Source organism: Ischnura elegans, chromosome 7, assembly GCF_921293095.1.
Source record: "Ischnura elegans chromosome 7, ioIscEleg1.1, whole genome shotgun sequence".
NCBI classification, from domain to species: Eukaryota; Metazoa; Arthropoda; class Insecta; order Odonata; family Coenagrionidae; genus Ischnura; species Ischnura elegans.
This window is the reverse complement of record NC_060252.1, coordinates 111,033,327-111,177,505: the sequence shown is the minus strand read 5'-3', so window position 1 is coordinate 111,177,505 and position 144,179 is coordinate 111,033,327. Positions and strand designations below refer to the sequence as shown.

At 38.8% G+C, this 144,179-nt stretch overlaps 3 protein-coding genes across 3 annotated transcripts; 1 reads left to right on the top strand and 2 right to left on the bottom strand.

Annotated features, from left to right (window-relative positions):
* Positions 1-47,405: 47,405 nt before the first annotated feature.
* LOC124162754 (protein krueppel-like) lies at positions 47,406-56,439 on the bottom strand. Its single transcript, XM_046539391.1, has 2 exons — positions 56,294-56,439; positions 47,406-48,218 (listed from the first exon to the last, which is right to left on the bottom strand). The coding sequence occupies exons 1-2, from the start codon at positions 56,333-56,335 to the stop codon at positions 47,895-47,897; spliced, it is 366 nt and encodes a 121-aa protein (XP_046395347.1). The 5' UTR covers positions 56,336-56,439; the 3' UTR covers positions 47,406-47,894.
* A 42,735-nt stretch (positions 56,440-99,174) lies between these two features.
* On the bottom strand, positions 99,175-143,453 carry LOC124162324. The gene is made up of 2 exons (XM_046538829.1): positions 142,956-143,453; positions 99,175-105,066 (listed from the first exon to the last, which is right to left on the bottom strand). Coding segments are annotated over exons 1-2 (5,607 nt in total). The 5' UTR covers positions 142,957-143,453; the 3' UTR covers positions 99,175-99,460.
* Positions 123,678-131,804, top strand: LOC124162325. Its single transcript, XM_046538830.1, has 5 exons — positions 123,678-123,716; positions 124,716-124,772; positions 124,855-125,058; positions 125,155-125,365; positions 125,453-131,804. Exons 3-5 carry the CDS (start codon positions 124,857-124,859, stop codon positions 130,284-130,286), a joined length of 5,247 nt encoding a protein of 1,748 aa, XP_046394786.1. The 5' UTR covers positions 123,678-123,716; positions 124,716-124,772; positions 124,855-124,856; the 3' UTR covers positions 130,287-131,804.
* Positions 143,454-144,179: the final 726 nt, after the last annotated feature.

The window sequence follows — 144,179 nt, the reverse complement described above, 5'->3', positions numbered from 1 at the left end:
CTCTAAAAGAAACGACGAAAATTGAGGAAATGGTTAGGTCTCCGAATAAAAATCCCTTACTGCCTGCAGCACTTTAAGTCTCGTTCCAAAGGCAGCAGATCAATTGCAATATACCACAACGAACAAGTGTAGCAAAAATAATATTACAGCATTTAATGAGAAGTCAAGTATCTTGTTTCACTTTCTTTAAAGCTGTTCACATAGCACACTTTTGAAATAATTAACGGACACGCAGAAAAAGGCGTATTAGAACGATTTCCTTACCTTTTGGTGTGATGTCAGTACAGTATTTCATTCCGGATTAGCGCCATTTTCCCACCAGCTTACTCCATGATCATCAGCGATGACTTGTAGTTGAGGAGAGAGAGAGAGAAAAGGGAATTGAATTAATCTCGGTGTAAAATTGAAAAGGTGTGTGATAAAGTGATTTAAAGTCATTCCCAATGAATAGTTATTTTGAGTAGCCAACAGGATAAGTGTAATCTACGCATACAAAGGTATTCAAATATATATATAAAAATAAAAAAAGTTATATTCAGAAAAATGAAAACTTTTGGAATTTTTTAGGAAAGAGTTGATTTCTTAAATAAGGAATGTAAATAAATCAAGTATATGGATAAATGATAGCACAGATTAATGCAGAGGTTGAGCATTCAAAAAAGGCTCCAAAAAGATTAAAAAAAAACTGATCATGACGTATACGTGTGACCCGAGGAAAAAAGATCTTTGAGCAAAAGGAATTCATTTAAATGCATTATTAATCTCAGAAAATATAAGATGTCACATATCATAGACGCAGAAATAGCTAGGGATGATTAGGATATTCAAAATGGTGTAATATGCATTAAAATTAAAAAATATATAACTCAATTGGATACATTAAAATAAATTGAAATAGTAATAGCTTGTCAATAACTCATGTTGATTAGACCTGCATACCATTTTGTAATGTAATCATCGATTTTTGGGGCAATCAATTTTATATGGCACTCAACTGAGAAAATAGAGATAATTTGCATGTGAATTGCTTAACAAATTGAGGATCTTAATAGTTAGTGGGAGAAATTATAAATACTACTCGTCCACAAAACATTATACCATAAATCTGACGATGTGATAAAATATAAAAACCAAAACAACATCAAACAGAGAAATAGAGAAACACATTTAAAATTTTATTCTCACCGATTTCCATGAGAAGAAATTACTGGTTGATTTATCTTCAGATAATTTTTTCAGTTAACTGAAGGTCTCAATCTTCAGAAGTCTTCATATATTCGGCCAAGGGAATATCTTCAGCCTATGAAGAGAGCGGGTTAGTATATACAAGGATAATAAAAAAACTTCCCCCGAGGAATCACATACGCCCCATTACAATGCACGGGGAGTCACCGTGACACAAGGAGGAAATCACTTTCGAATCAAATGACAAAGTTTCATCCCCGTACACTGCAATGGTTTACAGTGCATGCAAAACCTTGGTTCGACACAAAAAACTAGAATTAACGCAACCTAAAAATCCTAGCCTTACTCGACGCAATGATTCATAGCCATAATGGCCCAAAAGCTAACCTAGTTTTGAAGCTGGGGTCCTCTTCACGTGAAGTTCTGATGACCTAGACCCTGGGGACAGAGGGAGAGAATACATACAAGGAAAATAAATGACCCTCCCCCAAGGAATCGCATACGCCCCACCGCAATGCACGGGAAGTCACCGTGACACAAGGAGGAAATTACCACTTTCCAATCAAATGACACAGATTCATCCCCGTACACTGCAATGGTTTACAGCGCATGTAACACCTTGGTTCGACACAAAAAAAAACTAAAATTAACGCAAGCTAAAAATCCTAGCCTTACTCGACGCAATGATTCATAGCCATAATGGCCCAAAAGCTAACCTAGTTTTGAAGCTGGGGTCCTCTTCACGTGAAGTTCTGATGACCTAGACCCTGGGGACAGAGGGAGAGAATACATACAAGGAAAATAAATGACCCTCCCCCAAGGAATCGCATACGCCCCACCGCAATGCACGGGAAGTCACCGTGACACAAGGAGGAAATTACCACTTTCCAATCAAATGACACAGATTCATCCCCGTACACTGCAATGGTTTACAGCGCATGTAACACCTTGGTTCGACACAAAAAAAAACTAGAATTAACGCAAGCTAAAAATCCTAGCCTTACTCGACGCAATGATTCATAGCCATAATGGCCCAAAAGCTAACCTAGTTTTGAAGCTGGGGTCCTCTTCACGTGAAGTTCTGATGACCTAGACCCTGGGGACAGAGGGAGAGAATACATACAAGGAAAATAAATGACCCTCCCCCAAGGAATCGCATACGCCCCACCGCAATGCACGGGAAGTCACCGTGACACAAGGAGGAAATTACCACTTTCCAATCAAATGACACAGATTCATCCCCGTACACTGCAATGGTTTACAGCGCATGTAACACCTTGGTTCGACACAAAAAAAAACTAAAATTAACGCAAGCTAAAAATCCTAGCCTTACTCGACGCAATGATTCATAGCCATAATGGCCCAAAAGCTAACCTAGTTTTGAAGCTGGGGTCCTCTTCACGTGAAGTTCTGATGACCTAGACCCTGGGGAGAGAGGGAGAGAATACATACAAGGAAAATAAATGACCCTTCCCCCAAGGAATCGCATACGCCCCACCGCAATGCACGGGAAGTCACCGTGACACAAGGAGGAAATTACCACTTTCCAATCAAATGACACAGTTTCATCCCCGTACACTGCAATGGTTTACAGCGGATGTAACACCTTGGTTCGACACAAAAAAAACTAAAATTAACGCAAGCTAAAAATCCTAGCCTTACTCGACGCAATGATTCATAGCCATAATGGCCCAAAAGCTAACCTAGTTTTGAAGCTGGGGTCCTCTTCACGTGAAGTTCTGATGACCTAGACCCTGGGGAGAGAGGGAGAGAATACATACAAGGAAAATAAATGACCCTTCCCCCAAGGAATCGCATACGCCCCACTGCAATGCACGGGAAGTCACCGTGACACAAGGAGGAAATTACCACTTTCCAATCAAATGACACAGTTTCATCCCCGTACACTGCAATGGTTTACAGCGCATGTAAAACCTTGGTTCGACACAAAAAAACTAAAATTAACGCAAGCTAAAAATCCTAGCCTTACTCGACGCTATCATTCATAGCCATAATGGCCCAAAAGCTAACCTAGTTTTGAAGCTGGGGTCCTCTTCACGTGAAGTTCTGATGACCTAGACCCTGGGGAGAGAGGGAGAGAATACATACAAGGAAAATAAATGACCCTTCCCCCAAGGAATCGCATACGCCCCACCGCAATGCACGGGAAGTCACCGTGACACAAGGAGGAAATTACCACTTTCCAATCAAATGACACAGTTTCATCCCCGTACACTGCAATGGTTTACAGCGTATGTAAAACCTCGGTTCGACACAAAAAACTAAAATAACGCATGTTAATAACCCTAGCCTTACTCGACGCAATGATCACGGCCCTAAAGGCCCAAAATCCACTCTAATTCCTTCGTTTCATTCTTCGCGATGTCCTCTTCTTTTGTTTTCTTCTTTCTTCTCCTCCTAAAAGTGGAGGACACACGAATCACTCCAATCTTTTCGCCGTTCGTACGATCAAAATGCAATTTTCGCTCAAATACGCAACGCATCGGATAAAAAGCCATGTACGCACGCATGTCGTATCGCTTTTTTTCTTCGAGATCTCATCGTTGTGTTCTCTCTTCCATCCTGTAACAGAGCTGATTAGTGCCCATGAACATGAGATACAAGTATACATGTAACCCAAAAATGCATCGCAAAACAAAGCAAAACCTATTCACACATTAAAAATTACTCAACATGGTACCTTTATCCGTCCCAACTTAAGTTTTGTATTTTAGGCCTGTTTTATTTGCAACTTTTCATACCTTTTGTATTTATGGCGCCTTTTTAAGATTTCACTCTTTTCAAGTTGCTGTTTTGTGAACTTTCCGTTCACGAGAATTCTCATAAGAATACCCATTTACTATATGGGTCTATAACCATATAATAACCTCATCGGATCCGATTTTAACCAAGAGCTGAATTCAACTCATACCTCATAATACCAAGTCGTCCCTCTTGAACTACAATCATCAAAGGGAGAGACTTGATTTTACCATCATACCGCGGTACATATAACATTGCTAATTAGCTTATCTTCCGATGAATTCTGTAGGGAAAGACACAGTATATTAACAGCACGAATCAGAATAACTAAATTATAATAGAATATAACCTCAGCAATTAGCAGCCTTCTGCTCATCACTGAAAACCATCTACTTCATAGGAGATCCATCAGCTGCAAACACGCCTTCCGTTGTCATAGAAACATCTTGTATCATCTCGATTGTTGCAGCTTTATTATTGCTTAAGATAACCGCACGATCTTTTTACTCCTGGAAAACGGCTGTCTTTGTTCACCCTGAAATAGAAAAATGATGTTGTCATTTTAATTAAGTTTTTTTTTACCTATTGGTGAATATCAATATTAATCAATACATTAGGTTATATGCCAAATGTTTTTTGCCATTTCATGCTAGTAATTCACAAATCAATTTGTTTTCAATATTTTTTATGTGTTCTCGTAATTTTAATCAGGTAACAAAATAGATTGCTGTAATCCATCAAACGATGGAAAATTTCAGGACAATGAAGGATGTTTTCAACGCCCCCATGAATAAATATTTTATCTGTTTCTGATTGAAATTAAATTTTGTACAAAACTTCTGATCAAATGCGGTAATAAAAGATGAATAGCACAAATTTTTACAATTGTCGTGAAAGGTTTCTTAGGATAAAATAAAGGTTTAATCTAAGATTTGTAAAAAAAGATACTACAATAAGTATTTAAAGAAAGACACACGTGTTTATGTCGCGTGATGTAACGGTAAATGTCCCAGACGCACAGTGGGCTAGAATCGTTTAAAAAGCTGGCCAAAACCTCAAAATCGATTGTTTTGAAGTGAGTGTAAATTGAGTGTAAAAATAGCTAAATTCATCCTCCTGCAGTGTTTTCGTTAACAGTGTTATTGAAAAAAGATGTTATACCATCTTAATTAACACTCCTTCGCCTCCCATTTGAAGGTTTTTTTTTAAAGATTTTTTTTCATCATTCATAATTTAAATTAATTAATTTACTTAACATCTGGGTAACACTGTCTGTACGCCCGCAGCAGTTTTTTTGACTAACCGCGCAGCCTTCCTTTTTATTTTATTCAGTTCGCGGACTAAGTCTTTCTGTACAGGATCCCATGTGACATATTCGCTGCATATTCAAGTGCGGTCGGACGAGTGGCGAAATAGCACCTTTCTTTTACTTTCTCATCCGAAAATCTTCCCACAATACGCTTGACGAATCCTAATTTCTTCAGGGCTATGCCGCAGGTATTCCTTATATGTGCTCCCCACGAGAGGTTCCAGGTTATCTGAACTCCCAGGTACTTCATTTCGTCTGTCGCCTTCATGTTAATGCCATCCACTGCATAAACATGGTTATCGTCGGACGAATTTCGCAAGAAATGTACCGTCATGCATTTGCTCCGATTAAGTTCGAGTTCCCACTCTTGGCTCCACAAATAAACGATGTTCTGAAAAATCTTCTACAGCAAATCTTCTAGAATTTAATAAATTAATCACAGTAAAGTTTTTGTTTTAAAGACCATATAAATAGCCTTGATTTTCCCTGAGAAATCTTCCTCAACCACAGTGAAAAAAATTGTATTCCTTATTAGTACATAGCATACAAGACAGTATATACTATTTCTGTTTCAATTATTACGTGCCGTCAAAGCTTTGAAAATGGAATGATGGGTAATAAGGATTCATAATTTTGTCCAATGGAAAGATGAATTACTAGTCGACTATTATAATTTGCTTTCGGTAATTTCTTGATCAAAGCTTTATTAGCTCACGGTGATTACGGTACGGGTACATAGTTGGGGTGTATGCCGCGTGATGTAAATGGTAAATGGCCCCAAGACGCACAGTGGGCTAGAATCGTTTAAAAAGCTGGCCAAAACCTCAAAATCGACGAAAAACCTTATTATGCAATCGCTGGGCACTAATACGGAGAATGGACTTCGTGGAATCGTGTGCTTAAAGTAGGGAAACGGACTCTTTTTTTTTTAAACTCCATTTCTAGGCAAGGGCCCTCGATGATCAATGGCCTCCACTTCCTAACCTCTTATACATATTGAAAGGCCAGTTGACAACGGTGGTTTTTATAGTAATGTACCAAATACCAATTCAGGAGTAAAGGCATTCGAAATATTGTGCAGCTAAAGAATGATGACGGCACAACATGTTGACCTAGTAAGTAACGAGGAGGTGTAAAGAAAAGTTGGAGAAAATAGAAATCTTCTAAAAAAAACCTCAGCCACATCAATAGGTGTGATGTCCTAAAGAAGACAACTGTGGATTGATAATTTGAAGGGATCAAAGGCAAAGGATGGCCCCTAATGAATTACAAAAGACAAGTAAGACTAATACGACACCCGAACACGCTCACCAAATACCAATTTGTAAACAGGTACAAACAACAAATCATGCTGAATCAACAACAAGGTTACAAAAGAGGATATTACGCAGGGGGTAAAGAAATGTTGGGTCATTCATGGCTGCCTCCTTTGAGGAAGGTTGAACACATTGCAACGGTGAGAGGGAGGGCAAGTATGTAACTCTGTTTTCTCCGAAAATGGGAGAGAGGAGATTCGTGAATCGCCTGCGCGAGAGTTTTCGCCCGCCCCAAGTCCCTAGCGCGTCCCGCCGGAGAAAGCAGACAATTAGTCAACTGGGAGACTACTATACCATTTTTCCGAGCTGACGGCGGCTGGGTGGAAAATAGAAATTAGCCAATGAGAAGCGCTGCCCCTTCCACCTCTCCGTTCCCCTCCATCCCCTTCCCTTTTCCCCTCAGCTCCCCTCCATATGGCCGATCGGCGTTGCCAGCCTTGGGAATAACGGTACTTTCGGGGGCGGCAGAACGACCACTGTGTGATCTCCAAAGATTCGGCTTGGCAACACTGCTAGCTGGAGAGCGATGTGCACTGCACGGAGTTCGGAGAGAGACTGCGGGCTCTTCCACACTTTCTCCTGTCGCTCTTCTGTGATTGGTTAGAAGAGTGGGTGGGTTTCGAGCACGCTCAAGGTCAGCCGCCGTCAGTTCAGAAAAATGGTATAGTCTCCCGACCCAAGTCTGTAAGCCCCCTCAAGCGCCTTCCGGCGCCCCAGACGGAAGGCAAGGTCCTCGCCAAAGTTAAAGGATTTAAACAGAGACTCGTCCGGGAAGCTATTGAAATATCCAAGGAAGAGAAGAACAATTTCAAGGGACAAGCTATTCAAGGGACCCGCCGCGAACTGGACCACGTCGGCAAGGAGCCTTTCTTTTTGTGGATTTGTGTTGATTACATGCTGAGGAATTGGTGAAATCTTGTAGTCTACCAAAAAAGGTTGACTCTCTCTGTTGATTTATTTTTATCAAATTCCGAGAAATGGGTGAATTCTATGAGTCTACCGAATATGTTGACCCTGTCGATTATCTTCATTGCATTAAAGAGGAGTTACCTATTTGTTTATAGCTGAGCGAATCTAATAATTTAACTCTTTCACTCACATTGTTATAGAAATGTACTTCATGTCCCTACATACAATGCCTTCATTAACATGCTTCATTCAATGAAATGGTTTCTTAATCCTCTTTAACCATTCTTCCATTCCACGCCATTGCTTTATTATTGTTTGGTTGGTGTCCCTGCGCATTTGCACGTAGTTCTTAGTTATCCATTTTGGTACTGCTGTCGGGTATACCGGGCGGTTGACTCTTTCTCCATTCGGAACGACTCATCGTCAACCTCTCAAAACACCCCCTGGACCCGGCCGCCCAGTCGATCCTTCAAAAAGAATTCAATTACGCGCTGACGCCAAAGAAAATTCCAGTGGAAGATGTCATTAGCGGAGTAGAGAGCGCGATTGGTCACCTACCACCCAGCGAGGCTGATATGGTTCGACAAGACGCCTGCCGAATCCTCAGAATGAATAAGAAAAACTTCTAAAATTCAACTGAGAGAGGAGTTCAGGGCAGTCAAAAGTCGAGTTCAAGATGTTGTGTACAAAGTTGAAGTCCGTTTTATGTCTGAGATTTTGCAGATTAGACAAGGAAAGAGAAGACAATACAGCATCAGAGGACAGAATAAGATAAGACTTCCTCCATGCACAAGGTATCCGATGAGACAATGTATGAGTAATGGGCATGAGGATGAAATACTGCATCCGGAAAAATATACTGCCTGGGTGAGCGAGATAAAATGATAGATTTTTCAAGGCATTTAATTTAATAGCACTGAGAAAAGTTCGTGTTCGTGAGAAAAGAGTGGCATTTCGTTAGTTGAAAATTCAACATTAATTTGTTCCGTATAAATAATGATATAATATATGATCCAAGCATCATGATTATAATCATTCAAATATTAAGCATAATATGACAAGAATTGCCTCCATGCACAAGGTATCCGATGAGACAATGTAAGACTAATGGGCATGAGGATGAAATACTGCATCCGGAAAAATATACTGCCCGAGTGAACGAGATAAAATGAGGTTAACAGAAATTTAAGATTTGCAATCAAGGGGCCACTCTGTAACCACTTCCGGAATCAATTTGTTCCACAGCGTAACTTTAACAAACAATATAAGTGAGCAACTCCATGCCTAACTATTTTGGCAAAGAAGCGGGGGGATGCAATCGCCCATGCGCCATGGCGGAGAGAGAAGCCCTTCGAAAATTGAAAGAAAATGACAACATCGTGATTTTACCAGCAGACAAAGGCAAGGCGACTGTCGTCCTAGAGAAAGAAGAATATGATAAGAAGATGGAAGAACTACTTGCGGAAGGACCTTATCAAAAGATCGACAGAGACCCAACCTCCCGATACAAAAGGATAGTGACACAAATAACAAAGACTTGTTTACCGGATCCCGCCGAAAGAAGAAGAATCAACCCACAGGATCCGAAAACTTGTATCTACGGCCTGCCAAAAATTCATAAGGAAGGAGTGCCCCTCAGGCCCATCGTCAGTGCCATTGACTCACCAACATATAAATTAGCGAAATACCTGGCGCCGATTTTACAGCCCGCAGTAGAAGAGGCGAAATCATACGTGAAAAATTCTCAACGCTTTCTTCGGATTATTAGTGGCATCCAGGTCAAAAAAAAAAGACATCCTAGTCAGCTTTGACGTGACATCGCTCTTCACAAATATATTACTTGTGACGAGGCAGTAAATGTCATCAAAGACAGATTCGGAGAAATCATCGCCAAGCCGGCAGAGATTTACCTTAAGAGCACTTTTTGGAGGAATAATTTTTATCAACAGACGTCTGGAGTAGCGATGGGTTCCCCTCTTTCCCCAGCAATTGCAAACATATTTATGGAACGCGTAGAAGAAACAGCAATTCAGACCGCCGCCCACGAGCCTTAAGATTTGGGTAAGAAATATCGACGACATTTTTATAATTTGGACACACGACAAGGAAAAGCTTCAAGAATTCTATACCTATTTGAACGGGATCAACGACAACATAAAGTTTACAGTGGAGGTGGAGGAAGACGGAAAACTTCCATTCTTGGACGTTCTCGTGGAAAAGAAGACGGATGGAACACTTGGGCATACATTGTATCGAAAACCAACAGCAATAAATCGGTACCTGCACGCTTTATCTCACCATCACCCAGCCCAAATAAATGGAGTGGTCAACACTTTGATTCACCGCTCCTACACGATAAGTGACCAGAAAAAACTTTTCCGAAGAGAGACGGAAGCTAGAGGCCATTGTACGGGGAAATGGATTCGACGACAGAGGTATCTCTCGCACTCTTAATAAAGTCATCAAAAAGAAAATGAAATAAAAAAAACACCGCAGAAGCCACGAACTCATCCACAAACGACCTCAGCGACCAGAAGAAAGCCTTCCTGCCATGCATTAAGGGGACGACTGACGTAATAGGAAATATCCTACGAAAATTCCAGATAAGGACTATCTTCTCGCCTCACACACAGATAAAGCATCTCCTAAACACCGTCAAGGATAGAACTCCACTACAAGTGGAAGGGGTCTACCTAATTCCTTGCCAGACGTACGGGAAGAACTACTTCGGCGAAACAGGCAGGTCGGTCAAAAAACGCCTAGAGGAGCACGAGAGAGCGATTCGAATGGGACAGTCAACAAAGTCCGCGGTAGCCGAACACGCAGCGCTTGGGCACACAATAGACCTCGAGGAAGCTAAAATCCTCGTCAAAGTAAAAAGATTTTAAACAGAGACTCGCCCGAGAAGCTATTGAAATATCCAAAGAAGATAAGAATAATTTTAACAGGGATACCGGCATTAAAATAAGCCGTACTTGGCAACCCTTAGTGAGAAAAAAACAAGAAGCAACCCACTCCCCCAACCTCCCGCTCCCCTCCCCCCACCAACTGACACAGATGCCTATATAAAATATTCATTCTCATAAAAATTCTCATCTCTACACAATCCCTTGAAAAAGCGACAAGCCTCTGTCGGGAAACGCTGGGGCCACCCAAAGAATTGACGCGGCGACATAGCCCAAAAAGTTTTTAATCATAATGATGAGCACCCGCGAAAGTTTTGACGAAGAAGCAATATATAGTTAATGAAACACAAGACATGCCCTTGTTGTTAAAAGAAACTTATTCCATGACAATGTGACAGAGTATCGCCATTTCATTGCTTTCACGAATACGACCGCTCAGCAAAACCGTCTGCACACAACATGCGAGATCGCGAATCGGTTCCCCTGCCAACTAAATACACAAGCTATAATAAGTACTTCAATAATAAATGAATATCCACAAACTAAATACTAGCACACACCGTAAATATAAAGTGAGACATGGGCAAATAAAATAATAAAAAAACTGGAAATCACTTCTTGACAGCTTGAAAAATCGAGGAAGGACACTTGAAATGCGTGGAAAAGAGTACATGATGCAAGAACCGAACTATAATTTCGGATCGGTCAGAAACGAGACAATTCGAGAGATAATTCGCCCAAGAGATACGTATAGCAATTTGATTTCCTGCGCACAATTAATTAGTTGTTAGATAAACTAGACAAGCGTCAAAACTCCCACAATACACACTTAAATCTCTCCTCTAGGTTAATGTCTATTAAAAGCCTTGTCATCCCCTGCCATAAGCCTATTGATGCATCTTGCGGAGTAAAATATATACGAAGACTATCAAACAAACTTTTAAATTAGACTTAGAGAATGCTCTAACTGCCATCTTCGTCGAAATCGTCTACATCTACGTTCTATCGCGAAATCCTCATAAAAGGTGCGTGGCATGGGATGTTACGACAACAGCCGTTTACGTATAAAAAGCAAATCCTCAAACAACATTACGAATACAATTTTTTTAAACTTTTATGGTTCGGGAAGACATCCTGGTGTACTAATTGTTTGAAATTAATGGTATCATTATGAAAATATCAGAAAATGTTAGATTGCTTAAATTCCTAGAATGAATGTATTCAAAGTTAGAACAATGGAAGGAAAAAAACATGCAATGATACGACCAAGCGAGTGACGCGATTTGTTTCATTAATCGAGACACCGTTGCTACCCTCAATAGCACGAGGAAAGAATGACATTTAAAAATCTCTCTCTTTTCCATTATATTTATTTATTTCTTTATTTCCTTTATTGTCGTCTAATGATCACGTATACCTTAGTAAAGGCCGGGACACAATGAACGCTAACGTGAGACGCGAGCCATTATCGGGAATCGGTACAAATATGGCGGAAGGGAAAGCTTATGGAAGGGACACAACCACCGTTTACGGAGAGTACGTAAACGCGAGAGATGGGCAACTTTCATCTCTTCCCGTGTCCCATATACGGAAAGCCAATCAGAAGAGCCCGAAAATGGGAGCCATCTGTTTACAGCGATACAGCATTGTTGGCGCCCATTGCTGAATATAGCAGTTGTTGTTGTGCAACGTGAGCTGAAGAGAAGTCAGTTAAGGTAAGCCATTACTTAATTTAATTTACGTGCATACTATCCTCGTCGATTTCGAACATTCTTCAAACTCTTCCTACACACAAACGAGAAGACTGAAGACCACAAACAAAACCACTGCGCGGGCGTTAGTCAATTTTCTTTCCGGCCACGGGAACGTCAATGGTGACCGCACGGTGGCGTTCCCCGTCTCACGTTCTCCCGGATCCCGTATACCGTTTCACTTTAGCGTTGATTGTGTCCCAGCCTTAAGACAGCAAACAAAGGATGTGTTTCTCGTCCACTAGCATAAGAAAAGAAAACTTCTCCGCATTTACTTATTGGTGGTACAGATTCCCATGGTAACTCGCCAAACATATTGAAAACGCTTCAATTTGTAACGAAATAATTTTAACACGAATATGGCGGCTCTATGCCTTACTATAATGCGGAAAAATTGACTTTCCTTCTCAAGGTTGTCTTTCTCAGGAACGAGGCGGTAGAAATTCAATTGAGGTCTTATTATAGCAACCAAGGTTCTGACGGAATATACACTGCCCATCCGCTGCAAGCTTAATTCGTGCTGGTCTCTATTCAATCAGCAAAAAACGTCATCGTCAGAAGAATGGGGAATTCCACTGAAATTACAGTGAAAGCAGTTCTTCCCTAACCTGCTTGTTATTCGTAAAATTCCAATTTGAAAATTGAATATTAATCTTGCGCTCAAAACGACCCATCGCCATATATGGCTGAGCGTGACGTCAGAGTCCAGTTAACAATAGGTATACGTGGTGCCAATAGACTGTTTGCCCCAGTTTTAGAAAAACCTATGTATCTCTCTATAAAATTAATTTTTTTATATGTTAATTCCATCATCAATCATGTGAAATACTTATCCTGAATAATTGACAGGTATAAAGAATGTATGCATGCTGGAAGATGCAGCACAATCTTGACAAATAGCGCTTATTACGTTTTCATCCTCCTCATCCACGGCGATTTCCACAGTGTGAGATTATTGTTCTCACTTAATGTTCTGGTGTTATTTTAGCCCCAACAGTGCAAACGATCAAATTTATTAACACTTGAACCTAACAAACTGCTCAAACACCATAGGTATTACTCTTCCTGGTCCATTGTTGTCAAGGTATGCATGAAAGGGCGCTGAAGGCAAGGCAATGGGAAACTTCAGCTGTCGCCGATCATTTTATGTCGGGGCCAGGACACAAGATCCTCCTGGATGAGGCCAAAGCCATTGCAAGAAAATCTGCATATTATCCACGGCTTATTAGAGAGGCGATAGAAATTTCTAAACGACCTATGAATTTTAACAGGGATGATGGACATAATTTAAGCCATGTGTGGAAGAGATACATTTCGAAAATTTAATTACAATATTCCACTTTTCATCTTCCTTTTTATAGTAGATGTTTTAAAGAAGTTGGCTTTTATTTTATTTTTATTTACTTTTTTAAATACCTTGACAACAATGGACCAGTTTTTCCAACGGTATGATAGGTGTTTATATTTTCATTCTCCTGACGACGTTCCCAGTAAGTGGAATGAAACGTTGAGTTAAATATTAAGCACGCAGACGTATTCCCGAAAATGAATTGTAATAGTGCATCTAATCGCTGCGAAAACCTTAAAACTAAAATATTGGCTTATATTGACCGACTTATAAAAACAGGGGGCCCGGACCGAGGACCTTGCCCCGGTAAATTCTATAAGTAGTGAATTTTAAGTTTTTTAAGCTTTTTAGAACAGTCATATGATCAACATAAGAACCCTGATAACTCGAATCTCGTAATCTGGACACTACGGGGAAAATTGACCGGCCTGACACATTTTTTCCTCACATCTGTAACGAATTTTTGGGGGGGCTAGGGCCCCCTGAGGCCCCTTGCAGTTGGCGCCGCTGGGACTAGCAGATTCAATAGGTTACGAATGTGTAAATGGATATGTCAGAAGCTATCGACGGTTATCTAATTGATTTATCGGTGATTATTAACGCTTTGAGTTCCGGCTGCTAATTTTAAAGCCCTACTGAAAAATCCAGCCATTTTTACTAAATTCGTACATTTTTTTAAAATTTAGCATCAAAAATATATTTATATCGATGTGCATTTCAGTAAAAATGGACTTTTCTCTTCTTTATGAATGAGTTGAACAACATTTATTGCTAATTTTTAAATATATAAAGTAACAATGAAAACCTACTGTTTTTGAAAAATAAAGAAAGTTGCAACATATGATGTACCGCCATAACATGCATAATAAGTTTTTTATTACGCTCAATTTCAACTATTTAAAGCAAGGAAATCATAAAAAAAGCATTGTTCCAAGCAAAGCATTATAAATCCTGGATGACAAAAAGGGTCACTGCACCCTCAATGAACGGTTCTATCCTCCAAAGAATTTTCACACAAAGTAGGCTGAGATAAGGGTGCCGATAGCTACAGAGGACTTTTCGTCCTCAAGGCATTGAAAGAAGTCTTTTTCCATCGAGCAGTTGATTTTTGAAAAGACAGAACCACTAAGCAGTAAACTGGAAAAGTACCATGGGCGAAATATCACAGCTTCACGCAAACAGAGACAATAAAATAGATGGACGTAATATTACGTTCACAGGCAATCCTCAGAAGGATTAGCAGGACGTAATATATTATGGCGTAATATACCAGTGTATGCAAGATGGTGCTGTAAATTTGAGGACACTCTTCAACTGGTTCAACTAAATAGCAGTGAAATAAACTGAAAGATTTTTGGGATGAGAAAATAAAAGAAAGGTGCTATTTCGCACTTGCCCGACCGCACCTAGAATATGCAGCGATATCACATGGGATACGGTGTAGAAATAATTAATCCGCGAACTGAATACAATACAAAGGAAGGCTGCGCAGTTCATCAAAAAACTGTACGGGCGTACAGACAGCGTTATTCAGATGTCAAGCTAATTGGGCTGGGAGCCGCTGGAGACTCGGAGGCTGGGCGCTAGGCTTAGATTGCTTGAACAATTGAGAATGGATGTCTTTAGAAGCGACACAGAGAACATAGCATTAGAGCCACACAATATTCCGGGTCCGATTTTTGGGTGAGCTCTCCTTTGAGAAAGCTACCAGCATCTGTCCGGAAACGTTGCTTTCACCCAAAAATAGACGCGACGCAAAAGTTAAAACGAAGAAATATCCTATTGATTCGGCTTGCGGGGTATTATGTACAGTCGAATAGAAAAATATCGCAACGAATTTGAGCGGCTGCACTTTCACAGCAGTACGGAAATGGAATTCTATTATTTTCTGTGGAATCTTTAGGTGGGAAATTTGAATAACATTCACATCTCCCGTAATATTTTTATCGCTACAGCATTCCAGGAGAATTACCACGAGGTTTGTAGACGAGAAGAAGTCAAGACTAACACTAAAATAGGGAAGCAAAAACTGATAGAGGAGGTGGACGAATTCGGTTATTTGGGAAGCAAGATAACTAGTGACGGGAGAAGTAAGAAAGGAATTATCAGCAGAATAGCCCAGGCGAAGAGAGCATTCCACCAAAAGAGAGACCTGCTTACAGCGGGAAACTTAAATATGGAAGTAAAGAAACAATTTATGAGTACATACACTTGCAGTATGCTCCGATACGGAAGTGAGGCATGGACAATGACAGCAGTGGAGAAAGCAATGATAGCGGCCTTTGAAATGTGGTGCTACAGAAGAATGATGAAAATCAAATGGATCGACAGAGTTAGTAACGAGGAAGTCCTAAGAAGAGTAGGAGAGAAGATAAGTCTCATGAAAACCTTAACAAGAAGACGGAACACCCTTGTAGAATAAATCTTGAGACATGATGGCCTGATGAAGACAATGGCAGTGGCGCCGACTCCATGGGGCCTATAGGGGGCCCGAGCCCCCTCAGAAATTCGTTATGGGTGTGAGGAAAAAAGTGTCAGGCTTGTCGATTTTCCCCGGAGTGTCCAGATATCGAGATTAGAGTTATCAGGGTTTCCAATGCTGATCATATAACTCTTCTTAAACGCTTAAAAACTTAAAAATGACTATTCATAAAATTTCCGGGGCAAGATACCCGGTTTGGGCCCCCCCAAATTTTTTTGTAAGTCGGCATCCCTGAACAATTGCCATGGGAAAAGTAGATGGCAAGAAGGAAAAAGGTTAGAAGGATGTGAAAGAGAAGGAATACGTATGTAGGTATGAAAAGATTAGCTGATAAAACAATTGAGTGTATAGCTGCGTCAAAACAATCCTAGGATTGTTGACCGGTGATGATGATGTCAAATGTTTAATACTACATGAATAAATGTGCAGCTCATGGTATATTAAAAAATCCACCGCCAGAACTTTTAATTTCTCTCGTAAATAGGCCGATACGCACTGCGAATGCGTATTTTCTGACTCAGGGTGAGGCACGCGCTCTTCAGTATATTTTGTAATCACGAATGCTCACTGCGAACCACCCGAATTCATAGTAAATACAATAAGTCTTTGACGTTTAGAAACGTGTAACTAGCTGCCGCCACAAGTCTTCTCTCTTGTTTTTTATCATAATATTCAGGGTGTTTCGAGTCCCAAATTTAACGTTTAGTTTCATTACACTTCACTAATAGGGTGGTTCCGTATTATTTTTTATTGCCCAAATCGAAAGATTGTTACTCCTGATGTACGTATTTCACGCTTTTAGATTTTTAAATGACAATATCTATTTTTCGCGATTTAATGAAAAGTGAAAATATTCAGGTGCATGAAAACACGACGGCTAATTATGAATGCTGGGAAAATCCGGCGTGTGAGGTGACCTTGGGGCGAGGCTTTGAGCGCTGATACGACGCAGGCTGCTAGCAGAGTACCCGGTTAGCAGTTAGCGCTCGGCTTAAATAAGGATTATTATTACCCATTAAACGAAGGAAACTTTCCGATCTTAGCCAGTTTTAATGGGTATTTATTAAGAGATGTTTCCCTGAGCTCTGTGCCTCATACATGCATTGGTAATCTCAGACAATGTATAACTAACTCCTATCTACTCGTATAGAAACTAGGTCCCTGTGACGTCTCGTGGAGTGGCATCGCATGGGCGCCAATCTGGCCTTTTTCAAATGAGGTTAAAATTGACCATTAACATTCGTCTAATGTGGGATTTGTAAAACCAAATAATTGGTACCTATATTATGACTGCACTACTGGTGGGTAAGGAGTCGCAATCAATGACTTTATTTCGCTTCCTTTTGATGAAGGAAACTATCCTATTGTCTGATCAAGACATCATTATCCATGGTGACAGTTTCGTTGTGGAGGTTCGTTGGTTTGCAGTGCAGAATTGTGTGCTGTCATGGTACGAGGCAGACGTCACAGGTATCCACAGTGGCGGATCGTGAGTCAAATGCAGGGAGGGGCATACTCCACCATTAACATTTTTGAATATTTTGTGTATTTTAATGAGTTTTTCAATCAATCTAGAGTCTACTAGTACACAAAACAATCACTAACACAAAAACACTAACAATCACTAACTCGATTGACTCAACTACAACTAGGCCTATTAACATTAAAACAATTTACAAATAATAAGTCAAGTGGTCACCAAAACAAGGTATTCTGCAACACACCAAGATTATACGGCCACCGGGCGTCGCGGCGGTGTCAACTCACTAGATACGTCGCTCCGCGCATGCTCGGACGGCGTCCAAAGACTCCCACAAGGCACAAGCTTAGACGCGTCATAGCAAGAGCAGCCCCCACCACTACCACCATATCATGTAACTGTACGTTAATATGGATTTGGACGTTCTGGCCAGCGCCCCACGGCTACCAATTAAAACTTCTCGCGCTATTTTTGCATGTTTATCCTACTTTTTCGATGCATGCGATTGAAAAAAACACCTTGATTATTTAGATGTATGATTATAATTTAAAGGGTATTTAATTTTTTTCCTTTTTCAAATCTTTGGGAGGGGCGGCGTCCGAGAGTTCTTATATGGGCAAGCCGCCACTGGGTATCCGTCCACTTTACGCACAGCACGGGGCGAGGAACCTTTGAGCACTGCTATTATACCGACAAGCGCACGGCCACGGCTCGCGTCGAATTGTGCGACGCGAACGCCTCGTAGCGAGCGACCCCGGTACCCACAGTCCAAGGAAACAAAAGACGAGCGTTCGCAGCGAGACTGTGGAAAAGCGGCCTAACGGCGAAGGACTATCATCACATCACAGCGGCGAGAAAGGAATTCGCGGCTGTGTATAAGAAGTGGAATTGATAGCAAACAAGAAATTGTCATCACATTTAGGTGCGATTCGTGGGACAATTCATCACGTTACCTTAGGGATAACAGCGTAATCTTCCCTCAGAGTTCATATTTACGGGAAGGGTTGCGACCTCGATGTAGGATTAAGATAATAATTAGGTGCAGAAGCTTAATTAATAGGTCTGTTCGAGCTTTAAATCCTTACATGATCTGAGTTCAGACCGGTTTAAGCCAGGTCGATTTCTATCCCCAATTTAATATTAGTTATTAGTACGAAAGGACCATAATTGAAAAATATTTTTTGTTTTCAATTTTATTACTATTTTGGCAGAAAAGTGCTATGGATTTAGAATTCATCAATGTAGGTTGATTTCCTTCTTATAGTACTTGTATTTAAATGATATTGTTTTAAGATTTTTAGGAGGAAGGGTAATTCCTATAGATATAGGGTGTTTCATTAATATGAAAATAGTTCTATTTGATATACCTAAAAATAAAAATATTAATTGTCTGATGTCAGAGGTTAGTTTTAATTGAAAATATTAGTTTTGGAGACTAATGATGAATATAATTATCTACATTTCTTTTATTAAAGCTTATTTTTATGAGGAAAAAGATATTTGTATGTATGGTAACTCTAAAAAATTGAATTACCCCTATTTTTTTAAGGTTTTCATGCACTTTTCGTGATGGGGAGGGAGATTTCGAAAATGCTAACTTTTATTTTCGTTAAGTAATTTTTCATCCTATTTTTATTAATATTTAATTTATTTCTTTTTATTAAAGATTATTTTTCTGAGAAAAAAGATATTTGTGTTGCATTAGCATGACACGATGAATAGCTTACTTAACTTACAGCCTTTAAAATAAGCCTATCCAACTTGTAACCTCCCACTGCGACCTAGGTGTGATCTTTGATGACAAATTAAAATTTCAGGGTCATATTTCGATGATCGTGAAAAGAGCAATGGCCATTGTTATGGTATGCTATATCGACTAACAGACCTTCACGACCCTACCGCTTTAAGAACAGTTTCTTTCGGATGTATTCTCCCCATACTATAATACTGCTCACCAGTCTGGTCTACCGCCTGCCCCACTACTCTAAACTTGCTCAATCGTCCTGTAAACTTCTTTCTTGCTGTTGCCCGCCATCGAATCCCCGCACTCAGATATTTCGCCCGTGACGCTATCCTTTCCTCCCTCAGGATATCTAGCATAAAAAGCCGCCGTGTCTTATCTGACCTCATGTTTCTGCGTAGAATCTTCAGCGGTTCTCTGCGGACAAACGAAATTCTCCCTCTTTTCCGTTTTCATGTTCCTCCTCGCCCCTTACGAAATAACTCTCTGCTTCACATTCCGCGATTCCGTCTTTCCATCTCTCAACGCTCTCTCTTCTACCAAATCCCCTCCTTGTTTTAACTCCATAGCTTCAAAAATCCCTTCCCTGGACCTCTTTTCCTCTGCCACTAGTTACAAAGCCACCTCAAAATGCCATCTGAATAATTCACCATTGTCTAATTGCCCCTTGTTATGTTTAAAAATTTTGTTTTCTGTTAGTTTTTATTTTTTTGGTGCTATTGTTTAATATCTTTGAGGTATTATTTATTTAAAGAACAGCCAATGTAGAGGCCTTTGTGCCGTTTTTGGTGATGAAATAAATAAATAAACAAATGAATGCTTCCCAGAAACACATCTCGTAGTTTCCGTTTGACGCAGATTCTCGGAATGAAGAATAACAGTTTAGATATGGTCCTTACTCAGTGGCTCGACTATGCGTAAGATTATGGCCAAAAAACATTAAAAAACGGAATGATAACAGCCTTCCCACAAAAAGTGTGACAATATAGTGGTAAGCCACAATTAATTCCTGTTCTCTCTCCATTGCAGTGGTTCTCCTTCACTAAACTATAGAAAATGAGAGACATGCACAATAGGGCGGATCGCAAAAATCGATTTTTTTCAAATCCATCTGGCCCAATGAAAAAAAGTTGTGGGACCGATCAAAAATAAGGCCTGAAAAATTTGAGACCTGTACGTGAACCCCTGACCCTCGCTCAAATGCAATTTAGGGGGGGAAGGTCAAAATTCGAAAAATATAATACTTTATGGTCATTCCCTATAGATTTTGCCGAGTTACTGCCCTTTAAGGGCGAAAATTTCGTGCATTTTGACGTATCTGCCACCGTTTAGCCACAAAATGCCTAATTTGAGTCCGCGTCCGCGAAGAAAATATTCCAACGCCCACGCAGCGTCGCGGATACCAGAGCCGCAGGCCGATCCCTTCCCCTCCACGCTCGCTTCTCCCCCTCCCACGCCTCTAATACAGCAAAATTCATTCCGCGCATGCTGCTAGGAGGTCGTTTTTCTTTCATAATATAAATCAGAAGATGGTAGAAGGTAAAAAACGATGCGTAGTGAGACGACTTGTCCCTTATTTGGCGCCTCGTCGGCGTTAAACAAATCGATGTTACCAACTTTTAGAGAAGTGATGATATATTTTTAGATCTGCGCACGCAGGAAAGGAGACTACGATCTATGAAGACGCCTCTCGTGTGGCTATGAAAGTTTGGGAACTTAGGCTATGCACTTCTATTCCGGTATTGCCCGACAGCTATGTCTAAACGGATGAATAAGGGTGAAGGCCGCCGGCGTAACCTCCCCGCTCCCCTCTCGAACGCCCCAGATGCACCAAAATTCACACCAAGTGCGTCTTTCTTCGTTAGTCTTACTAATATTTGATGTATCAGCATCGTCCAGTGAGGAACAATCATGAAGGAATTACTCAATTACCTGCTTTCCAGTCTGTATTTCTTATGTTGGTGTCATTCCTCGTCTTTTGCTGCCTTCAACAAAGTTTTGGTAAATTCTTTCGCGAATCTCTCGTCCGTATGTATAATAAAAGGAATATTGAAATTCAAATTTGAACTTTCATCAATAGATTTTTAAATTCCACAGCTCTAAGCTCAGATATATCCGAAGAAACCGGAGTCTCTCTCCAATATATCATCAGCGGGTAGTCCTTTACGTCGATATTAAAATCCAGCAATTAAAAAAATCTCGGATTGGTCGCCAAACGCATCCTTGCAGAAACGCAAATTGGGTCCCTAGATTACCCTCCCAACGTTTATGTCGCAAATCCAAGTCAACTTAGTGCAATTAGTAAATAGACCACTGTAAGGGATGAAATACGATTTGATGCTTTCCCGGCGAATGACGTGTGTAAACTCTTTTCGGGGTTCAACAAAATTTATCCCTTAGGATGAGCCCCCAGTCGGAGCTTGAAATGTTGGCCATTATGGAAAAATTAACCCGGTGGGAATCCCGAGAAGAGTCTACCCACACTGCAAGGGATGTTGTAATTATGCTTATACTTAGCAAAGGGATGATGCCTCCTTTTTGGGCGGTATTCGCTTAGTACCATCATAATCAAATCCTTTTTAATTCTGTGTATCTAATTTTCACTCGGAAAGGAATCGATAATCGCAGATTTTATAACTTTTGCTAATCCTCCGACGGGGGAGGCAAACCTCCAAAAGAGGAACCCTGTTTCTTCAACTAACACCACACATTCCCCTCTAAACTTGTATTGATAAGTCCTCTTCCCTTTTTTCATCAGACAAGAGTATAGTCTTTCATTCCAATAAAATAAGGCCCTTTGATGACCCTTCTCTTTTCTTATTCACAGTAATTAGCATCTTTTTCTGTCTACGTAAGTAATTCTGGTACACTAGCTTTGATGTATCTTACGAAGTTATGACTTTTGCGTCAGCTAAATTTACGGGAACGATAATTGCTGTTGCTTGGTTCTTGCATATACCTCTTTCACAGTTGGCAGACGCATTTTCCGCGAAGAAGTTCCAATTTGAGGTTATAGTCCTTAATGTTTATTTCATGAGGAAAGTAGAGATACAAATCGGCTAATTTCTCGCCAGTTTAATTTTCTTCGGATGAATAGATGAAGAAAATTGTTGATACTATTTTCCCGTACAAGAATTGACGATGATGACTCAACGCTCTCCTACGATTCCCTTTTTTCCTCAGTTGTCGAGTTTCTTTAGGGTTCAATCCAGCAGCCATCATTTATCTTTTCGTCAGATTGTCTCTCAAAATACTTCTTCATTGGGGGAACCTTACGCTCCTCAATGCACTTACACGCAAAAATATCGCACAATTTAAAATGTTCCTTTAAAATTGTTTGAGTCTTTACTTCAATAAAACCCTACTTTTGGCAAATGACGATTTTCGTAAGTTTTAGTACTTCCTGTGGTACCGCTAAATCCATTTAGTCACATTCATAATGGAAGAGAAGCGCGTCACCATAGTTCGCACGCCTTCATAGCCACTCGAGAGGCGTCTTCATAGATCGTAGTCTCCTTTCCTGCGTGCGCAGATCTAAAAATATATCATCACTTCTCTAAAAGTTGGTAACATCGATTTGTTTAACGCCGACGAGGCGCCAAATAAGGGACAAGTCGTCTCACTACGCATCGTTTTTTACCTTCTACCATCTTCTGATTTATATTATGAAAGAAAAACGACCTCCTAGCAGCATGCGCGGAATGAATTTTGCTGTATTAGAGGCGTGGGAGGGGGAGAAGCGAGCGAAAATTTTCGCCCTTAAAGGGCAGTAACTCGGCAAAATCTATAGGGAATGACCATAAAGTATTATATTTTTCGAATTTTGACCTTCCCCCCCTAAATTGCATTTGAGCGAGGGTCAGGGGTTCACGTACAGGTCTCAAATTTTTCAGGCCTTATTTTTGATCGGTCCCACAACTTTTTTTCATTGGGCCAGATGGATTTGAAAAAAATCGATTTTTGCGATCCGCCCTAATGCACAAGCATACCACAATGAATTCCATGTCGCCCAACAACTCCTGTTATACCATTTCTTTGTAATTGACCAATGATTCTCATCAGTGGACTGTAGGGGGGAAGCAGGGGATGCAATACCCCCCCAAACCCTCTGAGAAATAAAAAAATTATATGACAATCATATCTGGATTTGATACATAATAACTGTATCTGCTAAAAGTTAAATTTTAAGTGCCACAATGATGTAAAATGCATTTTCAGGCTGTTAATTTTCAAAACTTTTCCTGAAATACCCGTTTCCTGGGGGGGTGTATCCCCCAATAACCCCCCTCATGTCCCCCCAAAGCTCCCTCATCCCCCCCAAAGCTAATTCCCATAGTTACGCCACTGATTCTCACGATTGTGCCATGGCAACCAACAAGGTAACAACCGGTAGCCCAGCAAGGTCAACTTGGGTTCATAGCACGCAGGTAACGAATCTATTAAATGGTGGAATGAAATAGGAAGACGTTCTGCCACTCTGTTATTACACTGGAGAATAATAACTTACGTCCCTCTGATATCTAATAAAGCATAGCGTAAAACATTAAAAACTCTTTCCATTTTAAGAGAAATCTCCCAGTGAAAATCAGCGTTGGTGTTCAGATAAAAGGTCTGTTCAAACGATACATTAACACGTACGACTTCCTTAATGTCTGTTTGCGTGAATGACTTTCGTGGACCGGAACGGAACATAAATACTAATGCATGAACCAATTTAGAACAGGTTCTATTGTCAGTACATGCGTTCGCACAAGTTAAACGGTGCATTTTCGTGTTAATTCACGAGTACATGCATTCAGACCTTAACTCGAACATGTAAAGTATTGTGTGAACAGGCCTTCAGAAGAAATTCCCTGAACCTTTTTTAATTTTTCATAACTACGCAACAACAATGAAACTGTGACATGGATTAAACTAAAACTGCAACAGCTGACTAGTCAAGAACGATGCTTACAGGGGAAAAAATAATTTCTGATATTAGGAGTGCCATCTCTCGGAAATTCTAAGGAATAAGGAACGACCCTCGCATTTGTAATCCATAACTCATTTTTTAGTTGCAAGATTTCGGTTCGTAACTAAGTCATTTACCTTTAAATGAGAAAAATCATATATATCATATATATAATATACAGTAAAACCTCTATGTAGTGAACCTTTTTACATTGAATTTGAATTAAAAGAGATTACATCGTTTTCTCCCGAATCATGGTAAAAATCACGTGATAGCGCTCGCTTTCTCTAATTATTAGATGATAATTATATGTTCACTAATACATGCATGTTTGTTTAAACACATACATATAATTGTTAAGAAGACGTAGTGCCTTTCTTTACCGAAAGATATGAAAAAAATGGTGCCTATCACAGAAACCTCTCTATAGGGAACCTCCAAACATCAAATTGCACAAATTTTGGTCCCCTCCATTACGATGTAAAGAGGTTTTACTGTATGCAGATGTGATAAATTGGTAAACAAACCAACATCATAATTTTATATCCATATTATTGACACGCTTTACCCGTTCAGTTGAACAATACATTTCAATCTGTAAAATCTGGTTTAGATACACAACAGAAAACGCCTTAGGGTTAAATACTTCTCAGACTTCGAAATTACGATACTACCTTCGTGTTGATACAATATTTAAAAATTAATTAAAGTACAATGCACATTTTTTTCAGATTTCATTTCTTTTCGACCAATAATTCGCTCAATTTTTCGGATGAAATACAAATATTGTACGGACGCCCGAAGTTTCAAAATCGAAAACTGAGGGTTTACGAGGCTCTATATTTTAATTTTCGCCTAAATTCGAGGAATTAGTCCTTGAAATGGATGAGGAGGATTAAACCGTGATGCATCGCACGTGAAACTAATAACAATTATAGTGGGGCCGAAATAAGGGAAAGGAAAATGTGAATGGTGAGTTGAAGTGCTCCAAAAAGCCATAGCGAATTCTTCTTGTCCATTTAACACCATTCGTCCTTGAACCACACCACCTTGACCCACTACCTGTTTCTTTAACGATCGCTCATAATTTCCCTCTTGATTTTAAAGAATTAGCCGAGTTTTCATCTCGGGAAGTGACCGTATCATAGCAACTCATTCGAAAAGTATCATTTCTTCAGCTCAACGGAATAATAGGGTAGTTTCCTTCATCAAAGAAAACGAAATGAATTGATTGCGATTCCGTACCAACCATTAGTGTATTCATAATATACAAATTATTTGGTTTTACAAATCCCAGTTCAGACGGTCAATTTAATGTTCAATTTTAACTGCATTTGAAAAAGGCCAGATTGGCGCCCATGTGATGCCACTCCACGTGACGTCACAGGGACCTAGTTTCTACACGAGAGGATAGGAGTTTTATATCGTCTGAAATTACCAATGCATGCATGAGGCACAGAGCTCAGGGAAACATCTCTTAATAATCACCTATTAAAACTGCCTATGGTCGGAAAATTTCCTTCGTTTGATAGGGAATAAATAATCCTTATTTAAGCCAAGTGCTACCTGCTAGCAGCCTGCATCGTAGCGGCGCGCATAGCCTCGCACTAAAGTGGCCTCACACAGCGGCAGCCGGAACCAGAATGACGTCACACGAGCTAATGCCAGCATTCATATTTAGCCGTAACGTTTTCGTGCGCTTGACAATTTTTCTCAATCATTTAATCGCGAAATATAGACAGATCATTTAAAAATCTAAAAGCGTGAAATACGTACTCCAGTCCTCCAGAACTCTTGCATGAATCTCTCACGGCGCTAATTCCTATTACCAACTAGTAGGTTTATTTGCATAGTCGTGACTTGAACCCTTTAACCTTTCTTTCCTAGCATGTTACTTAACCCAATCCACAAACTGTACATGGAATCATTACTTTAATAACTTTCGTCGTTTAAATACACTCGCAATTTACGTCCTCCATGAGCAATGTGCATATACAATATGTTCATTTTTAAAAATGCCTCTTTTAAAAATTGAAAAAAGTGTAATTACTTCGGACTCCATGTCTCACAGAGCTCTACCAAATCTACTACTCATAGCATAGACCCAATCGGCTACTGAACTGAGTATTAGGTAGACATAAAAAGCAAGACGTAATGTGAATCTAAGGATAGGAAAAAAACCTCGCCACGGAAAAAAACCTCCACCTACCTATATTATGAATGCACTAATGTTGGGTAACGTATCGCAATCAATGCCTTTCGTTTTCTTTCATGAAGGAATGAAAGGAAACTTCCCTATTCTCAAATCATCGGGCATGATCATTGGTTTACGTCTTCTGGGTCAGAAAGTGTGTCCTGCTGATTGATATCATGTCCAAGGATACAAAAGTCAACCACGCGAGGCACTATGCGACTCTAAGCAAAGTTCTAAGGGTAATACAGAAGGAATTACGCGGCATTTTGACAAAAGGCGTTCGATTGCGCCAATTCACAAGGTGTGATGTCCACAAGGGACAAGGATGTGGTCGTGGTAAATTTCAAGGTACTTTAAGTGGGCCTCCAAAAGGCCCTAAGTACACGAGACTCAAGCCAGGTGACCAAATTAGTATATGGGCATTTCCATGAAAATGTAAACTTTTTCTCACAAATTAAAATTTAGGCTGGAAATATTTTATCTTCATAAATCAACAGCTAATCGATTGAATTTAAAGAAATCAATGTTTGAAATATTATTCACAGCCTTGCTAAAAGTGTTCAAACTATACTTCGTTTAACAGACCTTTGAAGATGTTTAAAATCATTGCACTTTGGAGGTTGAACTCGCAGTAATTCCGTCATATGTTAATTATGGGCTTGTTTAGAAGGTATTTCGATAATTAATTTTGTTTATGTACATGAAAATCACCTTCATAAATGTTTCTTGATCATGCACAATTTTCTCTAAAGGTAATTCCGTCACAAATGGAATTGCCCATAGAGTATTAGCGGCATGTGCAATAGAATGCAATAGCAATACTTTGGAAGGGATAATATGACAAGTATTCTCTTAAATATGACGACCTTTTTTAGTTGTGTATATATTCGGCGGCTTGCTGGATAGATTTTCTTTTGCCAAGGCATAGGAAAGACTCCATAAAACACTATTCACGGGATAATTAGGAAATTAAAACAAACATCTTCATTGGATTGGAATCACTAAGAACTCAATCTAAAAATAGACAAATACCCGCAATGGAAGATCATTCATCGGATCAAAACAATGTAACAAATTCTATTCTCCGATAGATATGCTATGTAATCAGTCACTCATTTTTTATTCGCAAGGTGTTGATTCGTAACTAAGTCTTTTGAGCTTAAAAGAACAAAAAATACACACATAAAAAGGCACAAAATATAGATATATGTAAAGCCTTACTCATTTTTATTTCGCAAAATATTGGTTCGTAACTAAGTCTATCGAACTTAAAAAGACACAAAATGTGCATCATAAAGGTGGATGTAATAAATTTACGCGCAACTTAGCACCATTATTTTATGACCGCATTATTGATACAAAATTCCCGCGCATGAAATAAGTCGAGAATAAAACATCATTTCAACCTAAAAGTTGGGATTATAATCTATGCACGTATAATTCTTATCTCCTCGCAAATAAAACAATTCACTATGATTAGTCCTGTTTCTATGAAGAAATTCCTGAATAGTGTTGTGTGTTGTGTGCTGATGCATGGATATGATTGCGGACACTATGAACGATATGGTTAACGTAAGTAACCAAATATAAACTTGCAGGAATTTAATTTTTGATGCTACGTACAAGAACAAGGTGGACCTAAAGAAAAATAATTTAGCAAATACCAAATAACGTCCAATTTGTGAAAGAATCAATGATAAAATATGAAAAGTGAGAATGTATTTGATTTTACGCAATCACCGACTATAAAAGTGAACGAAGAAAAAATTGCCAGAACCGTTTTTATTATGATAGTAACCAAAACAAAGGTATCCATGGGCCACAAAACAAAAAACAAACATCTAAACAAATTAATAAAGAGCATTGATGAGTACGATAAATACGGGAGTACCTATATATGCATATTCCAACTGAAATCACAATTCATCTGTCACTCACACAGGCAATATATCACGACAAAGAATATTATAGAAGAAATTGACTATTAAAAAAAAATGACGATTGTGAACTTCATACGTAAAGGTTTTTGTGGTATACTTATATGCACTTCGAACTATAGAAAGAAAAATGAAGACATGTTTGAAAATGAAGTTATGTTTGTAGTCATGGCATCTACACCAAAACAACCTTCAAAAGTTCAACACACAAAGACCTAAACTCACCAGTCTTTGGAACCAGCAAAGATTCCCGAAGACTTAAATCTAGTCGATTAACTGTGAAGGTCAGCGTTTCTCTATCACAGAGGTGTAAGCAACCAAGTTAGAATAATTTGATCGTATTTTCAACCATATTTTGCAGAACATTGTGTTTTATTTTCTTATTACGCAGGCGATAAAAAAGGGGGCAAGTCGTGTGGAATTTATGTAAGGAATATTTGAGGCAGAGCCCTGAAGAAATTAGGATTCGTCAACCGTATTGTGGGAATATTTTCGGATGAGAAAGTAAAAGAAAGGTGCTATTTCGCACTCTTCCGACCGCACCTTGAATATGCAGCGATATCAAATGGGATCGGTTGCAGAAAGACTTAATCCGCGAACTGAATAAAATATAAAGGATATCAACGCATTTCGTCAAAAACTGCTACGGGCGTACAGACAGCGTTATTCAGATGTTAAGCGAATTAGGCTGGGAACCGCTGGAGACTCGGAGGCTGCGCGATAGGCTTAGATTGCTTGAACAATTGAGAATGGATATCTTTAAGAGCGACACGGAGAACATAATGTTAGAGCCGCACTATATTTCCAGGTCCGATAGAAGCGATGAATTAAGAGAGATGTTTTGCCGAACGGATAGATATGGTAATTCATTTTTCTCACGAACCATTAAGAATTTTAATTAAGGCTAGTCGTAATTTCGCTACAGCATTTCCTTTGTTTGTGTAAACGGCTGGTGTCCTAACACCCCCTGCCACACGCCTTTTTTGCATAACAAAAGAAAGAATAATAGTCCAAAAGAAAGGAAAATTCATCTGTCACTTACTGAGACTGTACCACTTCATGCAGAGTACTACAGATGTAATAATTCGTAGAAAAAGAAAAAAATGACGATTGAGAATTCCATACGTAAAAGTGTTTGCGATAGAAATGAGATTCACATCCAACAATGATTCAAAAAACTAAATAAATGGTTGGAAATGCAGTTAAGTTTGGAGTCATGTCTGCATCAACAAGGTCGACCTTCAAATGAAGAAGAACCTGAACGAACAAGTGTTTTCAATCGGCGAAGCTTTGCGAAAGACTAAAATTCAAGCCAAGAAATCTGAAGGTCATCGTCTCTCTCTTTCGTAAAGTAGTAAGCAGCCAAGTTATCTTCATTCAATCGTACTCTCAACCATATATTTTGCTTAAAATTATGTTGGCTTTTTTATTGCGGAGGCTATTAACTCCAAATCTGGAATTTTCGACGAAAGAATGCCCGTTAGAATGACTTGTTAAAAATATAAAGTGACGGTAGGTGTCTCGCAGTGTAAATGAAAACAGCTGGATAGGTTGTTTGGGAGTTAACCTTGTATATCTTTAGCAAGGATCTCCTAATGACAAAGAATTCTTTAACTGATTTAATAACAGAATGCATTCGGAAGAAGTAAAAGTTATGTTAGGAGACTTCGCCATGATTTCAAACATACACTAGAGATCGACGCAAGAACATATGAAAAGGTAATTCCTTTGCGAAGAAGGGAGTTCATTAAAGGCTAAAGAGTAGGTTTTCAGCAAATGCCAACTAGACAAGACTATTTAAATTACTTAATCACTATTTAAAATATTATCGAATAACAGCAGGCGAGTCAATAAGTAGCATTGAGGCATAAACGTGTTAAATGTCACCAAGGAAACAATCCACTGTTCCCAAATAATATCAAAAGCGAAATGAATAAGGCCAATCCTTCACCAAGTGAAATAACACCCAGAAGATCACTCATAAAGCCCATTCATAAGAAGCTAATATCAATGACTAAAACTCAAGTGTAGATCAAGTTTTAGAAGCCACTAAGTGGTAAAATGATTAGTTTTGAAACAAATTAATTAACCATGCAACGGGAAATTGAAAAAAAATCCGTCACTTCCATCTTGAGATCTACACAAAAAAATCTAATCGCATAAAACGATCTATCGATCTTATTTTGTATTTTCCTTGCAATGGTGCTAACAATTCCATTCACGGAGGAACAAGCCAAAGAAAAATAAAATCTTCAATTCGTATACGAAAGCATATAATCCCGTGCAAATAAAAAACAATTTCTTCAATTTCAAGTAAATATTAGCACACCAATGGCAACTTTTTGGCATATAACGTAATGAAATAATGTATAATATTAAAAAATGAAATCCACTTACCATTTCTCCCCTCAGGATATCCCTCCAACGTAATACGTATAATTCCCAGAATTTCCATACTCGTATAACTGACACTGCACTATTTTCACACGGAAACAATTTACTGAAAATAATAAGAAATAGACACATATTAACATAATGCTATCATCATGCAGAAACCAAGAGTACAAAATACGAAGTATGAAATATTATCGAAGCAACGTCCGGCTATTGTGAACACGGAAAAGTTTATATCGGAAATTAAAAATTAGTGAAAAATGATAGTTAATCCACTTAATTATTCAATTCAATTCTTATTAATTGCAACAGTCGTGTGATTCAACGGTAAAGAAGAGAAAGTTAGCGAAGAAGTCTTTTGTCGGTTGCATTCGGACGAAATATCCGAATAACTGTGATAAATTTAAGCGATCGCAAATGCTTGCCGACGACACAAAAGAGAGAGTCACCTACTTCAAATATCAACACCAAATATTAAGGAATGAATCCAGTGAGATTTCCACACAACATCTTGTGACTGAAAACATCTGGGCGTAGCAGTCGGCGGTCAAATGGGGCAGCCTTGCGAGAATTCCATCACCTCGGTGACAAGCCCCACAGAACTCGGAATATTCTTGCGGCAATAGCTACGAAGACGAGAATGCTAGATAATAATAATCGCTTAAACCACACGATGGGGGACGAATTCCTTCATGTAAACTATTCTCAAAACCTCTTAAAGAAATCACCGGAGTAGTAAGTACGTATAGCCTTGGGGAAAAGCACTTCGTAAGCAATTCACATATTATCGCAATCAGGGCTAATCAATCAGAATCCGCCTTAGTGAAAATAAGACCGCAATATGATCGCTGCAACGTACTATTTACGAACATCGGATATGCGAGACATTCTGACGACATTACCTAAACTAGATAACTAGACATCGAACTCAATTTATGCACAATTTAAACTCGCAATAACTCTCAAAGTCGTGAAAGCGAAAAAGCTGTAATGAATAGGGGACGAATTGAAAATCGAAAAGAGAGAATATATCCCCAATAAAGCCCTATCGTTTGGCAGGAACAATGGAAACACAGAAATCACTGGCGAATATATCACAATTACGCTACCTTCAAACCTTTGAGGTTCTTTGCATAGGGTAATAAAAATTATCAAAGGCGGGATAAATCACAATAAAGCACAGAAACTCATGAATTATTATAAGCACTAATAAAAGCAGATTCACTGATATATTAAAAAATAAAATGTTATAGCAATGACATATGTATGACACGATAAAAACGCAAACTTATGAATGGCTTGCTTACTTACGTCTTAACTCCACGGCGGTTAGCAGGAAACTGATAGGAGCTCAACGGGTGCGATTCGTCACCTGAGTGAAGGACGTTTATGACGTCACGAAAATTTGAGTCTGATTTATTTCGTTAAAAAATAAAAAAAGAGTATCAGTGTTCAGCTAATAAGTGATATTCAATTTAAATTAATTTTAAAATGTAATATTTTTAAATAAAATCGTTTAAAATAATTTTAAAAACTATTACGCCACTTTTTGATGAACGCTTTCGAACACCGATTGGCTTTAGTTTTCCTGACGTCACGTCTGCTTTCTTTGTGATTTCGAACAAGTTCGGCTGTCTCAGTGTCTGGGCCCTATTGACTCTCCGACGGTTTTTAAATGCTCTATTCAACTCCTCATTCCATTTTCAAATCCTCCCCACCTCCCTGACTTTCCTCCCCCATCCACAACTCAACGGTCTTCTTAACCGTCATCACACCATATGACTCGTTGTGTCATTTCAAACTGCTTGCTCACCGATAGCGTGACATTGTCTACATCAACGGACAACTGTTTCTAACTCCATTGACGCCTGTATGACAACCCAATGGATACACGGATGCAGAATCGTGATTATTTTACGTACACGCAGAGTTTGCTGGAGATATTTAAAAACAGCGAAATAATGTGCGCATGCGAGATCAGAGTTGGAAGAAAACCTGGTGCAAACAGCGGCTTGCTGGGACGACATTAACGTGATTGAAAGACTTTGGGTACGTGAGTAAAATATTATTTATGTGTATTATTATTATTATGGTTGCCATCGTATAATATGCATTCCATTGCTTGATTCGTCGTTGTTTGGCAAATTGCCAATCTAAATACATCAATACGGTCAACTGTTGGCATTATATGGTTCAATTTGCTGCACTTTTTGACGTGACATCTCATCACAAATATCTGGCCGCCCTGCTTTTTATCTGCGGGAATATCGGTCTCTCTTTCATTGGCATTTCTCTCTAAAGGCATCTTTCAACGGTACATTAACACGGACGAGGTAATGTGTGAATGCATGAACGAATTCGGTCGATATGTACGGAACATTCACGAATGAATGAACCAAATTAGAACAGCTTCTTTATTCAGTACATGCATTCGTTTAAGTTGGGTGTTTATCCGATGCACTTTCGTGTTCATTCACGCGTTCAAATACATTCAGACGTTAAGTCGTAATGGTTGATGTTCCGTGAAAACAGGCTGTACGTGTCGGTCTCTTGTGTGCATTTTTACAGGTAAATTCTTCATCGCCGTTTTTCCGGGAAATGATCCTAAGGTTGATCTGCTTTACTGCCTACAGAGAATTGGGAGTACGGAATGAGCTGTTCAAGTGGTATGTCCTCTCCATGTTTACGTCTATCCATAGCCACCTCCCGTTTGAGGCAGCGTTTGAGAGATCGATGACATTATAATTATATTCTCGTAAATCCCCTCAAATATAGTTCTATGCCCCAACGCAACAATTCAATGCCGCACTATAAGCTGCTGTGTCATTACGCATCCCTCATTAATATTCTATTAACTTATCGAGTTGCATTGGATGGATTATCGATATTGTTTTTCACAATTCAGTCCCATAATATATTACAGGTACTTTATTCAATTTCTCGGATTACCTTCCTGTATCTAAGTAATATTTATTCCATGTAAAAAAGGTGGTCACTTATTGACATCTTAGATTACCATTACTTTATTTAATCATCTTATGAATATATTTCTAGCAATTGATGTAGATAACGATACTTCTATAAAATTAAATCCAGCTACCGGTTTCATGCAAGGTCTAAGACTTATATCTACTCCCAAAAACATTCCTAATGCTGTATTTTTTCTTTGGTGTAATTTTACAGTGACGCTGTACCAATCTTTTTCCTGGGCATTGATCCTGGTGTTGGTCTGGGCTGCTGTCACGGATATGAGAAATAAGCAAGGGAAAATACGGTGTCCACATTTGGTACGAGTATGGCATCGGAGCAGAAATTCAGGGGAAATAATTGTAAACACGTGAGTGAAGAAAATGGAATTTTCATTTGAAATTGCAATCTACACAGGGGTGCCAACCCCCCCAACCCCATAGCTGTGCTACAACTCACCCTCACTGACGACCAAATCCTGCGAAAACAGATGCGACTAACCACGTATGTAGGGGGGGGGGGGTAACAGGGGTCATAGCCCCCCAAATTTTATCTAAAACAATTTATTTTTATTGGTCCCACAATTTTTGTATCCTTGTAAAGAAGTAATGAGAATGTTTATAGAGGGAGTTAGATATATTAGAACGCCAACATACTACGGTAGATCAGATAATAAAAATAAAATAACAGAGATACATAGACTGTAGGACACATTGATTCAGAATGTCGGTTTTTCCACGATAGATCAGACGAGACTATAGAGGCAGCGTCAGGACTTACTTAGAAATAGGTTAGTTAACTTATATTGTAGACTACTAACTTATTGTACTCCTTAATATATGCTTCTGTATATTATTATTATTTCTAACAGCATTCTTTGCATATTATTAAAATTAAAAGCGTACTCATTGGTATACGCGAATGCCCGCGGAGCAGAAATTCGTATATTTCACTTCCATGTTAATTCTTTTCATTCGCATATTTCACTATTTGCTGAAATTAACAGGAATATTCGTGATTACGTGAGTGAAAGAATGTAGCTACCGTGTAGTTTCAAGTTAAACTGCAATCTCTGTACGGGTTCCATCCCCTCCCTGTCTCCAAGACGACTGACCGCCCTCCCAAACCTCACGACTAATGCCGAAACAACAAAACAGATGCGAATCGCCTCCGTAATTTTTAATTCGTGTTTCAATAGGCCTACTATTTGCACATGGAAGGTTGAGGGGGTCCGGAACCCCCCCGAAAAAAAAATAATTACTTTGCTGAATAAAATATATCAAGATATTGGAAAATCATGAATTAACTAAATTTTCTATGAAAAATGAAGTTTTTTCGATTGTGATAAGTGTTAAAATTAGTTGTACACCATCTACTTATTACCCTGTTTTTTATTTTTTCAAACTTTCCCACCTAGTTTTGGACCCCCTCCGAACAAAATTTCTGGCTAATTAACTTTAATAGCTTATGGAGAAACAAAAACCAAGTGCCTACTGACCCACAATCTTTTTATTTCTTGCTGTCAACTAGTTTCGACGTCTATACCGTCATTATCAAGAAGGGCAGACGGTATAGACGTCGAAACTAAATGACAGCAAATGATAAAAAGTTTATTGAACAGTAATTGGTTTTTGTTTCACCATGAATACTTCATCGTTCCATCAAGTAACGCCCAAATCAGTCGATTTTATCATTAATATCTTAGGAGGAAAGTGTTGCAAACCTGTGTGTCAATAGACGTCATAAACTCTAATAATTCAGAACGAGAAATTACATATCAAGAGGACATTTTCCTCAATGAAGGCATAGCAACAGGTGATCCGCGTGTTGACAACAAGTGCTATCAAAAAATTAACGTTGCGCATTTGCGACTTCGTTTCATTGACCAAACAGAAATAAAATAAAACTATTAACGAAGCATGTAACAAAATGAAATAACGCCCCGGCTGGGCTCGAACCACCAACCTTTCGGTTGAGAGCTGAACGCACTAGCCGATTTCGCCACGGAGGGGATGCAGGAATAGGATTTCTATTGGTCTAACAATAAGGATTTGTTTACGTGATACCTTACTTTCGCTTGATTAAAATTAGATAGAAAATATAGTGTTCCTAAAAATTTTCCTAGAATTTCGGAAGGGGGGTAGATTCCAGGATTTGTTTTCGTATCTAGTCCCGTTCACACCAAACATTAGTATAAATCAGTAAGTCAGTGGCCAAAGTGGATTTTATGGTATAATTATGCTACACCTTGGCGATAAAGAATTCTAAATACACTCATTGTGGTTAATGAAACCAATAAAATTTTATTCCCACATGCAAGAGTATAGATAAATATAATATAATTAGTTTTAAAAGATGAAAATTATCCTTACTTGCTTATTTATTAATATTTGGAGCCATTAGACGCTTTCCACAAGAAAGAAGCCATCTCGTAAGATCCGATAATCGTTTGATACTTTTCTTCCTTAATTTATTTAATGTTAACCCAACAAGCTACACAATACAACACAATCACCACAACGCGTTCCGCACGTACACAATCGAACACACTTCACACTATCCACCATGCGCTAATCCAGCGATTTCCAAATTCGCATTATTTTATCAATCCACATTCACCAATGCACTCATTCACTTTGTACCACGAAAGATTAACATCTTCGATAAGTGTAAAGCACTTCCTTCACGTTATCAGAACAGGGGAATAATTTCTTCACTAGACAGAAAAGGCACACTCATGAATAAAATTCGACACTCTCGTCACACGGTTACCCAGCAACTGAACGATATTCAGAGTCGCTTCGCATAGTCGATGCGATATTTTTTCTCCGCCCTCAACTTTGAATTGCGTCATGCCGAAGGCCTAAAGACTCCCGATCTCTTCCTACGGTTAGTACGTGACCACAGTTCACTGTAATTTCAAGCCCGCAAACATTGAAGAAAATGCGGCCAGCCGAACTGCAGTTGTTCGTCATGTTAACCGCGCGAGTGAAAATATTAGCGATCATTCACGACGACTTCTTACGGGATCTACAGTGATTCTTTGGGTATGTGTAATGCTAATCTACGCACCTCAGTGATTGTAGTCTAATATATAGGGTTGACATTTATCTCATGTTTGGTGAAGATTCGAAATATCCATGCTTAAAACTTCGAAATAATAGTGAATAATGGAAGAAATAGCATTCGACACTCCCATTAGAACCACACCTGCATATTTGCATACTTACAAGCTCCCCATAAACAAACACAAATTCGAAATCCCAGGCATACTGCCGCTTTCACGCAGAGATAATCCAACGCGATAAGATTTTTCTGCGATTACGCAGCGAGTTGAACTGCAGTGATGCATCGTGTTATAACCGCTCGTGTGAATGCTAGCGATTACTCACGATGTCTTCGTGTACGGAATCCATAGAAATTATTCCCATTGAGCGCACTGCCAAATAGTTTTTAAAAGGGGATTGCATGTCCCCAAGGGAGAATGATTATTTATCAATCGGTCGATTCGTTAACCATAAAAACCCTCATCAATTTAATCACCGCGGATCTTACAGTAACAAGATTTTTGACAGATTTCGTCATAGAGGATAAATGTGGGAATTCGCTATTCCCCCGAACCATAAAAGACTTTAATGAATGCTGGTCGTAATTAATTCTGCTTGAGCATTTCCTTTCTATATAATTAAATGCTTGGATTGCCTGAACAATTGAGAATGGATATCTTTCATAGCGACCATATGATATTTATAGGTCCGAAAGAAACGATAATATAAGAAAGATATTTAGCTGAACGGATAGATATGGGAATTCGTTTTTCCTCGACTATGCATAGCAACGGGTGATTCGTGTGTTGACAATAAGTGCTATCAAATGATAAATAAAAACATTACGCAGTTGCGTTTCAATTGAGAAAATTTCCAAAAAAATATTAATCTCGCACCTACCTACGTAGGTATTCCATACCCCACACACCCCGGTATTAGTTGCACCTAAACCCCCCCCCCCCCCCCCCCCCAGCCTTAATTCCTGGTTCCACCCGTGGCCCCCACCAGGGGCGAAGCTAGAAATTAAGGCTGGGGGGGGGGTTAGGTGCAAGTAATACCGGGGTGTGTGGGGGTTTGGTATACCCACCAGAATAGGCGGTATGTGCGAGATTAGTAAATTGTGGAATCATAATATAAATGGTTCAAAATGGTGAGTTTACGGCTTTCTGTGGGATATTTTTATTAATACTTACACTATTCTATTAGTAATATCAATCTCATTAAGTAAAATGGATTAAACTTAAAAATTTCTCTGAGCTCTGGGGGGGGGGGGGGGTTTATCCCCCAAAACCCCCCCTTCGCTGTGCCACTGGCCCCCAAAATCCCCACCAAAACATATTTCTAGTTAATGCCACTGCATCTTAGCACACGATCTACCGATTTGATCGATAGATTTTTCTTCCTCATAGGAAAATCTACTAAAATTGGTAGCATATTAATTGCGTAAGCTTGGTTTCGCTGATGGTAGGACCTGCCCGCCTTTGTGACGGTGCAGGATTCCTCGTCCCCTCTCCTTCTTCCCCGTCCTTCCCCTGGAGGCGTCGTCGGGCTCTCATCGCGGCGGCGCCTCCTTTCCTTGTTCCTTCCCGTCCTTTCCCTTCTGGTGGCAGAGGAAAAAAGCTGATCGCTTATAGTCCCTGTTCCAGGAGTGTATCCCGCGAGCCCGTCCTAAGGGTTTCGTTCCTATTGCATCTTAGCACAGTAGAACCACAGAATAGGGACCTTGATACAGGGATGCCGACTTCCAAAAAATATTGGGGGGGGGGCAAACTGGGGATCTTGCCCCGGGAAATTTTATAAGTAGTGAGTTTTAAGTTTTTTAAAACCATTTTAGAAGAGTCATATGATCAACATTAGAACCCTGATAACTCTAATCTCGATATATGGACACTCCGGGGAAAATCGACAAGCCTGACAGAATTTTTTCCTCAAACCCATAACGAATTTTAGAGGGGGCACGGGCCCCCTAAAGGCCTCGTGGGGTCGGCGCCACTGTCCAGATAACCATATCATCAAACATACTAATCTTAATTTCTTCCATTGTATTTGCTGGTAAAGTGTAAAATCTTACCTCAACTTTTGGTGCCCATATTCACAATACACATGAAATCACACTCATCCAGGGATGGATTCACGAAAAAATTACGCTAAAGGGACATATCCATTGAGTGTCTCTCCTCACTTGAGCTCCCCCCAATTTTTATGATGAGGCATAGCCACCCACATGAGGTAAGGTTCGGAAAAAATGAATAAACAGACATATGGCTGACAGCATCGGTTTATGCTTGAATTTTTACACAGGGAAAACATGGACAATTCAATTAAAGAAAAACAGCTTGGAGTCAAACTACATGAAGCAGTTAAACTTTTATGCAACTAAAACGCTTTCCAAAAACAACGTCTAACCTTAATTCATACAACAAAAATATAAGAGTAACTTCAAAATTAAAAACATTACGTACTGATGCAACTGAATGAACTGCGGTAGCACGAAATTTAATATAAATTAACTAATTTTATAACACATGAACGAAAGCAGTGGTACGAATGACACTTTCAATTGAACAAATCCTCCAAAATACAGATACGGCCAACTGCATATCTGGTGCGAAGGTGCGAAGGCGGTGCGCTGGTAATGTAGGCTCATTTTCCGGGTTTCACCGCGTCGTTGTTGCGTTGGGGACAACAGTTTCTCCTGCATTCCAGCAGGCGTCTTCAGGTTGAAGGCATTGTGCGTGCATTTTAACCTAGGGAAAACGTTGACAATTCAATCAAAGAAAAACAGCTTGGAGTAAAACTAAATGAAACTGTAACTTTTATGCAACTAAAACACTTTCCAAAAATAATGTCTCACCTTAATTCATACAACAAAAAAGAACAGTAACTTCAAAAGTAAAGTCTTCGACCTGAAGACGCCTGCTGGAATGCAGGAGAAACTGTTGTCCCCAACGCAACCACGACGCGGTGAAAACCGAAAAATGTAGCCTACATTAACTCCATATCTTCCTGCAATATCTTCCAGAGAAGTTGAAGTGCAGATTAAAAATATGAATGAAGACTTAATGGGGCCTGCCTCAAGCACAACGGAAACTAGTTCAAAGGTAATGCACAATAATTTCAAGTATGGCAGAAGGAACCCAGGTAACGATGAGCCTGATGACGGCGGTGCACTTCGAGGCCCCTCCAGCACAGATCATCGCCGGTTCATCATCGGCAGGACATGAGCGGGGAAGATATTTTTCCGTCGACCCCCGGAATTAGGCTCTCCCAAAAAAAAACACATTTTTTTAAATTTCAAAATCGTCAATCGGATTTCGGTGACCCTCGGGTATAAAAAATAGGCAAATAAATCAAAATTTTTTAAATAATTAGTTAGTGAGAGGCACCCAAATACCAACACCATTAATTTGTCATACGATTTCCGGAAAACTACTAAAATGAGGGTAATCAGGGTACCTACGTAATGACCCGGCTAATCCCGGAATTCAATTTAGCAGTCTTACTAACGACGAAGAACAAAAGCAATATTTCCCGCAGATTGTTTCCCAATTTCGAAAACTGATAAATGAGGGTACGAGGAAAGAGCTAGTATAACTGAAACCTGGCTTTGTTGAATAATTTTCTCAGTAGGTTAACGAATTTGTAACGATTTTCCAAAATAAAGTTAAGATTGATCATTGATCACCATACGTGACGACATGATTTGGTCTACGAAATGAGTTCAAAATCTGAATTTGAGAGAGAGGGAGAGAGTCACTGAAGCATGTGAACATGGCGGGCAACTGTGGGAGAGGAAGGGATGGAATGGGGGACGCATTGCTTAGCGACACTCTTGACGCCAGGCTGCAGGGGGGCTGCAAAGTATAATAGGTGAAAGATACGCAAAAACTGACGAAACTTTTGTGGGTCATAACTTACCCTGATTACCATAAATTTGACAATTTTCGCAAAATCGTTTAACAAATTAAAGGTGTTGGTATTAAGGTGCCTCTCGCTAACTAATTATTTAAAAATATTTTTGCCTATCCTTGTATACCCGAATGTCACCGAAATCTGATTGAATATGGAATAAGAAAAAAATAAAGGTGAAGCATTTATTGCCGATATTACATAATTTCATTCAATGCATGTAATCACAACTGCATTATCGGTATCTAGTTGTCTCGGTACAATGGGGTAGTTTCCTTGTCAAAGAAAACGAAAGGCATTGATTGTGATTCGTTACTCACCATTAGTGCATTCATAAATGCAAATTATTTGGTTTTAGAAATACCAGTTTAGACGAATGGCAATGGTCAATTTTATCCTCATTTGAAAAAGGACAGATTGGCGCCCACGCGATGCCATTCCACGTGACGTCACAGGGACCTAGTTTCTATACGAGTAGATAGGAGTTTTACATCGTCTGAGGTTACCAATGCATGCATGAGGCACAGAGCTCAGGGAAACATCTCCTAATAATCACACATTAAAAATACCTAAGGTCGGAAAGTTTCCTTCGTTTGATAGGGGAATAATAACCCTCATTTAAGCCAAGCGCTACCACCTAGCAGGGTACTCTGCTACCTGCTAGCATCCTGCGTCGTATCAGTGCTCATAGCCTCGCCTCAAGGTCACTTCACAGGGCGGCAAAATGACGTCACGCGGCGTTTTCCCAGCATTCATACTTAGCCGTCGTGTTTTCGCGCGCTTGAAAAATTTCACTCTTCATTTAATCATGAAACATAGATATCATCATTTTAATATCTAAAAGTGTGAAATTCGTACTACAGGAGTAATAATGTTTCGATTTAGGCAATAAAAAAGAATAGGAAACCACCCTATTTGCGGAGGCAGTTTGGCTATCTAGGGGGTGTCTCCTTGGTATGATAAGTGGAGGTTTTACGATATAAAGAGGTTCACTACAAAGAGGTTTGCCTATAAATTAACATGTAAATCTGACTGGACCGTAGGGGTGGTATGATGTATGGAGGTTTATGATGTAAAGAGGTTCACTGCATAGAGGTTTTACTGTATTATTATTATTTTTATTATTAGGGATGTGCACGTACATAGTACATTTTGGTATCGAGTCGAGTTTAAAACTACTCATGAATACTGAGTCAAATCTAGTACGGCAATTTCTGGACAAGGCAATACAGCAAAAACAAAAAAAAATTTAATACATCCTAATTTTCCCCATCCCCTCGTGAATATTCTATGTATTCTAAAAGCTTATCCTGGATCATGTGAAAAGGATAATGAGGAAAGTTGATGATGATAACTGTGTCTCAATTAGGAGATGAATGGAAATAAATGTATCTTAAACAGTTAAAGCACAATTTAAATGAATTAACCTCCAAGGAATACGTCGAAAATTAAATTAATACGTGTATCCAAAAAGCTTGGAAAAGCCCTGAGTAAAGGCATTTGCACAATAGTAATGAAGATTATATATACGTTAGTTAATCACAGGCTTTCTGGCCTCAACAGCTCTGTAACAGAAATTACTCAACTCAGTATACTCTCGTAATGCTACTGAAAACACTCGAGACGAGTACCAACTATGTACTCGAATCGACTCAAATGTTTTAGTACTAGCAGATCCCTAATAGGGTAGTTTCCTTATCAAAGAAAACGAAAGGCATTGATTGTGATTCGTTACCCACCATTAGTGCATTCATAAATGCAAATTATTTGGTTTTAGAAATACCAGTTTAGACGAATGGCAATGGTCAATTTTATCCTCATTTGAAAAAGGACAGATTGGCGCCCACGCGATGCCATTCCACGTGACGTCACAGGGACCTAGTTTCTATACGAGTAGATAGGAGTTTTACATCGTCTGATGTTACCAATGCATGCATGAGGCACAGAGCTCAGGGAAACATCTCCTAATAATCACACATTAAAAATACCTAAGGTCGGAAAGTTTTCTTCGTTTGATAAGGGAATAATAACCCTCATTTAAGCCAAGCGCTACCAGCTAGCTGGTTACTCTGCTACCTGCTAGCAGCCCGCATCGTAGCGACGCTCATAGCCTCGCACCAAGGTGGCCCTACACTGTGGCAGCCGGAACCAGAATGACGTCACACGGGCTTTTCCCAGCATTCATACTTAGCCATTGCGTTTTCATGCGCTTGAATATTTTCACTTTTCATTTAATCGCGAAAAATAGATAATCGTCATTTAAAATTCTAAAAGCGTGAAATATCTACTCCAGGAGTAATAATCTTTCTATTTAGGCAATACAAAAAATTATAGGAAACCACCCTGTTAATGTATATGTTCAGCTGTGTATCCTAGGGGAATGCATTTTAAAATGTTTTCGTGTCCTTGGTGGTTGCATCAGCCCCTTCTCTTGAGATGGGATACAAAAGGAACGAGGATGGAGGTTGTGAATATATGTACAGGAGGGGGAACCACAGGTTACGTGCGTGGAGCAAAGAGTGGCTGGAATGGGGGTGCTATAAGTAGGATTAGCCACGCCCACTTTGACCAAAGCATTTCCAATCCCATAAGCATCAATACAGTAAAACCTCTATGTAGTGAACCTCTTTACATCATAAAACTCCATACATCATAGCACCCCTACAGTCCTGTCTAATTTACATCTAAATTTATAGGCAAACCTCTTTGTAGTGAACCTCTTTATATCGTAAAACCTCCACTTATCATACCAAGGAGATACCCCCGAGACGGCCTTACTTCCTCCGCAAATCATACCGAGACATTATAGACCATTAAAGCAGCCGCGATTACGTACATGGAACGACATTTTCAGCGATAAATGTTTAACCCTTATTTTTTTTCTTATACGCCTTTAATGTGTGGTAATTTTCATATCATTCATTAGTTGTGGCTGTTTGGTTCCAAATGAGAGCATACCTAACTGTAAATAAGAAAAAAGGTATCCAATTATCGTAATCATTTTAAGTGACTGTTGAATTAAGAGAGATCACGTTGTTTTCTCTCAAATCATGGCAAAAATCATGCGATAGCACTCGCTTTTTGTAAATATTAAATAATATATATAAATGTTCACCGATGCATGCATGAGTGTTTCATCATCACTGGTCAACAATCCTAGGATTGGTTTGACGCAGCTCTCCACTCTATTCTCCTAGAGTGTTTAAACACATAAATATAATGGTTTAAAAGACAGTTAGTGCCTTTCATTTCCAAAGGATATGAAAAAAATGGTGCCTATCACTAAAACCTCTTTATAGTGAACCTCCATACATCAAATTGCCCGAATTTTGGTCCCCTCCATTACGATGTAAAGAGGTTTTACTGTACTTACTATATGGTGTAAATAACTCATCAATACATTAAAATAAACTATTAAACGCACAATGTAAACCTTTTTCCTTACTTCATTGGTAGGCTTCGCGATGTTATAGCTCAAACATCTTTTCCAAGGGAAACATTAGTATCAATCAACATGGTTATTGAATGCAATTAACAAACATATTTTCATTAAGGAACATCAACAATCGGCAAGATATTTTGAACATTACACATTTAAATTTAATAATAAAAAAATAAACGCCAAGCAATCGAACATAATACAAAATAAAGCAGAAATAACAAAAAAACACATATTCTTTTACTTCCCACATTTTTATTCGCCGTTTAAGTAACATAGGCATGCAAAGGAAAACAGAAACAAAAGAGGGATGAGCGACCGCTACTCGTTTCGTTTACTTTTTGACGGCAACGGTGTGGTGTCGCATGGAAACATCCTATTTCTCTCTTTTGAGCTATATTTTTGTTGGAAAAATTTAGTTAAACCTGATAAAATAATGATGGCAGATGCAGAAAATGATACGTGTGTCAAAACTTTATCCAGGCTAAAAATAGCAGTGAGTACTGAAATTAAACTTGTATCCTTCACATTTAAGACACAGGTAAATTTTTTGAGACCAAATTCAGGAAAAATTGCATCTTATAAGCCGTCCAATACGGTAATAAATAATGCAGTAGATTCCGGTTAATTGGGACATGTAGGGACTTGTGCATTTTGCCCCAATTAAGCTGCTGTCCCAATTAGGCGAACTATCCTGTAGATGGGCTTAAAAAAACTTTTTAACTGTAGAAAGAAGGCTAAATAATTTTTACAATGCAACATAAGTTTAATATACTATTAATTTGTTCAACAAATCAGCGATTTTTGTTAATTTATTATCATTTTTAAGAATTATAACATTTTTGTTAAAAATATTTTCCACAGCCTCGGGCGACGCTGAATGAATGTCTTTTAATAAGTCCTATTAAAGAAAAGTCCTATCCTCTTGCGGATAGCATAACAACAAGAGCTTTCAAAATAGGGCAAGAATAGGACTGGTTTCTGTTCTTCTCACTTGGGTTCTGTTCTCCAAGATCCGCCCCAATTAAGCGGCTGCCCCTTGAAGTAACCGGTGGACCCATTAAACGGAATCAACTGTATTTTAAAATGGTTAGATTAAGCAGTAAATTTTATGCTCCATTCCCGTGTAACCATCCTCTAAAGATGAAAACTTATTGACAGAACTTAATGACACTGGGCTGTAGCTGCTACCTTGACCCCATTTTCAAATGGGTGCTGTGCCGATAAATGTCTTGCTAAGGAGAAACTGTTTATGCAACTGCAAGGGGTAAGGGCCAGCCAATCAGAGATGCCAAGTGAAACGAAGCGAAAATGTTTTGTTACCTCTTAGCGAAAAAACTGTTGGATTTTAACAGTTACTGTTGGATTTTCTACAGTTACTGTTGGATTTCAACAATTACTGTTGGACTTCAGCAGTTACCGTTGGGTTTTAACAGTTACCGTTGGATTTTAACAGTTAGTGTTGGATTTTCTACAGTTACTGTTGGATTTCAACAATTACTGTTGGACTTCAGCAGTTACCGTTGGGTTTTAACAGTTACCGTTGGATTTTAACAGTTAGTGTTGGATTTTAACAGTTACTGTTGGATTTCAACTATTACTGTTGGATTTTAATATTCACAAATTTACGACCACGGTTTCAACAATAGACGTCATCATCAGGTGAACTCTAAAGAGGTCCATATCGCATCCTTTTACACGAGGATTGGAGGGGTAGGGAGGAAGGTAACTAACTGATTGGTCAACACGGAAGAGGGAGGGGGAAATAACTTGGTCATACGACAGAAAAAAGTTAGGGAGAGGAGGCTCCCTAAGGGAGGGTACAAAAACAAAATCACTTTGATGACTGTTATCTAACAAATGTCACATCACTCACCTGATGATGACGTCTAACGTTGAAACCATGGTCGGAAATTTGTGAAAAAATATTAATGTGAGAGCACAAAGTTCTTCTTTTTAATTTTAATAATGAATCGCTTTCACCAAGTTACGCCTCAAACAATCAATTTAGTAAATTCGTTATTTTGACAATCGGAGGTATAAAAATCAACAATACAGATCCATTAACTGACACGGTTACGGTTTTCGGTCATGAGGAAACTGGAAATAATACTTTTATATACGAAAATTAAGACCGTTGACCCAGTAGGGTCACAGTCAAGAAGAATAGGAAATAGGTTACCAACAGAGGTGTCGATCCATGGGATTTAAAGGTTGCCCACGTCAGTTTTGCACTTCATTTATCAGTATTGTTGATTTTTTGACCTTTTTTGAATGATAATGTGAAAGCACAAAGTTCTTCTTTTTAATTTTTAACACTTTCGAGACGGCGGCGGAGTTTTCGTCTTAGCATGACTGCTGTACTGAGCCCCAAGAGACTCTTCTTTCTCGTGGTACGGAGCATTTTTGGAGGGCATTCGTTAAGAAGGGTCTCGCTGAACCTTTTTCGACCCCTCCACGCAGGGACTTCGCATTATCTCGGACTCCGAGAGTAGTTGTGCTCCCTCCTTTCCCGGTTTATGACCATATCTGCTGCATTGGTTCGCTGTCAACTTATGAATTGCTTATATGTATTTAGCACATGGATAATTGTTGCTTGCACGTAAATTACAGACTTTGAATTGAATTCCTCATTTTTATCTGAGCGTTGTCAAATTTTAAACGAATTTCTAATAACGCATTTAATGCAGCAGCAATTTCCATGTTGATTTGTATATATAATTACAGATATAAGTTAATATTTATCGTAGAATTTCGTATAAAAATTGTAAAAGCTGCTCAAAAGACAAATAATTCAATTCTTAGTTTATTTTTTATGAGAAATGAACAAATATTTATTTCGAAAACTGACGGGATAAACAATTGTATGACAGCTGTCCCTTACCACTAAGAGGGGTTTTAAAAGAGGTCCAGGTACCAGATCCCGGATTCCGAGGGTAAATCCTAAACCCCGAAGCGTTGGGTCCCGAGACAAAGACGACGTAAACCCGCAACCGTCCTAAAAGGGGAAGAGCTAGAAAACGTACATATACGGCTTTCGATTTCCTGGCTAGGAAAATCTCACACGTAAATATATGGCCATCGTCTCCCGGGTCAGGAAACGTCCACACGTATATATACGTGTATAGTAGGGAAAAGGTTAAGAATTTACTAAAATTAGTGGTAAAAAATGACCTAAAATGACATGGGCACCCTTTAAAACCCATGGATCGACACCTTTGTTGGTAACCCATTTCCTATTCTTCTTGACTGTGACCTTACTGGGTCAACGGTCTTAATTTTCACATATAAAAGTGTTATTTCCGGTTTCCTCGTGTCCGGAAACCGTAACCGTGTCAGTTAATGGAACCGCATTGTTGATTTCTTGACCCCCGAAGGTCAAAATAACGAATTTACTAAATTGATTGTTTTAGGCCCAACTTGGTGAAAGCGATTCATTATTAAAATTAAAAAGAAGAACTCTGACAGTCTGCGTACTATTCACTGTCGTCTGAAGTGTGCGCAGAGCGGTCCCCAACTCCCCCATCCCCTCCTCCGTGCTTCTTCTTCATGTGGTCCAGGTAGTAATCCTTTTTCACCGTCTTCAAGTTGCACTGCTTGCAGCTGAACGTCTCGCGATTGCCCAAGTGCAGCTTGCGGTGCGTGCTCAGGTTGCTCGCCGTATTGAAGGCCTTCCCGCAAACCTCACACGCAAAGGGCTTCGGATCCGTGTGCGTTATCTCGTGCGCCTTCAGGATCGCATTCAGGCGGAACGCCTTTGAACACAGGCGGCACTTGAACGGTCTCTCCTCCGCCCCGGATCTGTGGTCGTTGCGCACGTGGTTCGTGAGGCACGCCTTCGTCTTGTACCGCTTGTTGCACTGAGCTCACGAAAACCCCTTGCCGCTCGAGTGCGTTTCCATGTGCTTTTGGAGGGAGCCCTTGGACGTGAAGGTCTTTGAGCAAGCGTCGCAGCTGAAGGGCCGTTCTCCGTCGTGGACCGCCCTCATGTGATGGCCCAGGTTGGACGAGACCGAGAAGTGCTTCCCGCACACCCGGCATTCGTACGGTTTGACTCCGGTGTGGGATCGGGTGTGGAGTCGGAGGTCGCTCTTCGTCCTGAACGCCTTGGGACACGAGGCGCACTGGAACGCCCTCTCCCCCGTGTGGATCAGCACGTGACAATCGCTCAGCCTCTCCAGCGTGAACTCCTGTCGAAAAAAGTATCCACAAGAATACTTGATTACACGACACACGGTAAATTGGGGCGACACCAAAATGGTGAGACTGTTACGCAGTGCTGCATACTAAAGCTGTACAGTAGACTCTCGGTAATATTACAACGTCACTACGTATTCCTCGTTATTACCAAATTCTCGTTATTGCGAAGTCGTTTTTAATGACGGTGATTGGAACAATATAAATCGGAATTGATCATTTTGTAGAGGAATAGGGCAATCAGCACGTGGCAGTCCCTCAGCCTCTCCACCATAAACTCGTGTCAAATAAAAATACACAAGAATACTTGAATACACGACACTCGGTAAATTGGGGCGACACCAAAATGGTGAGACTGTTACGCAGTGCTGCATACTAAAGCTGTACAGTAGACTCTCGGTAATATTACAACGTCATTACGAATGCCTCGTTATTACGAAGTCGCTCCTAATGACGAAAAAAAGGAAAAAATTTCAAGATACTGAAATAATATGCCATGTCAACAATTACTGGGACCGTGTCGTAAAGGAAGCAGTGGATTTTAATAGTTACCGTTGGCTTTTAACAGTTACTGTTGGATTTTAATACTTACTGTTGGATTTTCTACAGTTGCTGTTGGATTTAGCAAGCGTCGCAGTTTGAGGCATAACTTGTTTATAATTTTGAAGTTACTCTTATATTTTTGTTGTATAAATTAAGGTTAGACATTATTTTTGGAAGACAGTGTTTTAGTTGCGTAAAAGTTTAACTGTTTCATGTAGTTTTACTCCAAGCTGTTTTTCTTTAATTGTATTGTCCAGGTTTTCCCTGTATAAAAATTCAAGCATAAACTGATGCTGTCAGCCATATATCTGTTTGTTTCTTTCTTCCGAACTTTACCTCATATGGGTGGCTATACCTCAGTATCCTCAAATGGATTTATCACCCAGTCTGGAATTTCCAACAAAAGGAGATCATCAAATCTTTGCGTCATATTTTTATGTAAGGTAGCTAAATGGTCGCAAAAGACGCTCAAATCATCATCACATAAACCAGCTTGCTCTTCTAGCTCAAGCAGGGAAGGAAATTGATAAAGCTCGCGACAATCTATGGTTCGTTTCCCATGTGCAAGTAAGGCTTGGAAATATTCTTTAACCGTTCTTCCTTTAAAATGTATGAAAACGCATGGTTTAAATTACTTCCACGGAAACAAAGTAAACTTTAGTAACAAAGCCTGAAAACCAAGACAACACAAAGGTCACGGAACCTTAGCATTTGTCACATTGTCGGGACCCTCCGGCGCCCCCCTGCCGCCCCTTTGGCACTTTTCGCCCCCATAGACTACAGCAATGCCCCCCAGGGGACGGTAGCGCCCACTTTGGGAACCAATGGTGTAGAGTAATAGGGAGGTTTCCCATAATTTTATCGCCTTAATCGAAATATTATTACTCCTAGAGTACGTATTTCACGCTTTTAGTTTTTCAAATGACGATGTCTATGTTTTGCGATTAAATAAAAAGTGAACGTTTTCAAGCAGGTGAAAACGCAATGGCTAAGTATGAATGCTGGATAAGTCTTGTGTGACGTCATTCTGGTTCCTGCTGCCACAGTGTGAGGCGTCCTTGGTGCGAGGCCATGAGCACCGCTACGAAGCAGACTGCTATCAGGTAGCGCTTGGCTTATATAAGGATTATTAATACCCTATCAAACGAAGGAAACTTTCCGATCTTAGGCAGTTTTATTAGGTGATTATTAAGAGATGTTTCCCTGAGCTCTGTGCCTCATGAATGCATTGGTAATCTCAGGCGATGTAAAACTCCTATCTACTCGCATATAAACTAGGTCCCTGCGACGTCACATGGACTGGCATCGCATGGGCGCCAATCTGGCCTTTTTCAAATGAGGATAAAATTGACCCTTGCCATTCGTCTAAACTGGGATTTCTAAAAACATAATAATTTGTATATTGTGAGTACACTAATGTTGGGTAAGGATTCGCAATCAATGCATTTCGTTTTCTTTAATGAAGGTAACTACCCTAATAGGGATCTGCTAGTACTAAAAATTTTTCAGTCGAGTCGAGTACATAGTTGGTTTTCGTCTCAAGTGTTTTGAGTAGCATTGCTAGAGTCAAATTGAGTTGAGTAATTTCTGTTACAGAGCTTTTGAGGCCAGTAACCCAGTGGTTAACGAACATGTATATAATCTTCATTAGTATTCTGCAAATGCCTTTACTTAGGGCTTTTCCAAGCCTATTGGATACACATATTAATTTAATTTTCGACATATTACTTGGAATTCATTTAAATTGTGCTTTAACTGTTTAAGATACATTTATTTCCATCCATCTCCTAATGCTGACACAATAGGGTAGTTTCCTTCATAATATAACAAGAGGATTTTGAAATATAAAAAAAAATACTTTTTTTTGCACAGCCTAATTCCGGGGGTCGATGGAAAAATATCTTCACCGCTCAAGTGCCCCACAGAGTGACAGGAGTATTTTGACGATCCCGCAGCGAAAGGGTTGAGCAACTGGCGATGATCTGTGCTGGAGAGGCCTCGAAGTGCACCGCCGTCAGCAGGCTCATTGTTACATGGGTTCCTTCTGCCATACTGAAAATTATTGTGCATCACTTTTGAACTAGTTTTCGTTGTGCTTGAGGCAGGCCCCATTATGTCTTCATTCATGTTTTTAATCTGCACTTCAATTTCTCTGGAAGATATGCAGTTAATATAGGCGGCATTTTTCGGTTCTCAACGCGTCGTGGTGCGTTGGGGACAACAGTTCCTCCTGCATTCCAGCAAGCATCTTCAGGTCGAAGACGCCTGATGGAATGCTTAATGAAGTTACTCTTCTTTTTTGTTGTATGAATTAAGGTGAGACATTATTTTTGGAAAGTGTTTTAGTTTCATAAAAGTTACACTGTTTCATTTAGTTTTACTCCAAGCTGTTTTTCTTTGATTGAATTGTCAACGTTTTCCCTAGGTTAAAATGCACGCACAATGCCTTCAACCTTAAGACGCCTGCTGGAATGCAGGAGAAACTGTTGTCCCCAACGCAACAACGACGCGGTGAAACCCGGAAAATGAGCCTACATTACCAGCGCACCGCCTTCGCACCTTCGCACCAGATATGCAGTTGGCCGTATCTGTATTTTGGAGGATTTGTTCAATTGAAAGTGTCATTCGTACCACTGCTTTCGTTCATGTGTTATAAAATTAGTTAATTTATATTAAATTTCGTGCTACCGCAGTTCATTCAGTTGCATCAGTACGTAATGTTTTTAATTTTGAAGTTACTCTTATATTTTTGTTGTATTAATGAAGGTTAGACATTATTTTTGGAAAGCGTTTTAGTTGCATAAAAGTTTAACTGTTTCATGTAGTTTGACTCCAAGCTGTTTTTCTTTAATTGAATTGTCCATGTTTTCCCTGTGTAAAAATTCAAGCATAAACCGATGCTGTCAGCCATATGTCTGTTTATTCATTTTTTCCGAACCTTACCTCATGTGGGTGGCTATGCCTCATCATAAAAATTGGGGGGAGCTCAAGTGAGGAGAGACACTCAATGGATATGTCCCTTTAGCGTAATTTTTTCGTGAATCCATCCCTGGATGAGTGTGATTTCATGTGTATTGTGAATATGGGCACCAAAAGTTGAGGTAAGATTTTACACTTTACCAGCAAATACAATGGAAGAAATTAAGATTAGTATGTTTGATGATATGGTTATCTGGACAGTGGCGCCGACCCCACGAGGCCTTTAGGGGGCCCGTGCCCCCTCTAAAATTCGTTATGGGTTTGAGGAAAAAATTCTGTCAGGCTTGTCGATTTTCCCCGGAGTGTCCATATATCGAGATTAGAGTTATCAGGGTTCTAATGTTGATCATATGACTCTTCTAAAATGGTTTTAAAAAACTTAAAACTCACTACTTATAAAATTTCCCGGGGCAAGATCCCCAGTTTGCCCCCCCCCCCAATATTTTTTGGAAGTCGGCATCCCTGTATCAAGGTCCCTATTCTGTGGTTCTACTGTGCTAAGATGTAATAGGAACGATACCCTTGGGTCGGGTTCGCATGATACACTCCTGGAGCAGGGACTATAAGCGATCAGCTTTTTTCCTCTGCCACCAGAAGGGGAAGGACGGGAAGGAACAAGGAAAGGAGGCGCCGCCGCGATGAGAGCCCGACGACGCCTCCAGGGGTAGGACGGGGAAGAAGGAGAGGGGACGAGGACTCCTGCACCGTCACAAAGGCGGGCAGGTCCTACCATCAGCGAAACCAAGCAATACGCAATTAATATGCTACCAATTTTAGTAGATTTTCCTATGAGGAAGAAAAATCTATCGATCAAATAGGTAGATTGTGCTAAGATGCAGTGGCATTAACTAGAAATATGTTTTAGTGGGGATTTTGGGGGCCAGTGGCACAGCGAAGGGGAGGTTTTGGGGGATAAACCCCCCCCCCAGAGGTATGTGGGGTGTGTGGGGTATGGAATACCCACGTAGGTAGGTGCGAGATTAATAATTTTTTGGAAATTTTCTCAATTGAAACGCAATTGCGCAATGTTTTTATTTATCATTTGATAGCACTTATTGTCAACACACGAATCACCCGTTGCTATGCATAGTCGAGGAAAAACGAATTCCCATATCTATCCGTTCAGCTAAATATCTTTCTTATATTATCGTTTCTTTCGGACCTATAAATATCATATGGTCGCTATGAAAGATATCCATTCTCAATTGTTCAGGCAATCCAAGCATTTAATTATATAGAAAGGAAATGCTCAAGCAGAATTAATTACGACCAGCATTCATTAAAGTCTTTTATGGTTCGGGGGAATAGCGAATTCCCACATTTATCCTCTATGACGAAATCTGTCAAAAATCTTGTTACTGTAAGATCCGCGGTGATTAAATTGATGAGGGTTTTTATGGTTAACGAATCGACCGATTGATAAATAATCATTCTCCCTTGGGGACATGCAATCCCCTTTTAAAAACTATTTGGCAGTGCGCTCAATGGGAATAATTTCTATGGATTCCGTACACGAAGACATCGTGAGTAATCGCTAGCATTCACACGAGCGGTTATAACACGATGCATCACTGCAGTTCAACTCGCTGCGTAATCGCAGAAAAATCTTATCGCGTTGGATTATCTCTGCGTGAAAGCGGCAGTATGCCTGGGATTTCGAATTTGTGTTTGTTTATGGGGAGCTTGTAAGTATGCAAATATGCAGGTGTGGTTCTAATGGGAGTGTCGAATGCTATTTCTTCCATTATTCACTATTATTTCGAAGTTTTAAGCATGGATATTTCGAATCTTCACCAAACATGAGATAAATGTCAACCCTATATATTAGACTACAATCACTGAGGTGCGTAGATTAGCATTACACATACCCAAAGAATCACTGTAGATCCCGTAAGAAGTCGTCGTGAATGATCGCTAATATTTTCACTCGCGCGGTTAACATGACGAACAACTGCAGTTCGGCTGGCCGCATTTTCTTCAATGTTTGCGGGCTTGAAATTACAGTGAACTGTGGTCACGTACTAACCGTAGGAAGAGATCGGGAGTCTTTAGGCCTTCGGCATGACGCAATTCAGAGTTGAGGGCGGAGAAAAAATATCGCATCGACTATGCGAAGCGACTCTGAATATCGTTCAGTTGCTGGGTAACCGTGTGACGAGAGTGTCGAATTTTATTCATGAGTGTGCCTTTTCTGTCTAGTGAAGAAATTATTCCCCTGTTCTGATAACGTGAAGGAAGTGCTTTACACTTATCGAAGATGTTAATCTTTCGTGGTACAAAGTGAATGAGTGCATTGGTGAATGTGGATTGATAAAATAATGCGAATTTGGAAATCGCTGGATTAGCGCATGGTGGATAGTGTGAAGTGTGTTCGATTGTGTACGTGCGGAACGCGTTGTGGTGATTGTGTTGTATTGTGTAGCTTGTTGGGTTAACATTAAATAAATTAAGGAAGAAAAGTATCAAACGATTATCGGATCTTACGAGATGGCTTCTTTCTTGTGGAAAGCGTCTAATGGCTCCAAATATTAATAAATAAGCAAGTAAGGGTAATTTTCATCTTTTAAAACTAATTATATTATATTTATCTATACTCTTGCATGTGGGAATAAATTTTTATTGGTTTTATTAACCACAATGAGTGTATTTAGAATTCTTTATCGCCAAGGTGTAGCATAATTATACCATAAAATCCACTTCTGACCACTGACTTACTGATTTATACTAATGTTTGGTGTGAACGGGACTAGATACGAAAACAAATCCTGGAATCTACCCCCCTTCCGAAATTCTAGGAAAATTTTTAGGAACACTATATTTTCTATCTAATTTTAATCAAGCGAAAGTAAGGTATCACGTAAACAAATCCGTATTGTTAGACCAATAGAAATCCTATTCCTGCATCCCCTCCGTGGCGAAATCGGCTAGTGCGTTCAGCTCTCAACCGAAAGGTTGGTGGTTCGAGCCCAGCCGGGGCGTTATTTCATTTTGTTACATGCTTCGTTAATAGTTTTATTTTATTTCTGTTTGGTCAATGAAACGAAGTCGCAAATGCGCAACGTTAATTTTTTGATAGCACTTGTTGTCAACACGCGGATCACCTGTTGCTATGCCTTCATTGAGGAAAATGTCCTCTTGATATGTAATTTCTCGTTCTGAATTATTAGAGTTTATGACGTCTATTGACACACAGGTTTGCAACACTTTCCTCCTAAGATATTAATGATAAAATCGACTGATTTGGGCGTTACTTGATGGAAAGATGAAGTATTCATGGTGAAACAAAAACCAATTACTGTTCAATAAACTTTTTATCATTTGCTGTCATTTAGTTTCGACGTCTATACCGTCTGCCCTTCTTGATAATGACGGTATAGACGTCGAAACTAGTTGACAGCAAGAAATAAAAAGATTGTGGGTCAGTAGGCACTTGGTTTTTGTTTCTCCATAAGCTATTAAAGTTAATTAGCCAGAAATTTTGTTCGGAGGGGGTCCAAAACTAGGTGGGAAAGTTTGAAAAAATAAAAAACAGGGTAATAAGTAGATGGTGTACAACTAATTTTAACACTTATCACAATCGAAAAAACTTCATTTTTCATAGAAAATTTAGTTAATTCATGATTTTCCAATATCTTGATATATTTTATTCAGCAAAGTAATTATTTTTTTTTCGGGGGGGTTCCGGACCCCCTCAACCATCCATGTGCAAATAGTAGGCCTATTGAAACACGAATTAAAAATTACGGAGGCGATTCGCATCTGTTTTGTTGTTTCGGCATTAGTCGTGAGGTTTGGGAGGGCGGTCAGTCGTCTTGGAGACAGGGAGGGGATGGAACCCGTACAGAGATTGCAGTTTAACTTGAAACTACACGGTAGCTACATTCTTTCACTCACGTAATCACGAATATTCCTGTTAATTTCAGCAAATAGTGAAATATGCGAATGAAAAGAATTAACATGGAAGTGAAATATACGAATTTCTGCTCCGCGGGCATTCGCGTATACCAATGAGTACGCTTTTAATTTTAATAATATGCAAAGAATGCTGTTAGAAATAATAATAATATACAGAAGCATATATTAAGGAGTACAATAAGTTAGTAGTCTACAATATAAGTTAACTAACCTATTTCTAAGTAAGTCCTGACGCTGCCTCTATAGTCTCGTCTGATCTATCGTGGAAAAACCGACATTCTGAATCAATGTGTCCTACAGTCTATGTATCTCTGTTATTTTATTTTTATTATCTGATCTACCGTAGTATGTTGGCGTTCTAATATATCTAACTCCCTCTATAAACATTCTCATTACTTCTTTACAAGGATACAAAAATTGTGGGACCAATAAAAATAAATTGTTTTAGATAAAATTTGGGGGGCTATGACCCCTGTTACCCCCCCCCCCCTACATACGTGGTTAGTCGCATCTGTTTTCGCAGGATTTGGTCGTCAGTGAGGGTGAGTGGTAGCACAGCTATGGGGTTGGGGGGGTTGGCACCCCTGTGTAGATTGCAATTTCAAATGAAAATTCCATTTTCTTCACTCACGTGTTTACAATTATTTCCCCTGAATTTCTGCTCCGATGCCATACTCGTACCAAATGTGGACACCGTATTTTCCCTTGCTTATTTCTCATATCCGTGACAGCAGCCCAGACCAACACCAGGATCAATGCCCAGGAAAAAGATTGGTACAGCATCACTGTAAAATTACACCAAAGAAAAAATACAGCATTAGGAATGTTTTTGGGAGTAGATATAAGTATTAGACCTTGCATGAAACCGGTAGCTGGATTTAATTTTATAGAAGTATCGTTATCTACATCAATTGCTAGAAATATATTCATAAGATGATTAAATAAAGTAATGGTAATCTAAGATGTCAATAAGTGACCACCTTTTTTACATGGAATAAATATTACTTAGATACAGGAAGGTAATCCGAGAAATTGAATAAAGTACCTGTAATATATTATGGGACTGAATTGTGAAAAACAATATCGATAATCCATCCAATGCAACTCGATAAGTTAATAGAATATTAATGAGGGATGCGTAATGACACAGCAGCTTATAGTGCGACATTGAATTGTTGCGTTGGGGCATAGAACTATATTTGAGGGGATTTACGAGAATATAATTATAATGTCATCGATCTCTCAAACGCTGCCTCAAACGGGAGGTTGCTATGGATAGACGTAAACATGGAGAGGACATACCACTTGAACAGCTCATTCCGTACTCCCAATTCTCTGTAGGCAGTAAAGCAGATCAACCTTAGGATCATTTCCCGGAAAAACGGCGATGAAGAATTTACCTGTAAAAATGCACACAAGAGACCGACACGTACAGCCTGTTTTCACGGAACATCAACCATTACGACTTAACGTCTGAATGTATTTGAACGCGTGAATGAACACGAAAGTGCACCGGATAAACACCCAACTTAAACGAATGCATGTACTGAATAAAGAACCTGTTCTAATTTGGTTCATTCATTCGTGAATGTTCCGTACATATCGACCGAATTCGTTCATGCATTCACACATTACCTCGTCCGTGTTAATGTACCGTTGAAAGATGCCTTCAGAGAGAAATGCCAATGAAAGAGAGACCGATATTCCCGCAGATAAAAAGCAGGGCGGCCAGATATTTGTGATGAGATGTCACGTCAAAAAGTGCAGCAAATTGAACCATATAATGCCAACAGTTGACCGTATTGATGTATTTAGATTGGCAATTTGCCAAACAACGACGAATCAAGCAATGGAATGCATATTATACGATGGCAACCATAATAATAATAATACACATAAATAATATTTTACTCACGTACCCAAAGTCTTTCAATCACGTTAATGTCGTCCCAGCAAGCCGCTGTTTGCACCAGGTTTTCTTCCAACTCTGATCTCGCATGCGCACATTATTTCGCTGTTTTTAAATATCTCCAGCAAACTCTGCGTGTACGTAAAATAATCACGATTCTGCATCCGTGTATCCATTGGGTTGTCATACAGGCGTCAATGGAGTTAGAAACAGTTGTCCGTTGATGTAGACAATGTCACGCTATCGGTGAGCAAGCAGTTTGAAATGACACAACGAGTCATATGGTGTGATGACGGTTAAGAAGACCGTTGAGTTGTGGATGGGGGAGGAAAGTCAGGGAGGTGGGAGGATTTGAAAATGGAATGAGGAGTTGAATAGAGCATTTAAAAACCGTCGGAGAGTCAATAGGGCCCAGACACTGAGACAGCCGAACTTGTTCGAAATCACAAAGAAAGCAGACGTGACGTCAGGAAAACTAAAGCCAATCGGTGTTCGAAAGCGTTCATCAAAAAGTGGCGTAATAGTTTTTAAAATTATTTTAAACGATTTTATTTAAAAATATTACATTTTAAAATTAATTTAAATTGAATATCACTTATTAGCTGAACACTGATACTCTTTTTTTATTTTTTAACGAAATAAATCAGACTCAAATTTTCGTGACGTCATAAACGTCCTTCACTCAGGTGACGAATCGCACCCGTGGAGCTCCTATCAGTTTCCTGCTAACCGCCGTGGAGTTAAGACGTAAGTAAGCAAGCCATTCATAAGTTTGCGTTTTTATCGTGTCATACATATGTCATTGCTATAACATTTTATTTTTTAATATATCAGTGAATCTGCTTTTATTAGTGCTTATAATAATTCATGAGTTTCTGTGCTTTATTGTGATTTATCCCACCTTTGATAATTTTTATTACCCTATGCAAAGAACCTCAAAGGTTTGAAGGTAGCGTAATTGTGATATATTCGCCAGTGATTTCTGTGTTTCCATTGTTCCTGCCAAACGATAGGGCTTTATTGGGGATATATTCTCTCTTTTCGATTTTCAATTCGTCCCCTATTCATTACAGCTTTTTCGCTTTCACGACTTTGAGAGTTATTGCGAGTTTAAATTGTCCATAAATTGAGTTCGATGTCTAGTTATCTAGTTTAGGTAATGTCGTCAGAATGTCTCGCATATCCGATGTTCGTAAATAGTACGTTGCAGCGATCATATTGCGGTCTTATTTTCACTAAGGCGGATTCTGATTGATTAGCCCTGATTGCGATAATATGTGAATTGCTTACGAAGTGCTTTTCCCCAAGCCTATACGTTCTTACTACTCCGGTGATTTCTTTAAGAGGTTTTGAGAATAGTTTACATGAAGGAATTCGTCCCCCATCGTGTGGTTTAAGCGATTATTATTATCTAGCATTCTCGTCTTCGTAGCTATTGCCGCAAGAATATTCCGAGATCTGTGGGGCTTGTCACCGAGGTGATGGAATTCTCGCAAGGCTGCCCCATTTGACCGCCGACTGCTACGCCCAGATGTTTTCAGTCACAAGATGTTGTGTGGAAATCTCACTGGATTCATTCCTTAATATTTCGTGTTGATATTTGAAGTAGGCGACTCTCTCTTTTGTGTCGTCGGCAAGCATTTGCGATCGCTTAAATTTATCACAGTTATTCGGATATTTCGTCCGAATGCAACCGACAAAAGACTTCTTCGCTAACTTTCTCTTCTTTACCGTTGAATCACACGACTGTTGCAATTAATAAGAATTGAATTGAATAATTAAGTGGATTAACTATCATTTTTCACTAATTTTTAATTTCCGATGTAAACTTTTCCGTGTTCAGAATAGCCGGACGTTGCTTCGATAATATTTAATACTTCGTATTTTGTACTCTTGGTTTCTGCTTGATGATAGCATTATGTTAATATGTGTCTATTTCTTATTATTTTCAGTAAATTGTTTCCGTGTGAAAATAGTGCAGTGTCAGTTATACGAATATGGAAATTATGGGAATTATACGTATTACGTCGGAGGGATATCCTGAGGGGAGAAATGGTAAGTGGATTTCATTTTTTAATATTATACATTATTTCATTACGTTATATGCCAAAAAGTTGCCATTGGTGTGCTAATATTTACTTGAAATTGAAGAAATTGTTTTTTATTTGCACGGGATTATATGCTTTCGTATACGAATTGAAGATTTTATTTTTCTTTGGCTTGTTCCTCCGTGAATGGAATTGTTAGCACCATTGCAAGGAAAATACAAAATTAGATCGATAGATCGTTTTATGCGATTAGATTTTTTTGTGTAGATCTCAAGATGGAGGTGACGGATTTTTTTTTCAATTTCCCGTTGCATGGTTAATTAATTTGTTTCAAAACCAATCATTTTACCACTTAGTGGCTTCTAAAACTTGATCTACACTTGAGTTTTAGTCATTGATATTAGCGTCTTATGAATGGGCTTTATGAGTGATCTTCTGGGTGTTATTTCACTTGGTGAAGGATTGGCCTTATTCATTTCGCTTTTGATATTATTTGGGAACAGTGGATTGTTTCCTTGGTGACATTTAACACGTTTATGCCTTAATGCTACTTATTGACTCGCCTGCTGTTATTCGATAATATTTTAAATAGTGATTAAGTCATTTCAATAGTCTTGTCTAGTTGGCATTTACTGAAAACCTACTCATTAGCCTTTAATGAACTCCCTTCTTCGCAAAGGAATTACCTTTTCATATGTTCTTGCGTCGATCTCTAGTGTATGTTTGAAATCATGGCGAAGTCTCCTAACATAACTTTTACTTCTTCCGAATGCATTCTGTTATTAAATCAGTTAAAGAATTCTTTGTCATTAGGAGATCCTTGCTAAAGATATACAAGGTTAACTCCCAAACAACCTATCCAGCTGTTTTCATTTACACTGCGAGACACCTACCGTCACTTTATATTTTTAACAAGTCATTCTAACGGGCATTCTTTCGTCGCAAATTCCAGATTTGGAGTTAATTGCCTCCGCAATAAAAAAGCCAACATAATTTTAAGCAAAATATATGGTTGAGAGTACGATTGAATGAAGATAACTTGGCTGCTTACTACTTTACGAAAGAGAGAGACGATGACCTTCAGATTTCTTGGCTTGAATTTTAGTCTTTCGCAAAGCTTCGCCGATTGAAAACACTGGTTCGTTCAGGTTCTTCTTCATTTGAAGGTCGACCTTGTTGATGCAGACATGACTCCAAACTTAACTGCATTTCCAACCATTTATTTAGTTTTTTGAATCATTGTTGGATGTGAATCTCATTTCTATCGCAAACACTTTTACGTATGGAATTCTCAATCGTCATTTTTTTCTTTTTCTACGAATTATTACATTTGTAGTACTCTGCATGAAGTGGTACAGTCTCAGTAAGTGACAGATGAATTTTCCTTTCTCTTGGACTATTATTCTTTCTTTTGTTATGCAAAAAAGGCGTGTGGCAGGGGGTGTTAGGACACCAGCCGTTTACACAAACAAAGGAAATGCTGTAGCGAAATTACGACTAGCCTTAATTAAAATTCTTAATGGTTCGTGAGAAAAATGAATTACCATATCTATCCGTTCGGCAAAACATCTCTCTTAATTCATCGCTTCTATCGGACCTGGAAATATAGTGCGGCTCTAACATTATGTTCTCCGTGTCGCCGTAAAAGATATCCATTCTCAATTTTTCAAGCAATCTAAGCCTAGCGCGCAGCCACCGAGTCTCCAGCGGCTCCCAGCCTAATTCGCTTAACATCTGAATAACGCTGTCTGTACGCCCGTAGCAGTTTTTGACGAAATGCGTTGATATCCTTTATATTTTATTCAGTTCGCGGATTAAGTCTTTCTGCAACCGATCCCATTTGATATCGCTGCATATTCAAGGTGCGGTCGGAAGAGTGCGAAATAGCACCTTTCTTTTACTTTCTCATCCGAAAATATTCCCACAATACGGTTGACGAATCCTAATTTCTTCAGGGCTCTGCCTCAAATATTCCTTACATAAATTCCACACGACTTGCCCCCTTTTTTATCGCCTGCGTAATAAGAAAATAAAACACAATGTTCTGCAAAATATGGTTGAAAATACGATCAAATTATTCTAACTTGGTTGCTTACACCTCTGTGATAGAGAAACGCTGACCTACACAGTTAATCGACTGGATTTCAGTCTTCGGGAATCTTTGCCGGTTCGAAAGACTGGTGAGTTTAGGTCTTTGTGTGTTGAACTTTTAAAGGTTGTTTTGGTGCCATAGATGCCATGACTACAAACATAACTTCATTTTCAAACATGTCTTCATTTTTCTTTCTATAGTTCGAAGTGCATATAAGTATACCACAAAAACCTTTACGTATGAAGTTCACAATCGTCATTTTTTTTTAATAGTCAATTTCTTCTATAATATTCTTTGTCGTGATATATTGCCTGTGTGAGTGACAGATGAATTGTGATTTCAGTTGGAATATGCGTATATAGGTACTCCCGTATTTATCGTACTCATCAATGCTCTTAATTAATTTGTTTAGATGTTAGTTTTTTGTTTTGTGGCCCATGGATACCTTTGTTTTGGTTACTATCGTAATAAAAACGGTTCTGACAATTTTTGCTTCGTTCACTTTTATTGTCGGTGATTGCGTAAAATCAAATACATTCTCACTTTTCATATTTTATCATTGATTCTTTCACAAATTGGACGTCATTTGGTATTTGCTCAATTATTTTTCTTTAGGTCCACCTTGTTCTTGTACGTAGCCTCAAAAATTAAATTCCTGCAAGTTTTTATTTGGTTACTTACGTTAACCATATCGTTCATAGTGTCCGCAATCATATCCATGCATCAGCACACAACACACAACACTATTCAGGAATTTCTTCATAGAAACAGGACTAATCATAGTGAATTGTTTTATTTGCGAGGAGATAAGAATTATACGTGCATAGATTATAATCCCAACTTTTAGATTGAAATGATGTTTTATTCTCGACTTATTTCATGCGCGGGAATTTTGTATCAATAATGCGGTCATAAAATAATGGTGCTAAGTTGCGCGTAAATTTATTACATCCACCTTTATGATGCACATTTTGTGTCTTTTTAAGTTCGATAGACTTAGTTACGAACCAATATTTTGCGAAATAAAAATGAGTAAGGCTTTACATATATCTATATTTTGTGCCTTTTTATGTGTGTATTTTTTGTTCTTTTAAGCTCAAAAGACTTAGTTACGAATCAACACCTTGCGAATAAAAAATGAGTGACTGATTACATAGCATATCTATCGGAGAATAGAATTTGTTACATTGTTTTGATCCGATGAATGATCTTCCATTGCGGGTATTTGTCTATTTTTAGATTGAGTTCTTAGTGATTCCAATCCAATGAAGATGTTTGTTTTAATTTCCTAATTATCCCGTGAATAGTGTTTTATGGAGTCTTTCCTATGCCTTGGCAAAAGAAAATCTATCCAGCAAGCCGCCGAATATATACACAACTAAAAAAGGTCGTCATATTTAAGAGAATACTTGTCATATTATCCCTTCCAAGGTATTGCTATTGCATTCTATTGCACATGCCGCTAATACTCTATGGGCAATTCCATTTGTGACGGAATTACCTTTAGAGAAAATTGTGCATGATCAAGAAACATTTATGAAGGTGATTTTCATGTACATAAACAAAATTAATTATCGAAATACCTTCTAAACAAGCCCATAATTAACATATGACGGAATTACTGCGAGTTCAACCTCCAAAGTGCAATGATTTTAAACATCTTCAAAGGTCTGTTAAACGAAGTATAGTTTGAACACTTTTAGCAAGGCTGTGAATAATATTTCAAACATTGATTTCTTTAAATTCAATCGATTAGCTGTTGATTTATGAAGATAAAATATTTCCAGCCTAAATTTTAATTTGTGAGAAAAAGTTCACATTTTCATGGAAATGCCCATATACTAATTTGGTCACCTGGCTTGAGTCTCGTGTACTTAGGGCCTTTTGGAGGCCCACTTAAAGTACCTTGAAATTTACCACGACCGCATCCTTGTCCCTTGTGGACATCACACCTTGTGAATTGGCGCAATCGAACGCCTTTTGTCAAAATGCCGCGTAATTCCTTCTGTATTACCCTTAGAACTTTGCTTAAGGTCGCATAGTGCCTCGCGTGGTTGACTTTTGTATCCTTGGACATGATATCAATCAGCAGGACACACTTTCTGACCCAGAAGACGTAAACCAATGATCATGCCCGATGATTTGAGAATGGGGAAGTTTCCTTTCATTCCTTCATGAAAGAAAACGAAAGGCATTGATTGCGATACGTTACCCAACACTAGTGCATTCATAATATAGGTACAAATTATTTGGTTTTAGAAATCCCAGTTTAGACGAATGTCTATGGTCAATTTTAACCGCATTTTAAAAAGGCCAGATTGGCGCCCATGCGATTCCACTCCACGTGACGTCTCAGGGACCTAGTTTCTATACGAGTAGGTAGGAGTTTTACATCGTCTGAGATTACCAATGCATGCATGAGGCACAGAGCTCAGGGAAACATCTATTTATAATCACCTATTAAAACTGCTTATGGTCTGAAAGTTTTCTTCGTTTGATAAGGTATTAATATTCCTTATTAAAACCATGAGCTACCTGCTAGCTGGGTACTCTGCTACCTGGCAGCAGCCTACAACGTAGCGGATCTCATAGCGTCGCCCCAAGGTCACCTCACACGACGGCAGTGGGAAGCAGAAATTCGTCACACGGACTTTTCCCATCATACATACTTAGTCGTCGCGTTTTCGCGCGCTTAAAGATTTTCACTTTTCATTAAATCGCGAAAAATAGATATCGTCATTTAAAAATCTAAAAGCATGAAATGCGTATTCCAGGAGTAATAATCTTTCGATTTACGCAATGTAAAAAAATAATAGGAAACCACCCTTTTCCAACGAATTTCGTGAACGTTGAGATGGCGATCAGTAAATTTTCTGCACCGCTTCCGAACAATTTTCAAGCGTAAGCACTTTGGGTAGTCAACTTCTTTCAAATTGATGATGAATTTCAATCGAAGCAACCATTTTCGCTTGCAGAAACGTAATGACAGGCAGCTGTTCTCACGGCAATCCGGACGTCATCGCGAATGGATGCTGCGCCGATAATTATCTTGCCAATGAGTAACTTAACCCAATAGTGAACAAGGTCCGATATACAGGACGCGCGTATTTAATTTTTTTCTGGGTTCTAATTGACTTGCGCTACATTTTGATGCTATATTAAGTTCAAATGGATGTCTGTCTTCACCGCTACGCTAATATTTTAGTTATATTTTCAGTCACCCGCACGGGGTACGCAAACTATTTTTTATTGCAGTATTTTGCTCATTATTATGATAACTCTTATCTCATTTTTTCTTCGTAAAGGTTGTTCTTTTTATTTTTTCTATATTATCAAGTTTTTTCGTACTATTTTGAATCTATAATCAACACTGAAAACTGACAGTCCGATACAGTGGCGCAGTGAGGGGGGGGGTGTCACACCGGAATTACAACATCATCACTGCATAGAATAATTAACAATGCGGAAAGTTCATTTAGATTTCCAATAGCAAAGAAGTGTGGGTGGAGTTTTGAAAAATATTAAATATGAAGTCGGGGAGGGCCTACGACTTTGAAAGTGCCTACGACGACCTTAATACGGCCCTACTGCTCTCGTTATAAAAATTTTCATGACGAAAATTCATTTTGTATTCCACGGATATCGTCAGTCGAAACAAAGTCTCATTTCAAGAAGAATTTGAGGAATATTCGAGACAGTTATTCTTGTCCATCATGTTCTTTTTCGTGTTACTCGAGTGCTCTATTGTTTTCAGTAACATGTAGACACCCACGAGACCCACTTAACTGGTGGGGCCGGGTTGGTTAAAAAGTTGTAAGGTTGGCTCATGAAGCAACCTGCATCCTTAGCCTTCACGGCACTTAGAGACACGGGAAAGTTCGTAATGAACCACTATTGAAAGCAGTGAGTGAGCATGCTTAGTTGTAAGGCAGATGATTTTTCACAGTACTATTGCTAATGCTTTTGCTATTGCTAATGCTGCTAATTCCATACTGATTTGGTCACCTGGCTCGAGTCTCGCGTACTTGGGGTCTTTTGGAGGCCCACCAAAGTATCACGAAACCCTGAAATTTATGACGAGACTTTTCTTTAGATGAAGCGCTTTCTTGCCTGAGGATTTCCTTCTTTTGACCTCAGAGGAACAGTTGATATTATGTTCGGGGAATTTTCACACCCACAACAACACAGTCCTTGTACAGTCGGATTCAAAAGTATAGCAAAGATTTTAGCGGCTCCACAATCGCCGCAGTTTGGAAATTGAGTTTCTTTATTGTCTATGGTACCAGTGGGAGAGAAATTTGAACGACAATCCCATCTCTCGCAATGTCTTCATCATTACTACATCTTAAAAGAGAAATTCATACGTGATATGAGCAATATTTAATGCTACATAAATTGTATAGTTCATGCTTGGTAATGAATCCACCTTCGCAACTTTAAATCACTTTTTCATTTAAATTAGCATATCCGTCGAAGTACATTTCCTTACAATTAACTGTGTAGCTTTTCAAAGAGAGATAACGAAAATAAAATACGTATAAAATAATCGCCGAACCATCACTGCAAATATTGGCAATGCGTGCTAAAATTCAGTTTGATTTAGTGACACTAGAGGCTGGTTCGTTCTCTTGCATGACTTAGGAAAGCTCGTAACGAAACTATATTGAAATCAGTGAGTGAGTTGGCTTAGTGGCAAAGCAGATTATTTTTCACGGCAGCAATTTCAAGTTGGAGATTCAAATTTCTCCGAAAAAGAATTTCCGAAGCATATGATGGCGGTACCATATTTTTTCTTATCCACTGTAACACAAATTAATCACTGCTGTCGTTTATAAATTTGGAATGGCGTTTATTCATTTTCTTTTCCACGGATATCGTCATTCGAAACAAAATCTCATTTCAAGAAGAATTTTGAAAAATATTCCAGACACTTTTTCTTCTCCATCACGTTCTTTTTCGTACTATACGAATGTTCTATCGTCTTCAGTAATATGTAGACAGCGATGACTCCCACTTAGCGGATGTAGTCGAGTCGGTGAAAACGTGTGAGGTTGGCACATGAAGTAACCTGCATCCTTAGCCTTCGCGACACCAAGAGCCGACGAGGACGGAAGCGGACAAAACTGAGCTGCCGAAGCAGGAGTCAAACTCCAAGATCGAATGCCCAATCGAAATAAATATCATTGGATGGAATGCACTGAAGAAACTCACGTCCCTGCTGGCATTTGGGCCGTCGGAGTTTTTTCTTTCGGGCTCCGTGGCGAGGTTTTTTTCCTATACTTAGATTCACATTACGTCTTGCTTTTTATGTCTACCTAATACTCAGTTCAGTAGCCGATCGGGTCTATGCTATGAGTAGTAGATTTGGTAGAGCTCTGTGAGACATGGAGTCCGAAGTAATTACACGTTTTTCAATTTTTAAAAGAGGCATTTTTAAAAATGAACATATTGTATATGCACATTGCTCATGGAGGACGTATATTGCGAGTGTATTTAAACGACGAAAGTTATTAAAGTAATGATTCCATGTACAGTTTGTGGATTGGGTTAAGTAACATGCTAGGAAAGAAAGGTTAAAGGGTTCAAGTCACGACTATGCAAATAAACCTACTAGTTGGTAATAGGAATTAGCGCCGTGAGAGATTCATGCAAGAGTTCTGGAGGACTGGAGTACGTATTTCACGCTTTTAGTTTTTCAAATGACGATGTCTATGTTTTGCGATTAAATAAAAAGTGAACGTTTTCAAGCAGGTGAAAACGCAATGGCTAAGTATGAATGCTGGATAAGTCTTGTGTGACGTCATTCTGGTTCCTGCTGCCACAGTGTGAGGCGTCCTTGGTGCGAGGCCATGAGCACCGCTACGAAGCAGACTGCTATCAGGTAGCGCTTGGCTTATATAAGGATTATTAATACCCTATCAAACGAAGGAAACTTTCCGATCTTAGGCAGTTTTATTAGGTGATTATTAAGAGATGTTTCCCTGAGCTCTGTGCCTCATGAATGCATTGGTAATCTCAGGCGATGTAAAACTCCTATCTACTCGCATATAAACTAGGTCCCTGCGACGTCACATGGACTGGCATCGCATGGGCGCCAATCTGGCCTTTTTCAAATGCAGTTAAAATTGAACATTAAATTGACCGTCTAAACTGGGATTTGTAAAACCAAATAATTTGTATATTATGAATACACTAATGGTTGGTACGGAATCGCAATCAATTCATTTCGTTTTCTTTGATGAAGGAAACTACCCTATTATTCCGTTGAGCTGAAGAAATGATACTTTTCGAATGAGTTGCTATGATACGGTCACTTCCCGAGATGAAAACTCGGCTAATTCTTTAAAATCAAGAGGGAAATTATGAGCGATCGTTAAAGAAACAGGTAGTGGGTCAAGGTGGTGTGGTTCAAGGACGAATGGTGTTAAATGGACAAGAAGAATTCGCTATGGCTTTTTGGAGCACTTCAACTCACCATTCACATTTTCCTTTCCCTTATTTCGGCCCCACTATAATTGTTATTAATTTCACGTGCGATGCATCACGGTTTAATCCTCCTCATCCATTTCAAGGACTAATTCCTCGAATTTAAGCGAAAATTAAAATATAGAGCCTCGTAAACCCTCAGTTTTCGATTATGAAACTTTGGGCGTCCGTACAATATATGTATTTCATCCGAAAAATTGAGCGAATTATTGGTTGAAAAGAAATGAAATCTGAAAAAAATGTGCATTGCACTTTAATTAATTTTTAAATATTGTATTAACACGAAGGTAGTATCGTAATTTCGAAGTCTGAGAAGTATTTAACCCTAAGGCGTTTTCTGTTGTTTATCTAAACCAGATTTTACAGATTGAAATGTATTGTTCAACTGAACGGGTAATGCGTGTCAATAATATGGATATAAAATTATGATGTTGGTTTGTTTACCAATTTATCACATCTACATACAATAAAACCTCTTTACATCGTAATGGAGGGGACCAATATTTGTGCAATTTGATGTTTGGAGGTTCCCTATAGAGAGGTTTCTGTGATAGGCACCATTTTTTTCATATCTTTCGGAAATGAAAGGCACTACGTATTCTTAACAATTATATTTATGTGTTTAAACAAACATGCATGTATTAGTGAACATAAATTTATCATCTAATAATTAATGCAGAAAGCGAGCGCTAATACGTGATTTTTACCATGATTCGGGAGAAAACGATGTGATCTCTTTTAATTCAAATTCAATGTAAAAAGGTTCACTACATAGAGGTTTTACTGTATATTACATATGATTTTTCTCATTTAAAGTTAAATGACTTAGTTACGAACCGAAATCTTGCAACTAAAAAATGAGTTATGGATTACAAATGCGAGGGTCGTTCCTTATTCCTTAGAATTTCCGAGAGATGGCACTCCTAATATCAGAAATTATTTTTTCCCCTGCAAGCATCGTTCTTGACTAGTCAGCTGTTGCAGTTTCAGTTTAATCCATGTCACAGTTTCAATGTTGTTGCGTAGTTATGAAAAATTAAAAAAGGTTCAGGGAATTTCTTCTCAAGGCCTGTTCACACAATACTTTACATGTTCGAGTTAAGGTCTGAATGCATGTACTCGTGAATTAACACGAAAATGCACCGTTTAACTTGTGCGAACGCATGTACTGACAATAGAACCTGTTCGAAATTGGTTCATGCATTAGTATTTATGTTCCGTTCCGGTCCACGAAAGTCATTCACGCAAACAGACATTAAGGAAGTCGTACGTGTTAATGTATCGTTTGAACAGACCTTTTATCTGAACACCAACGCTGATTTTCACTGGGAGATTTCTCTTAAAATGGAAAGAGTTTTTAATGTTTTACGCTATGCTTTATTAGATATCAGAGGGACGTAAGTTATTATTCTCCAGTGTAATAACAGAGTGGCAGAACGTATTCCTATTTCATTCCGCCATTTAATAGATTCGTTACCTGCGTGCTATGAACCCAAGTTGACCTTGCTGGGCTACCGGTTGTTACCTTGTTGGTTGCCATGGCACAATCGTGAGAATCAGTGGCGTAACTATGGGAATTAGCTTTGGGGGGGATGAGGGAGCTTTGGGGGGACATGAGGGGGGTTATTGGGGGATACACCCCCCCAGGAAACGGGTATTTCAGGAAAAGTTTTGAAAATTAACAGCCTGAAAATGCATTTTACACCATTGTGGACTTAAAATTTAACTTTTAGCAGATACAGTTATTATGTATCAAATCCAGATAAGATTGTCATATAATTTTTTTATTTCTCAGAGGGTTTGGGGGGGTATTGCATCCCCTGCTTCCCCCCTACAGTCCACTGATGAGAATCATTGGTCAATTACAAAGAAATGGTATAACAGGAGTTGTTGGGCGACATGGAATTCATTGTGGGATGCTTGTGCATGTCTCTCATTTGCTATAGTTTAGTGAAGGAGAACCACTGCAATGGAGAGAGAACAGGAATTAATTGTGGCTTACCACTATATTGTCACACTTTTTGTGGGAAGGCTGTTATCATTCCGTTTTTTAATGTTTTTTGGCCATAATCTTACGCATAGTCGAGCCACTGAGTAAGGACCATATCTAAACTGTTATTCTTCATTCCGAGAATCTGCGTCAAACGGAAACTACGAGATGTGTTTCTGGGAAGCATTCATTTGTTTATTTATTTATTTCATCACCAAAAACGGCACAAAGGCCTCTACATTGGCTGTTCTTTAAATAAATAATACCTCAAAGATAACAAACAATAGCACCAATAAAATAAAAACTAACAGAAAACAAAATTTTTAAACATAACAAGGGGCAATTAGACAATGGTGAATTATTCAGATGGCATTTTGAGGTGGCTTTGTAACTAGTGGCAGAGGAAAAGAGGTCCAGGGAAGGGATTTTTGAAGCTATGGAGTTAAAACAAGGAGGGGATTTGGTAGAAGAGAGAGCGTTGAGAGATGGAAAGACGGAATCGCGGAATGTGAAGCAGAGAGTTATTTCGTAAGGGGCGAGGAAGAACATGAAAACGGAAAAGAGGGAGAATTTCGTTTGTCCGCAAAGAACCGCTGAAGATTCTACGCAGAAACATGAGGTCAGATAAGACACGGCGGCTTTTTATGCTAGATATCCTGAGGGAGGAAAGGATAGCGTCACAGGCGAAATATCTGAGTGCGGGGATTCGATGACGGGCAACAGCAAGAAAGAAGTTTACAGGACGATTGAGCAAGTTTAGAGTAGTGGGGCAGGCGGTAGACCAGACTGGTGAGCAGTATTATAGTATGGGGAGAATACATCCGAAAGAAACTGTTCTTAAAGCGGTAGGGTCGTGAAGGTCTGTTAGTCGATATAGCATACCATAGCAATGGCCATTGCTCTTTTCACGATCATCGAAATATGACCCTGAAATTTTAATTTGTCATCAAAGATCACACCTAGGTCGCAGTGGGAGGTTACAAGTTGGATAGGCTTATTTTAAAGGCTGTAAGTTAAGTAAGCTATTCATCGTGTCATGCTAATGCAACACAAATATATTTTTTCTCAGAAAAATAATCTTTAATAAAAAGAAATAAATTAAATATTAATAAAAATAGGATGAAAAATTACTTAACGAAAATAAAAGTTAGCATTTTCGAAATCTCCCTCCCCATCACGAAAAGTGCATGAAAACCTTAAAAAAATAGGGGTAATTCAATTTTTTAGAGTTACCATACATACAAATTTCTTTTTCCTCATAAAAATAAGCTTTAATAAAAGAAATGTAGATAATTATATTCATCATTAGTCTCCAAAACTAATATTTTCAATTAAAACTAACCTCTGACATCAGACAATTAATATTTTTATTTTTAGGTATATCAAATAGAACTATTTTCATATTAATGAAACACCCTTTATCTATAGGAATTACCCTTCCTCCTAAAAATCTTAAAACAATATCATTTAAATACAAGTACTATAAGAAGGAAATTAACCTACATTGATGAATTTTAAATCCATAGCACTTTTCTGCCAAAATAGTAATAAAATTCAAAACATAAAAAATATTTTTCAATTATGGTCCTTTCGTACTAATAACTAATATTAAATTGGGGATAGAAACCGACCTGACTTAAACCGGTCTGAACTCAGATCATGTAAGGATTTAAAGCTCGAACAGACCTATTAATTAAGCTACTGCACCTAATTATTATCTTAATCCAACATCGAGGTCGCAACCCTTCCCGTAAATATGAACTCTGAGGGAAGATTACGCTGTTATCCCTAAGGTAACTTAGTCTGATGAATTGTCCCACGAATCGCACCTAAATGTGATGACAATTTCTGGTTTGCTATCAATTCCACTTCTTATACTCAGCCGCGAATTCCTTTCTCGCCGCTGTGATGTGATGATAGTCCTTCGCCGTTAGGCCGCTTTTCCACAGTCTCGCTGCGAACGCTCGTCTTTTTTTTCCTTGGACTGTGGGTACCGGGGTCGCTCGCTACGAGGCGTTCGCGTCGCACAATTCGACGCGAACCGTGGCCGTGCGCTTGTCGGTAAAATAGCAGTGCTCAAAGGTTCCTCGCCCCGTGCTGTGCGTAAAGTGGACGGATACCCAGTGGCGGCTTGCCCATATAAGAACTCTCGGACGCCGCCCCTCCCAAAGATTTGAAAAAGGAAAAAAAATTAAATACCCATTAAATTATAATCATACATCTAATTAATCAAGGTGTTTTTTTTCAATCGCATGCATCGAAAAAGTAGGATAAACGCGCAAAAATAGCGCGATAAGTTTTAATTTGTCCGTGGGGCGCTGGCCAGAAAGTCCAAATCCATATTAACGTACAGTTACATGATATGGTGGTAGTGGTGGGGGCTGCTCTTGCTATGACGCGTCTAAGCTTGTGCCTTGTGGGAGTCTTTGGACGCCGTCCGAGCATGCGCAGAGCGACGTATCAAGTGAGTTGACACCGCCGCGACGCCCGGTGGCCGTATAATCTTGGTGTGTTGCAGAATACCTTGTTTTTGTGACCACTTGACTTATTATTTGTAAATTGTTTTAATGTTAATAGGCCTAGTTGTAGTTGAGTCAATCGAGTTTGTGATTGTTAGTGTTTTTGTGTTAGTGATTGTTTTGTGAACTAGTAGACTCTAGATTGATTGAAAAACTCATTAAAATACACAAAATATTCAAAAATGTTAATGGTGGAGTATGCCCCTCCCTGCATTTGACTCACGAGCCGCCACTGTGGATATCTGTGACGTCTGCCTCGTACCATGACAGCACACAATTCTGCACTGCAAACCAACGAACCTCCACAACGAAACTGTCACCATGGATAATGATGTCTTGATCAGACAATAGGATAGTTTCCTTCATCAAAAGGAAACGAAATAAAGTCATTGATTGCGACTCCTTACCCACCAGTAGTGCAGTCATAATATAGGTACCAATTATTTGGTTTTACAAATCCCAGTTTAGACGAATGTTAATGGTCAATTTTAACCTCATTTGAAAAAGGCCAGATTGGCGCCCATGCGATGCCACTCCACGAGACGTCACAGGGACCTAGTTTCTATACGAGTAGATAGGAGTTAGTTATACATTGTCTGAGATTACCAATGCATACATGAGGCACAGAGCTCAGGGAAACATCTCTTAATAAATACCCATTAAAACTGGCTAAGATCGGAAAGTTTCCTTCGTTTGATGTGGTAATAATAATCCTTATTTAAGCCAAGCGCTAACTGCTAGCCGGGTACGCTGCTACCTGCTAGCAGCCTGCGTCGTATCAGCGCTCAAAGCCTCGCCCCAAGGTCACCTCACACGCCGACAGCTGGAACTAGAAATACGGCACACTGGATTTTCCCAGCATTCATAATTAGCCGTCGTGTTTTCGTGCACCTGAATATTTTCACTTTTCATTAAATCGCGAAAAATAGATATTGTCATTTAAAAATCTAAAAGCGTGAAATACGTACATCAGGAGTAACAATCTTTCGATTTGGGCAATAAAAAATAATACGGAAACACCCTATTAGTGAAGTGTAATGAAACTAAACGTTTAATTTGGGACTCGAAACACCCTGAATATTATGATAAAAAACAAGAGAGAAGACTTGTGGCGGCAGCTAGTTACACGTTTCTAAACGTCAAAGACTTATTGTATTTACTATGAATTCGGGTGGTTCGCAGTGAGCATTCGTGATTACAAAATATACTGAAGAGCGCGTGCCTCACCCTGAGTCAGAAAATACGCATTCGCAGTGCGTATCGGCCTATTTACGAGAAAAAGTAAAAGTTCTGGCGGTGGATTTTTTAATATACCATGAGCTGCACATTTATTCATGTAGTATTAAACATTTGACATCATCATCACCGGTCAACAATCCTAGGATTGTTTTGACGTAGCTATACACTCAATTGTTTTATCAGCTAATCTTTTCATACCTACATACGTATTCCTTCTCTTTCACATCCTTCTAACCTTTTTCCTTCTTGCCATCTACTTTTCCCATGGCAATTGTTCAGGGATGCCGACTTACAAAAAAATTTGGGGGGGCCCAAACCGGGGATCTTGCCCCAGAAATTTTATGAATAGTCAGTTTTAAGTTTTTAAGCGTTTAAGAAGAGTTATATGATCAGCATTGGAAACCATGATAAATCGAATCTCTATATTTGGACACTCCGGGGAAAATCGACAAGCCTGACACTTTTTTCCTCACACCCATAACGAATTTTTGAGGGGGCTCGGGCCCCCTAAAGGCCCCATGGAGTCGGCGCCACTGCCATTGTCTTCATCAGACCATCATGTCTCAAGATTTATTCTACAAGGGTGTTCCGTCTTCTTGTTAAGGTTTTCATGAGACTTATCTTCTCTCCTACTCTTCTTAGGACTTCCTCCTTACTAACTCTGTCGATCCATTTGATTTTCATCATTCTTCTGTAGCACCACATTTCAAAGGCCGCTATCATTGCTTTCTCCGCTGCTGTCATTGTCCATGCCTCACTTCCGTATCGGAGCATACTCCAAGTGTATGTCCTCATAAATTGTTTTTTTACTTCCATATTTAAGTTTCCCGCTGTAAGCAGGTCTCTCTTTTGGTGGAATGCTCTCTTCGCCTGGGCTATTCTGCTGATAATTCCTTTCTTACTTCTCCCGTCACTAGTTATCTTGCTTCCCAAATAACCGAATTCGTCCACCTCCTCTATCAGTTTTTGCTTCCCTATTTTAGTGTTAGTCTTGACTTCTTCTCGTCTACAAACCTCGTGGTAATTCTCCTGGAATGCTGTAGCGATAACAATATTACGGGAGATGTGAATGTTATTCAAATTTCCCACCTAAAGATTCCACAGAAAATAATAGAACTCCATTTCAGTACTGCTGTGAAAGTGCAGCCGCTCAAATTCGTTGCGATATTTTTCTATTCGACTGTACATAATACCCCGCAAGCCGAATCAATAGGATATTTCTTCGTTTTAACTTTTGCGTCGCGTCTATTTTTGGGTGAACGTAACGTTTCCGGACAGATGCTGGTAGCTTTCTCAAAGGAGAGCTCACCCAAAAATCGGACCCGGAATATTGTGTGGCTCTAATGTTATGTTCTCTGTGTCGCTTCTAAAGACATCCATTCTCAATTGTTCAAGCAATCTAAGCCTAGCGCCCAGCCTCCGAGTCTCCAGCGGCTCCCAGCCCAATTAGCTTGACATCTGAATAACGCTGTCTGTACGCCCGTACAGTTTTTGATGAACTGCGCAGCCTTCCTTTGTATTGTCTTCAGTTCGCGGATTTATTATTTCTACACCGTATCCCATGTGATATCGCTGCATATTCTAGGTGCGGTCGGGCAAGTGCGAAATAGCACCTTTCTTTTATTTTCTCATCCCAAAAATCTTTCAGTTTATTTCACTGCTATTTAGTTGAACCAGTTGAAGAGTGTCCTCAAATTTACAGCACCATCTTGCATACACTGGTGTTGCTTTACTGAAAACCAGACGGGAGTGTGTACTTATTTAACGAAAGTTATTGTATTTATTAAGTTTACTAAGTATTAAACTATTAAAAATTTTGGTGGTCACGCAAAGCCGTTGGCCATTGTAGGTAAGCTGGCGGGAATAGGCCACTTTTCTCTTGGTTTTTTATAGCCAAATTATAGAATCAAATTCCTTCAGACACAGCATTGCAAACTTACACTAAAGATACTGATGATCGGTGCTAAGTCTATTTCATTCAATATCGGGAGACAATGTTGGTTGTTGATAATAAAGGCTTAAGCCCAAACGACACATTGTTGACATCCTTCTCTGCCATTAATTACTTCATTGGGTTTCGCTACATGATTTTAGCGAACTTATTACTTCACCGAATACCGTATGATGGCAGCACCATGCAAGGGAACGTATCAAGGTCAGTAAAGGACCTGACCTTGGAACGTATGTCGCAATTCATGGGAAGGAACTGGGTAGTATCGTGATGTTCGGTTTTGAAAAATGTTTGTCTTTTATTGGAATTTCCTTGAAAATTACTAAAACCTAGGCCTAACACCTAGTGCCATAAGCCTCGGTATAATTGCCATGGGAATTAAAGAATCTTGACAGCGTAGTGGTATGCGCAGTGGCGGGGAAAGGCAAAGGTCCTTGGTTCGATTCTCGGTCCAGGGGAATTTTTTTCTCATGGCAATTCTTGTATATAATCTCTTTTTGTTTTCACGTTAGCTTGCATCTCAAGTTTTTGCTTTTGTAAATAATTCCGGTCCAATACCTTGTCTTGTCGATGTTATGATTTCTGCGACAACTACAATTTGCGCCGACGATAATTGCTTCTCCTCGGAGTGACACGCCGATTCGTGAACATACGAGTGTATTCGGAATGTAACGGGAAAGATTAGATCATTTCTATATTCGTGTACATAAATGCTGTCACCTTCAAAATATTTCTCATTAAATATAATACACTTGTGAGAGCTCTTCTTCCAATCCTCGGAAAAATTGTTCTTTCGGATTAGCCTTTAGCTCCGCCAGTGGTTTCTTTTAATTCCATTTTTTGCTTGTAAAACGACAATCCTTTGATATTCTCTTTATTTTTGGAAATAGGATGAAGTCACTCGGAGCCATGTTTAGCGAATAAAAGGCTGGGTGGGGTGTAGCTTATTTTTTAATATTTTCTTTATTTTCCATTTCTACCTCTTACAATTTACTACGGGGTGCAAAATGGATGTCCTAAAAATTTCTGCCCTATTGTTTAACATTTAGAGGTCACTCACAGAGCAAAAATAAAAAAGCAATAAATTTCCCCAATTTTAGAAAATAACGTCATTCTCAGAGGCGGCGCACAGTTTTATAGAATTTCGGGGACAAATTTCGTCCCATTATTTTTGCGTCCGCTCACAAATTTTCCGGGAATAATACAATAATTTTCCGCTACAGCTATAGCCGCGCGTCACACCCCTTCGAGGGTCAGCTGGTCGCCGTACTAACGGTCAGCTGATTGGTCTTGCGCTCATATAGCTACATTCCTATTGGCCAAATAAATCACCAACAAACAATCAAGTGCAAACGGAAATTTGCCGAGCTCATGAAAACATGTCTTACCTTTTGCGGCTTAAAAAGACTAAGTAAACAATGAATGCAGATTAAATTATTAAAATAAGACATTTCAATATTTCCACTTATGGAGACGTCGCCAAAGTGATGTTCAGGATCTGGATACGGATGTTATTAACTGAAACTATATAGGTAAGGTAGAAAAAGTGCCACGGCTTTCTTCCACATAGACCCGGGTTCGATAGATATTCGCTTGTAAAGACTTTGCGCAACATGACATCCCTTGAGTAATCGCCGTGGTAAGGCACAATTCGGAGTTTCGTTTAAAATCCATAAATTGATATTAAATTAAAAAAATCGCGAAGTCACTAAATAAAACGAATGGGGATAAAATGTAACAGTGATTTCAAAAATTAGAAGACAGAAAAACACGGCCGTAGTTAAGAGGTAGCGATTACTCAAGGGATGTCATGCTGCGCGAAATCTTTACAAGCGAATATCTATCGAACCCGGGACTTTGTGGAAGAAAGCCGTGTCACTTTTTCTACCTTATCTATATATTTTCAGTTAATAACATCCGTATGCAGATCCCGAACATCACTCTGGCGATGTCTCCTTGTCAGTTTTAATATCACACAACGCGTTTCTAACGACGAGTGTTGTTTGTAATTGTTGTTTGTAACGACGAAACTCGTTGTGTAATAATAAAACTCAGCGAAAATATTGCAATGTCTTGTTTTAATAGTATTTACAACTTCCACCATATCGTGCCCAACATCATACAAGATATGCAGATTAAATTATTTCTGCATTCTGCAGGTGCATGTTTACCAACAAAATGAAACAAATTTGACAATCAGACTATCCAAATTCCAATCCTTTAATTTTCTGAGAACACGCCTCGTACTTATGCCGTAGTTGGCAATGTAAGACGCGTTTTCCCCGCAGAAAGCCCAGGACTGATTTTAGTTGATAATATTCATTTTATGAGAATCGTGGGGATATGCCGTTTCCTATAATGTTGAACTTTCTTCGAACGTCGATTAGAAAAATTCTTGATGCTCACTTAAGTTTCCTCGAGAAATTTGACGATGACGACTTGGTGCTCTCCGAAGATTTAGTTTAATTAGTTTCTTCCACAATCGTCGAGTTTCTGTAGCATCCATTTCATGGAAGACGAGATCACGGGAAGAAAAGATGAGAAAAACGCTGCGGTATTCATCGTTATACTTCATCTCCTTCCTTGCGCTCCGAGGAACTCATTTGTCTAGAGACCGGTTTTTTTTTCTTCAAAACATCAGGGAAGTAAGGAAGGTGAGAGGAAGAAAGCGATGATAAGGAAGTTGATAAGAACGTCAATTTGAAAACAAAAGAATATCTAATGCACCACTACCATTATAGAGACCACGCTACGATGAAATTTCGCGGAATTTGATTGTAGCTCAAGTTCCCAGCTGTTTATTGAGAAGTTCTGAATTTTGGTGGTTTCAGTTGATGAATTTTCTCGGTATGAGCATGACATTGTGTCGTAGGCAATATAGACTTTGTGCTTAGCGTATGCTGATGGGGTATAATTCCAAAGAGTTGTTAGGAGTTCGTTTTGCATAGCAGCGAATGATTTCTCGAACCGGGAAAAGTATGATTTGAAAAAGGATAAAGAGAGGGGTTAGTTTTAGGTCTTTCCTAATATTTTTGTTTGGCATGAACCAGGGTGCTCCGACAATGGGGTGCTTTCATAAAATTAAAAAGGTAATTTTTTTTACAAGTTTAGATAGGTGAGTTAAAGTTATTAACGTATGCCAAATATGACTTCATAATTCTCAATATTCCTGTTACTAGGGAGCTTCAAAGTTCGAAAAAATTACTAAATTCTTTCGCGCTACAAAAACGCCCTGATACGTCAGAATGCGAGTAAGCAGTTTCGCTCCATAGCAATAACAAACAGCAACGACGATAACAAACAGCCACGACGATTCATAACGTGATGGGTGTGTACAAAACAGATGTGAACAGTTTAAAAGTTTTTTTTACGTTACTTGAATTGCGCAATGGTTGACTCCGGCTTCGTAAAGACGCATTCTGGGAACATTCTGAAGGTAGATTAATTCATGGCCGCTTATTTCTTCTCCAGTACTAATGAAGATTTCTCGGCGCGGAGTTGAGGGGCCGCGAAATTGAATTGTAACATAAATTAAATCAATAATCTCGTTCGCTAGTAATCTAAGACTTGGTTTGTCTTTCATTTAACTACTGTCATTTGCTCATTGCTTTTGATGTGTTCTTGGTGCAATATTGGAATAGGTGAAGTTAAAGTTTCGGAGAAATAAAACGGATCATATTTTACGCCGATTTACTAAGCATTCATTATGTCTGGAAGAGAGACATACCTATGGTGTTTCAGCAGTTTGTTAGGTTCAAGTGTTAATAAATTTGAGCGTTTGCACTGTTGGGGCTAAAATAACACCAGAACATTAAGTGAGAACAATAATCTCACACTGTGGAAATCGCCGTGGATGAGGAGGATGAAATCGTAATAAGCGCCATTTGTCAAGATTGTGCTGCATCTTCCAGCATGCATACATTCTTTACACCTGTCAATTATTCAGGATAAGTATTTCACATGATTGATGATGGAATTAACATATAAAAAAATTAATTTTATAGAGAGATACATAGGTTTTTCTAAAACTATTTATTTTCCGTCTTCCTCCATCTCCACTGTAAACTTTATGTTGTCGTTGATCCCGTTCAAATAGGTATAGAATTCTTGAAGCTTTTACTCTCCGTGTGTCCAAATTATAAAAATGTCGTCGATATAATTTACCCAAATCTTAAGGCTTGTGAGCGGCGGTCTGAATTGCTGTTTCTTCTATGCGTTCCATAAATATGTTTGCAATTGCTGGGGAAAGAGGGGAACCCATCGCTACTCCAGACGTCTGTTGATAAAAATTATTCCTCCAAAAAAGTGCTCTTAAGGCAAATCTCTGCCGGCTTGGCGATGATTACTCCGAATCTGTCTTTGATGACATTTACTGCCTCATCACAAGTAATATATTTGTGAAGAGCGATGTCACGTCAAAGCTGACTAGGATGTCTTCTTTTTTTGACCTGGATGCCACTAATAATCCGAAGAAAACGTTGAGAGTTTTTCACGTATGATTTCGCCTCTTCTACTGCGGGCTGTAAAAGCGGCGACAGGTATTTCGCTAATTTATATTTTGGTGAGTCAATGGCGCTGACAATGGGCCTAAGGGGCACTCCTTCCTTATGAATTTTTGGCAGGCCGTAGATACAAGGAGTTTTCGGATCCTGTGGGTTGATTCTTCTTCTTTCGGCGGGATCCGGTACACAAGTCTTTGTTATTTCTGTCACTATCCTTTTGTATCGGGAGGTTGGGTCTCTGTCGATCTTTTGATAAGGTCCTTCCGCAAGTAGTTCTTCCATCTTCTTATCATATTCTTCTTTCTCTAGGACGACAGTCGCCTTGCCTTTGTCTGCTGGTAAAATCACGATGTTGTCATTTTCTTTCAATTTTCGAAGGGCTTCTCTCTCCGCCATGGCGCATGGGCGATTGCATCCCCCACTTCTTTGCCAAAATAGTTAGGCATAGAGTCGCTCATTTATCTTGTTTGTTAAAGTTACGCTGTGGAACAAATTGATTCCGGAAGTGGTTACAGAGTGGCCCCTTGATTGCAAAGCTTAAATTTCTGTTAACCTCATTTTATCTCGTTCACTCAGGCAGTATATTTTTCCGGATGCAGTATTTCATCCTCATGCCCATTAGTCTTACATTGTCTCATCGGATACCTTGTGCATGGAGGCAATTCTTGTCATATTATGCTTAATATTTGAATGATTATAATCATGATGCTTGGATCATATATTATATCATTATTTATACGGAACAAATTAATGTTGAATTTTCAACTAACGAAATGCCATTGATTTATACTTTTCTCAGTGCTATTAAATTAAATGCCTTGAAAAATCTATCATTTTATCTCCTTCACTCAGGCAGTATATTTTTCCGGATGCAGTATTTCATTCTCATGCCCATTACTCATACATTGTCTCATCGGATACCTTGTGCATGGAGGAAGTCTTATCTTATTCTGTCCTCTGATGCTGTATTGTCTTCTCTTTCCTTGTCTAATCTGCAGAATCTCAGACATAAAACGGACTTCAACTGTGTACACAACATCTTGAACTCGACTTTTGACTGCCCTGAACTCCTCTCTCAGTTGAATTTTAGAAGTTTTTCTTATTCATTCTGAGGATTCGGCAGGCGTCTTGTCGAACCATATCAGCCTCGCTGGGTGGTAGGTGACCAATCGCGCTCTCTACTCCGCGAATGACTTCTTCCACTGGAATTTTCTTTGGCGTCAGCGCGTAATTGAATTCTTTTTGAAGGATCGACTGGGCGGCCGGGTCCAGGGGGTGTTTTTAGAGGTTGACGATGAGTCGTTCCGAATGGAGAAAGAGTCAACCGCCCGGTATACCCGACAGCAGTACCAAAATGGATAACTAAGAACTACGTGCAAATACGCAGGGACACCACACAAACAATAATAAAGCAATTGCGTGGAATGGACGAAAGGTTAAAGAGGATTAAGAAACCATTTCATTGAATGAAACATGTTAATGAAGATATTGTATGTAGGGACATGAAGTACATTTCTATATCAATGTGAGTGAAAGAGTTACATTATTAGATTCGCTCAGCTATAAACAAATAGGTAACTCCTCTTTAATGCAATGAAGATAATCGACAGGGTCAACATATTCGGTAGACTCATAGAATTTACCCATTTCTTGGAATTTGATAAAAATAAATCAACAGAGAGAGTCAACCTTTTTTGGTAGACTACAAGATTTCATCAATTCCTCAGCATGTAATCAACACAAATCCACAGAAAGAGTCAACATTTTTGGTGGACTACTAGATTTCATCAATTCCTCAGGATGTAATCAACACAAATCCACAGAAAGAGTCAACATTTTTGTTAGACCACTAGATGTCATCAGTTACTTTTTATTAATTGCTAGCTAATTGCGAGAAAACGGCAATTAGAAAATGGAAGCAGTACCAATATTAGCCGTACGTGGCGCTGCCGTCGGGAGGTTGACTCTTTCTCCATTCTCTAAGACTCGGTTGGACGACGACCTGTGCCTCGCCTTGTGGATTGTGTGGTTTCTGCGAATTTCGTAATCTTGTGAATTTCCTCTTCTGTTTCTCCCTCGTAGTCTCCGCCACCGCGATCATGTGTGATGCCGTCCTGTCCTTTCAAGACTCTCGAAATCTTCCCTCTTCATGGCATTGGCGAGAATATGTGTACGTTGAAAGGCTCCTTGCCGACGTGGTCCAGTTCGCGGCGGGTCCCTTGAATAGTTTGTCTCGTAGTAATTGCTTGCTGGCATTGTGAAGAATCCGGGGTGTGCGTCGGTTGTGCTGCAGTCTCAGAAAATATGGCAGGATATCCTGGTCTTGGCAACGTAGTAAAACAAAGACAGTTGGCACGGAAGCGATGACTTCCTGGTTCGCAGTTTGTCGAATTCCTTCGATCACTGTCGGAATTCCTCCCCATGGAGGCGTCGCGTCGGTTGGGGGGGGGGGGGGTTGCTGCTAGTTTATTCTCACCACGGGTTGCCAAGTACGGCTAATTTTAATGCCGGTGTCCCTGTTGAAATTGTTCTTCTCTTCCTTGGATATTTCAATAGCTTCCCGGACGAGTCTCTGTTTAAATCCTTTAACTTTGGCGAGGACCTTGCCTTCCGTCTGGGGCGCCGGAAGGCGCTTGAGGGGGCTTACAGACTTGGGTCGGGAGACTATACCATTTTTCTGAACTGACGGTGGCTGACCTTGAGCGTGCTCGAAACCCACCCACTCCTTTAACCAATCACAGAAGAGCGACAGGAGAAAGTGTGGAAGAGCCCGCAGTCTCTCTCCGAACTCCGTGCAGTGCACATCGCTCTCCAGCTAGCAGTGTTGCCAAGCCGAATCTTTGGAGATCACACAGTGGTCGTTCTGCCCATACTGTTATTAAAGGATTGAACTATATACTCTAAGGTTCTGCCGCCCCCGAAAGTACCGTTATTCCCAAGGCTGGCAACGCCGATCGGCCATATGGAGGGGAGCTGAGGGGAAAAGGGATGGGGATGGAGGGGAACGGAGAGGTGGAAGGGGCAGCGCTTCTCATTGGCGAGTTTCTATTTTCCACCCAGCCGCCGTCAGCTCGGAAAAATGGTATAGTAGTCTCCCAGGCGACAAATTGTCTCCTTTCTCCGGCGGGACGCGCTAGAGACTTGGGGCGGGCGAAAACTCTCGCGCAGGCGCTTCACAAATATCCTTTCTTCCAATTTCGGGATAAAACAGAGTTACAGACTTGCCCTCCTGCTAACCGTTGCAATGTGTTCAACCTTTCTCAAAGGAGTCAGCCTTGAATGATCCAACATTTCTTTACCCCCTGCGTAATATCCTCTTTTGTAACCTTGTTGGTGATTCAGCATGATTTGTTGTTTGTACATGTTTACAAATTGGTATTTGGTGAGCGTGTTCGGGTGTCGTATTAGTCTTACTTGTCTTTTGTAATTCATTAGGGGCCATCCTTTGCCTTTGATCCCTTCAAATTATCAATCCACAGTTGTCTTCTTTAGGACATCACACCTATTGATGTGGCTGAGGTTTTTTTTTAGAAGATTTCTATTTTCTCCAACTTTTCTTTACACCTCCTCGTTACTTACTAGGTCAATATGCTGTGCCGTCATCATTCTTAAGCTGCACAATATTTCGAATGCCTTTACTCCTGAATTGGCATTTGTTACATTACTATAAAAACGACCGTTGTCAACTGGCCTTTCAATATGTATAAGCGGTTAGGAAGTGGAGGCCATTGATCATCGAGGGCCCTTGCCTAGAAATGGAGCTTTTGTTTAAAAAAGAGTCCGTTTCCCTACTTTAAGCACACCATTCCACGAAGCCCATTCTCCGTAGTAGTGTTTGGAATGCACTCAAAGAAAGAAAACCTTTCAGTGCACCTCTTGCAGTGCCAAGCGATTGCATAATAAGGTTTTGCGTCGATTTTGAGGTTTTGGCCAGCTTTTTAAACGATTCTAGCCCACTGTGCGTCTTGGGGCCATTTACCATTTATATCACGCGGCATACACCCGTAATATGTACCCGTGCCGTAATCACCGTGAGCTAAGAAAGCTTTGATCAAGAAATTACCGAAAGCAAATTATAATAGTCGACTAGTAATTCATCTCTCCATTGGACAAAATTATGAACCCTTATTACCCATCATTCCATTTTCAAAGCTTTGACGGCACGTAATAATTGAAACAGAAATAGTATATACTGTCTCGTATGCTATGTACTAATAAGGAATACAATTTTTTCACTGTGGTTGTGGAAGATTTCTCAGGGAAAATCAAGGCTATTTCTATGGTCTTTAAAACAATGACATTACTGTGATTAATTTATTAAATTCTAGAAGATTTTTCAGAACAACGTTTATTTGTGGAGCCAAGAGTGGGAACTCGAACTTAATCGAAGCATATGCATGACGATACATTTCTTGCGAAATTCGTCCGACGATAACCATGTTTATGCAGTGGATGGCATTAACATGAAGGCGACAGACGAAATGAAGAGTACCTGGGAGTTCAGATAACCTGGAACCTCTCGTCGGACAACATATAAGGAATACCTGCGGCATAGCCCTGAAGAAATTAGGATTCGTCAAGCGTATCGTGGGAAGATTTTCGGATGAGAAAGTAAAAGAAAGGTGCTATTTCGCCACTCGTCCGACCGCACTTGAATATGCAGCGAATATGTCACATGGGATCCTGTACAGAAAGACTTAGTCCGCGAACTGAATAAAATACAAAGGAAGGCTGCGCGGTTAGTCAAAAAAACTGCTGCGGGCGTACAGACAGTGTTACCCAGATGTTAAGTAAATTAATTAATTTAAATTATGAATGATGAAAAAAAATCTTTAAAAAAAAACCTTCAAATGGGAGGCGAAGGAGTGTTAATTAAGATGGTATAACATCTTTTTTCAATAACACTGTTAACGAAAACACTGCAGGAGGATGAATTTAGCTATTTTTACACTCAATTTACACTCACTTCAAAACAATCGATTTTGAGGTTTTGGCCAGCTTTTTAAACGATTCTAGCCCACTGTGCGTCTGGGACATTTACCGTTACATCACGCGACATAAACACGTGTGTCTTTCTTTAAATACTTATTGTAGTATCTTTTTTTACAAATCTTAGATTAAACCTTTATTTTATCCTAAGAAACCTTTCACGACAATTGTAAAAATTTGTGCTATTCATCTTTTATTACCGCATTTGATCAGAAGTTTTGTACAAAATTTAATTTCAATCAGAAACAGATAAAATATTTATTCATGGGGGCGTTGAAAACATCCTTCATTGTCCTGAAATTTTCCATCGTTTGATGGATTACAGCAATCTATTTTGTTACCTGATTAAAATTACGAGAACACATAAAAAATATTGAAAACAAATTGATTTGTGAATTACTAGCATGAAATGGCAAAAACCATTTGGCATATAACCTAATGTATTGATTAATATTGATATTCACCAATAGGTAAAAAAAAACTTAATTAAAATGACAACATCATTTTTCTATTTCAGGGTGAACAAAGACAGCCGTTTTCCAGGAGTAAAAAGATCGTGCGGTTATCTTAAGCAATAATAAAGCTGCAACAATCGAGATGATACAAGATGTTTCTATGACAACGGAAGGCGTGTTTGCAGCTGATGGATCTCCTATGAAGTAGATGGTTTTCAGTGATGAGCAGAAGGCTGCTAATTGCTGAGGTTATATTCTATTATAATTTAGTTATTCTGATTCATGCTGTTAATATACTGTCTTTCCCTACAGAATTCATCGGAAGATAAGCTAATTAGCAATGTTATATGTACCGCGGTATGATGGTAAAATCAAGTCTCTCCCTTTGATGATTGTAGTTCAAGAGGGACGACTTGGTATTATGAGGTATGAGTTGAATTCAGCTCTTGGTTAAAATCGGATCCGATGAGGTTATTATATGGTTATAGACCCATATAGTAAATGGGTATTCTTATGAGAATTCTCGTGAACGGAAAGTTCACAAAACAGCAACTTGAAAAGAGTGAAATCTTAAAAAGGCGCCATAAATACAAAAGGTATGAAAAGTTGCGAATAAAACAGGCCTAAAATACAAAACTTAAGTTGGGACGGATAAAGGTACCATGTTGAGTAATTTTTAATGTGTGAATAGGTTTTGCTTTGTTTTGCGATGCATTTTTGGGTTACATGTATACTTGTATCTCATGTTCATGGGCACTAATCAGCTCTGTTACAGTATGGAAGAGAAAACACAACGATGAGATCTCGAAGAAAAAAAGCGATACGACATGCGTGCGTACATGGCTTTTTATCCGATGCGTTGCGTATTTGAGCGAAAATTGCATTTTGATCGTACGAACGGCGAAAAGATTGGAGTGATTCGTGTGTCCTCCACTTTTAGGAGGAGAAGAAAGAAGAAAACAAAAGAAGAGGACATCGCGAAGAATGAAACGAAGGAATTAGAGTGGATTTTGGGCCTTTAGGGCCGTGATCATTGCGTCGAGTAAGGCTAGGGTTATTAACATGCGTTATTTTAGTTTTTTGTGTCGAACCGAGGTTTTACATACGCTGTAAACCATTGCAGTGTACGGGGATGAAACTGTGTCATTTGATTGGAAAGTGGTAATTTCCTCCTTGTGTCACGGTGACTTCCCGTGCATTGCGGTGGGGCGTATGCGATTCCTTGGGGGAAGGGTCATTTATTTTCCTTGTATGTATTCTCTCCCTCTCTCCCCAGGGTCTAGGTCATCAGAACTTCACGTGAAGAGGACCCCAGCTTCAAAACTAGGTTAGCTTTTGGGCCATTATGGCTATGAATGATAGCGTCGAGTAAGGCTAGGATTTTTAGCTTGCGTTAATTTTAGTTTTTTTGTGTCGAACCAAGGTTTTACATGCGCTGTAAACCATTGCAGTGTACGGGGATGAAACTGTGTCATTTGATTGGAAAGTGGTCATTTCCTCCTTGTGTCACGGTGACTTGCCGTGCATTGCAGTGGGGCGTATGCGAATCCTTGGGGGAAGGGTCATTTATTTTCCTTGTATGTATTCTCTCCCTCTCTCCCCAGGGTCTAGGTCATCAGAACTTCACGTGAAGAGGACCCCAGCTTCAAAACTAGGTTAGCTTTTGGGCCATTATGGCTATGAATCATTGCGTCGAGTAAGGCTAGGATTTTTAGCTTGCGTTAATTTTAGTTTTTTTTGTGTCGAACCAAGGTTTTACATCCGCTGTAAACCATTGCAGTGTACGGGGATGAAACTGTGTCATTTGATTGGAAAGTGGTAATTTCCTCCTTGTGTCACGGTGACTTCCCGTGCATTGCGGTGGGGCGTATGCGATTCCTTGGGGGAAGGGTCATTTATTTTCCTTGTATGTATTCTCTCCCTCTCTCCCCAGGGTCTAGGTCATCAGAACTTCACGTGAAGAGGACCCCAGCTTCAAAACTAGGTTAGCTTTTGGGCCATTATGGCTATGAATGATAGCGTCGATTAAGGGTAGGATTTTTAGCTTGCGTTAATTTTAGTTATTTTGTGTCGAACCAAGGTTTTGCATGCGCTGTAAACCATTGCAGTGTACGGGGATGAAACTGTGTCATTTGATTGGAAAGTGGTCATTTCCTCCTTGTGTCACGGTGACTTGCCGTGCATTGCAGTGGGGCGTATGCGAATCCTTGGGGGAAGGGTCATTTATTTTCCTTGTATGTATTCTCTCCCTCTCTCCCCAGGGTCTAGGTCATCAGAACTTCACGTGAAGAGGACCCCAGCTTCAAAACTAGGTTAGCTTTTGGGCCATTATGGCTATGAGTCATTGCGTCGATTAAGGGTAGGATTTTTAGCTTGCGTTAATTTTAGTTATTTTGTGTCGAACCAAGGTTTTGCATGCGCTGTAAACCATTGCAGTGTACGGGGATGAAACTGTGTCATTTGATTGGAAAGTGGTCATTTCCTCCTTGTGTCACGGTGACTTGCCGTGCATTGCAGTGGGGCGTATGCGAATCCTTGGGGGAAGGGTCATTTATTTTCCTTGTATGTATTCTCTCCCTCTCTCCCCAGGGTCTAGGTCATCAGAACTTCACGTGAAGAGGACCCCAGCTTCAAAACTAGGTTAGCTTTTGGGCCATTATGGCTATTAGTCATTGCGTCGATTAAGGGCAGGATTTTTAGCTTGCGTTAATTTTAGTTATTTTGTGTCGAACCAAGGTTTTGCATGCGCTGTAAACCATTGCAGTGTACGGGGATCAAACTGTGTCATTTGTTTGGAAAGTGGTCATTTCCTCCTTGTGTCACGGTGACTTGCCGTGCATTGCAGTGGGGCGTATGCGAATCCTTGGGGGAAGGGTCATTTATTTTCCTTGTATGTATTCTCTCCCTCTGTCCCCAGGGTCTAAGTCATCAGAACTTCACGTGAAGAGGACCCCAGCTTCAAAACTAGGTTAGCTTTTGGGCCATTATGGCTATGAATCATAGCGTCGATTAAGGGTAGGATTTTTAGCTTGCGTTAATTCTAGTTTTTTTTTAATCGAACCAAGGTTTTGCATGCGCTGTAAACCATTGCAGTGTACGGGGATGAAACTTTGTCATTTGATTCGAAAGATATTTCCTCCTTGTGTCACGGTGACTCCCCGTGCATTGTAATGGGGCGTATGTGATTCCTCGGGGGAAGTTTTTTTATTATCCTTGTATGTACTAACCCGCTCTCTTCATAGGCTGAAGATATTCCCTTGGCCGAATATATGAAGACTTCTGAAGATTGAGACCTTCAGTTAACTGAAAAAATGATCTGAAGATAAATCAACCAGGAATGACTTCTCATGGAAATCAGTAAGAATAAAATTTTAAATGTTTTTCTCTATTTCTCTCTTTGATGTTGTTTTGGTTTTTATATTTTATCACATCGTCAGATTTATGGTATAATGTTTTGTGGACGAGTAGTATTTATATTTTCTCCCATGAACTATTAAGATCCTCAATTTGTTAAGCAATTCACATGCGATCTATCTCTATTATCTCAGTTGAGTGCCATATAAAATTGATGGCCCCAAAAATCGATGATTACATTACAAAATGGTATGCAGGTCTAATCAACATGAGTTATTGACAAGCTATTACTATTTCAATTTATTTTAATGTATCCAATTGAGTTTATTTTTTTTAAATTCGTAATGCATATTACACCATTTTGAATATCCTAATCATCCCTAGCTATTTCTGCGTCTATGATATCTGACATCTTATATTTTCTGAGATTAATAATGCATTTAAATGAATTCCTTTTGTTCAAAGATCTTTTTTCCTCGGGTCACACGTATACGTCATGATCAGTTTTTTAAAATCTTTTTGGAGCCTTTTTTGAATGCTCAACCTCTGCATTAATCTGTGCAATCATTTATCCATATTCGTGATTTATTTCCATTCCTTATTTAAGAAATCGACTCTTTCCTAAAAAAATTCCAAAAGTTTTCATTTTCCTGAACATAACTTTTTCGTTTTTGTATATATATTTCAATACCTTTGTATGCGTAGATTACACTTATCCTGTTGGCTACTCAACATAACTATTCATTGGAAATGACTTTAAATCACTTTAACACACACCTTTTCAATTTTACACCGAGATTAATTCAATTCCCTTTTCTCTCTCTCCTCAGCTACAAGTCATCGCTGATGATCATGGAGTAAGCTGGTGGGAAAATGGTGCTAATCCGGAATGTAATACTGTACTGACATCACACCAAAAGGTAAGGAAATCGTTCTAATACGCCTTTTTCTGCGTGTCCGTTAATTATTTCAAAAGTGTGCTATGTGAACAGCTTTAAAGAAAGTGAAACAAGATACTTGACTTCTCATTAAATGCTGTAATATTATTTTTGCTACACTTGTTCGTTGTGGTATATTGCAATTGATCTGCTGCCTTTGGAACGAGACTTAAAGTGCTGCAGGCTGTAAGGGATTTTTATTCGGAGACCTAACCATTTCCTCAATTTTCGTCGTTTCTTTTAGAGTGCAGGGAAAGGAGAATTAATTAATGAAGTATTTATATTTTAAAAAAAATGAAATCATTATTCCGATCTCACCAACTCTTCTATAGCATCCCTTACGGTTACCGTTTATTTCAGTATTTTTCATTCAGCCAGGGTGGATATCCGAAATTCAGCCCAATATAAGTTTAGTAATAACTCTCTCAGCTGAATCAATTTCTGCTGAAAATTAGCATTGAACGATAAAGAGTACACATTTTCATTAAAAATTCTCTATTTTTTCTCAGTGTTTTTCCATACTTTAAAAAAATATAAGATCGGCAGCCTTTAAAAATAGTTCAAGTTCGATGCATGCTCTTCTGATTTCTTTAAATTTTCCCTTCGATGTTTCATAAATAAAAAAAGAATAATTTTCACAAAACCATTGTCGCATGTGATTTTATAGCCGTTCCTCCTCCGTTTTATCAAAGTTGTCAATTGTTGTCCAGTCGTACGAGTATTAATTCCAGCTTTGTGAAATTAGAATGACAAAATATGTATACGTGATTGTTATTTGATCTGGAGAATTGAATTCTTTGGAGTACCTGACCGAAAAGTCTAGCAGTTATGTGAATAGATAATTTAAGGTGCTCATAGATAGATTTTTTGTTTTGGTTGAGAAGAAATTTCGTTGTAGCTTCATTTGGCATCAAACTCTTTAATGGTGCCATAAATGGGCATAATTTAATGGACAAAAATGGGATGTCTCTATCAATTTTTGAAATCACACGACGGGAGAAGATACGATTTAACTCTAAATAACTTATAAAATTTAATATTATTTCGTAAAATATTTGACTGGAAAATATTTAACAACGCCTTTCACACCATCTAATTTTTGGCAAATTCTAAATGTTTACGTGCATTGATAATGGTATCCAGAAATTTTTAACGAATAAAATTAATAATTACACAGTAGTTGGACAATAAAAATTAATATTAATTTCCATAAAAGTCATATTTTTCATATCCGTTTCATCCAAGATGATGATTTATGCCTCGTGTTCTTAGGAAGAAATGATTTTTCGTGCACAAAATCTTATTTGCTTCAATTGACTACTGAGCAAACTACGTGACTACAAATGAATTTGGAAGTATCGCGAGGTTCACATTCTTTTGCTTTGTACGTCTTTTTGATGGAATTTGATTTTTTTGTAATATTATCATGAGAATGTATTGATTATCATATTTTACCACTATGTATCAGTGAATCTTATTCTTTTCAAATCGGTACGTTCCAAGTTTTGTTGTTTAGTGCTTTGAAAATTGCAAATTATTTATTTTTTGCAAGCTTTAAAAATGTCAGTTAATCCTTTCATGCGTCAATTTTATTTTCTACTTCGCTATAGGAACCCTGAAATCTTGGCGAATCTATGAATATTATAGCTGAAATTTCCCCTATCATTGTACAATCCATTTCTATTTAATCCTGAAGATGTTTTTTTACGCTTCCTTGAAGATATCCTGCAAGCCCCATCAGATGAAAATTAGTTTTTTCAAATGATTTTCGTTGATTCTTTTACTCTTGTCTCCGTTTTGCTAGTGTTTCCAAGAATGATAAAGTTAATATTTTTAGATAACATAAACTTCAAGCAGGAACCTAATATTCAGCAACTACCCGGACTAAGTTTTTCCGTTATTTCTAGAACTTAATCATGTGGGTCAAATCCTTTTTTATTTACAATTATGCTCTTATTCTTTAGCATTTGTTTATTTCAAGAATAATAACCTTTGTGCCGTACAAGGTGACCTTTCTTTCTCATGGATGAGTACATAGGATAATCTGTTTTATCAGCAGGGGGAGAAAGGGAGGCAGCTTGCAATGATGGACATTGAAGAAGGAGATTTAGGAATGAAATAAACATGGAATGCCTCTACATCCAATGGAATTGACTCAGGAACTCAGCAATTATGAAGAAGGAAACGAATTGTGTAGATTCATTACTGAAGAACTGAAGAGTCAAGAGATGAAGACACGATAGGAACATATGACCCATTTCAAGATTGAAGAGATGAAGAATGGCGGCGATCTGAAGATTTAGATTATATTTTGCTTCGCATATTTGTGTCTATTTCGATTGTGTATGTGCCTTTTGTATTTTTTGATGAATTTGATTTAGTTTGTGTTTTAATGAGTGAATGGGATTTGGTTTGTGTGTGAGAATGGTATTTAGTTTATATGTGTATATGAGAGTAATTGAGTCAGTGTGCGATAGAGAACGTGCTTAATGGTGAAAGAGTGTGTGTTATTAATTGTGTAATGGCGTTGTTACTTTGTGTGAAGTGCATTATTTCGTGTGAATGAGATATGCTATATTGTGTGAATGAGGTATGCTATTTATAGTGAATGAGGCATGTTAATTCGTGTGAATGTGGAATATTATATGATGTGTATAAGATATGCTAATTCGTGTGAATGACGGATCTTATTATGTGTGAATGAGGTATGTTTTTTTGTGCGAATGAAGTATGTTTTTCGCGTGAATGTGGAATGTTATATGATGTGAATGGTGTTTGCTATATCGTGTGAATGAGGGTATATTATTTAGTCTGAATGAGTATGCTATTTCGTGTGAATGTGGAATATTATATGATGTGTGTTAGGTATACTATTTCGTGTGAACGACGGATCTTATTATGTGTGAATGAGGTATGTTTTTCGCGTAAATGTGGAATGTTATATGATGTGAATGGTGTTTGCTATATCGTGTGAATGAGGGTATATTATTTAGTCTGAATGAGTATGCTATTTCGTGTGAATGTGGAATATTATATGATGTGTGTTAGGTATACTAATTCGTGTGAATGACGGATCTTATTATGTGTGAATGAGGTATGTTTTTCGCGTAAATGTGGAATGTTATATGATGTGAATGGTGTTTGCTATATCGTGTGAATGAGGGTATATTATTTAGTCTGAATGAGTATGCTATTTCGTGTGAATGTGGAATATTATATGATGTGTGTTAGGTATGCTATTTCGAGTGAATGATGTATGTTAATTCGTGGAATGAGCTATGTTTTTTGTGTGAATGAAGTATGTTTTTCGCGTGAATGTGGAATGTTATATCATGTGAATGTTGTATGCTATATCGTGCGAATGAGGTATATTTTTTCGAATGAATAAGGGTATATTATGTAGTCTGAATGATGGTATGATATTTGGTGTGAATGAGATATTGATGTGAGTGAGATTATTAGTTGGTAATTTCAGTTTGAGCGAGATTGTGTTATTGAGTGTGAATGAGAGGGGATTGTTTATTATAATTAAGCGTTTATTATCGATATATGTCTGAATGATGGTGTGATGTTTATATTGCGAATGACCTTGTGATACGTAATGTGTGAATGAAGGTTTAATATATTTGGAGTGAATGAAAGTGCCATTTAGTTTTCATTGCAGGAAGCCATTTTCTGTTATGGCTGAAGTAGAGCCTGTTTTTTTAATCGTAGAACTTGGGTAGCGTAGATAGTAGATGGTAGAGTAGTGCATGTCCCCCTCAAATCCAACTGCGTCCTCAACGTGGAGAGGGGGTGTAACAGCGGACAGTCATGTTTCAACGAGGTTACCATGGTGATTTCAAACAAACTTTCGAAATTTTGCTCGGCAGTTTTTCCTGCTAATTTTTCTATCACAGAACTTGCCGAATTCTTTGATTGCTTGCAAACTACATTGATGGTTTCAAAATGTAAAAACCGGTTATCTAGTTTCTATACGCATGACTTTCCGCTGGCTAATGCAGTTGGTGACTTTTGTATCGGAGTGTGTACGCATTCATTTCTATTGTTCACAATTGTAACTGTTTCAGTTTTTTTAAAATGTCAATTTAATTTCATTCGATTAATAATTTCTTTTTCCTCTTGTTAAATTAGCCCGTCACTTAATGTACTTCAATTCAATGTCCAACCATTTTTTTAATGTAAACCTTGAAAATTCCAGTACAATTGTATGATTTACTAATATTTCACTTTGAGAGTTTCTTTACTTCGTTCGCTTCGGCGAAAAAAATTTAAAACTACTCATTTATACCATTTAAGTCTTACAGAAGCATTGCATGTATATTTTTGTGTTTGATTTTACATCATATTATCTTCAATTAAACCTAATAAAACAGCCATAATTTATTGTAGTAATCATCCACTAAAATCATGGGTTTAATTGAGTAATAAATAATTAAAAATTGTCTACTTTTAACTGATTATGCTCGCCGACAAAAACCAATGTCCTTGATATCATTCAATAGTCAGTGTTTTCCTTGTTTTCATCAATATAATTCAATGATGCGCCAATATCTAATTTAAAAATTTGTATTTATGCATGTGTAACAAGAGAGAAAAAAATAATTTAAAAATCCATTTTCTAAATCTGCTCGGCGGAAAAATTGTATTTTTTTATTTTTCTGTTAATGTTTAGGTCTTGTTTTTTCCAATAAAATATATGTATAATGTATGCTTCTATGTATAACTTTCAAAATCTGCCTATTTTATTTGTTTGAGTGAGAAATAAGAATTCTAAAGTATATATTATATTTTATAATTTACGGAAACGTTTTCTAATTGTTTAATTTGTAGAAATGGTAAATTTCATTGTATTTTACTTTTTCTATCGAATAAATTTTTTTATGTATATCTTTTTGAAATAAATTTCAAAAGTTCGTATTTTTATTTTGCACATTATAGCCTCAACCAATGTAGATTTTTCTTAAGGGTTTGCTACGAATGTAATTAATGTAGTGTGAATGTGAATGTACGAAAGTTTGGAACATGACATTGTATTTGTTAGTACGAATCAGAGTATGTAATTTATAGTGATGATAGTGTTGCTATGTATGAATTAGAATGTATGGTTAATTGTGAATCACTGCTTTTAAATGATTGACATGATATTTTATATTTTAGTGTATGTAATCTAGGGCGATGTGTTCGATTAATTAGTGTGAGTGAGATTACATTAAATTTGAAAGAGTGTGCGTAGGTTAGTGAGATCAGAGTCAGAGTATATATATTTTTAGTGTGAATACGAGCACGAAATTTAGTGCGATGATACTGTTTTTATTATGAATTATAGTGTATATTAAAGAGTGAATGCAATTTGGAAGATGATGTTATATGTTTATTGGTTTGAATGAGTGTACTTAATTTAGTGTGATGTGAACAAGTTGTATAGTTTGGTTGAGGGTATATGGTATTTAAGTAATAGGAGTTATATTTTTGTGTGTCTTAGAGTATATAATTAAGTCTGAACGAGAGTATTTAATTTAGTGTCATGAGTGCTTTTTAGTACGAAAGAAACGCCATAATTAAGTGTGAATGAGTTTGCATGAGATAGTGACTGTTTTTGTGTGAATTATGGCATGTGTGATTTAGTGTTAACGGGGAAGTTGTCCATGCTATCATTAAATGTAAGTACTAAGGTCTGGAGTACACATTAAGTAATGGACATAATTAATGAGGTAAGGGAAAGAAACTAAGGTTATCACTCAAAATCTTGGAAATCGTCCTATGATGCAAGTGATCTGTAATTAGTCTACCATCGTAAAACTTGCAAAAAATTAATAGTTTTGACTTGACTTATGGTTTATTTTACCTGACCCAGATGAGATCACAATCCGGACCCCTGCTACATGGATATTTTTAATAGTATTAGTCACTTAAATCAGTTATTGGCACATATCAGCTTCAGTATTTAGCACGCAGGCCAATTTCAGTTCACTGTGTAGCTGATGGATTCGAGCCATAAGGACGGCCAATTGAATTACTCAATCCTCCGTCCAACAATAGGGTAGTTTCCTTCATCAAAGAAAACGAAATAAAGGCATTGATTGCGATTCGTTACCCACCATTAGTGCATTCATTATATATTAATGGTAATGGTGAGGGTAACGCCAAGCCCTTCCCGCACCATGACACCACTGATCTTAACGTAATATAGCAAAGCCATAGCACTCACCTTTCCACCGTGCTGGATTCAAAACATGCCGTGTCCTAATAACCGAGGCCCCTCCCCGATAAATTTCTTGCTATCTCTCTCTCTTAAGCATCAGTTATTTCCTGCTCTTCGCACAAAATTTTGTATATACTGCTTCGCCAGAAGCGGCCCGCTTATTTCATTGGCCTATCCAACATCCCCCAGTGCATCCGAATACCATGATGTGCGTTCTTCTTGCAACAATGTATGCTTTCTTTCTGCCTCTCTTCCAGTCGCCATACATACCTCCCCAAATAATGTGGTGATATTTGCTCACTCCCCCTCGTCTCCCACCCGACAAGAGATAAAGGACTAGGAGCAGGCGCGCATTTGGACTTTTCAAGAGTTTTTTCCACCAGGAATCAACCGCGCCCACTGAAGCGCCACCAATCCCGTCAACCTTTTTCCCTCCCTCCATCTCCCTCTTCCATCCTACCTTCCATGAGTGCCGCCACTTCAAAGACTTGTTTCTTAGTCTCCCTCTCCACTCTCCAGAAAGATCTGTGCGACGTTCCATCGAAAATTAGAGCATGCTCCACATCTTTTTATTGAAATTTTTTACTATCATATTAACTTTATTTTGTGGCCAGCCTCGCGGGGGAAGAAGTCATACTTAAAATTTTCGTGTGAATCGCCTTCACACATGCGCGTAGTGTGTGTAACTACCGTATTAGTTTAAATAAATTTCCAAAGTTAAGAAGAGAATGAATTTACAGATTTTATGAACATGAACGGAAAACAAAATTTTACTTATACTTAGTTAAAGTTCTCTAATTTCTTCCTTACTGCCATTTAACTTTAAGTGAAGATAATTACTGATCGCATTTATTTGGTGGTGATTGAGGTTTTTTTATTTATACTGTTACATAAGGAATTATAAAACATTCCTAGGAATATAATTGTCAATTTACCGAGGTTCGCTCTATTCTCAAGATGTCCAAAAAAAAGGTGTCAATTGAGCAAGATTGAATGAAAATTGAACGAAAAATGATCAAGATTGCATTTTGTGACAGTACTTCTCGACGACAATCATTCAATGCCAAAAACTTGTGCTTTCATGGCAAGTATTTAGTGTTGCCTTGGACTCTGAATATAATTTATTGAGAAAAAGTTATACTTGTAATTAACGTCCTCTATTTATAAGGAAGAGAAGACTACGTTCGCGATTAGATACTTCATATACTAGCTATGGTGATTATCTGTTGAAAAAATCGCAAATCTCTCATTATCTTCACCTGATAAGAATTCTATAGCAACTGAGAGAGTCCCCGGAGTTTCTCAACCTTATCGGCCATGCCTTGAGACATGATGACGTAATGAAGGCATTCGTCGAAGTGCAAGTAGATGGCAAAAATGGTAAAAGAGGCCTCGAATAAAATTTATAGAACCGGTAAAGAAATACTTGAAAGAGATATTACTAACTTAAGAGAGACGATAGCTAACATTTTCACGTAGGCGTGAAAATATTGCTCGACTCGGGAACAACATGGAGAGTCGCGTCAAGCTACTATTAGTTCTGTTGACCAATAATAATGATGGTGTGGAGTTTATTAATCTTAATTGTGACCTCAAAAATATATTTAACACTACCTCACACCCTATGATACGCAATTAGAGAGGGTTTTCCATACATGCCTTATTTTAAAATGGCGCCATTTTCCCGACTTCCGGTTTGCTAAGTAAAAATGAAATCCTTCAGCAGTCATCACCGATCTTAAAGCCGCTTTTCGAGGTGAATTTTCATTGGAATGATCGTGCGAATGACCATCATTCACCGAGTATTTGCTTGAATGATTCCGTGAGTGATATGAGCGCTCGGCGTCCATCTTGTCCACTGTCCTCACCTCCGAATTTTAAGATCATATAAAACAACTTTGGAGTCACATTAGCCCACATGATGGCTCAAATAATTAACATGTATTTTAAAAGAACGTAAATTCACACATATCAACTGCGTGGGTCATTAGGAAAAATCATATGGGATTTTTTAAGGGATAAAAATGCCTTTTTTAATATAATTATAAACGCAAAAGTTTGTGGGGAGCTTCCCAATTCATGACAATATCATTTTATTCAGTGAGCATATTTAAACGAAAACGAGTCGTTGTATCATATTGGCCCACCTATAACACCACACAATATTGCCTAATTTCCATAAGTTATGGGGAAACATCTTATTCTAACCCATGGATTTCACAGTCCATTTTCTTCCCCTGCATTGATTTTCAAGGCGTGTATTTTGCGTACTCTTCTTTAACCGTAATTACGCGTTATTTCCCATAAGATATCTTGCTAGCTTAGCTAGAGTATTCTTGGCTATTTATTTATTTAACATTTGAATTACAATATCCAGGTATTAAATTTTGTCCACAGTTTTCAAAAATATAGCAAATTTCGTTGCACAAAGGAATTTCTTATTCCCTTCACTAGTTGTAAATCAAGCTGTATCATGGAAATTGCACAGAGTAAAATGATGGCATTCTTGTTTACGCCAAGTTATACCACTTGTCTGCTCCAAATTAGTTTATACTGATATCAATTAATGTGATCAAAATTTCGCATATAATTTTCGCAATAGTCCACCGTCTCTTGTACGACTCACGGCTCCCAACACATGTAATTGAGAAGAGAGTATTCCACTGCTATTGTCTATGTGGTGGGTAAGAGAAATGTTTAGATAAATCGGAATAATTTTTAACAATCATCCATCAATTCCTGCCATAAATCATGTTTCGCTCACCCGAAAAAGCCCCTAAGAACACGGATGTAGGCCGAGGAAATCATGAAACTTTGTGAAAAATATTTCACGAGTAGAGAGAAAAAGAATTTATTTCTAACGACCAAATTATTGACATAGTTGCATGGAGAAAAAGCACAATGGCAATTAGAAATAGCAAAAGTTTTTGACAAACCGATTACATATTTTTTTAAATATATACATGATAATGTGTTAAACATATTTACACTCTGGGAACCACCCAATGAAAACATTACAGACACCATAAAATCCGACTGTGAGCGTTTCATGTTAACAGGAACAAAAACAAAGCATTTAATTGTAGCTGGCGTTCAATAGGGATATGTAAATCAAAGATTTCTATTTTATTGTAGTTCCTTTTCTTCTGGGTCTTTTACCATTTCTGGATTGTTGGTGATCATTTTTGAAATAAGATGGCAGCGAGCGATACGAATGGTGTCCGTATTTGGCCACTGCGTGCATCTCGAGGATATCATAAATGGACTTCAATCGTCCTTCGTGATTGATCAAATCTGGGCGATTTGATTCTGCCCATTCTTGAATTTCCTTGTATTTTTTATTGACGGCATCACCCAGGGTATCTCCAACTTTCCATCCTACACTGTCCGCGAATGTTTCTCCATAACTCCCATATGCCCACTTCTTGAACGGCCTCCACCCGCAAATCCTCAAATCAGTGCGGTTGACCACGTTATAGAACTCCACGAAGAGCAAGGGGTCTTTCTGTCCATCGAGGGTATGTAATATGAAGCCGTAAATGTAAATAAGGGCATCCGCCACATCGTCAATGGGAAGGAAGTGCAAAAGTGTGGAGAATAAAAAGGGGAAAAATAAAGGCGCAACAATTGTTTCCATGCCTTTTATTGTATAAAATGTTACGTTTTTCGAATCGGGCGTTGGGTTTTCAATCACGCTATCTTTGATTCTCGTTGCTATCTCATCTTTCGAGAAATATTTTGATTCTAGCTCCATTTGTTTCCATAGAACTACAAATTTGTCCACCAGATTACGAGATCGAAATCTCTTATATTTACCTATCACCGTGCTACATATGTCTAAATTATCGTCTAGAGGTACATCATAGAGTAAATCAAATCGCATCAAATTTTGCCAAATTGGATCGATTTCTTCCTTTGGAATTTGTAATGGTTTAGAAATATATTTACCTAACGGTGGAAAAAGGTATAATCTATTTTCGAAAAATGATATACTTAGTAGTATTTCTTTAATCTTGTCATCGCAATGCCCTTTATGGTCATCTAGTATTTTCAGCAATTTGTACCAGTAGTTGTAGGAGCAGAGTTGGAAAAAATCCAACATATACCGTTTTCCGTGTTTATCTTTACTTAGCAGTACATGCAACACATCGTCAATGCATAGATATTGACGTATTTCAGTCTCAAGCCAATCCATCATCAGACTCTTAGAAAAATCTCCGATTGAATTTAAATTTACGAAGCTCTGGAATATGTAATCCTTCAAATATATTTCTTCCAACTCCCTCGCTAATATGCCCGTCACGTGTTTGGCGATTATAAGAGATTTTGAGTAGTAAATTGATAAGGAAAGACTATTTAAACCCTCCTTATTTCTCCTTTGAAGAAATTCCACTCTCGCTTCTCCCGGCGTCAGCTTGCTTTCCAAATACCTCCAAAAACGATCTACCCGTTCTAAAGTGCCTCCTGTCAAAGTATCAGCCCACGTGTTGCCAAAAATAGAGCACTCAATAGTCTCAACAGGAGTAAAAAGCAGTTGAAAATCCTCCTCCACGAATATTGCCTCAGTTAAAGACATAAATTCCTTGAAAGTACTATCATCGTATAAGGCTCGTTGAAAAAAATAATTACCTTCGGTCCCCATCAGACAATTTTTCAGCGGTTCTTTGAGCGTTTCTTTGTGCTCAAAGAAGAAATCAATTATCCTAGTCATATTTTCTGAAGAGTTTTTTTTTGTGAACACCTGGCGATCTAGACAGGTCCACCGCAGTCCTTTTTTCGAAATATACTCACGTAAGTCTCCAATGAGATTATTCGTTTCTGCTATTTTTAGCATAGTATGTATAATCATGTATTTTGGTCTTTCTTTGCGTTTTTTTGCATCATTGCATTCACTGCAGAGTGAGAAGGCATTATGGTATGCAGTACCTTTTTCTTCCTTAAATGTGTTTGAATCGTCATTTGAATCGACGAACATAACTGTAGAAAGATATTCCCTGGACATTGCTCCAAGAAATTGTAGTATTCCCGCATGGTTCTCTGAGATTGCTTGAAGAAATACCCTACGGCATAAACTTATCCCATACGTCTTCCCTTCATTCAGTAAGGATTGACAACTAGCGATTGCTGCTCCTCGTTCGTTGCTTACCACATTCCCTCTGCTTGTTTCTGACAAAATCATTGCATCAATAAAATTCCTCACTGTTTCGAATTCTTCATCCAATAACACCTTCTTAAAAAGCACATCTCTTATAATTGCGTCCTCGTCGAATAGCCGGCAGCAGAAGAAGTATTCTGCAAAGGATCGGTGGATAAACTCGATCGAGCCTTCTCTCTCCACTAAAATTCCCGTTGACAGCATGCTATCTTTCTCTTGGTTGGTTGGTTTGTAGGTGGATTCCGCTAGGAAGAGGTTGACTGAGAAATTCTTAAAAGTTTTTAACACAAAAGTTGCAAAGCTGTCTGACAAGGGCATAGCGGTCTGACTTTCAGACACATTTGCTTTCTCCTTGAGGTATAATTCAATTTTGAAAACAACAAAGTTCTTGAAAAGACGGAAAATATTCAGTGAATTTTGTTTGAAGAAATCATTCTCAAAATACACGTACGCCATCATATATGCTTGCAGAGGAATTTCTGAAAAGTGCGCTGCATTCTCTAGGTGGGACTTACTTTCCTTGATCAAAACTTCCGCTGCCTTCTCAAAGTTATAATCTTGAGTGTCGGCATCCTGGTTTGAACCCTCGCCTATATTTTCCGTTAAGATTGCGTCCATCCTATTACAATCTCTTTGCCGGGCCGTGATGGCTCTAATTTTTTCCCTGCGTGACTCCATCGGCAGTAACTTGAGCATACCATTCCACTGTCGGTTCAAGAACTCCACCTGCTCTTTGATTTCGAAAGGAACCAATGAGTGAGCGATGGTGGTGAGTCGCTTTTCTAAGTCCTCTCTCTGATTGGGTCTGGTGGATACCACGACGTTCACGCTCGTATTTTCCAACAACTTTTCTAAGAAGGAAGAGACAATCTCTTTAAAGGCAGGACATATTTCATCGAACCCATCGAAGTATATCCTCACCCTCTCCTCAGAGTGACAAAAGAGTGAGAATAATGCCTTTTCAAGAGTTAGATCATCACCATTGACTCTTCTTCTGTTTATAAGCTGGTATAGGAAATCTTCTACCCTCCAATTTTGCTCTGTGCCCATCCATTTTTTCATAATTCCTTCACACTCTGTTAGCGGTACCACTTCTATCCACTTATCCTTATTTTTTAGTTTCTCATTTTTGGCTTCTGAGTGTAGAAACACAGATTTCCCAGACCCAGGTCCATCGGCGAGCAACAGACAGCGTTGGTCGTTGATGCGCTCAGAATGAATGTGGATGAAATCCTTCTTCTTCTTGTTCTTGAGAAAGAAGTGCGCGTACATCCAACTACCATCTGAATTAGGCATACCTCGCAGTTCTTCGCATATCTGTTGGCAATACTTGCGCCATTCAGCCGCGTCAATGTTTTCCTCCAAGAAAAAATGCCTTACATCGTCTGCTTGCGTCTTTACTCCTTCCCATGGGCGTACTTTGCATACGTTTGCTTCTTTTAGATCATCCTCCTTGGCATGAAGAAAGAATATGGCGTCCATTTTGCGCTGTTTCATTAATTCCTCATCAAAAGCGAGAGGTCTGAGTTTTGTTCGACGAGGGAAGAAGGTTTGGGGATGGCCATACAGCATCTTACCTATCTTCTTCTCTAAATCAGATTCAACATCATTGCCGAGAAAATGCTTCTTCTGCTGTATTATCAGTGATATATCTTTGGGGCCAATGGAGGTGCTGATCTTAGATTCTGTTTCCTCGTTGAAAAGTAAACCCTCCAACAGATCCTGCAGTACGACGTTCGTGCCCTGAAATATCACATGTTGCTTTAGTATCCATTCCTTTGTTCCTTCTGACAAATTCCTCCACTCGTAATCAACACATTCTTCTTTGTTGTATGATTTTAACTCCTTTGAGACGAGCAAAGTGACATATTCTTCATGGTTTTGGAAAATATTTGCCAAGCAGGAGCACGAATCAGGATTACCGCAAACTTCAGTTTCATTGTCCCAGACCACAATCAAGTTTTGGAAATAACCTCTTTCTAATTGGGCGACAAAGTATGTCTTGGATCTCATGAAAAAACTCAGGTCCACCGTAACGATATCTTCTAGTGATTTCTCCATGTGGCTAATCCCGAGGGATAAATCTGACACCCTGATATATTTTATTCCGTGATGAAAACACATCTCCGGTTGCCCTATTTCTCCAACGTGTGCGTAATCTTTCTGATAACCTGAGAGAATAGAGGGATGTGACATAATATCCAAAGGTGAAATCCTTTGCTTTGCTGTATGATTTTTAATATAGTCCTTTATTTCCTTTTCCACATGGTCATGGTAGAATTTAGAGAGTTCTTTCTCAATCTCCGTATTCCAAAGATTTCCCTCCTCTCCACCTATTGTGCCCTCGGTTATTATTTCCGGAATTCGGACGATTACTTCTTGTTGTAAATGTGTATCATATGCTTTCACACGTTGGATTATTGGATTACATTTATGTATGTTTTCTGGTGACATTATTTTGAAGAAAATGTTTTCGTAATCATTCTGCATTTTCTGATCATATTTTCTGTAGGGCAACCCATTGTTCATGAAGACATTGTACATCACGCGATGACAAAATTCGTGAATTAAATTGCTGACTACTTTTGCATGTGACTCTAGGCCCGCAGACGCGTAGACGCGGTGTAAATGAGGATCCATGGCACCTAGGTCTCCAGTACTTGCCATTGAACATAAATTTGTAACATCTGACCGTTCTAATTCAAATATAACTTCTAAGTGAGAATCATATTGTAGGCACTGCATTAAAGTATCAGCTTCAGGGACCTTGTTCGCGTCGAGGTATATTTTCTTGATGTCCAATCGTTTCTCAACATTCCATCCGCGAACTTTTGTTTTCGAGAGCAATTTAAACGCGTGAGCATTTTCAACTTCTAAAAAGTATTTCCCCATCGCTCGGTCGAATTTTTTCCTCTGAAATTTATCCTTTTGCAACATTTCTATTCGATTTGCCTCCGTCTCCAAGGACTCAAACTTCCTAGAAAGAAGTAAGGCCCACGCGTCGTGTTTTCCTGCCATTACCGCCGTGTACAAAGAAGACTCACCGCGTCTGTTGACCCAGTGCTTGCATCTTGAAATGTTCACATAGTCTTCTCTACCCTTTAGTATTTTCTCTATCTCAAAGATATCTCCGTTCCTGACCAATTCGTGGAACTTGTCTCTCTCCTCGAAGAATTTCTTTATGTCTTCATTTTCTTCACTCATTATTTTTAATTTATCTGTAAAGAATGTTGAATCGGAGTCTGGAAGGATTGAGTCCCATTTTAGAAGTATTTCTACCACCCTTCGATGATCTTTTTCAATGGCAAAGTCGATCGCCCGTTGCTCTACATATTTGCGACTTCGACTTCCGTTGACATCGACCCCACACATGAGAAGAAGCTCCACACAGTCAGCGTCGCCCTCTTTCACCGCCTTCATCAGCAACGTGGTCCCGTCCTTTTCTGTTTGCTCCTCCAGCCATTGGAACTTGTCTCTTGGTAGCACCACCTGTCCCCTCTTGCAGGAGGCGTACTTCACTCCAAGGTTTATCTCCAACCACGGCAGATCCATTTCTGGCTCCGGCGCCGTCACTGAAAGTAACATTAGAAATGAATTATTAGTTTTGCTCATCAGCCAGCACACGACTGATCTCTTTTACTGATAAAAGAACGGAATTTTATCCCATGCACCTGGTAGTTCTAACGAGGAATATGCGTCTCAAAATCTATAGGGGATAAGTTGAAATCGCCGCCTACAATCAAATTTCTTTCGGGAATATTGGATGCTATGTTGATTATTAGGGTTAAATTCTTGCACCAATTTGCAACCCCAAATTTTACATCGTTTTTTCGAGCGTAACAATACTCGGCTTCGGGTTGAAGCACGACCACCGAGAGACAAGGCCTGAGCGCTGATGCCTTCTAATTGTCTGACGTCACGAGCCGTAGGTTATCAACCACGCCTTCCGACAATGCTTGCAGTTGTTTATATTTATAAGCCATTGCGGTGAAAATGGTGATTGGGTTGTTGAACGCTAAGTTATTTGGAGTTTTAAAGCTTTTGCGATGGTTTTGTGGGCAAGAGTATTGAATATAAGAGTTCAAGAAATGGTGTACTAGTGTTATCTGCCTCTGTGCAGAGGAAAATACACGGAGGTAACGAAAGTGTGCGTTTTTAAATTTCCTAAGAACGAAGAGGAAATGGATACTTACTATTCCAAGAAAAGACTTCCAGCCGACGAAATATTCCAAGGTGAGTTACTATCTTTTTCTTTCTATTTGGACGGCGTGATTATTCAGGGAAATGTTAGTATAATGTAAATGTTGATCGTCATTAAAGGTGAATTAAAAAGATATTTGATATAAGCATTGACCGGTAGACGAATTGTTATGGTTTCTTGAAACAATTCTACTCTCGAGTGTATTTGCAGGTTGATTTCAATATTATTTGCGTTATCGCTTGAATAATTAATGGTTTTAATTATTTCATAGTACTTAAATGTCTTTGAAATTCTCGAATATCAACGCTAAATAGAATACGGCGCTTATCCTGGTGTTCTAAGGTGTTGTTATTAAGAAGAACTTAATTTTTTGAGGGTGTTATGAATAGTTTTGTTATTAGTAAATTGTGGGAACATGTGAAACACTCGGGATGAATAAATGAGATACCTACTTGTGTAATGAATATGACCCATGCCTACGATGGCATTTTACATTATTTGTATGTTTACGCATGTGGTTATTGCAGGAGTAAATTAAAATTTCCTGGCTTATCTTTGCTAATTGTGTATTGAAAATTGAAATAAGGACAAAGATACACAACTAAAAATATTCTGGGTGAGGCAGGCTGCGCTCGTTGATAAAGCTCGGCTGATGCAGTTGGATCAGGTCCGCACGCCGTTGAGGTTGTAGTAAGAGAGAGAGAATGTCAGTGCGCGGACGAGAATTGAGGCCGGAGCGGCGAGAGAGGGCGCCTCAAGTATTCCCGCGCATGCGCGTTGGGCTGCAGCAGACGGCGTGAGGAGCTGGAACCGTAACCTCGCGTCCGTGCTTCAACATACCGCCCACCTTGAAAGCAGGCGCTTTCAATGACATGCAAAAATAAACAATTGGAATGAAAAAAAAAGAGCATAATAAAAATCTAAAAATGAAACAGATTCTGCTTTGAAATAAATGATATGAAAATAATACATGAAAACACAAAACATTCTTAATTCTCAATTGGTAGAATGCACAGCTTGTTAATAGCTCTCTTAAAAACACCCGTGGAGGTTTTTACGGTAACGACCCGGCATAAGCCATCTCCCCCTGGATGAAGCTCCAACACTCTTCCGGTCCTCCACTGAAGAGGGGGCTGGTTTTCCTCGACGAGCAGCACCAGAGTCCCAACTCTTAGATTCTCTGACTTAACTGTCCACTTGGTCCGCTGCTGAAGACTGGACAAATACTCCGTCGACCATCTCCTCCAGAAGGCCTGGAAGAGCTGCTGCACATGTTGCCACCGCGACAGTCGGTTGACCTGGAGAGCAATCAAATCTGGCTCTGGCATTGAGGTTAAGGGTTGGCCAATTAGGAAGTGGCCGGGAGTGAGAGGCATTAGGTCATTAGGATCGTTAGACATGGGGGTGATAGGGCGTGAGTTGATTCAAGCTTCAATTTGCGCTAACAGTGTAGTTAATTCTTCATACGTAAGGATAGCCTTGCCGATCACTCGTAGAAGATGGCGTTTTGCAGATTTGACGCCTGTTTCCCAGAGACCCCCGAAATGCGGAGACCTGGGTGGTATGAAATGCCACGCCACATTGTATTCTGATAAAGAGCGAGAGACCTCGTATTGATGCTGCTGTGATTGGAATAATCTGCGTAGTGCTATCAACTCGTTTCTTGCTCCCACGAAATTGGTAGCGTTGTCGCTGTAAAAGTCATGCGGTCTCCCTCTGCGTGCCATAAAGCGTCTCAAAGCTGCCAAAAAAGAAGCAGTAGTAAGATCGCTGACGAGCTCCAGATGGATAGCCTTTGTGGAAAGGCATATGAAAAGAGCCGCGTAGCCCTTAACGGGTGGACTGCGCCTCTGTTGCACCCGTCGAAACCACACAGGACCAAAATAATCGATGCCAGTGTTGCTAAAGGCTCTGCTGGGTGCCACTCTTGGAGGTGGAAGTTGTCCCATGAGTTGCTTAGAAGTGGAAGGGTGCACTTTAAAGCAATTTAAACATTTGCTTACTACCTTGTGGGCTAGTTTTCTGCCATGAATAGGCCAGTAAAATTGTCGAACCTCACATAAGAGCGCTTGAGGTCCTGAATGTAAGGATAATATATGAAATTCTTTTACTATCAATTCAGTAAAATGCTCATTTTTTGGCAAAACAATTGGATGCTTCCGGTCATAATTTAGTCGTGAATTTTCAAGTCTGCCGCCCACCCTGATCACACCCTTGTCATCCAGAAAAGGGTTTAAGGATCTCAGGTTGCTTCTAGGGGGCACCTCCTTTTCCTTCCTCAAAGCTTCTAATTCTGGACCGAAATGCTGAGATTGAATGACCTTAATTGAATGAAACAGAGCATCTTGAATTTCGCCCAAAGTTAGTATTCCTATTTTTCGTTGACGTTTCGGTAGCCTACTGTTATTTACAAATCGGAGGCAATAGGCGATGACCCTCTTCAATTGGGAAAATGATGAAAATCTCTTGAAGATATCGCTGCTAACATGAACAGCAAGATGGACCTGGAGGTAATCAGAGTTTCTCTCAAGCTGCGCGTCGGAATAATCATCAGCATGGTGTTCATATGGAGGAATTGAGTTGAAATCACTTATCCAAGTTGGCCCGGACCACCATAAGTTGCAGTGAAGAAGTTGAAACGGAAAAGAACCTCGGGATAATACATCAGCCGGATTCTCAGAAGAGGGAACGTGGCCCCACTCCATGTTATCAGTTAGCTCCTGTATCGCTGCAACCCGGTTAGCAATGAATGTTTTCCAAGTTTTAGATGGGGATGAAAGCCAAGCTAAAACTATCTTCGAGTCCGTCCAAAGAAAATAACGCTGACACTTGAGATGACTTGATACCTTTGAAGCTAATTGCGCTAATAATAATGCAGCACAAAGTTCCAGTCGCGGAATAGTCATTTGTTTTAATGGAGCGACTTGGGATTTTGCACACAATAATGTCACTTTTATTTTTCCCTTGTCGTTAACGGAACGTACGTAAATACAGGCGCCGTACGCAGCTACGGAAGCATCACAGAATCCATGCAGCTGGTCATCGTTGTGGTTTCCACCGCCATTTATAATACTTCTGGGTATCTGTATCCGATGGATTTCTGCAAGCTGCCGTCGGAATTCCAACCATTCAGTGTGGATATGGGTAGGAATAGATTCGTCCCATTGCAGCTTGAGTTGCCAAAGTTTCTGCATTATTATTTTGGCCTTTGCGATTATTGGTCCTAAGAGCCCCAATGGATCGAATAATTTAGATATATCAGACAAAATGCTGCGTTTTGAAAATTGAACTTGATTATCGATGGGAGGAACAATAAAAGAAAAATGATCCATCATTGGTTGCCACTGCATCCCTAGAGTCCTGATGGTATTTTCAGATTCATTTGGGAGTTGATACAATGTTTCTTGATCTTCAATCGGGATCCTTTCTAGGATAGATGGATGGTTTGCGCACCATTTATGAAGTTTAAATTGAGCAGATTCAAGCAATTTCTTCAATTCTGCTTGCAATTCTAAGGCCTCCTCGAGTGTATTAGCTCCTGACATGATGTCATCCATGTAACAGTTGTTTTCCAAAGCTGCTGATGCCAAAGGAAATTCCGCTCGTCCCTCGATGGCTAGCTGCAAGAGGCATCTGGTGGCTAAAAAAGATGAGGACGATAATCCATAGGTAACGGTGTTTAGGCGATAGGTCCTCAATTCCTCCTTCACGGAATCCCTCCACAAAATTAACTGCATGTCGGTGTCAGGTGATTGAAGCTTAATTTGCCGATACATGTGCTGAATGTCCGTGGTGACGGCAAAAGCGTATGACCTGAAGGTAAGAAGAATTGAGAACAAGTCCCTTTGGACCACTGGACCGACCATCAGAATATCGTTCAAAGAAATGCCAGTTGAACTCTTCGCTGAACCGTCGAATACAACTCTTAATTTTTTAGCGGCATTGGTTTGTTTTATGACCGCATGATGGGGTAAATAAAACACTGCTTTTGATGTATGGTTCTCAGAATCAGATTCATCTAACAAATCCATGTGATCCAGTTCTAAATATTCATTAAGAAAATTGCCGTATTCCACTTTTAATTGTTGATCGGCCGTAAATCGCCTTTCAAATTTTTTAAATCGAAGAAGTGCATTGGTTTTTGAGTCACCTAACAGGCGTGGATCATGGCGAAACGGAAGTCTAACTGAAAATCTTCCTCCCAAACTGCGACTGAAGTGGCGTTTGAAATGTTCTTCGACAGCCTTTTCTTCTTCTGAGAGAAAATTTTCCCTCTTATTTACTTGTTCAATTTCCCAAAATCTCTGCATAGTATCCTCCAAGCTGTCCCCTAGTGTGCTAAGATTACAGACACTTGGTGGTAATGAATGAGGTGAGCAAACGTTAGTTGTAATTTTTCCTGATACCACCCATCCTAAAATAGTTTTCTGTAGGGTAGGTAAGTTATCAGAAATTCGGATTTGGCCAACACACATCAGACGCCAGAATATCTCGGCACCAAGAAGTAAGTCTATTCTACTGGGGCGATAGAAGCAGGGATCAGCGAGTTGAATATTCTTGGGTGCATGAAATGACGAACGACGCACTGTTGTTGATGGTAAATCCCCGGTAATACGGGGCAGAACTATGAAATCTAGTTCCGATGTGAAAGCATTTATCCTTGATTTGATGCTAGTAGTAACATAATGAGATGCTCGGGATATATTTTGATTGATGCCCATAATAGGTTTGGAAGCCTTAATTCTTTTAAGTCCCAAGGATCGAGAAAGTGATTCTGTTATGAGATTCGATTGAGAACCAGAGTCCAACAATGCTCTGCAACTATGCAAATGGCCTCGTGAATCCGCGATGTTGATGATGGCAGTGGCCAAAATGATTTGTTGAGATTCATCGCTGTTGTGGAGGCAAAACTCGTTTCCGGCCGTTTGAGGCTGTTGAGTGGAGGAGGCGGAAGAATCGTGAATGGGTTACTCCAAATGCAATAATGTGTTATGCCTCTTCACACATTTCTTGCATGAAGTCGATTTGCAATTAATTGTCATGTGGCCCCGGCGCAGGCAATTCATACATAACTTTAGATTTCTGCATTTATTTATCTTCTCAGAAGTCGGTAACTTCTGGAAAGCGCTGCATTGGAATAGCTGATGAGCCTTCTCACAGAACGCACAAGAGGAGGGTTGCGCGGCAACATGAACGCTTGACTTGTGAGAATATTCCCCCGGTGGACGAGAATGCACTGTAGATTTTCCCGGGGATACATACTGAATGGACCTCTGGTGAGCGCACTGATCATTTTCAGATGCCTCCAAGATTTTGCAACGCTGGGATAAAAATGAAATTAAGTCCTCGAAAACTGGTAGTTCATTTGAACTCAATGTTAATTCCCATGCTCTCTTTGTTGTCGAGTCCAATTTATGGGAAACTATGTGAATTAATAGGGTATCCCATTGCTCTGTGGGTTGACCCAAAGCCTTCAAGGCTCTAACGTGCTTCAGAGTTTCGTCCAAGAGACGCCTTAACGCTGCCACCGATTCCTTGGCTATCGGAGGGAAATTCATAATTTCTTGTACGTGCTTGTTTATGATTATTCTTTTATTCTCATAGCGGTCCTTTAATAATTGCCAAGCCACTTGGTAGTTAGTGGCAGAAATCTCTAAACTATCCAGTAATTGAGAAGCCGCTCCCTTTAAAGATGATTTAAGATAATGGAGTTTTTGAATGGGAGAGAGCGATGCATTATCATGAATTAGAGACTGAAAAGTGTCATGAAATGGAACCCATTCCTCGTATGCTCCACTGAAAGATGACAAATTTAACGCGGGCAGCTGGAGTCCGGCGATTGAGGCATTGACGTTTGGAGGCGAATTTGACGAAGTTGAAGTTCCACTTTTGATAAGCTCTTCAAAACGGGTCTCCAACTCAAAATAAGTATCTTCAAAAGCTTCTCTTCCGGCAAGAGCTTCGCTTACAGATTTAGATTCTGATGGTAATAATTCAATTTCTGTTTGAATAGAATCAAATTCCGACCAGCACTCTCGCAGCCTTGACAAACGGCTTGATAACTGAAACTCAGCGAGGTCTCGTTCTTCGTCGTCCAAGTACGCCTTAAACCTCGTGAGGCGAGATTTTATTAGACCCCGCTTATGAATTAATTTTTTAAGATCCTCACTCATGTTAGCTTGGTAACTTATTGCATCAAAGGATACTGAGGATTACAATGGGAGAAGGAAGAGCCAGAACCAAAAATGATTACACTCACCAGAGACGGCAATCGTCGACAGGAAAGGTAGAATCGGCAGAACAGCCGCTCGCTCCGTCGTTCCACCGGCGTGGTTTCCACAGGCGTGATGACGCTCGTCGGGAAAACTGCACATGCGGTCGCGCAGCAGTCGAAGTAAGCTCCTTCTCGTTGAAGACTGCTCTCTCGTGAAGAAATACGACTCGGAGACCGATCGCAGCCACGTGGTTGATTCATGCAAAGTATCACGTCGGGGTCACCAACTGGTTATTGCAGGAGTAAATTAAAATTTCCTGGCTTATCTTTGCTAATTGTGTATTGAAAATTGAAATAAGGACAAAGATACACAACTAAAAATATTCTGGGTGAGGCAGGCTGCGCTCGTTGATAGTGCTCGGCTGATGCAGTTGGATCAGGTCCGCACGCCGTTGAGGTTGTAGTAAGAGAGAGAGAATGTCAGTGCGCGGTCGAGAATTGAGGCCGGAGCGGCGAGAGAGGGCGCCTCAAGTATTCCCGCGCATGCGCGTTGGGCTGCAGCAGACGGCGTGAGGAGCTGGAACCGTAACCTCGCGTCCGTGCTTCAACAGCATGCATAGGGTAGTATTACTGTTTTAGAAAAGAAGATTTTTTTGCATTAAGTAAGTCTTACATAGATGATATGTACTAACTAATCGTGTTAATCTGAGAACGATTGTTTGGAGAGCGAAATCTAAAAGTCTTCGAGGGTATTAAATGAACGATTCTTCAGTAGTTAATAAATTATGGAAACATGTGAAACGCTCGGGATGAATAAATGGGCTACCTACAAACGAGATAAATATGGCCCACGTCTAAGTTTGCATTTTAGATCAAATATTGTTAATCTAACTACCATTGTGTGCACAGCGAATTATTTAAGTCGACTTAGGATCTTGTTTACTACACCCTTATCAGACGAAGGTATTCTTCACTTGATATACAGTTGATTTTCCGTCTACCAATAACATTATCTCTATTTTTAAGGTGTGTATCCGGCATTTTCTGTTTGAAGATGTGCTTAATTAAAGCTCCTACTTCGATGAGAAGTCAGGAAAACTGCTGGCTGTAACATTGAACAGCCCAAAACTGAGGGATTGTGCCATGCCAAGGATCTTCCCTGATTGCCCTGGGTTCCTTACCACTTCAGAGCAGACCAGGGATGCGCCATCAATGAGGGAACAGCGTCTTGAAAGTGCTACTGTGGAAGCTGCTTTAGCTGAGAGTTTGAAAACTCAGGAAGCATATAGGGCTTAGAAAAAGCTAGAATCTTTCGGAAACGTAAATTCTCTGGTGAAGATGAATAAGCATTCAGCATTTTGGGATGTGGTCGTGAAGCCGTGTGCTATAATATTAAAGCATTTGGAAGAGTGTGCACCACCTCTTATTACTTACTCATTAATAGTATACATTCATAATAATATCAAAGTATACCACTGAAAAAGGGAATTAAAAGCAATAGGCAAATTCACTCCACTTTTTCAAGCCTATTTCATGTATGAAAAGTACCTATGATGTGTTGGATAGAATTTAAAAACTCCATAAATAATATAAATATTTATAGCGATATTGTAGCTCTACTGGAAGAATGAAAAATTAAAGACTATGCAAATCAATCTTTGAATAACTTTATCAAATCACAAATGTCTCTTTTTCCAGAAAAAAGGTAAGTAGGTTCAAGAAAAGAAAGTAAGTAAGGTTCATCTGTGACATATTTGTATTTGCTGCAATTTTTTTTAATATCTCCTGAAGTTCATATATTTGCTCGCAATTCTGGTCATTTGGTTTTCCCACATCCAGTTACTATCAAATGGCTCTGCTCTTATTTTAAAATTAGTCCAATTAATGAGCAAAATGAGCATTGGTTTCTATTTTACGTGAGGCACCGAGTATCTCATTACAGAGTCACGAGCGTTATATCACCCTTTTGATGGATGAAGTTCATTTGAAACCCTTTCTTGGCTACAAGGGCAGATGTATAGAAGAACCTGCATATAACTCCAGCAGTTTAGCTTCTAGTGCTCATGTGTTCGCGGTAGAGAACTTACTATATTCATTTAAAGATATTGTCCATATTTTGCCAGTGAGTACTCTGTCAGCCTGTGTTCTAAAAGATATTCTGAAGAAAGTCATCATTGGTCTCGAAAAAGTTGGTCTGGATGAGGTTTGTATTATAAGTGAAAACAAATCCATCAACAGGAAGGCAGTATCTCTCTTCACCAATCCATCAAGGCTGAGTATAGTTTATCCACATCCTTCTCATCATTCTTGACCATTATTCTAAAGGCTTGACTCTGTCCATATGTTTAAATGTATTCGCAACAACTGGATCAATATGAAAAACTATAATTTTCCCAACTGATGCATTATATGCTACATTTCTGTGTTATCAGGTAAGACATGGTATTTTTCCATTCAAAACAATTTCCCCAGGTACTTTAAAGCAGCAAATCCTAGTTCACCGTTTCTTAAAAGGCTACAATTCGCCCCATTAAGTGATTAAATTGCCATGAAATTATAGTTTGCAGATAGGTCTAATCAAAACAATCCCAATATAATTTAACAGAAGCACAATCTAGTTTTATCCTAATCTTGCGCATGTGTAAGAACATAACTTTTTTATTTCATCATCGTTAAATGCAGCGATGCTGAAAAAATAGAAGCCCCATGAAGGATGTAAATATCCTATGACTTCTATGTTATAAGAACCACTGATTTGTAAAAAAATGTTTTACTGAATATAACACTTTTAATGATATTCTCGAGGTTTCGAATGCATTTGGAAGCAAGCTGTTTCTCTTCAAAGAATATTTTTCGGCGAAGGCGTTGGTCCAGTCGAAACAATTATGTTTCCCGAGGTAGGGATTTACTGTTAACATCATTTAAATGTAATTACATATGATATTATATAAGGAAAATTGTAGCCGGAGAAATGTCTGTTCACATATCGTTTGGTTTTCTTACGCATTCCCCACCAATCGGCGCTATCAAAGGCAGTCTTCGCTACTCCCTCCGTCCGCCTACGACTCGTGACGTCACGATGGAGCGCTCAGGCCTTGTCTCTCGGTGGTCGTGGTTGAAGGCGGCGGAGAGTACGGCGGCGCGGCACGGGTGTGGATACGATACGGTCAAATTCATTTTCATGTAATATTCTGGATAATCGTAATTAGAGTAGTAGAAAATATTCTCCGGAAAGTAAAATTAATCAACATTGGTGAGAATTATACTTATCATAGAATCGTGGGGTGCTGCAAGTGGTATATTAAAAGACTTCTTTCTTTGAGTGGATTCCATACTATATTAAGGAAATGGACTTACATCGTGCACTGAACGTAGGGAAACGTACCTCGGTTGTTGATAAACAAACTCTCTAGACTCAAGCCGTCAGGTCTGTCCCATAGCCTCGACTCCCCAGCCCCCAATTCCTATTGAAAGGACCGGCGATAAGGGCCGTTTTATGGCACTATTGAACTCGGGAGCCCTTGGAACTTGTTTTTAGTGTGGTCACGGAAGGCCTTAGCTCCTTCCATTCCGCTGAAGCTCCTACATTTGCAGCAGCTGTGAGTTTAAGATAAGAAGGCAATGAGGATGCCTCCAAGTTAATGAAGGAAGTCCACACCTTGCCAAGTGGAGAAAAAGTGACCCCGAATCTGGCACGATGTCAGTTGAAGATAAATTCTCGCTAATTGTGTCCATGCAGCTCACAAAATTTCAATACAAAAGTCTGCAATGATCTGCGAAATGCCATGGACATTTTTTTACCCTGGTTACGAGAGCGTAAGGCGAGCATAAAACTCCCTGCTACGTAAAGTTACCCTCCAAAGTCTTCTGGATCATTCCGTATCCCGAATGATAACGCGCAGTTATACAGATCCAAGTCCCTCGCCTCATGTCAGGTGCCCTTTCAATTACAAATACGGCTTTGATGGCAGTTCAGGACATGCGCAGTATAAACAGATGTAGGAGCGAAAGCTTATGTCTAATGAACTCTTATTCATTAGCTTCCTCTTGCCCTTTCGTTTTATAAAGGATGGATAAGGCACTAAATAATCCTAAAAAGTTATTTTGTATATCCTCTCTAAGTAATACCAGTGTCCCCTCCAATAAATATCCAATCGAAATCTCCAGAATGCCAAACATGTCAATCTGTATTTCAGGTGAGATTTTATGGATCGTCAGCAAGATTCTGCCAACCAATTCGCCTTAGATGGATCAAAGAAAAAAATGAAGTACAGAAAGTGGAAGAATAATTTATAAAAATCAGCAGTCATATGGAATTTCAACCCTCCATACTTACATTCGATTTTTTAGTGGATCTTGCATATATCTTATCGTCTTGATTTAAGACTATGGCAGATAAGAAAACCGTCAACTAGAAATTTTTTTCATTAATATTTTAATGGAATACTACTAGTGAAACTTCCCAATAATCGAACGGAAAGCACAGAGAACTTCTACGTGACAGAAAAGCTAATGTACAGTGGCGGAAAAAAATTAACGAAAAGCTCGTTGGCGTCTGAGAGCGACCAGTTCAGGAACTACTCGTCTTCCAAAATTTTGCCCTCGTAATGCTCTCATACAACCGGGAGTTTTAAAAGCAATATATCCCTTGTACCGGGGAAATAATAATGCCCGTCGCATTATGACAAGGCGCAAAAGATCCAGCTACGAATTCTTCGCCATATTCTCCGAAGTATGCTTCGCCCTCGACTCACCTAGAATGAATCTACTCTTGTCGGGACATCAGTGGACACAGCCGACATATCGGGCATTGAGACTGCCTTAGAACCCAATCGTTCCGGTGGTGTAGTGGGTAAAGTATCATGCTACGAATCAGAGGTTCCGCGGATCAAGTCCCAGTGGCGGATGACTTGATGCTGCACACACACACTTAAAACATTTTTCTGATCTTAAAACTTCACAATACCTGTCACAAGGTTCATAGGATGTTGCATGGCTATCAAATTCTTACGCGCTTATTTATTTGTTGAAATTCAACTACTATATTGCATAACCATTTGGGCAGTTGACTGTGGAGTGAATGTTGACTACCATTTCCGCGTTGTTCAACCCAGCTTCAAGGCCCCTAACATTAGCTGCATGTGTGATGTGTAACGGCCTACGTTTATTCTTCCCTTCAAGGGAAAACTCCTATAGAGTTCCTCATAGTAGAATGAAAGCACTTTTTTGAGCCACTTCCGAGAAATCAGTGTGTCTCCATCTAATGATTCACTGAGTGAGTTGGGGATAAGTTCGTGAGAGGTCAAGGCTTTTTGCGATGGGTTAAGCGGTGGATTTGTATCATCCATCGTTGTTGCTTGGATGGGCTGTGATGAGGCAAGGGGTTGATGTTCAGTATTGGCTGCCTCGCGAGGATTAGGCAGAGGCATCGAAATCAGTGAAGATGATGCTGGGATGGGAGGGGGTGGTGGTGGAGTAGGAGGAGGACAGAGGATGCCCAAAGGCTGAGGGGATTAGGATAAGATAGGGGAAGGGAGAGGATGGGGAATGGAGGATGGGAAAGAGGAGAAGGCTATAGAGATCAGTGGGCCTGGGATCAGTCTGCCAGGCCACCTCTACACCTCTATAAACCTGACCTTGCACTTCTTCTTAATCTTAATCTCTCTTCATACGGTGGTCAACTTATCTTCCTACTCCCTCACTCCAGACGAAATATCCGTGCTAGATAAGGGATTATCTTTCTCACCCACACCCAAAGTCGATCCTGTGATGCTCGTAAGCGACACTATCAAGTTTTGCCGACGGTTGAAATGGAAATTCTTCTGGGACGCTCAGTCCTCTCCAACGGCTCCGGCCGCTGTTCAAACTCCGAACTCTCATCCCTCTCTAGCTAAATTCAAACCTCCTTCGCCTCACGAACCGAAACCTCTTCCCGCCAATCACCCTGTAGAAATATTCACCAATCTTCTTCTTTCCAAAGCTTCGGACCCCGCTTTTCTTAACTCTCTTCATCCTCCAACAAACCTCTCCACTACCGAAAAGAGAGCACTGATCAATCTGAGAAAAAATTCTGATATTGTCGTTACTTCCTCAGACAAAGGATCTACTATTGTTGTACTCGACTCCACCGACTATTTAACCGAAGCCAAAAGACAACTCTCTGACACCTCTTCCTACACACCTACCTCGCATGATCTCAACCCTGCCTTTCATCGAAACATCCAATCCTTTTTAAAAAGGAAAGCACCAAAAGAGGGCCTTTCCAGTAGTGACATTTCCTTATTATCTCCACCCCATCCGCGAACCCCTCACTTCTACATTCTACCGAAAATTCACAAGGCCAACAATCCTGGTCGCCCAATCGTCTCCTCTTTAAATTCCCCCACAGAACGAATCTCTTCCTTTGTTGACTATTATCTTCAGCCTCTTGTACACTTACTTCCTTCCTACATTAAAGATACGTACGATTTCCTCAATCGCCTCCATTCTACCTCTCTCCCGGTTGATAAAGACACCATTATGGTCACCATCGACGTGACCTCATTATACACTTCTATACCTCATGTAGAAGGCCTTGCCTCCCTTCGACACTTTCTTGACAATCGACCTACACCTCAGATACCCAGCACTGACTTTTTAGTCGATCTCTCTCGCCTAATCCTCACTAAAAACGCCTTCTCCTTCAACGATAAACATTATCTGCAGATCAAAGGTTGCGCCATGGGAAGCAGATTCAGCTCTTCATACGCAAATTTATTTCTTGGTCTCCTTGAAGAATCCTTCCTATCATCCTACCCACTTCAACCCTCACTTTGGCTTCGCTATATAGATGATATTTTCCTTCTGTGGCCCCATGGAGAAGACTCACTGAGCTCTTTCATTTCAGCACTCAATGAATACTCCGAACTATCCTTTACTTCTAACCACTCCCCCACCCGAATAACATTTCTCGACGTTACCATTTCCCTAGAAAATAAAAATTTCATCACTTCAGTCCACATTAAACCTACTAACAAACAACAATATCTTCAATTCAACAGCTGTCACCCCTCACATACTAAACAATCCCTTCCTTACTCTCTCTCAGTAAGAGGCCACAGAATTTGCAATAATCCCGAATCCTTGGACATTTTTCTTAATAATCTTCACCACTCCCTTCTTCGTAGAGGATATCCTGAGAATCTTCTGCGTAAGAAAATCATACACAATACTTACAAACCCAAAATTCATACCAAGAAACAACCCACATATCTCTCCCTTTCCACCACATACTTCCCGGGTGTGTAGGCTTTGAACAGAATCATCAAAAGCCATTTTCCGATTCTTTCTAACAACGTCACTACTGGAAAAATCTTCTTTAGCTGTCCATCCTTATCCTTCCGTCGGCCGCCAAATCTATCTTCCATTCTCAAAACGACTAAACCACTCTCAAGGTTCACCACCCGTACTAGCTCTTTACCTATCCCATGCCAACGACCCCGGTGCAAAACGTGTGCTATCCTCATTACCCAGTCACTTCCTAACAAATTTCTTACTTTTCCGCTTCCTTCCACTCCGTCCCCTACCTGTACAACTAGTAATGTAATTTATATCCTTTTATGCAATTCCTGCCCCGCCTTCTACATTGGTTTAACCACCACCTCACTCAACCTACGGATTAACAACCTTCTTCTTCAACAAGCTTCTTGCAAACCCACTTCCCAATCTGCTTCGCTTCCTGTCCCTACCCACGCCTTTTCCCACAATTTAGAATTTGATGATTGCTTTCACATAGGAATACTTGCCTCTCTCCCACCCTCCGCCTCACCGCTAGATTTGAAAACTCTTGAGCAGTCTTCGCGTTTAACGATATAAGCCATCCTCTTCCATGAGTTAATGTGCTCATAGCCGTCATCTTTTATGCCTAGAGTAAGATGATAAATAGAGGAACCAACTCGCACTGCTTGACCAAATTGCCGTCGCCTACCTCTGGGGGGACATTGTTGAGAATAATTTTTTTCAGTTTTGGTGACCATTCTCCTTGCCTCGACCCATTCATTGTTTATTGAAATACCGCCATGGTGTACCAAAAAGCCAGATCTTTCAACCAGATCTTTGGATTTTAAGTAGATACAAGTACGCTGATGAAATAACCGCATGCGATATGGATTTCCCACCTCCAAGCAGTTCTCCCACTTTTAGTACATAAATATGTATTGGCGTATCAGGCAACGCCGCACAGTGGTCCCAAATCGAAAAAAGCTGGCCAAAATTAATTACGCCGTTGTTATTATGTATATATTTGACCTAAAGGTCTATTCTTATTGTTTTTGACCCACTTATTCTGAATTTATAACTATTTTTTATGTATTTGCAATAACTTTATTGCTATTTCACATTTTGTTTAAACAATTAATTTTTTTAACATTGGAAATTGAGATTATACTGGTGATAGTAAATTAAAATTATACATATAATAAAACTGAATTAGTTATTTAAAACATACATAAATGCATACAAAATGACTGCATTGTTTATTTTTGGACAAATTTTGAACAACTTATTTTGAATGAACCAAGAGAACATTTTCTACTTTCTCATATGTTTGATCGTATTTCATACAAAAAATAAGTTAATATTAAGTGGAAATTTATATTATAAGTATATTATTAATATTATTGTACTGCATTAATTGTTTAAAAATTATAATATCTAATTCTAATTAAGTAGACAATTTTATAGTTCCTTGTAACGTGCCAATGGATTTGGAAGCAATTTTAAACGGGGTACCGTATTTCACAAGTTTCAACGGAGGCATTATTACAATCATTGATATGTTATAAACAATATTTCATAACTCCTATAACTCAAGTTAAACGCCAAATTTATTGATACGCTTGCAGTAAGCTCTTTACGAAGTGAGGCATCAATTTAACGAGCACATGATTTGGAACGAAAAATTAAATGAGATTTTCCATTAATTTGGGCTTTTTCAACTATCAAAAAAATACGTTAACATTTCTCCTTATCTTTCCTTATTTCCCAGTCATTGTTACGAAAAAAATTTAAATACATTCATGATCATTATCCGACAAATCCTCATCACAGTCGTCATCCACTCAATTCTTCCAGGATTAATAAACTCTTTACCTCGACTGGTAATTGAAGTAATTTCCTTCTTTGAGCCTTAGAAATACTTGATATCATTGCATCTGAAGTTAGGAGTAATCTTTTAAACAGGTCTTCATTCGTTGCTTTCCAGGAAAATTTCCTTGCATGGTGCTCCCTGAATCTTATGTCCTTATTCCTCGCCTCCATTGCCTCCTCGGACAAGTGGACAATAGGAAGGGCAGCTTCTTTAGATGTCCGTCGGAGGAGCAAGTACTGATGTTTCGTGAAATTACCAGAAACGATCATGGAAAGGGCTTCTTCGTGGGAGATTTTACTTTGCCTCACATCCTTGGCTCTCCATTTTGATAACACTCGCCGCGCTATTGAGAGAGTGGTTGTTGTCACCACATTTATTATTTTCGTCACGAACTCATCACCTTTGCTTCGATAACTCATGGATGCTCTACTGGCGATGTGCTAGCTCTAAGATCCTCCGTTTTCCATCTCTAGGCCCTTTCACTGGACTTCTCAAATTGTTTAAATAAAGGCGGAGGAAATTTCAACTTCTCATTTAGGCAATCAGCGAACTTTCTTCTATAAAACCTGTCATTTCTTTTTCTTTCCTTCCACCGGCGAAGATAATTTGAGAGAAAAAACACTTCTCCCCAATTTTTTTAGGATAACTTTTGAATTAACGTCCTCATCTAACTCTAACTTGTTGCTCCAGCAATCCAATAAGTATTGGTTTTTAAACGATACGGACCCTTTTCCACTTTCAAGAAATTTTTCATGCATCTCAAGACGCGTGAAAATTTTCAGAGTTATCGAACTAAAGCACTATGGGCACTCTTCTTCAACCCCACAAGTCTTCTTTAAAAAGTTCGAGGATACTCGACTTTTTCAAGACTCGATCTTCACGCTTGAGGAAACTAACTTTCACGTCTTTCGTTTGGCAAAGTCTGAGTAAAACTGAGTTTTGGCGAGAAATTTTCGGGCAAGCGATGTCTAGAAGTACTTTGGGGGTTCCACAGTGTGAGGTTCGCGATGCTATTATCTCCATTTTCTAGAAAATATCACATTTGAAAGGTGAAAAGGCTTACTCCGTTCATCCCCGGTGGCCAAAGTGCAATTCATAACAAGTGTACAGAGAGCGGTGGTTGTTTTTTCCCGATGGGTGCAATCAATAGGGTAGGCCTTTTCGGCCGTCATTTGCCCTGCATGTGGTTGAGGAGGCCGCTGAGGAGGCGACAGAGGGACAATGTGCCGCGTGAGGGCGAAAACTAACCCGTCTAACGGAAGGAAAGGGTGGAGTAGCATTTGAGGGATTCTTTTTTGTTTTGAATGCATTCATGTTTTTGAGGATTACTATAAGCACAGCTGCGAACTTTCGTTCCATAAATATATCCTTCCGCTCGAGTCCTTAAGCAATTTTTATGAGAGCATGGGCACGCGTAAATAAAAGGTAAGGTCAAGTGGAAACTATTAATGATAAAACGTTCTACGTATGACAAGAGATGTTTATTCATAGGGTAAATATTTTTTGTAGAAATAAAATATCCAACAATGTTGAATAACAACCATAAATACTGGATTTCCTCGAGCCCTACCACGCGCCAGCCAGGCCGCCGCCCGCGTCAGCGCATTGCATCATTATAGTTAAATCAATGCTGAGGTCGGAGTAGCAACTAGTAGCAAAACTTTTCTTCACTACTGCGTAGCATATACTTTTCCCTTTGTATTGGTGCAAAAGACACCGTGCATTCACGTGCCTCTCTAAACGATATTGTACATTTTATTTGAAAATTCGGGTAAAAACACTAAAAGTTGCAAAATATATATAAAATAGTAAACATAGTAAAATCCGAATAAAATTTATGTCCCACTATGTAATAATGTTTATATTTCTAGTTTAAAATGTTTTTGGCCAAATATATCGCGTAAAGGTTGTCCTGCATGACGCTGAACTTCCTCAAAATCGACCGATTTCACGCAACTGTGATTTTTACGGTGAATGCTCCATGTTTGACGGATCACTGCAGCCGCTCTGATGAACAAAAATACTAACTTAGTAGTGTATTTTGTAGACCATATCCTGTAGAATCCGAAAATAAGGTTCAAAAATTCCTTGAAAATTTTCGAAAAAACGACTTTTGGCCAGCTTTTTTCGATTTGGGACCACTGTGCGCCGGGAGAATGATTCCAAATTCTTTATTAGGGCCAGCAGTGACAGGCGTGATCTTTTTTGTTTTGAAAGGAAACAAAGCACCCACTGTCTTGCTCTCCGCTGAAGGAGGTTCATCCGATTGGCTCACGTAAGTAGGAGTGCCAGCCTTGTCCCGCGTCGCGCGAGCAGAAGTTCGCGGGCGTGTCGTAGAGCGAGCTTCAAGGGGAGGGAAACTGGAAGGGGCGAGAGGGGAGGAAGCGATGAGGACTTGGAGGATTGATACCCCTCCCGCGGCTGCGGCAGCGGAGTGAGGGGAAGAGGTGGAGAGGGAATGGAGGGGCGGTACCCCTCCCGTCGCGGCGGCCAAGGCAGCGAAGGAGGAGTTTTAGAGACCGGAGGAAGGGATAACCTTTTTGGCATACCTGACGCCAGCGCCGCTGCCTTTTTCGCGGCGCCCATGGAACTATTAGATCTTCAACTTTTCCTTCTCACTCTGTGGCGGGACTTCCAGGAGCAAGGCTGTGGGTACTTGTAAGCTTGAGTTTTCTTGGCGGTAAGTGTTGAAAATTTACTCATGGTCACTTTATATGGCGGTAAGTATTGAAAATTTACTCATGGTGACTTTATATGGCGGTAAGTATTGAAAATTTACTCATGGTCATCTTATATGGAGGTGAATAAATTATGTGATGGAACTGTTGCTACCTATTTCTTCTTTTGCTTGCTTATTCTTATTGCATTGCTGCTAATCTTGGTTGTGATTTTAGCGTGCTCATTCTTTACCTACGAATCGTACTTAAAATTTACTGGTAGGTTGGTTGTAATTGACCTTTTGCTTGCTTTTCTTGTGTGTGACTCACGGTCACATGTGCTAGGTCTATTTCTCCTTTGCTTGCTTATTCTTATTGCATTGCTGCTAATCTTGGTTGTGATTTTAGCGTGCTCATTCTTAACCTACGAATCGTACTTAAAATTTACTGGTAGGTTGGTTGTAATTGACCTTTTGCTTGCTTTTCTTGTGTGTGACTCACGGTCACATGTGCTAGGTCTATTTCTCATTTGCTTGCTTATTCTTATTGCATTGCTGCTAATCTTGGTTGTGATTTTAGCGTGCTCATTCTTAACCTACGAATCGTATTTAAAATTTACTAGTGGGTTGGTTTAATTGACCTTTTGCTTGCTTTTCCTGTCTTTGACTCACGGTCACATGTGCTTGGTGTTTATTTTTTGAACGTGTGCATTATTAACCAATATATATGAAATATGTTATTTCTATTGATACCGTTTTACACTTTGCACGCGATTGCGCCGGATAGAGTACATTAATTTCTCATGATAGCGTGCTATCGCGCGAATACTTGCACGAAATAAGAATATTTTGCAATTCACCGCTGTGCGCGACGCAATTTTGACTTTGCAATCGTTCATATGTCACAATGTGCAATTACGTGCCCCGTGTAAAACGGCATTTGAAGTTCATCGTCGGTGAGTTCATTTATGTGCCTACCCACGTAATGCTCATAATTCCAAATTACCACGTTTCGTTGCACAGGTGGAGATTTGTTTTGGTGGTAATTCCTCAGTTGGGCGCAAGAGTTTTTTCTTTTTGGTGAGTGTCCCTTTCTGTAATAACGGTTGAAATTGTGTTTTACTTATTTTATAATAATGTTATCCTCCCATTTGTCTCTCAGGAATGGCTGCTCCTGGGTTGCTGGTCATTGGGGCCTCCCAATGGAAATATGCCAGCATGTACGCACACCAATTTCCAGGGTTTGATGTCACCATAATATCCAACTCTGGAATGGGTGTACATGAAGTGTCGGAGTCAATGGTGTTGGCCACTTCATTTTTTAATGACGTTGTGCTCCATTTGGGGACCAATAACCTTATTTGTGGTGAGTTTGTTCTATTCATGTTGGCACCTACACATTTTCATTATTCTAATATGTATCCAGCATGCATTGTATTCTGTGGTCATGCTTCCATCACAGGTCAATCACCTGAAGAAGTGGTAAGCCACTATGCGGCACTGGTGGAGACGATATATGCAGGGAACCCCAGTGTGCGCTTGCACATATCGAGTGTTCTGTTGCGGGGCCAGAATAGGTTCAGGCCTGAGTCGGCGTGGGAGGAGAACCGCATTCAGAGGATGAACATTAAGATTGAGAGACTCAATCTCCTCTTACGAGATTTTGCATCTCGGTAATATCACCTTCATTGAAAATATGTGCTTTGTGATATTTTTCTGTTGCTACTATTGAAACATAGCTCATCCTTTTTTTTCAACAGTCATGGTGCATACTTCATAAACAACTGGGAGAAGTTCAAGGAGACTGCCTGGGATCCCTTTCATAAGCTCCTATCCAGGGATGGGCTGCATCTATCTCCAGATGGGGTGCAGTGTCTATTAGGTAACGTCATTACTTTTTGCCTTCAAGTTAGGTATACTTTATTGAAGAAAATGCCTCCCACTCCATGTCTATCATCTTCCAATCCTTCTCTCTTGAATGATTCAAATTTTCCCCCTCTTTCCAAGGTAATCTCTAAGAAACCGAATTCTTCTTTTGTCGTTAGACCTGCTTCTGTCTTAACTCCTGTCCTCATGCCATCTTCTTCTATCCTTGCCAAACCAGCAACTCCTCCTTCAGTCCCTGCATCTGTCACTTCAAAATCAATCCCTGTTGATCCTCTGGCTGTCCCCACAATTTCTGGCCTCAACACACCTGCCTGCTCAGCTTCTCAAACTGTTCAGACTATAACTCCGATGCAACCAACATCTTTAGGAGCTCTGCGGGACCCAACTTCTGTTACCCCTAACCAACCAGCTTCTTTTGCTCCTCAGGCTGTCCCAACTACTACTTCCAACAGGCTGGTTGCCTCTGCATCTCAGAAACTCCCAGCTTCTTCTAACCCTGTCAAATTAGCCTCCTTCACCCCCAAGGCAGCCATGCTACCTCATTTAATAAAAAAGCCTGTCTCTGTCTCATCTCCTGTGCTCATTCCAACTTCTTTCTCTAGCAAATCCTCCATCAATACTCATCAAGTGCCAACTATTTCTATCTCTAACAAACAAGCCTCCTTCGCCCCCAAGGCAGCCATGCTACCTCATTTAATAAAAAAGCCTGTCTCTGTCCCATCTCCTGTGCTCATTCCAACTTCTTTCTCTAATAAATCCTCCATCAATGCTCATCAAGTACCAACCATTTCTGTCTCTAACAAACAAGCCGCCTTCACCCCTAAGCTAACTCACTTATCACATATCATCAACAAACCTGTCTCACTCTCAACTCCGGTGCTTATAAATACACCTTCTGATTTGAAAAAAACATCCTCTGCCTTCCCTCTTCTGCGAAGATCCAAATGTCCTTCTATTTCCTCAATGCCAAACAAGCTGAATTCACCAGTGTCACCCCCTACATCAAGTATCTCTTTATCTCATAACTGTCCATGGAACCAGAGTACTTTCTCATCTTTCAAAGCACATCTCAAAAACCAAGAATGCACTTCTTCACCATACAATATTCCTGTTTCAAACAGATGGTCTGTTTTGGAAACTGTTGGAGAATCCCTTGTGCCAAATGTCCCTGAATGTAGTATACCTTATCAAATTAAAAACCAAAAAAGAGTAAAGCATGCTTCCAAGTTAGGAAAGCCTTGTAAAAAACATCCAAATTCAACATCTTCGCTACTAACATCATCTCGTTCCTTGAATTTTTCCGTATCTTCCCATAATAGTCATGAAAAAATAAGCAGTGTTCAATTATTTCCCAGGCACACCAAAGTATTACCAAATATTTCAAAAATATCTAATACATTTTCTTGCAAAAACTGTCTTCAAAATGAAATGTCTTCCTCTCTCTCCTATCATTCTCCTATTGGTTTTTCTGAAAATAGTCATTGCTTTAAAACCCAAAGGGACTCACAATTGGACTCAAAAATTCTCTGTCTTACTAGGGGTAACTGTTCAAACTATCGTCAGAGTAATGGCGGCTCAGATGGGAAAGGTAGTTGCCAAACTTCTATTTACCCGCGAATGTGTGACACTTGTAGCAAAACGTATCAATCCAGGTCTACCTTTTTTAAGCACAAAAGAACATGTGGGAAGGTGGATGAATGTGTTGTATATCCTAGGGTGTGCCCTATTTGCCACGTTTCGTATTCGAACAAAAGTAACTTTAGTAGGCATAAGAAAACGTGTCAGCCCTTGGCAACAAAATTCATAAGTTGTCCGCATTCCGAATGTGAAATTCAGTTTCATACCCAGTCTGCTTTGGTAAATCATTTACAATCTTATCATAAGGAAGATATATTGGTCCAAAATTTTACTTTCAAGGATATTTCTGAATTTTTGCTTTGGAAGAAAGAACAGTGCGAGAAAAATAACCTTTCTTATGTTAAGCATTCGGGGGAGATTGTTAATGGGGATTGCTCGACTCAATACTTCATTTGTAAATTTGATAATAATCATAAAAAGGACACTGTGAGTAACAAGACGAGCAGAAAGAGGAAATATGGCCTCATGCCAAATACTAACTGCTCTTCTAGGATGATAGTTAAGGAGAAAGGGTCCGAAGTACATGTAAAATACATTTCTGCCCATAATCATGGCCTGGAATTTAAAAATGTGTTGTTCTATAGGTGGGAAAAATCGACAAAAATCCATATAAACAATCTTTTAGAGCAAGGTGTGCCTGCCCTCACTATACAAGAAACTTTGCAACCTCCAAATTCAGATTTTGAAGGCATAATACCAGTTAAAGAACATTTCATTACCACTCATCAGATAAATAAAATGAAATATGAGCTAAATCTAAAAAAGCGTCTCCATAAAGATGATGCTGTTGCAGTTCACTTGCTAGTGTATACAATGAATGAAGAATGCAGGGATTCGATTTTAATTTATAAACCATTAGGTAAGCCAGTAGAAATAGGTAGCGATAAGTTCAATCATGTTCACCATAATCCTGATCTTTTTGTTTTAGGGATACAAAATAAACAACAAAAATCTGAAATCATTGCTGGATGTAGTAGGATTCTGTGCATTGACTCCACGCATGACACAAACCAGTATAAATTTCATTTGCTGAATTTCATTACACCTGATGAGTATGGTGTGGGCTATCCTGTGGCACATTTTATAACTAACCACCTAGATGAGCAAACATTAGTATGTATATTGAAGTCCTTAGTAGATAAATGCCCAAACCTCATTGTAAATGCTGTAATGACTGATGGTGATGAAGCTTTAGGGAATGCAGTGGCAAATGTTTTTGGGCCCAAGGTGAGACATTTACTCTGTTCATGGCACGTTAAAAGAAATTGGCAGAGGAATTTACATAGAAAGGTAAAAAATAATGATGAGTTAATTTCTGAAGTATATGAAAATCTGGAAACCCTGATAGATGAAAAAAATGAAAAGTTATTCACATCCATGTTGGAGGCATTCATTTCTAAGTATTCTCCTATTGCATTTGACTTCGTTGAGTATTTCAAAAATGTTTATTGCAGTAAAGTGGAAAAGTGGGCGATGTGCTTCAGAAATTTTCCCCACGCTGATACTGACACTAATATGTTTGTTGAAGCTTTCCACAACAAGCTAAAAACACATTATCTAAACAGGAAAGTGAATCGTAGGCTTGATGATTTGATAAATGTGCTGCAGCGTATCCAAAAAAGTTGTCATTTTAATTTGATGTTTAAAAGAATGACTGAGGAGCCCCCATTAGGTTTTCAGCAGCAATTAAAAGGTCGTCATTGGAAGGGGATGAAAATATTGGATGAGGATGTGGTGAAGATTGATGATCGAACATGGAATATAAGATCCCAGTCAGATTCTTCAGTAAAATACAATATTTCCTGTATTTCACCTTTTTGCAACATTCCTCATCTGTGCTTCATCAAGTGCTGTGAGACATCCTGTTGGGATCTTTGTTGCCATATGTACATTTGCTCATGTTCTGATCAACACTCCCTTTGCAAACATGTTCACAAAGTCCATTCTTTGACAGTGCGAAATCAGCCACCTAAATCTGATGCGCACAATCCTTCAGCACAACTTGTTTACAAAAGTATTCCATTTTCAACTTCTAATGAAGAAGTTGACTCAAGTGAAGAAATGTTTCGTAGATTCACCTCTCTTTCAGATAGACTCAAATCTTTGGGTGGTAATGGAGAAATAACCATTCTTCTGCCATACCTTAATAATTCACTGCAATTGCTTATTGAAAAATGTGAGTCTCTTCTGCTCAAAAACGTTAATTGCCCTGTCAGCTTAGAGCATGAAACAATCCCTCCAAATTCTAAGCTGAGTCCTCAGTGTAAGTTATTTCAAACTATTAAGGATAGAGAAGTTACTGCACATCGTTTTAAAAAGCCGGATGTAACTAGAAGAAGTGAAATTAGAAGAAATCTTTTAGGAGAGGGAACTGGTGGTTCTTTCACTGATCCCATTATGAATGATTGTGACCTTTCTCGAACTTTGTTTTCCACAGGACCATTTTCTATAAATATGATTCATCTAAAGTCTCTCGATTATTTCATATCAGATACTGTAGTTAATCGCTTGCAGGCAGTGGCGAAAGATTTCCGCAAGGGTTGGTTGTATGATACTATAATAGGAGCCTTTTTGTATAAAATATGTGCCATTGACGAGAAATACTGTTGTATTGATCCTGCAGTTTCTCAGTTTGTTGCAGGGTCTGTTTCCTTTGAAACCCTAAAATTATCATTTCGTAAGCTACATCTTAAAGGCTACTCTCATTTCATTATTCCTCTAAATGCAAATAATTCTCATTGGACATTGTTGGTAGCTGACAGGGCAGAAAGGCAATTGTTTTTTTATGACCCCATAACAGTAAAAATAGATAACACATACAGTTACGTTGTTAGCCGGTGGATTGATTTTTTAAAATTCAAACTGGAAGACTATTCAGGTAATTGGAATGTTTCCTTTCCTGACCATACTACTCAAAAAGATAGTCACAGTTGTGGTGTGTATATATCTTGGTATGCTGAGAGAATTTTATTGGGAGAGTCTGTAACTGAGCCATTCAATCCCAGCGAATATAGAAAATATATGTACGACGTTCTGACTGGACATACTTTAGATGAATCATATATGTAGAAAATGGCCCTGTAGAAAACAAATCGTGGCCTCTCTAACCACAGGATTGAAATTATACTATTTCATGTTTTTCATTGCTGAAATCTCTCCTTCGTCATTCTTTTCTTTTGCATGTATATTTTTCTGTGTATATACATCTTCATTTCTGTATTGTTTTATGGCTATTCTTCAATACTGTCCTCTTTTTCTATACTTCTTCCCTGCATAATGTTTGTGGCAGCTTCTTAAATACCCCAGTGATGTTAATAATGGTACCTTTTATGTTTGTATATGGTATTTATTGTTATATTTTACGTATATTTTATTTAAAATTTTATATTAAATAATTTATTTATATATTCATATCTATATTTATTTATTTATTTACATATTTATATACATTTCAGTCATTGTTCTAATGCTGCTTCATCTCTATTCCTGGATTGTACCAAGTGTCCTGCAAAGTGCTCAGGATCAATTTTTTTACTCGGAAAATACTATTTTGAAAAGTTAATACCCTCTCACTGAGCCACATAGTTTAGAGAGCTGTGTGCACAAACTGATTGAACACACATGATTTTGGCTTGATAAATTCCCTCCTGGATTCTAAACAATAATTCCTCTTCCACAATTGCTTTTTGTGTATCCAATTTGAGTCTCCTTAACTGCATCACCCATTATTGTTATTACATTTCCATGACGTCTCTTCCTAAAAGTTAATTCCATGTGAAATTCGAGTCTTAGTCATTAAATCATTTAGGAATGCCATCATTTCTCCTTGATATCTCTCATCAATATCGTTTTAGGCATATTCATCTCATGTTCCTTTTCATAATTCACCCATTCTTTCTCCAGTATGTATGACTTCACTGTCTCCTAATTGACAGTTGTTTACCAAGGCACATCTACGGCAATAGTTTCCTTTGCCTAACCTTATCCTTTATTTCCCTGATTTTTCTTGTATTTTGGCTGCATTGGTCTATTCATAAAAATCCTATGTTCTGCTATCCACGTACTCAATCCAAGTGTGAATTGCACGAAAGTCGAGGAGCACCTGTACCTTCCTCTATTATTTGTTTTTCTCATTTTTGTGTATGCACTATCCTTGTGATTCTTTGGGATGATCACTTGATCCATTTAGTTTGCTTAATTTAGTGTTCCAGATCATGAATCATCACTAACCACTTTCTTATTCTTTTTTCTCTGAGTTGGAGCTTGGAACAAGGATCTTTCACCCCATTGCTGCTGGCATTGACAGAATTGGCTTTGATGTATCAGTGATGTATGACAAGAGTAATTTTCAAATGCTAAAATTTTGCTTAAATTGTCTATGGCTGCTTTCTATTATCTCCATCTTTATGCAGGGTTCCCACTCAACCGTGAAAACCTTACAACTGTTAATAAGCTGTGAATTTCGTCCTTATGCCTTAAAAATCTCTCAAACTTGATTTTAAGATCATAGAACTGCTATTGACAGATTAAAAGAAAAATGGATATTTCGATCATATTTCATTCACTGTTTCCTATCCAAGTGACGTCCGTTCAAACAGAAAAAAGCGTAAAAAAGCGTATGCAGGATAGAGATCACCTGAGTCATTACATTCCTTGGAAATACCTTTCCCTTAAAAAAGGCATCGGTGGTCTAATGGTCAGCATAGTTGCCTCCCAAGTAGTTGATCCGAGTTCGATTCCCGGCCGACGCACTTTTTTTCGTTCCTTTTGAGGCATTTCCCTTTTTCTATTTTTCTGTTTACTTAACATTTTTGGAAATTTGCTTTTTATGTGTATTTTTTATCAATATGGTGTTCAGGTTCTATAATTTATAAAATGTTCCAAATGATTAAATAAAAATATTTTTCATGGACAATGCCAGTTATCACGAAGGGATATTTATGGTTACGGGAACTCTCTTGAATTAAAATGGTTGTTTTAAGTGTCCACACTTTCACAAGTAAACGGTCTCATCTCTCCGCATGTCATAATACGAGGGAACTTGCATTCTAAGCAGCCTCAACTTTATTATTGTCCATGGTTCTATTTATTGTTATTACTTTTATTCGTAGAAAGGTTGCTATGGCCTCTTTATTTTTATTTCGAAATAATTTACATTGCTGGCTAGGATTCGAAATGAGTTGTTTCCATGAATGTTCATTAAATGATTATTTTGAAGCGCAGACATAGTCATGGATTTCTCTGGACTCGTCTTTTGAAGCGAGATTATTGGTCTGTGTGCCCTGATGACACATTGATCTTAAGCCTGTACCGAAGTTGGAAGACTGTTAACCAAAGTGTTCATTAACAATTGCAAAAATTCAAACACTTCTCAACTTCTCTGGCACCCTGGTCCCTCCATTTTTCCTCTCACAACCTTTAGCCGGAGCTGAATTTTGTTAAACGATAATGTGACGTCAGGAGAAATTTCAATTTCATTGCTGGGTTTGCATTCATGGTGTCTGTCGCGTTTGTTAAATTTGTAGTTAACGTGCCTCTGATGATTGGTACGTGATTAATATTTCTGCCTAAAATGGTTTATCTACAAACTGTGCATTTGAAATCATTTAGACCGTGAAAACCTGGGAATAACCGTGAATTTTATAATTTAGATTGAGTGGGAACCCTCTTATGATACCAATATTTTTGTTTTTTGACATACGTATTGTTTCTTTATAGTATCTGTATTGTATTGTATTTGAATTGTATTTGTAATCAGGGTATGGTCTTTATTATTCTCGGAGTGTAATTTCATTAAATTTTTGTTTCTGATCATCAATTCTGTAATACTCCATTAATCTCCTCGTGACGATACCATTGTCGACGTAGAATACTGAAATAAATTTCTATAGGTGAAGTTGAATATGTATTTCCTTATAAGTTTATATTTTACATAATAATGGTCAATGCATTAAAGGTTTTGTATGTGAAATTCATTCCTGTGTTCTGTTGTGATCATTCCGTCTTTGATGAAAGCCATAATAAATATTTTATCCTCACTTAAAGTATTGTCACCCATTCCGTGCTTTCTGTTATTTGATATAATCTTCCGTGTTTACTTTGTATTTCTGTATATTGAATAAAAATTTTCGAATCCATAACTTGTGTTACATTGTGTAAATATTGATAGTGATGGCATCTTCAATCTATCTTTTAATACCTTGATCAGTAATAACTGCATCATATTATAATCCTTACCTTGTCATATGTAAACTAAGTCACTCATTTTAGCTATCATACGTAATTTATGTCTAGCAGACGCAAATAACCGTGTAGGTTTGTCTATCCCTTTTATGTAAAGATAAGTCTCTAAAAGCCAAGTCTAGATATTTCACCTGAGGATGCCCTCCAGGTGCATATCTTAATCAAGTCAACATGGTAGCCTCGTCTGCCAAAATACCTAATCATAGACTGCGATATTTAGTAAAAAAAATTAAATTTGAAACAGGGATAACCATCAGGCATACCTCATTCGTTCGTGTGAACCTGGACATGAAATTAACTCATTTGTGGTGAACCTAATCATGATTTTCTAAAATGTATGTATAAGGCATATGAATGTAAGAAGTGTGGTAAAATCGGTCACTTGGCTCTTCACCATTAGTTCCAGTTCTTAAACCTAATGTAAATGTTCGGTTATGTGCTGATTACAAGGTTACAATTCAGGCAGTCATAGTTGACTTTCCTTTGATAAAACCATGTTGTTGCCTTGAAATGAGGTGAAATTTATGGAGGTAGGACAATAGTAAACTATAAAATGCCCTTTCAAAAACTATGCCTAGCTGATTTTGACTGGCAATAGAGCTATGTCTGCATGAGCTAAAACTATCTTTATCACACTTATTCTTATACAGAGGTATTACTCTAGAAGATTTAAGAGGTGATGGAAAAACACCCTGACTAAATGATAATTTAACCAGGTGTAATGAAGGATCAACGACCCAACTGCAAGAAAGTTTCATGTTGATGGTAAGGGTAATGAAGGTCCAAGTAAAGATTTGGATTGCAGGATTGATAAAAATATTGGGTGTAAAAATAATGAAGAGATGACAATAACAAGTAGATCAAAAAGAATTATAAAACCACCTGATTTGTAATGCATAATTCTATTGTCATGTAATACATATGCAATTGTGATTTAAAGGTGTAAATTGAAATTTTATTGGAACTTGATGTGGGAGTGTTGTATATCTATTTTCATTTACAGTAGAACCTCGTTAAAGCGAGTACGGGCTATTGCGAGACTCCCGCCATGACGCGATATAGCCGATGCACCGTCAATTGACCCTATAATAAGAATTTTAAAAAATTCGTTTTTACGAAGCTCTTTTGGTGCTGGCGCGAGAGTTTCCATCGCCGGAAAACCTTCACCAAGAGTCCCTAATCCCTCTAATTTCTCGAAAGTTTATTGCCCCAAAGTAATTCAGGAACATCAATAGTTGCCATGACTTGCTTGTGGAGGAGGAGGATGCCCAGGTTTTTTTCTACGAACATGGAGTGGCTCCAAATTTAGTGCCAAAAGAATGCCATTATAATCTAGATGTTGAAGACCAAACTTGTATTTTACAAAATTAATGAACTTTTGTCGCACTCTTTCCATGGTATTTATATGTACATTGTAGTGAGGAGACCAGATACAACAACCATATTCAACAATGGGCCTAACAAGGGATACATACAACATCCCTAGACCATAAATATTATTAAGGTCAGGATCAAATCTTAAAACACACCCAAGTGTCTTTAGTGCCTTAGTCTGAGTGATCAAGCAATGAGAATTAAATTTTAATTTTGGGTCTAAAAATACCCCCAGGTCCTTGAAGCAGTCAACCTTTGATAATTCATGATTATTCATGGTATACGAGAAATCAATTGATTTGGACTTCCTACTGAAGGACATGTAGCAACATTTCTCTATGTTTAAGACCATGGCATTATGTTTATTCCATGATGTCAATTTATTCAAACTATTTTGTAACTGATAGCAGTCCCCAATGGAGTCAATATTTGCAAATATTTTAAGGTCATCATGGCATATAGTAGGTCATGGGGTGGATATAGGGCAAGACCAACATCATTAATGAAAACATTAAAGAGAAGTGGGCCTAAATGAGAGCCTTGAGGGACACCAGATGAAGCCCTATATTCCACAGATTTATGATTTTTCACCAATACAAACAGCCTACGTTTTGAAAGGTAACTGATTATCCATTAGAACAATGTACCAAAAATACCCATTGCTTCCAATTTGGCTTACAAGAGCTGATGATTTACCTTGTCAAAAGCTTTACTTAAGTCGGTATAGATGACATCAGTCTGCTTGCTCATTTCAAAATCAGATAAAATACTTTGCTGCAAGATTAAAAGATTTGTGGATGTAGATTTCCCTTTACAAAACCCATGTTGACGAGGGTCAATTACATGCCTTAAAACTGGTTCTTACTTATCCACAACTAAGCTCTCAAATAATTTGGTAAGACTGAATTACAACTGGTTGGTAGTTCTTAATGTCACTTCTCTGGCCACTTTTAAATACAGGAACTACCTTTGATAATTTGAGCAGCTGATTTGTCAAATAAAATAAAGAGTGAATTCTCCAATGAATCACTACAATTCTTAATTGCTAAAGGAGGAATGTTATCAAGACCACACCCCTTACAAATATCAATAGATTTTAATTTTTCGTGAATTTCATCAACATATACTCGCAGTTTGGACAGAGAGATGTTATTATCAAAATTGTACCTAGGGGTATCATCTAGCTCAATATGGCTCAATATTCTTGGGATAGTTGCACATTTACATTAAAGACAGTAATATGCCTGAAGGTTATCTTTCGTCCAATAACTATAATTTTGTTATTAATTGTCCATAGCTTGTCATGTTTACATTACAGACAGAGGTATGCCCGAAAGTAATCCCTACTCCAATATCTATTATTTTACATAAATCGTTCATTCTTGGGATAGTTTTTCTCATTTACATAAAGACTAAGGTAATAAAGAAAGTTATCTATCGACTAAAAGATAGAATTTTGTTATTAATTGTCCGTAGCTTGTCATGTTTACATTACAGACAGAGGTATGCCCGAAAGTTATCCCTACTCCAATATCTATTATTTTACATAAATCGTTCATTCTTGGGATAGTTTTGCTCATTTACATAAAGACTAAGGTAATAAAGAAAGTTATCTATCGACTAAAAGATAGAATTTTGTTATTAATTGTCCATAGCTTGTCATGTTTACATTACAGACAGAGGTATGCCCGAAAGTTATCCCTACTCCAATATCTGTTATTTTACATAAATCGTTCATTCTTGGGATAGTTTTGCAAATTTACATAAAGACTAAGGTAATACAGAAAGTTATCTATCGACTAAAAGATAGAATTTTGTTATTAATTGTCCATAGCTTGTCATGTTTACATTACAGACAGAGGTATGCCCGAAAGTTATCCCTACTCCAATATCTGTTATTTTACATAAATCGTTCATTCTTGGGATAGTTTTGCAAATTTACATAAAGACTAAGGTAATACAGAAAGTTATGTATCGACTAAAAGATAGAATTTTGTTATTAATTGTCCATAGCTTGTCATGTTTACATTACAGACAGAGGTATGCCCGAAAGTTATCCCTACTCCAATATCTATTATTTTACATAAATCGTTCATTCTTGGGATAGTTTTGCAAATTAACATAAAGACTAAGGTAATACAGAAAGTTATCTATCGACTAAAAGATGGAATTTTGTTATTAATTGTCCATAGCTTGTCATGTTTACATTACAGACAGAGGTATGCCCGAAAGTTATCCCTACTCCAATATCTATTATTTTACATAAATCGTTCATTCTTGGGATAGTTTTGCAAATTTACATAAAGACTAAGGTAATACAGAAAGTTATGTATCGACTAAAAGATAGAATTTTGTTATTAATTGTCCATAGCTTGTCATGTTTACATTACAGACAGAGGTATGCCCGAAAGTTATCCCTACTCCAATATCTATTATTTTACATAAATCGTTCATTCTTGGGATAGTTTTGCAAATTTACATAAAGACTAAGGTAATACAGAAAGTTATCTATCGACTAAAAGATGGAATTTTGTTATTAATTGTCCATAGCTTGTCATGTTTACATTACAGACAGAGGTATGCCCGAAAGTTATCCCCACTCCAATATCTATTATTTTACATAAATCGTTCATTCTTGGGGTAGTTTTGCACATTTCCATAAAGACTAAGGTAATAAAGAAAGTTATCTATCGACTAAAAGATAGAATTTTGTTATTAATTGTCCATAGCTGGTCATGTTTACATTACAGACAGAGGTATGCCCGAAAGTTATCCCTACTCCAATATCTATTATTTTACATAAATCGTTCATTCTTGGGATAGTTTTGCACATTTACATAAAGACTAAGGTAATAAAGAAAGTTATATATCGACTAAAAGATAGAATTTTGTTATTAATTGTCCATAGCTGGGCATGTTTACATTACAGACAGAGGTATGCCCGAAAGTTATCCCTACTCCAATATCTATTATTTTACATAAATCGTTCATTCCTGGGATAGTTTTGCAAATGTACATAAAGACTAAGGTAATAAAGAAAGTTATCTATCGACTAAAAGATAGAATTTTGTTATTAATTTTCCATAGCTTGTCATGTTTACATTACAAACAGAGGTATGCCCGAAAGTTATCCCTACTCCAATATCTATTATTTTACATAAATCGTTCATTCTTGGGATAGTTTTGCAAATTTACATAAAGACTAAGGTAATACAGAAAGTTATCTATCGACTAAAAGATGGAATTTTGTTATTAATTGTCCATAGCTTGTCATGTTTACATTACAGACAGAGGTATGCCCGAAAGTTATCCCCACTCCAATATCTATTATTTTACATAAATCGTTCATTCTTGGGGTAGTTTTGCACATTTCCATAAAGACTAAGGTAATAAAGAAAGTTATCTATCGACTAAAAGATAGAATTTTGTTATTAATTGTCCATAGCTGGTCATGTTTACATTACAGACAGAGGTATGCCCGAAAGTTATCCCTACTCCAATATCTATTATTTTACATAAATCGTTCATTCTTGGGATAGTTTTGCACATTTACATAAAGACTAAGGTAATAAAGAAAGTTATCTATCGACTAAAAGATAGAATTTTGTTATTAATTGTCCATAGCTGGGCATGTTTACATTACAGACAGAGGTATGCCCGAAAGTTATCCCTACTCCAATATCTATTATTTTACATAAATCGTTCATTCCTGGGATAGTTTTGCAAATGTACATAAAGACTAAGGTAATAAAGAAAGTTATCTATCGACTAAAAGATAGAATTTTGTTATTAATTTTCCATAGCTTGTCATGTTTACATTACAAACAGAGGTATGCCCGAAAGTTATCCCTACTCCAATATCTATTATTTTACATAAATCGTTCATTCTTGGGATAGTTTTGCAAATTTACATAAAGACTAAGGTAATACAGAAAGTTATCTATCGACTAAAAGATGGAATTTTGTTATTAATTGTCCATAGCTTGTCATGTTTACATTACAGACAGAGGTATGCCCGAAAGTTATCCCCACTCCAATATCTATTATTTTACATAAATCGTTCATTCTTGGGGTAGTTTTGCACATTTCCATAAAGACTAAGGTAATAAAGAAAGTTATCTATCGACTAAAAGATAGAATTTTGTTATTAATTGTCCATAGCTGGTCATGTTTACATTACAGACAGAGGTATGCCCGAAAGTTATCCCTACTCCAATATCTATTATTTTACATAAATCGTTCATTCTTGGGATAGTTTTGCACATTTACATAAAGACTAAGGTAATAAAGAAAGTTATCTATCGACTAAAAGATAGAATTTTGTTATTAATTGTCCATAGCTGGGCATGTTTACATTACAGACAGAGGTATGCCCGAAAGTTATCCCTACTCCAATATCTATTATTTTACATAAATCGTTCATTCCTGGGATAGTTTTGCAAATGTACATAAAGACTAAGGTAATAAAGAAAGTTATCTATCGACTAAAAGATAGAATTTTGTTATTAATTTTCCATAGCTTGTCATGTTTACATTACAAACAGAGGTATGCCCGAAAGTTATCCCTACTCCAATATCTATTATTTTACATAAATCGTTCATTCTTGGGATAGTTTTGCAAATTTACATAAAGACTAAGGTAATACAGAAAGTTATCTATCGACTAAAAGATGGAATTTTGTTATTAATTGTCCATAGCTTGTCATGTTTACATTACAGACAGAGGTATGCCCGAAAGTTATCCCCACTCCAATATCTATTATTTTACATAAATCGTTCATTCTTGGGGTAGTTTTGCACATTTCCATAAAGACTAAGGTAATAAAGAAAGTTATCTATCGACTAAAAGATAGAATTTTGTTATTAATTGTCCATAGCTGGTCATGTTTACATTACGGACAGAGGTATGCCCGAAAGTTATCCCTACTCCAATATCTATTATTTTACATAAATCGTTCATTCTTGGGATAGTTTTGCACATTTACATAAAGACTAAGGTAATAAAGAAAGTTATATATCGACTAAAAGATAGAATTTTGTTATTAATTGTCCATAGCTGGGCATGTTTACATTACAGACAGAGGTATGCCCGAAAGTTATCCCTACTCCAATATCTATTATTTTACATAAATCGTTCATTCCTGGGATAGTTTTGCAAATGTACATAAAGACTAAGGTAATAAAGAAAGTTATCTATCGACTAAAAGATAGAATTTTGTTATTAATTTTCCATAGCTTGTCATGTTAACATTACAAACAGAGGTATGCCCGAAAGTTATCCCCACTCCAATATCTATTATTTTACATAAATCGTTCATTCTTGTAATAGTTTTGCACATTTACATAAAGACTAAGGTAATAAAGAAAGTTATCTATCGAATAAAAGATAGAATTTTGTTATTAATTGTCCATAGCTGGTCATGTTTACATTACGGACAGAGGTATGCCCGAAAGTTATCCCTACTCCAATATCTATTATTTTACATAAATCGTTCATTCTTGGGGTAGTTTTGCACATTTCCATAAAGACTAAGGTAATAAAGAAAGTTATCTATCGACTAAAAGATAGAATTTTGTTATTAATTGTCCATAGCTGGTCATGTTTACATTACAGACAGAGGTATGCCCGAAAGTTATCCCTACTCCAATATCTATTATTTTACATAAATCGTTCATTCTTGGGATAGTTTTGCACATTTACATAAAGACTAAGGTAATAAAGAAAGTTATCTATCGACTAAAAGATAGAATTTTGTTATTAATTGTCCATAGCTGGGCATGTTTACATTACAGACAGAGGTATGCCCGAAAGTTATCCCTACTCCAATATCTATTATTTTACATAAATCGTTCATTCCTGGGATAGTTTTGCAAATGTACATAAAGACTAAGGTAATAAAGAAAGTTATCTATCGACTAAAAGATAGAATTTTGTTATTAATTTTCCATAGCTTGTCATGTTTACATTACAAACAGAGGTATGCCCGAAAGTTATCCCTACTCCAATATCTATTATTTTACATAAATCGTTCATTCTTGGGATAGTTTTGCAAATTTACATAAAGACTAAGGTAATACAGAAAGTTATCTATCGACTAAAAGATGGAATTTTGTTATTAATTGTCCATAGCTTGTCATGTTTACATTACAGACAGAGGTATGCCCGAAAGTTATCCCCACTCCAATATCTATTATTTTACATAAATCGTTCATTCTTGGGGTAGTTTTGCACATTTCCATAAAGACTAAGGTAATAAAGAAAGTTATCTATCGACTAAAAGATAGAATTTTGTTATTAATTGTCCATAGCTGGTCATGTTTACATTACAGACAGAGGTATGCCCGAAAGTTATCCCTACTCCAATATCTATTATTTTACATAAATCGTTCATTCTTGGGATAGTTTTGCACATTTACATAAAGACTAAGGTAATAAAGAAAGTTATATATCGACTAAAAGATAGAATTTTGTTATTAATTGTCCATAGCTGGGCATGTTTACATTACAGACAGAGGTATGCCCGAAAGTTATCCCTACTCCAATATCTATTATTTTACATAAATCGTTCATTCCTGGGATAGTTTTGCAAATGTACATAAAGACTAAGGTAATAAAGAAAGTTATCTATCGACTAAAAGATAGAATTTTGTTATTAATTTTCCATAGCTTGTCATGTTAACATTACAAACAGAGGTATGCCCGAAAGTTATCCCCACTCCAATATCTATTATTTTACATAAATCGTTCATTCTTGTAATAGTTTTGCACATTTACATAAAGACTAAGGTAATAAAGAAAGTTATCTATCGAATAAAAGATAGAATTTTGTTATTAATTGTCCATAGCTGGTCATGTTTACATTACGGACAGAGGTATGCCCGAAAGTTATCCCTACTCCAATATCTATTATTTTACATAAATCGTTCATTCCTGGGATAGTTTTGCAAATTTACATAAAGACTAAGGTAATACAGAAAGTTATCTATCGACTAAAAGATAGAATTTTGTTATTAATTTTCCATAGCTTGTCATGTTTACATTACAAACAGAGGTATGCCCGAAAGTTATCCCTACTCCAATATCTATTATTTTACATAAATCGTTCATTCCTGGGATAGTTTTGCACATTTACATAAAGACTAAGGTAATAAAGAAAGTTATCTATCGACTAAAAGATAGAATTTTGTTATTAATTGTCCATAGCTTGTCATGTTTACATTACAGACAGAGGTATGCCCGAAAGTTATCCCTACTCCAATATCTATTATTTTACATAAATCGTTCATTCTTGGGATAGTTTTGCACATTTACATAAAGACTGAGGTAATAAAGAAAGTTATATATCGACTAAAAGATAGAATTTTATTATTAATTGTCCATAGTTCGTCATGTTTACATTACGGACAGAGGTATGCCCGATGGTTATCCTGTCTTCAACGCCAAAATTCTTAGTAGATTTTGCAATCTATGAATTGATTTCATGTTCACGTTAGAGACTGAAGTATGCCTGAATGTTATCCGTACTCTAATATTTATAATTATACATAAACTGTTCATTCTTACGATTGTATTACAAGTATGCATTGAAGACTGAGGTATTCCTTTAAGCTTATTCTTCCTATGTTTCGGCTTTTAATGACTAGGACTACAAATGTGTGCGATAATTCTATATTTTCTTTTATAAAATTAAAAACACGTTCGCCCCACGGTTTTTAATCATTCCATATTATCTTTTACGGCATCATACTTGTACAGCATTTTATTTTGAATATGTTTGGCGCCCGCCGCCATTTTCTGTGACGTAGGTATGCCTGTGAGGTTATCTCTTCCTCCATTCGGAACGACTCGCGGAGGAGAAGCGATGCTGGGTTGTAAGGTTGATTTCGCCGATTTCGCCCGATGCAACGCTGCAACTGCAAGCCGCGTGCGAGGCTTCCAAGGTCAACAGCTGAGCCATTGGTTGTGGGTGGGAGGGGTTGTCGACCGGTTCTAGGCTAACGGCGGCATGCGTAATGGAACCCGAGACAATTATTACTCGCAGTGACTCTCGTCTCCCTCTCACTAATTGAAGCACTGGTAATTAAATTTTGGGAATGAACTGGGGGCAGCGAAGTACATACTTTGGATACTAATGTGCCGTGTTCTCGTCGCAGGCGAGTGCTGTGCGTTGAAGTCTCCTCGGTATGGTCTGGAAAGTTGAGTTGTCCAATTTTGCGAATCGGTGATCCGTTGCTGGTCTTCTTTGGTGAAGTACAGGTTGATGTAGCTATGGTTGAGGTTGTAGGTACTGCAACAATGGTGGTGGATGAGTTGAAAGTAGGTGTAAAAACTTCGCCGTCACCTAAATCACCTTCCGCTTCCCCGCCGTCCAGCCGAGAGCAGGCGCGTCTGGCGGCCTCATCGCCGCCAGAAGACGAACCGACTTGACGGTGACCGCAAAAACAATGATTTTAAGTAAACTATGAGGCTCAAAAAGTTGGTTGTTATCTCAAACGATGCAGCAAGTATTCATGCTCACGCGGATATATCAATCCAGTATGTGTGCGAAAAATATCACACTAAAAAACTCAGAAAATTCGGGAACTCTGTAGAAGGCATCCAGACTCCACGGAGTCAAATAAGTGTGTGTGTGTGTGTGTGCCAGCCCGTACGATGTCTTATCCGGCTTCCGGGTAACTTGGGCACTCACGCCATCTGGGAGAATTACCACAAGCGGTAGGGGAAGTGACGGCGAGGGAGGGGGATTTCCTACCATCGCTTATCATCAGCTGTGAGTGGGCCATCTCACATCAGTGGAACAGAGCGAAAATGGCCGGGTCGGAAAGGGCCAAACTCCTACGAAAGGACATAGAGCAAGGGCCGAATCATGTTTTTGGTTACCATAATAAATGTTACAAATATTATTGCAAAGGGCCCAAAGAAGGAGAGGAAAACTTGGTCCCTCATTTCATTAGTTGCGGTATATTTGCGGAGGATATCACCTATGCCAATAGTCTATTATCTCGTCACTCCGCTAATTTGATATATAACGTGACTAACAATCTTGCAGAGTCCTACAACTCTTGTGTAGCTAAGTACGTAGGAGGGAAAAGGGTAAATTTATGTTTAAGGGGGGCCTATGAAACTAGGTGTGCCATTGCATCGGTAGCCTTCAATGTGAAAGATGATGTACATGGCATAATTCACAAAGGACTGACGAGCAAGAGCCCAGGAGAACACACACAAAAATTTCTGTTTCCTCCTAAAGGAATAGGGAATACATGAGAAAGCGACGACTGGCATTCTCTGAAACTTCAAAAAAAAGTCTGCGAATAGAGGGACCAGACAAACACTACGGGCTTGTT

What these genes read in the sequence shown, in the direction of transcription:
- LOC124162754 (XM_046539391.1), bottom strand. Translation starts at nt 56,335, where the DNA reads ATGGCATCGGAGCAGAAATTCAGGGGAAATAATTGTAAACAC. An exon ending in GGGGAAATAATTGTAAACAC is followed by an intron (nt 48,219 to 56,293) that starts GTGAGTGAAGAA and finishes TTTTTTCGACAG; the next exon opens with GAGTTCACGCTGGAGAGGCT.
- LOC124162325 (XM_046538830.1), top strand. Translation starts at nt 124,857, where the DNA reads ATGGCTGCTCCTGGGTTGCTGGTCATTGGGGCCTCCCAATGGAAATAT. An exon ending in GACCAATAACCTTATTTGTG is followed by an intron (nt 125,059 to 125,154) that starts GTGAGTTTGTTC and finishes CTTCCATCACAG; the next exon opens with GTCAATCACCTGAAGAAGTG. An exon ending in TTACGAGATTTTGCATCTCG is followed by an intron (nt 125,366 to 125,452) that starts GTAATATCACCT and finishes TTTTTTCAACAG; the next exon opens with TCATGGTGCATACTTCATAA.